Genomic DNA, 141,902 nt, shown 5'->3' on the forward strand with positions numbered 1-141,902 from the left:
TGCCAGACAATAGAAAGGAATAGAATAGAGATACTTTTGCTATAATGTGAATACACGATGGATTGCAAATCACTACTGGAATTTCTGGGCTTTTTAAAGTTACTTCTATGTTTTGGTTTGATTGATACTTTTATTTTTAACATAATTTAATCATCTGCCTTTTTAAGTTTCCAAGATACCCATAACTATCTGACAATCAAATTATTACTGTATCTAGGATCATGAGTTATGTAATATTGCACAGCATGTGAAGATAAGTTTCTTCACAAAAGTCTCTCAAGGCCTTGGAGAGAACTGATTTGGAAATGAAGGCCACAGAGTTTCAGAGCAAAGAGAGGAAACAGATAAACTCACCAGTGTAAGGGGACTTACTGTCTGGATGTTCAAACGCAGAATCCCTCAACGGCATTGGGCTTGTTAATTGACTCAGATACTGCCAGTGAACAAGCCCCTTGCCCAGCAAACACTTGTTCAGCCGCCTTTATCTTTCTCTCTCTCTCACTCATTCACCCAGTTCATTAAAGCCTGTTTCTCCCAGGTGTGTCCTGAAGAGTTTCATTGTTCTGCCTTTTGTACTTGTTGGCTCACAGACCTCTTTCACAATTTGCCTGCGTTTCTGAAGGCTCCTTGAGTACCAGTTTTGACCAGCCCATTTGCAGCTACTGCTTTAATAACGGGGTCTTGAATAAACGGGGAAGATAGGCGACTGGCGAAGGACAGGGTAATACGAAGAAGAGTTGGGGCGGGGGAGGCTAGACTCCCCCTGACGCTTGTGTTCTTTGAAAGAGCCAGCAGGTGGTAGCAACACTTCGCTGGAAGACCTCGGCTCTGGCTTGTGAGGACAGGAACAATGGACCCCCCCTCCCCCCAATCCCATCCCGGGTTTGAGAGGAGGCTACCGATGGGCACGAACATTTTTTTCCTCGCGGTGCCCTCCTCGGTTCCTCAACGTTTCCAGGCACCCGCAGCGAGGACCTCCCACCGCCTCTCACTGCGTGGGGAGGCTCTCTCTAGAGAGCGGACCAGGGAGGAGGCACCCAGAGGTGCAGCGACTTGCCCCGGTCGTGTAAGCGCCTGGCAGAGACTTCAGGACCTCCCCTTCCAGAGCCAGGCTTCCCTGCCCTTGGGGGGAGGATGAAGGGAGGGAGAGTGGAGTCAGAAGCCCCAAAGCCGAGCAAGACCCGGGGTCACCGGCGCCCAGAAGAAGGCTCAATCAGAGCCACTGTCAACCCTGCCTGCAGATCCAGCGCTCCCCAGCCCGCGCCCGCCCCCGCACCCTCCAGATTCTCAGTTTGTCTTTCCCTCCACCCACTTTCTTCTTTTTTTCTCAGCTCACGCCCACCTTAATTCAAATCTGAGTGGGAACTAAAACAGTGGGTTTAGTTCCTAGAGTTGAAGCAGAAGAGCAGGGGAGGCGAGGGGGCGAGGGGGCCCCTGCCCTGCCCTGCCCTGGGTACCAGTCGCGTTGCTCTCCGGCAGCCGGAGCCCGCACGCCCGCCCCGGGGTCTTAACACCCAGCTCCCGGCCGCCTGCCCCAGGCCCGGCCGGTTTTCATCCTCCGCGCCCACGTCCACCGGCCGGTCGCACGGGCGGGCCCCGGGCGAGCCCCGCGCCGCCACCCCGCTCTCCCCCGCGCGCCCGGGCCGCGCACTCGCTGCCGAGGCCCGGGAGGGCGGGCTGGGCGCCCCGGAAGAGGGGAGAGGGAGGGCGGCCGGAGGGGCCGGAGAGGGGCGGGCGGGGCTGGGAGGGACGCGGAGGGGGCGGGTCGGGCTGCGCTCGCTCCAGCCGCCGCTCGGGCGCAGAGCAGCGGGCGGCGAGCCCCGCGACCCAGCGCGGCTACGACGAGCGCGACGCGGGCTCCGCACCATCCCCGGCGCCCCGCCTCCGGAGCAGCCCCTGCCGCCGGCCGCCGCCCCCCGGCCGCCTCGCAGCCCTGAGACGCTCGGCGCCGTGTGGATCCTGGCCGCCGAGACGGGTGGGGGTCCCCGCGCCCGAGCGGAGACCCGGAAGGCGCCGGGAGAGCGCCCAGAGCCGCGGCTCCAGTGCGGGGCCTCGGGGAGGGCGCAGACCTGCGGAGCCTGCGGCCGGCGCGAAGGTGAGCCTGGGGGTCGCAGGCGGCGTTGGGGGGCGGGGGCCGGCGTCCCGGGGGACAGGGATGCAGAAGTCGAGGGCCCCTCCAGACAGGGCCTCTGCAGATCCCAGGGTCCTCCTGGCGGGCGCGCTGAGTATCCCCCACCCCACGCGAGAGCGAGGTTTGTGATGGGTGCGTAACTGGCCCACCTGGCTTCCACCCCACCCCACCCCTGCCTGTGCCCAGCCGTAGTGACACCTCCATAACCCTGCTGCTGCTGTCCCCCACTGTGTTTCCGGAGACACTTGGTTGGTTCTGACATCGGGGGTCCTGAGTTAGGGGTCCTGGAGGAGGCGGCTCCCAGCCTTCTGAAGAGGCTTGCCCACCCCCTCTGACTCCGATGGCATCTCTCCAATCCTAGTGGAGCTGGGAGGAGCATGGAGGTTGAACGGGCACCTGCCCCCAGCTCCCCGCAGCCTATCCTGCCTCCCACCGCCCTCACCACCCAGGAGCCCTGGAGTGGAGGGAAGCCTGGGTTCCTGCTCCCCAGCCCTGAACCCCAACTTGCAACCAAAGTCACTGCTCGCTGCTCCCGGACTCCACCTCCTCGCTTTACATCTGGGTGCGTGGCCCTGCCTGCCCAGCACCCGCACCCACCAATCTTGGCTGTCTGGCACCCTCTCTCCTCCCATCCCTGGGGGAGCTGGCAGGGGCCCAGCCTAGCTGATGTTGTAATGTCCCTGGCAGTGCCCAGGGAGAGAAGCGGCTGGGCCTGTTGCCAATCAGTTAACCCCGGGCCCTGCGCCCGCCTGGGCAACTTGACTCAGGCGCTAGAAAGGGGAGATGCTGGTTCGGTGGGAAAGGAGCTGTGGGACGTGGGCAGTGAAGGGCAACTGCCCAAGTCATGGGTGCTGGGGTGCTCAGATTTGCCAGGTACTGTTCAGAAGGGTGGCTGGGCTTATTCAGGGCAGTGCACATTTTTGGTGCAGAAAGATCAGGGTGAGGGCTCCTATGTACCCACCTAGTGGCCTAGGGAAGAGGACTCCTTCAGAGTCTATTGGTTCACAAGGGGCGCAAGAAGATGGCCAGCACTGGCGGCTCTCATCAGAGTGCAGGGGAGCAACAGGCAGTGATGGGCTGAGTGTGGGAAGGGCAGGACCACCCCTCCTTCCCCTCCCTGCTGATCACCGTCTCCAGACCTGGGCCCTGGGCCCTGGGCCCTGGGTCCCCAGCACACTCCTCACTAGGTGGAAAGGGGATGCTGAGGTCTGGGGGGGCTTTGAGCCTGAGGTTTCTCTTTCTCCTTGCTCCCCTTTTACTTTCCTCTCCTAGTCCAGGTGTTTCCACAGAAGCAGCTCCTGGGACAGAACACAGTTTAGACCCTGACTAGGGGCGGAGCAGGGACAGACCCAGGGTGAGAGGGTAGGGCTCATGGGTGTCTGCCACCAGTATGAGGACCACTTGGGATCTGCAGGGATGTGCTTGCTGTCACACACACACACACACACACACACACACACACACACACCTAGCACATACTCTCCTGCTCCACACCCGTCTCACCTCATATACACTCCATTACACACTCTCATACTTGAGCTCACAGGCACTGGTCCTGGCACTCATGGGCTTTCTTCCACCATCTTCCACTTACTCATCTCTCCTGCATATGTACCAATGGCCCCAACACCCTCCTTCATGCCCTTTTTCTGGGGCCACGCGTGTCCCCTGGCCCCCTGTCCCCCCCCGCCCCCGGCATGGTACAAGCCTGAGTGGCTCATTCTAAGTGGCTGTCTGGCTAGACCCAGACACTGCCTGCATCTTAAAATCCTCCCCCAGCTCCACAGCCAGCCAGGGAGTGGGAGGCACATTTCTCTGCATCTACGTGCTCTGGGGGACATTCTCTGGGGCTGCAGTCCTCCGGGGACCCAGCACTGTCCTTTGCTAGGTAATCCACGCATCAGCTTCTCCAGCCCCGGGCGGCAGGGGCTAGAGGCACCGGAGGAAAGCCACCTCCTCACTGTGGGCTCTAGATGTCTCTTTGAAGGCCACCGGGATCCTTTTTAAGGCGAGTGGCCGGAGCTCGGAGAGACAGCTACCGAGCCCATATCCAAGGTGGAGATTAAGGGCAAAGGCTGCAGCAGTAAGCTGAGCAAGGATTATCCTGGAATTTCCTGGGCGTTTAACAGCTGCAGAACAGGACAGAGGACAGGGCCCGTGGTCCTGAGCCCTCCCACAACGGCCCTGCGACTAACAGGTGTGCAGACCAGCTCAGCAACCGCAGAAGACACACCAGCCACTTAAAACCATTGGCCTCTTTGCCCTCGGGACCTCGTCTCACCCTGCTGGCAGGCAGGCTGCTCTGCCTCCCTGGGTTCACTGTTCATGCCCCGTGTGTGTTCTGAGCCTCTCTTTCTCTTTGAAGTTGCAGGCCTTGACATCACTGAGACATCGCTGATGTCATCAGTGCTTGGCATCACTGACAAACATGGCATTATCATGGGACAATTTCAATTTCTTGGGAGAGGAGCTTAAAGGGATAGAAGTTATTTTGCTTTTATTGTTGACATCCTTTCACTCATTCGTTCCCAGATCCTACTGCCTCTCTAGATCTGCTTTCACCAGATATCTGAAAATTTCTAGATATTTTGAAACCTAAAGGCCAAAGGCAGGGAGATAAATTGTAAAGATGTTATACTAATCGAGGTTTTATAAATATTTTCCTTTTTTGTTTAGATTCTGTGAGATTTTGCTTTAATTATCGAAATAAGATATGCTCATTGTGACAAGAAAAACAATTCAAGTATGTATAAGAGACAGTTCATAAGAGCCCCCCCACCCCCATCCTCCATTTCTGCCTCCTACAGTAACCAGTTTTAATGGCCCGATATATCATTTGCCATATCTTCCTCCAAGCTCATTGGCCTTATATTACTTAATTTTTACAAATTTGCTTTATGAATCCAGGTGCATAAATTATATTTAAGTCAGCTTGGTTTGTTCATAAATTTTCACATTTATCATTTTAATGTGAGCACAGTTAACTTTTTAAATTCTTACAGGTTTACTCATGTATTTTTAAATCTTTCATTTTTATAGAAAACAACTCTCGTAAGCTATGATTTATAAGCTAAGACTCTACACATCTTTAATCTTTGCCAGTTTGTGAAAACAAAATACAATCCCAATGTTACGAAACTGCCGTGTTTTTTGTAAACTAAAAAAAACGTAGCAAGCTTGTGGCTATAGTGTTCCTACTGTATCCAAAAGATAGAAAATGGTATAACCAGAAAAGGAGCTGAGACAAAAAAAAGGATCTGGTCATGGAATGCAGTTTTTATCACAAGAAACTTGGTCTAATCAGTTTCATTTTCTGAACTATCATTTTACATCCACATTTCTGCTGCTCCTGCTGTTTTTATTTTTAAAGCCAGTACACATCTGAAATGTGAATGTTTTCCTGATGGAGATAAGTCTTCTGCTTTTTCAGAGGTTAGAGGATTTCTAAACCCTGACCGATTCCTCTCCTGAGCTGGAGAAGACAGAGAAATCTCAAACAGGTTGAAGGGAAGAGAATGACGGGACCTGACCTTACGGAGGCCTGTCTCCCTCTGTGTGGCAGCCCGGATGTGATCGGCTGCTCCCAGGGCACCCTCCTGGACCAAATGCTGAAAGATGTCCTAGTCCTCAGCCATTGAAGGCACCTTTGAACATCAAGTTCTAAGTCTTGCCTGTTTTGTATTCCAGGCATGTGATGGAGCTGCGTGTTCTTGTCACTTACATTTCTGCCTTTGAATCTTGTTTCAAAAGAATCTGCAGTGGCAGGAATTAGTTGACAGCAGTTTCTCCATATCTTGATAATGTTACCTCTATCCTTATTTTTATCCTTGCCATAGAGATAGACTCAGTTTCTTTTTATACATTAAAAAATAAAAGACTTGGATTTATCTGGTTGGTTGGATACATAAGAGCCGACCTAACTTCCTAGTCTCACTCAGCAACAATTTTTTTCTGAAGAAACTTATTTATAACCATCCGTCTTCTGGATCCGAATCTAACCGAGGTCCTCATCAAACAGCAAAAGTACACTTCTGGGTACTTGAAAGTCCTCAACCATTTCTTTTTAATGAATACCTTTGTTCTTTGTAACATTTCAAAAAATTACTTGCAGCAATCTACATGTGATGTCTCTACTTCATTTTTTTTTTTTTTTTTTTTTTTCCTGATTCCTCTTGACATTAGCAAGTGAGTGGCTTTAGCTTGTTTTATAATTGCTTCTGTTCTTTTCTGGATCTTCTGGAGAGAGGCCAGCTTCATGTTGTCATCTAGATGCATACTAAAGCTATGTAGACACCCTATTGTAGCCACAAGCCATTTACTTGTATTGTGGGTCATCAAAGCAAATGCTTGGCCATTCATCTTCTAGTATGTTCCATGTTTCACAGCTGATGTGATTGGCAGTGTGCATCTTTTTCTCTCATGTTTCGCTGTCTCTCCAAAAATTCCCTGGGACATATCCAAAGTGTTCATTATTCCTTCTCCATGATTATTTGTCTAGCTATAAGTTTAAGAAGGCACACTGCTTATAGTTTCTTCTTTGTACAGACTCCAGATTCTATCCGTGTTCTGACTGAAAGAGGCTATTTTAAAGAATATCTGCTGGCCGAATGGTATAATAGCCTTCACTGTTTAAAGATGTCTTGCTGGCATTTTCAGTTCTTGATAACAGCTTTCCTAAAGACTCTGTGACAGAGAGTGGGACAGAATCTGGTCTGCTCTACTGTGTGAAGCATGTCTTCAAATTAAGCCATTAAGATTGGGGGTGGGGTGGTGGTATACCCACAACATGAATTAAATTACTTTAGGACATTTCTTAAGCAGGCATTGTGTTTTTTAAATTCTTTTTTTGTGTGTGTGTGCAAAATTGTCAGTTATTAGTTTTATGTTTGGATTGTGTAAGAGGACTGAAATACGGAAACTATCATTAAACAGCCATTGTTGATGGGACCATGCTTTTTACTTTACCATCTCCTGGTTCTTCTTTGAAACATTAATATAATCTGTGAATGATTTTTGTAGCATTTGGGACAGTATTGGCAAAGAACTTCTGCTTCTTAGTAATAATTTGCTGCTACTGCTGCTAAGTCACTTCAGTCGTGTCCGACTCTGTGCAACCCCATAGATGGCAGCCCACCAGGCTCCCCGTCCCTGGGATTCTCCAGGCAAGACCACTGGAGTGGGTTGCCATTTCCTTCTCCAATGCAGGAAAGTGAAAAGTGAAAGGGAAGTCGCTCAGTCGTGTCCGACTCTTCGCGACCCCATGGACTGCAGCCCACCAGGCTCCTCCATCCATGGGATTCTCCAGGCAAGAGTACTGGAGTAGGGTGCCATTGCCTTCTCCCATATGGAAATGATTCTTCCCCACCCCCACCCCAGCTTTAAGAAAGTGAAGTCACTCAGTCGTGTCTGACTCTTTGCGACCCCATGGACTGTAGCCCACCAGGCTTCTCCATCCATGGAATTTTCTAGGCAAGAGTACTGGAGTGGGTTGCCATTTCCTTCTCCAGGGGATCTTTCTGACCCAGGGATCAAACCCAGGTCTCCTGCATTGCAGGCAGACACTTTACCATCTGAGCCATACTGAGATACAATTGACATATAATATTGTGTAAGTTCAAGGTATACAAGGTGGAAATTTCCAGATGCTCCTTACTTGTTTCCATATGCCATAAACTGAACTCTTCATTTCTCATATGGTGTTCTAGAGGCCTGAAAGGTAAATTTTAGTGGCCACTTGGCAGACATCCACTCATGTCAGGCCATGCAGATGCACAAATGGTGTCTTTTCATGAAAATCACCTGGAGATAACGCTGAAGGCTTCAGCCTAGGCATACCCAGCATTAACTGAAAAAAAATGAGACTGGTAGGAATCAAATCATGATTTTCACCTTTGTCAAAGTAAAATGTCGTTTAGTAGTTTGGTCTCAGTTTCGTTGTGAAATGTGTACTTTTTTTGGTTCCAACTTCCAATTGGCTTTTATTTTTGCTTTCAATCTTTTCAGTCTTTTGAGCAACATGCCTCTTGTTTTCTTCTCAAGAGAAATCAATGGCCTCTACTTCTCTTGTCCATGCAACTCACAGGCTTTTGAGACTCAGTCATAGGGAGAGAGAGAGCTCGTCTTAGACCAACTGACCTTAGACCAACGAGCAAAGAAAGGTTTGAGCCCGTTTTCCTTCACCGTGACCCTGGAGGCAGCCACGACTCTTAGTCCTGTGTTTGTGAGCTGCAGTGTTGTGCTTCTAAAGGCTGGAGAATGTTTTATATAAAAACATAGCTTATCACATAGTCCTGACAAACCATTTTGAGGGCATGAACACTATTTTGATTCATTTTACTGAATAGTTATTATTTTTAGGTAATAATTGGAGAAGGAAATGGCAACCCACTCCAGTGTTCTTGCCTGGAGAATCCCAGGGACAGGGGAGCCTGGTTGGCTGCTGTCTATGGGGTCGCACAGAGTCAGACACGACTGAAGTGACTTAGCAGCAGCAGCAGCAGCAGGGCTTCCCTGGTGGCTCAGATGGTAAAGAATCTCTGTGCAATATGGGAGACCAGGGTTCAATCTTTGGGTCAGGGAAGATGCCTTGGAGAAGGGAATGGCAACCTACTCCAGTATTCTTGCCTGGAGAATTCCACGGGCAGAGGAGCCTGGCAGGCTATAGGCTATGGGGTCGCAAAGAGTCGGACTCGATTGAGCAACTAACACTTCCACTTTTCATTCAACAGTTATTATTTACAGATTTGAAATTTTGAAGATTTCACTGAAAAATAATATGCATGCAAGATTTTTATCATTAATAGTTTTATCTTAATTAATCAATTTATTTATGGCCATTTCCTTTGGCATGTGGGATCTTAGTTCCCCCACCAGGGATCAAACTCACACCCCCTGAATTGGGACCAAGGAGTCTTAAGCACTGGACCTCCAGGGACGTCCCAAGATTTTAAACTGTAGAAACTAAAGATTTATATAGCAACTTCCCTATCTATTTTACATATGGTAATGTGTATGCTTCAGTGCTTCCTCCCACCATCTCCTTACCCCTGTGTGTCCAAAGTCTGTTCTCTATGTCTGCATCTCTATTCCTGCCCTGCAAACAGGTTCATCAGTATCATTTTTTGTACACAGAGTACATCATGGTACTCTGTGTCAAGCTAGAAGGGTGGGATGGGGTGGTTTCTAGAGGGAGAGTACATGTGTATACTTATGGCTGATTCATTCAGGCAGAAATCAACACAATATTGTAAAGGAATTATCCTCCAATTAAAAATAAATTTCTAAAAACTGAAGGACAAGAAAAAAAAAATAAAGAGGATATGAGAGTAAATGCTTCTTGCATTATTCCTCATGCTTTCCCTCTCCCTTTCTTCCCAGCTTTTGTCTGCCTTTCTTTAAGATCCTTACATACATGTGTGTATGCTAAGTCACTTCAGTCATGTCTAACTATTTGCAACCCCATGGACCATAGCCCACTTGCCTTCCCTGTCCATTGGATTCTCTAGGCAAGACTACTGGAGTGGGTTGCCATGCCCTCCTCCAGGGGATCTTCCCAACCCAGGGACTGAACCTACATCTCCTATATTAGCAGATGGGTTCTTTACCACTTGTGCCATCTGGGAAACCCCTTTACAAACCTACGTATTATATATGTAGGGCCTTCTTAGGTTACCAATCAGGAGCATACTGTATATGACTCTGCAATGGACTATGTACTTTCACTTGGACATTATTTCCATATCAATACATAAACACTAGCCCTTATTCTTTTTGGAGGCTGTGCCATAATTTTTTTAGTCATCTTTCTATTGATGAACAGTTACTTTGCTGTATTTTCCCTTACCAACAATGATGCAATAAATATTCTTGTTTGAACATCTGTGCAAAGGAATCCAGGTATAGATACCTGAAGGACAAATTCTTAGACGTGAACCTGCTAGATAGACATCACCAATGGTCCTTCTAAGAGTATACACCAACTCAAGCCCACAAGAGTATACACCAACTCGAACCCACAGCGAATACAAGAGAGCCTGTTTCTCACACCACCTCCTACTCAGGCATTGTTAATTTCATAGAACAAATGACATGCCTCCCTTTCATTGTGAGTAAGCTAGGGAGCATCTTTATATACATATAAGGGCATGCATTTATTTTTCTGTAAGCCAGAGAAAAAACATACCGCTTGAAGAGAGAGGACCTAAATAGCTCTGTCCCTTCTTCATCCTGGTTGCTTTAACAGGCAGAATCTTTCTGCCTTTGTTCATTTTCGTGTCTGCTCTTGCACCCTCCCTCCCTTCATACCCACAGCTCTCCTTCTGCGGTCCCTCTCGCTTCACTGCCTCTCTGAAATGTCCTAGAGTGTCTAAGTCTGATGGGGGTTGGGAAGTGTTGGGGAGAGGGGACCGTGTGTCCCCCCAGGGAAGGAGTAGCTTGTAACTCCCCTGCTTTTAATGAGAAGCATCTTCTGACTTTCTATACAGGGCGGCCTTAGGAGGAAGAGAGGAGAATAAATGAAGAGAAAGAACTTGAATAGCTCCTTCCAGAAGAAAAGGGGTACAACTGGCTCAGAGCTACCCTGTGCTCTAAGTTCGTTTGTTGTCTAGCTCAGTCATGTCCAACTCTTTTGCAACCCCATGGACTGTAGCCCACCAGGCTCCTCTGTCCATGGAGATTTCCTAGGCAAGAATACTAGTGTGGGTTGCCATTTCCTGCTCCGGGGGATCTTGCTGACCCAGGAATCAAACCCGCGTCTCCTGCCTTGCAGGCAGATTCTTTATCACTGTGCCACCTGGATCAGGGAGGGCCATGAGCAACAGATGCTCAGAAATGGGTCACCTGCACAGTGTAGGAGGTAGACCGACTGGGCACGTGGTCCCCCAAAATGGTGGACTCAACACAGGTCAGGAGAGATTCGGCTTCCTGCTGGCCCCACCCATGGTTGGTGCTGGGGCACTTTGATAGCTTCAGGGGGAGACCCAGGGCCAGGTTTTGGAGGCTGTACCAACTGTGAAGCAATGTGGTTACTTCTTACTGGCCTCTTCTTTCCTTTGTATCTGGAAGCAGGCTTGGCTGCAGACTCCAGCCTTGCAAAGCAGCAGCCCCACTTGGGAGCAGGGTGGTGGCAGGGCCATGGTGGGAGCCCTGAAGATGCCTCATGGCTGCTGAGGGGGCTGCCCCATCAGGGAGCAGAGCGGCGGGCATGGTCGGCAGCCTGTGGGTTCTAGCCCTGGTGTCCTCAGTCCTGGCTCTGGAAGGTAAGCCGGGAGGGGAGACGGAAGAAGTCCACCTGCCAGTAGAGACCCAGCACATGTGGGAAGTAGGAAAGATTCAGAAGAGTGAGACATCAAGAGAGGAAAAGGGATGGGGAAAGTTTCAGAGAAGGGCTCCCAGGAGACAATCAGGCTCCTGTTGGTCAGTTAAATGAATCTGGGAGGAAAATTCTCTTCCCAGTGGGGCTGGGGTGGGCTTAGCCCTGCCAGCTGAAGGCCTGGCCGCTGAGTATCCCTTCTTGTCTCTGGGCAGAGGTGTTGCTGGACACCACTGGAGAGACATCTGAGATTGGTTGGCTCACCTACCCACCAGGTGGGGTGAGTATCACTCTTGCATTCTGAGCCTGTGCCCCTCCCCATGCTCCAATCAGAAGCTCCGTGATTCTGGGGAGGAAACCCTCAGTGGAGATGGCTGGGTTAAGAGGTCTACCCTCCAGAGGAAGAGGACTTTTAGGCATCCTCAGTGGCTTTGCATGTGCTTAATTCTAAGATGGGCTGGAAGGGATATGCCCCGCCTCCCTGCCCCCTACGGACCCACCTCTGTGGTTCTCCCCTGCAGTGGGACGAAGTGAGCGTTCTGGATGACCAGCGACGCCTGACTCGGACCTTCGAGGCATGCCACGTGGCCGGGGCCGCTCCAGGCCTGGGGCAGGACAACTGGCTGCAGACACACTTTGTGGAGCGGCGAGGGGCCCAGCGGGCGCACATCCGACTGCACTTCTCAGTGCGGGCCTGCTCCAGCCTGGGCGTGGCGGGGGGCACCTGCCGGGAGACCTTCACGCTTTACTACCGCCAGGCCGAGGAGCCCGACGGCCCCGACAGCATCTCCTCCTGGCACCTCAAACGCTGGACCAAGGTGGACACGATCGCGGCGGATGAGAGTTTTCCTGCCTCCTCGGCCTGGGCGGTGGGCCCCCCGCGGGCCGGGCAGAGAGCGGGGCTGCAGCTGAACGTCAAGGAGCGGAGCTTCGGGCCCTTAACCCAGCGCGGCTTCTACGTGGCTTTCCAGGACACGGGGGCCTGCCTGGCCCTCGTGGCGGTCAAGCTCTTCTCCTATGCCTGCCCCTCTGTGCTCCGTGCCTTCGCCTCCTTTCCTGAGACGCAGGCCAGTGGGGCCGGGGGCGCCTCCCTGGTGGCGGCCGTGGGCACCTGTGTGGCACACGCGGAGCCGGAGGAGGATGGAGCAGGGGGCCAGGCAGCGGGCAGCTCCCCCAGGCTGCACTGCAACGGGGAGGGCAAGTGGATGGTTGCCGTCGGGGGCTGCCGCTGCCAGCCAGGGCACCAGCCTGCGCGGGGAGACAAGGCCTGCCAAGGTGAGACCCCACTCCCTTGTACTTGAGATCGCTCCTGAACGGGTCCACACTTCATTTTGTACCCCCACCCCCGCACCCCACACACACAAAGGTCAACAATAAGCTGTTTTAGGAAAGGACCCTTGTTTTCTCCGGATTTATTTCCTAAAGCACCCAGGCTTGCTTTCGTCCACTCATCTGAAACTTCTGGAACATTCTGGAGAATTCCACAGCACTTGCTGGGGCTCCCAGGGCTACAGGCCTCTGAAGGGATGGCGATGAAAGGCATTGAACTCCTGGGCTGTGGTGGGATGGGGCCCTTTGTCTGTATTTGCTGTCTAGCTAGGGATGGATCATCCCATGGCCAGGATCCTCCTGGGAGGCATTGGGTACAACTGAACAGGGTGATTCTGCTGTGAGTGCAGGCTGCAGGCGGCCTCTGCAGACAGAGGTTGTGCAGGCAGGCCACGCCCTGCCTCTAGTGCCTGGCCTGCTGCAGCCCCCACCACACAAGACTTTTTCCATCAATGGAAATGTAATTCTGCCCCCAGAAAAATGGCAGAAGTCGTGTCAGGGTCTGCCCGAAGGAGGCAGAGAGGGAGGAGAGGGGTGAGGAGGAGAGGCAGATCTCGGGAGGAACCCCAGGCCTGGGGGAATGGCAGTGCCAGTGTTGGGGGGGCTCAGGATGGAGAGTGGACCTGAGGCCACTCCCTCCTCTGCCCCTTAGCCTGCCCTCGGGGGTCCTACAAAGCCTTGGCTGGGAATGCCCCCTGCTCACCATGCCCTGCCCGCAGCCACGCCCTGGCCCCTGCGGCCCCTGTGTGCCCCTGCCTGGAGGGCTTCTTCCGGGCCAGTTCAGACCCCCCAGAGGCTCCCTGCACTGGTGAGTTCCCAACCTACCCCAGGGATGGAATCGGGATGCAGTGGGGCCAGGAGAGGGTGAGCCTGAGGGCAATGGGGTGGCTGGTTGGCATTTGCAGTGACTTTTTCCTCCTCTGTCCTTGCTTTCCTTCCCCACCACTTTTCCCTGCTGCTCCCCTCCCGGCCCACCTTGGTTCCTCCCTCCACTGTCTCCTTCCTTTTTACTTTCCCCATCACCTCCACCCCACAACTCCCTACTCCCGGCCCTTGTCCGCCTCATGCGCGCTGTCTCCCCAGGCCCCCCGTCAGCCCCCCGGGAGCTGTGGTTCGAGGTGCAGGGCTCCGCCCTCATGCTGCACTGGCGCCTGCCTCGGGAGCTTGGGGGCCGCGGGGACCTGCTTTTCAACGTGGTGTGCAAGGAGTGCGGAGGGGCCGGGGGCCAGGGCCCTTGTCGCCGCTGTAGGGACGAGGTGCATTTCGACCCCCGCCAGAGGGGCTTGACCGAGAGCCGCGTGCTCATCGGGGGGCTGCGGCCACACGTACCCTACATCCTGGAGGTGCAAGCTGTCAACGGGGTGTCGGAGCTCAGCCCTGACCCTCCCCAGGCTGCAGCCATCAATGTAAGCACCAGCCACGCAGGTGAGCCTCAGCCACCCCAAGCTTCCAGTCTCCTCCTTAGAATGCCCCCGTGCCCCACTCCTGCTCTCCAGCCCGTGGAAACCCCACTAATGTCACCCCCACGCCAGTTCCCTCCGCAGTCCCTGCCGTGCACCAGGTGAGTCGCGCCTCCAACAGCATCACTGTGTCCTGGCCACAGCCTGACCAGACCAACGGAAACATCCTGGACTATCAGCTCCGCTACTATGACCAGGTAGGGAGCAGAGGGCACCCCTGGTGGGGCTGGTGGGAGGTTCCAGGGGCCCCACAGTGGGGCGAGAGGTGGGGGGACCGGAGGGGTGCCTCAGGACCCTGCAGCAGGGGAGTGAGGAATGTGGGAGGCGGGCAGGGGGGACCAGGACCCCACGGCCGGCAGGGAGTGAGTGGCTGTCGCCCCTCTCCAGGCAGAAGATGAATCCCACTCCTTCACCCTGACCAGCGAGACCAACACAGCCACCGTGACCAAGCTGAGCCCCGGCCACATCTACGGCTTCCAGGTGCGGGCGCGGACAGCCGCGGGCCACGGCCCCTATGGGGGCAAGGTCTACTTCCAGACGCTGCCTCAAGGTGAGGGGAGGCCTGGGTGGGGTGGGGGCAGCCCGAAGGGATGGTGAGGAAGGGCTTGGGGCCCATCCAGACCTTGAACCTTCACCCCGACCCTCCAGACCAGGAGAGTATCTGCCCCTTGATCTTCAGTTCCATGGTGGGGTGGGGGGCGGTGCAGGTAGGTGGTTGCATGAGGGAAGGATGCTCCGGCATGTGAGATCTTACTCACCTGTGCCCCTGGGTGGCTGGTTCTCCAGGTGAGCTGTCCGCTCAACTTCCTGAGAGGCTTTCCTTGGTGGTTGGGTCCATCCTGGGGGCGCTGGCCTTCCTTCTGCTGGCGGCCATCACCGTGCTGGCTCTCGTCTTCCAGAGGTGAGCCCCTCCCCACCATGGCCAGGTACCATTCCCTCCACACGGCCCCAAGTCCTGACAGCCCTGGAGTTCCCCAGGGAAACCCCCACCAGCATCCTCTACCCCCAGCAGCCCCCGGCCCCTGGGTCTGGCTGTCTCCCACCCCCGAGCCCTGGCAGGACCTTGGCCTCTGCGGGGTAGACTGGGGAGGGGACAGATGGGAGTGTGACTGCAGGACTGTGGTTTTTGTCCCCCAGGAAGCGGCGTGGAACCGGCTACATGGAACAACTGCAGCAGTACAGCAGCCCAGGTTGGGGTGGGGCCAGGAAGTGGGGGGCGGAGGAGTTGGAATCAGAACGGCCTGAGAAGGAAGGATGAAGACCCCAGAAGTGGGGCAGGAGGGGGCGGAGGAATGGGGCAGTGAGTCTGGGACAGCTGAGAACTGTCCAGGGGTACCCCCAGGCAGGGCCCGGCCCCCCGGTTTGCGGGCAGCTCCTTGGCGCTGTCTTTGGAAGTGAGAGAGCAAGCCTGGGGTGTGTGAACACGTCCCCTCTTCATGGACCACCCCCTATGCCTACAGGGCTCGGGGTGAAGTACTACATCGATCCCTCCACCTACGAGGACCCCTGTCAGGCCATCCGAGAATTTGCCCGGGAGGTTGACCCCACGTACATCAAGATCGAGGAGGTCATTGGGGCAGGTACCGCATGGGGGCAGAGGAGGGCATGGAAGGGGGTCCCAGGAGGGTCCCTTCTGAACAGGGTAGGACACCTCGAGTCCTTCCTGGGGATCCCCCTCAGCCTGCACCTGCTCCCACAGGGTCCTTCGGGGAGGTGCGCCGGGGCCGTCTGCAGCCCCGGGGACGGCGGGAGCAGGCCGTGGCCATCCAGGCCCTGTGGACCGGAGGTGCTGAGAGTTTGCAGATGGCCTTTCTTGGTCAGGCTGCCATGCTGGGCCAGTTTCAGCACCCCAACATCTTGCGGCTGGAAGGTGTGGTCACCAGGAGTCGGCCCTTCATGGTGCTGACGGAACTCATGGAGCTGGGCCCCCTGGACAGCTTCTTGAGGGTCAGTCAGGCTGGTGGTGAGGCGGTGCTGGCGAGGGGAGGCTTGGGCCGGGAAAGCGGGCAGTTCTTAGCTGTCCGGGACCCACAGCCCCATCCCTCAGCTCCCTCCTGCCCCTGCCTCTGGGGTCTTCAGCCTTCATTCTCAGGCCATTCTGATTCCAAATGGCCCTTGCCCTTGGGTGCCAGTGTGTCTGTGTGATGTGTCTAGGTACCCCCCTGCTTTTGCTGACCTCTGTCCCCCCCACCGTCCCCTAGCAGCGGGAGGGCCAGTTCAGCAGCCTGCAGTTGGTGGCCATGCAGCGGGGTGTGGCCGCTGCTATGCAGTACCTATCCAGCTTCGGCTTCGTGCACCGTGCACTCTCTGCCCACAGCGTGCTGGTGAACAGCCACCTGGAGTGCAAAGTGGCTCGTCTCGGCCGCAGTCCTCAGGTGAGAGCACAGCCTCGGGGGCCCGGCCTCTCAGGGGCGGGGGAGGAGGTTGCTGGAGGACAAGCTGGGACCAAGGGCGGTGGGTGCCTCAGGTGGCAGACCTTAGAGTCTGAAGGGGCGGAGCTCACCTGGGTGGTGGAGCGAACCCCGGGCGAAGGGGCACAGCGGGACGTCAGGAATGGACTAAGCACACTGAGGGAGAGAGGGGAGTCCTCCTAGGACCACCTCCTGCCCTTCCCTAATGCTGACCAGTGTCAGAATCCCTGGGTACCAATCCACACACCACCTTCAAGCTCTGTGACTTTGCACAAGTTTGTATTTCTCTACGTCTCAGCCTCTGTACCTGCAAAATGGAGACAATGCCGTCCGTGATACAGGGTCATTACAGGATTAAACGAGATGCTTGCTGTGAAACCCTTGATGCACATCTGAGCACTTAGTAGTTGATCAGTAACTAGGACCATGGCTCTGATTATTGCTATTGTTACTTTCAACCCTACCCCTCAGGGCCCAAGTTGTCTGCTTCGCTGGGCGGCCCCAGAGGTCATCACACACGGGAAACATACAACATCCAGTGATGTCTGGAGCTTCGGGATAGTGATGTGGGAAGTGATGAGCTATGGAGAGCGGCCCTACTGGGACATGAGTGACCAGGAGGTGAGCTCATGACCTGGACAGTGATGATTCCCCACCCCTGTCCGTCCAACCCACCAGCCTCACAGACTCAAACATTCGAAGCCCTCCATCCTGGAATACATTCATGTTCTAAGATCTCATGGGTCTCATAGTTTCTTTCCAACCTCATGCTTACCTAACGATACATTCCTTTCCACTAGCAATGGCCTCTAAGCACCATCTTCTTCCTCTAATCCCCAGGTGCTAAATGCAATCGAGCAGGAATTCCGGCTGCCCCCGCCTCCAGGCTGTCCACCTGGACTGCACCTGCTTATGCTGGACACTTGGCAGAAGGATCGTACCCAGCGACCTCACTTTGACCAGCTGGTGGCCGCATTTGACAAGATGATCCGCAAGCCAGACACTCTGCAGGCTGGCGGGAGCCCCGGGGACAGGTCTGGAGCTTTGGCGTTAGAGCCCGGGACAGCCAGGGAGGGTTGATGCAGACCCACAAAGGAAACTGAGGAGAGGGGACAAGGATGAAGAGGAGACTTTGACCTCCCTGCCCCGCCCTCCCAGACCTTCCCAGGCCCTGCTGAATCCTGTAGCCCTGGACTTTCCGTCTCTGGACTCCCCTCAGGCCTGGCTCTCGGCCATCGGCCTGGAGTGCTACCAGGACAACTTCTCCCAGTCTGGCCTCTGCACCTTCGGTGATGTGGCTCAGCTCAGCCTGGAGTAAGCCGGGAGAGTCTGGGAGGGGAGCCTCGGCCCAGGGCCAGGGGTGGGGCCTGGGGTCTTGGAGACACAGGCCCCGATTTTTTTTCCCTTCTGTCCCCCTCTAGAGACCTGCCCGCCCTGGGGGTCACCCTGGCTGGCCACCAGAAGAAGCTGTTACACCACATTCAGCTCCTGCAGCAGCACTTGAGGCCACCGGGCCCCGTGGAGGTCTGAGGTCTGGGGGGGAAGCTACGACGTGAGGATGCCTGTAACCAAGTCCTGGATGAGGGTCCCAGGGGGGCCAAGGGAGATGTGAGCCCGGCTCCACGCCTGCCAGCCACACACTAAACCCAACCCTTGGGGCACCGCCCTGCCGGGTCTTACACTGCCCTCCCCACATTAAAGGGAAAGAAGGGATTTTGCACATCGGAGTGGTGGTGAGGCCCTGTGGTCTGAATGGAAGGGGTGGGAGACCCCACCACAGAGAAGGCTGCAGGAGGAGAGGAGAGGAGAGGCGAACAGGAAGTGACTTTATTGGAAGGTGGAAGGTGGTATCACACCCCACACCCTCCCAGCGGTACCCATCTGCTCGGTACACCTCCCGAACCTCCGCGACTGTCTGCAGCTGTGACCCTGGATGGAGGCTGGTGCCCGAGGTGGCATCCCGGCCTTTTGTAAAGTGCTTTGCTCAGACAGGGCGGTAAGGCCAGGGTGGTTGAAGCGGGGTCCCTATTCGCGCTGGGCCCTGTGCTTGGGGCGAGGTGTGAGCCTGCTCCTCAGTTTCCCTGTATTCTGTTCTAAACCCCAACCACCCCGCCCCTGACCTGGCAGGTGAGAGATCTGGACTTTGGTGGGAGGCAGGAGGCAGGAGGAAAGCTCAGATCTGGTACTCCCAGCCCTCCCCGTCCTCCAGAGCCTTGTTGACCACCCCCCTCAGCTCTCTCTTCAGGGTCCCTTGCCGCAGCCTCTCCCAGTTGATGCTGCTGCGGGAGGTACTTCGAGACACTGAGGGGGTAAGAAGCGACAGGTGGGTGCCAAAGGGGCCGCCCAGCCACAGTCTTTCCGTGTCGTCCTCCGAGCCTGGGTGGCAGAAGGCCTGGGCATAGCGCCGGACACGCTGCTGGTTGATATCCTGTTTCTCTTCCACCCTGTTGGGGGAGGGGGAGTACAGAGGAGGTGATGGAATGGCTGACCTTGGACCAGCCCTCCTGCCGGTGGCCTTTCTCCTTGTCTGCAACCTGAGTGGGCACAGGGGATGCCAGGCTTTGGGAAGCAACACAGAGCTGGGTCCAGGGACAACGTGGATGCTTTCAGGGCCGCTCTCCACCCCTGGTGCCTGGCAATTTCCCTTCCCCCAGTGAGACTGGAAGCCCAGGGAGCGCACAGGCCTGTACCACAAGCCTGCCAGCCCATGCTGTCACTCACCGCAGGAACCAGCGGTCCCCCAGCCCAAACTTGTGCCCGCAGATCCCCGAGCGAGGCCACAGGCAACGCGGCAGCTTCTTCTCTAGCATCACAGTGGTGGCTACAACCTGTGGGGTCGGGGGTGGGCAGAAGAGGATGAAACCAGAGATGGAGTGCAGGCCACTGGAAGAGTGGGGAAGACTCTGGGCAGAGGGGCCACAGCGTAGCAGCAGCTGGGAGACTCATGGTTTCCCAGAGGGCAGCGCCCTGCTGAGCAGAGGTTGGTGGCATCAGCTTCGTCACTGCTTTTCTGCAGGAGAGAGTGATGGTCTTGAGCCCACGATGCTTCACCCAATGACCTGGCGGCCAGGCCAGGCCAGTCCTGCAGCAGGTGGGGAGACCTCGCTCTGAGGATCAGGAAGGTGGGCAGAGCAAAGAGCAAGGGTCCTCGGGGCTACGCAATATTTTGACCCTACAGATGTAAAGGCTACTTAGAAACACAAACATCCTGCGGAGAAGTTTCCTACCAATACATTTACATTGAAAAATATTTTCACGAGCAAACCTTATGTCACCAGCTTAGGGTTTTTTTTTTTAACTCTACTTTCTACACAACACAGTTAAATGCCATCTAGTTGGAGGATTTCCCATTTATGTTGCTGAAATTATTTTTGTTGAGATAAATTCTTTTGTAAGAACATTTTAAAATGATGATTTGATCCGGTTAATTCATGCTTTTGACCCCATCACAATTATCTGACTGAAGATAGTTTCTGTGACTATAGGGAGTTTGGCGTTATTTTTAACACGTCCAGTTTTTCTGGGTCAAATTTTGAAGACTTAAATATTGCCCAAAAGTTGATACTTCAGTTTTTATTCAGTAACAAAAGTTCGTGAATGCAGTTGTAGCTACTGTGCTTGTGTGCTAAGTTGGTTCAGTTGTGTTCTCCTGTTTGCAACCCCATGGACTGTATAGCCCTTCAGGCTCTTCTGTCCATGGGATTCTCCAGGCAAGAATACTGGAGTGGGTTGCATTGCCTCCTCCAGGGGATCTTCCTGACCCAGAAACCCAACCCGCATCTCGTGTGTCTCCTGCATTGGCAGTCAGGTTCTTTACCACTAGCACCACCTAGGAAGCCCACTGTCGCTACTCCTGAGGTTCATTTCTTACTGATGATTCTAGAAAAGACAGATTTGACTCTTTTGAGAAAACAGGAATTCTTTCCAGCTGTTCCAGGATTGCTTGGTTGTATTGCTGATCCAGTTCTGTACACTTTGCGTCCATTTCGCCTGTGCAGTAACCCTCCAGATATACTGGGGCGGGGTGGGGGGAGGGGGGGGAGGCGAAATATCCTGCTTCTGAGTTTGGCCTGGCCCTTGGCAGGAAGAGAATGACTTGCACTAACCCTCCCGGCCACGAGGGCGCTCACCTGCGCTCTCCAGAGCTCATCCCGCTCGTGGGCTACACGCCAGTGAGTGTCACCCATCATAGCGATGAGGAGGTTGAGCATGAGCAAAGCAGCGATGATGGCGAAGGCAGCGTAGGTGATGCTGTACATGAAGGGCAGATCCACGTCGTAGTTGGCGGGGCCGTCGATGATGGTGAGGAACAGCTCAAAGGTGCTGAACAGTGCCATGGGGTAACTGTAGAAATGGCCCAGCTCATTGGGGTCCTCTGTCTGGAAGATGATAAAGAAGGCTGCTCTCACCCAAGGGGGTGAGAGTTCCATGTGATTAAACCTTAGCCCACTCTCTGCTGCCCACTTCGGTCCTGTCTGCTTCCTCTCCAGGGTCACCATCCCAGCCCTCCATCACTCCGTCCTGTGGGTTCTTACATTCCCCTATTTTCCATATGATTCACCCTCCTGATCCCAAGAGCAGCTCTCCCCCTTAACACATCCCATCCTCAGACACCGTGGCCTCCTCCTGCCTCTGCCTTCCCTCCTGCCCCCCCTCCCCCCAGGTTTATCTAGAGGCATCCTGTGCTTTCTGGTTTCCTCCAGCCCAGGGCCCCTATCTCAGATGATTTACCCGAGGCAAAGCCCAGGATGACCACGGCCATCAGCCAGCAGAATCTCATCAGATCGCCAAAAATCATCTAGAGGGAAGGAAGAGAAGGGAAACCAGCTGCACACCAGTCTTTTGAGCAACCGCCCCTTATAGCCTCTAAGAGGTCTAACCCTGAGAAGTCCAACAGCTCTGCCCTCTAGCATAGGGGAGGGGCTGGCCAACTATGGCCTGCCGACCAAATTGCTGGATCAATTTTGGTATGGCCCTTGAGTGAGAATTTTACATTTTTTAGATGATTGAAAAAAAATTTTAAAGGGGGAAGAGAAGAAGAAGATCAAAGAGATTATATACATGTTGGCCTTGCAAGCCTGGTAGGGAAGATTCCCTGGAGAAGGAAATGGCAACCCACTCCAGTGTTCTTGCCTGGGAAATCCCATGGTCAGAGGAGCCTGGCAGGCTATAGTCCATGGGGTCGCAAAGAGTCAGACATGACTTATAGACTAAACCACCACTGCAAGCCTGAGGTCTCTCTGATCTGATGCTTTTCAGAAATGTTTGCAGCCCCTGCTCTGGGACCTTTCTATAGAAAGTTTGGGAGGAGGCACTGACCTTCTGGATCATGATGGTGAAGGGGCCCAGCATCTGGAATCCTCGTGCAAAGTACATGACGCTGCACCAGCCCAGCACCAGGGCGAAGGACATGGGTACCACCTCCCCGCTGGTGTTGGTGAGCCGCATCACCATGGTCACCAGCACCATGCAGGAATAGGTGATGCTGGGGGGAGAGTGGGGAGGGGGCCATGAGAGGGAGCCTGGGGTGATCCTGAGGATCCAAGAGCGAGGGCGTGTTGAAAGTGCTACCCACATACTCAGCTTCAAGCTCCATACACAGGGTCACACACACATCACAGCCAGGCCTCTGGAGCTGGGGTTCTCCAGAGGCCAGGGATCCAGGGAGTTAAACTGGAGTCTTAGTGAGAAAGGGGTAGGGGGTGAGAGGAAAATAGACTCACAAGAGGACGTGGAATGGTCCTCCGAGGATGGTCTGTCCGAAGACGCGACTGAGCCCCACTCGGAAAATGTCTGTAATCTGGGGAGAGGCCGGGAAGACACCAAGTGCTTGTAAACTGAAGCTCTGACTGTATCCCTGGGGCACACAGCTCACCCCCAGATCCCCGCTGCACTCACCTCTATGAACAGGATGATGACAGCTCCAAAGATGCTCACCAGCTCCCCCACCAGTCGGAGGTGGTCCTGGTGGGTCACATAGGCCTCCTGAAAGGAAAGGTATGGTCAGAGGACTCAGGGCTTCCCTCCATCTGCCCTGCCCACCCTTGGGTGCAAGTCCGCCTCCTTGTCTAGGGACACCAGTCGCTCGGATTCTTTTCAACCTGTGAGGTGTGGCTGTCTCAAACTCTGCGCTTAGAGCACCGGTATGTTTCTGTGTGCATGTCTTTGAGTTTGTGCCTGTGTAGTTGAGATCTGGGCAAGGAGAGAAATGGTGGTGAGCTAGGAACGTGACACATGTCTGAAAAATGGCAGAGGGCTGGATACCCGCCACCCCAAAGCTCTGCTAGTCCTTGGGGGTCACCTGAAGTGGCTTCTGCTCCCAGATGGTGTTGTCCCGGGGGTCAGTTTCATTGTCAGTCCTGGGCTTGAGGGGGCGGTACACACAGCACATGGTGAAGCAGACGATGTAGAGCAGGTACATGGCTGCCAGCACGCAGAAGTACGGCCGCCCATATCTCTTCCACTTGAGGGTCACCAGCTCCTTCACTGGCGTCTGGTCTAGGATCTGGCGAGCCTGCAGCAGAAAGAGAAGGCAGCAAGCGGCTCAGAGCCCCTGCTTCCCGTCCCTAGTGGCTCCCTAGCCTGAGGACCAGCCCCACCCCCACCCACCCACCCACCATACCTCCCGCTTCTTGGAGGTGACGATAAGTTCCAGCAGGGATAGCTCCTCCCCTGAGGAGTCGATTTCCGTGAGGTCATAGAGAGTAGAGGTCAGCGGTCCACATGTCCACTGGATGTACTTCTGCTTCTGCACCAGGTTCTGGAACATCTAAAGTTGGGGATGGGGGAGCAAGTGAGTGAGGAGGAGCAAGCCAAGGGGACCGTCCTGGGGTGTGGATGGGACGCTTGCCCAGAAGGACCGCTGCACCCTTGAAAGGGGGCTCACTCTTCACTCAAAGATCGCAGCCTTGTGGACAAAAGAACCCTTCTCCATATCAGCCTCCTAGTTCATCCTCTTCCCCCATAACTCCCTCTAGAGCTTGGAAAGAGGAGGTGCGAGGGGGCAGGGCAGGGGAACATGGGCGTTACAGACCACCCTGGGGACGGGATCTAGACCCTTGCAGCCCCTAACGACTCGGGGCAGAGAAAGTGGGAGAGAAAGAAGATGCGACACAGGGGCAGAGAAGGAAATTCCAATCGAAGCTGAAAATAGGGCCTCAGCATTGGGGAGGACCATTCACATCTACTTCTTCAAAGGGCCAGAAGTGTAAGAAGAAGGGTCAGGAGAAGGACCCCGTGGGCCTGGGGGAGGGCCCCTCACCACAGTGTTGCCCTCCACTCCGGCCAGCTTGAAGGGGGTGAGGCCCTGGTGATTGAGCATGAGGTCCAGGGACTGCAGGTGGTCCCCTCGCCTGTCGTAGGACAGCAGCAGGTTGTACATCTGGCAGGCAAAGGTTTTGTTGGGCTGGAGGACGAGGATGTGCAACACTGTGTTTCCTGGGAGAGGACACGGGGTGTCACGTGACCCCTGGGACCAGAGTCCCTGCCGTTCCCCAGGACCACCCCCCACCCCGGGGGGGCCTGAGGGCGGTCCCAGCCCCTCCCCTCTCCCCTGCCACCCCCAGCCTCCCCTGCCACCTCCAGCCCAGCTCTTACCCAGGGAGTCCTGGGCCCGGATGTCAGCACCGTGCTCAATGAGCAGCCTCACAATCTCCTCGCTGCCCATGCAGGCGGCAAAGGACAGAGGGTGCTCCCCTGGGGAGGCAGAGGCCTGGGCGTGAGATGCAGGCGGGGAGGGGCGGTGTCTCCAAGCAACCGCCACTCCCTCCCCTGTCTCCGCTCTGGGCCTAGGGCCCCTTGTCAGCAGGACCAGAGGCGGGGATGCTGGAGGGGACCTGGGGTGTGGGTGGAGGCTTGGCTCTGGCCTTTGGCCTTATGAGGGCCGACCTCTCCCAGTCTCCCCAGGCACAGGGCCTCCTCAGCCCACCCTCCCTTGACTGGTGCCCACCCCCATCCTCCCAGCCCCGGTCCTGCTCTCACCAAAGTAGATGAGGTTGTGAGGAGTGAGGCGGAAGGCGGAGCCTATAGCCCTCGCAGAGACGCTGGCCCCATGGGCGAGCAGGGCTTTCACAAGGTTCACATTCCGGTTCATGACTGCTATGTGCAGGGCCGTCTGACCTGGACAAGAGAGCTCTTGGCTTGGGCTCTGCCCTAGGATCCAGGTAGGGGTCCCTCCTATCTTCACAGAATCCTGCAGGGGGACCCTCCTGTCTCCACCAGGTCAGTCTTTCTGGGGGAGGATGAGACAGGGGTGGGGGCCTGGTGGGGCTCCCAGGGGCCCCCAGTGCTGCCTGCCTTATCCTACTCTAGTGGTTTAGTCGCCAAGTCGTGTCTGACTCTTGCAACCCCATGCACTGTAGCGCACCAGGCTCCTCTGTCCATGGGATTCTCCAGGCAAGAAGACTGGAGTGGGTTGCCATTTCCTCCTCTAGGGGAGCTTCCCAATCCAGGAATCAAACATGGGTCTCCTGCATTGCAGGCAGATTCTTTACCTACTGAACGACAAGGGAATCCTTCCTACCCTAGGTCTCTCCATTTCAGAGGTGCTCAACCTCTGAAATGCTCAAACAAGGGGCACCGAGAATGCCGAGGAAGAAGGGACAGAAGAGGGAGGTGAAGAGAAGGGGGCCCAGATTCCCTCTTGGTTTCCCCAGACTGCTGCTACTGCTGCTAAGTCACTTCAGTCGTGTCCGACTCTGTGCGACCCCATAGATGGCAGCCCACCAGGCTCCCCCGTCCCTGGGATTCTCTAGGCAAGACCACTGGAGTCGGTTGCCATTTCCTTCTCCAATGCATGAAAGTGAAAAGTGAAAGTGAAGTCACTCAGTAGTATCTGACTCTTAACAACCCCATGGACTGCAGCCTACCAGGCTCCTCCATCCATGGGATTTTCCAGGTCCACCACCAAGGTCATGCTTCCCTCCATCCCAGACCCTCAGCCCCTCACCTTCATACAGCTCAGATGTCATGGGCTCCTTGACCAGCTCCGGGGCAGCCTCCATCAGCACCGTGGCAGCCTCCAGGTTGTCATAGAGGGCGGCCACGTGCAGTGCCGTCTCCCCCATGGCTCCTGGCATTGACAAAAAGCAGAGTCACGTGGCCTCTCTGGAGCAGGGGAAGGGGGCCCATAGAGAATTGGGGGCCCACAGCAGAAGGCCCTGGGCTATACCAGCAGGAGGAGTGGGAGGAGGGCCATGGGCACAGGGCTGACCCAGCTGGAAATTCTCCTTACCTTTCTGGTGGACGTCACAGGCCTCATACTTGAGCAGCTTGCTCAGAGCCTGGATGTCGTTCTCTTTGGCGGCTAGCAAGAGCGGAGACTCCCAGATCCTATAAGGGAGGGGAGTGGGCCCGGTTGGGAAGAAAGGTGGGCGGCTTTGCTCAGTCTCACACCTCAGTGGCAATGAACCCCGAACCCGGAGGTCCCTCATCCAGAGAGGTGGGGCCTCTATCAGGGGAGGGGCTGCCTGAGCGCTCAGCTCTCTTTCTCTGACCGAGTGGTTAATCCAAGGCAACTTTTTCATAGTTTGCATGAGTTAAATCGAAGGCAACTTTTTCATAGTCTGTGTGAGCTAAATCCAAGACAACTTTTCCATAGTTTCCATGAGCTAAATCCAAGACGACTTTCCATAGTTTGTGTGTGTTAAGTGTCAAGACAGCTTTCCTTTCCTCTGTGTGTGTGTGTGTGTGTGTGTGTGTGTGTGTATGTGATCTGTGCACATCAGGTGGAGAGGAAGGAGTTTCAGCTAAATGCTTGTTTACCTCCTGACCTATTTGGCCGCTGGAGCAACCCCTTTGCAGCTTCCCTTGAAGTCCTGAGGTTACCCTCCAAGATAAGCCTTATTTTCATGGACTGAGGGTATGAAGAAATGCCTCCCTTATCTTTACGGAGGCGGCCGACATGCAGAGGCTGGCGGGTATTTCTCCTGTTGTGTGATGCTCCCCTTCCTCAGGAAAGCCCCTTGATTCTGGCACTTTCTTCCCTATGATGGCATCTTTGGGGCTCAGTCCAAAAGCAGCCATGGGTCCTTTCTTTCCTCTGGCCCTTGTGTCAAGTTATAGTCTCTCCCTGCTTCCTGTCTGTGTCTCTGTTTTAGGCAAATCATCTCTGACTTTACAGTTTTATGCCTACAATGAACTGCACGCTTTTTGAAAGATCAAAACTGACTCCAACTGAGACACATGGGGTCCCTTTATTTACTTTTCCCTGCTGGCCCAGAGCTAGTTGGTCCTTCTACAGGAGTGAATCAAATAACACTATTTATCCACAGAGGGTCAGTTATGTGAACAGGAGCTCATCCACCAAAAAGGCCACAGTAGCAGGAAACTGACTCCAAGAACTGGGGGTGGAGGGGTGATCGGGAGAGGAGAGAGCGTGGCTTGTCTGTCTCCCCAAATGCTGGCCCCAGGCCCCCGCATCAGCCACAGGGGCAGCCACCTGTCAATTCAACGGCTCTCCCCACTCAGTCCCTGCCTCCTCATTCCCACTGATCCCTGTTAATCCATGTCCTCATTCTCTGGGCCAGGATTAGCAAAATCTTCTTCTGACTAGTTCCCCTATACCCTGTTTACCCCCAATCCATCCTTCTGGATGCTCCCAAGACATTCTCTCTAAACAGCAAACGCAAGCATCGTTTACAGAAGTCTTGTGGGTCCTTAAATGCCCAAGGAGAAGAAACTCAGAAGTCCTCTCTGGACTTTGTGCAACTATTTTTCCATGCTTTCTTCCTCCTGCTGGCCCCTGACACCCAGCAGTTCAGCCTCGGCACCCCAGGGCACACCATTCCCCCCACCATGGCTGTGCTGTCTCTCTCCTTTTCACCTGGAATCCAGCCGCCCACCCCACCCTAGTTACTCTCTATGCTGCGCTCCCAGTGCCTGGGAATATGCCCGGTGTGATAGCAGATGCTCATTACCACTCTCTGTAGAAGGAATGAACTGTAGCAATGCCAGAAGGCGGTTTGGCTTTACTGTCCCCCCTTTATTAGCTCCATCAGCCACCCCCTAAGCCAACCTTAGGCAAACATATAATCTAAGTAAAAAATAGCATGCTTGGTGTGCTCACACAGCTGCAAAACAAGTTTGCAGCACCTCCCACCACTTTCCTCATCACCCCCTATCACCCCAGCCACCATCACCCCCACACCCTCCACCCTTACCCCATCACCCGACCATGACCATGACCCCCACCACCACCATGACCCCACCACCATCACCACCCCCAGCCCATGACCCCCACCACCACCATGACCCCCGCCACCACCATGACCCCCAGCCCATCACCCCCACCACCACCATGACCCCTGCCACCACCATCACCCCCCCCACCATCACCACCCCCAGCCCATCACCCCCACCACCACCATGACCCTCACCACCACCATCACCATGATCAGCCCATCACCCCCACCACCATCACCACCCCTCCCACCACCATTACCTTTTCCAACAATTTGTACAAATTCCTCTTTTATAGATATTCGAGAGTAAGCACTATTCCCCAACACACACACACACACACACACACACACACACACACACACACACGGCAGGAAGTTTTCCGCCCTCTTCTCTGGCCTTACTTTTACCTCGGGTGCTGTGATTAGTATCTGTCTCTTTCTCTTCTAAGGGCACTTGGAGGTCAGAGGTCAGCCACTTTCTCCAATTTTATCTTTTCTCTGCCCTCCTCCGGTTAGCTTCTAGTTTTTGTTGTTGTTGCTTTGTTTTGCTACTAGTTCTGTGCCCTGTTTGGCCAAGGGTTAATGGCGAAGCTAGAAATGGGTCCCAAAGGCCTTCTAACCCGAGTGCAGAGTCCACTCCCTGCTTCCCAGGACATAAGTGGGGAGGCCAGTCAGTGGCAGCCCCAAAGACACCACTCTTGGTTCTCTGACATATCTCTGATGACCATAAATGTCCCTTTCAAACCTCCAGTCCCCACACGTTCTGTTTCTGGCCTCCACTGCCTGCCCTAGTGGCCTGGTAAGGGCAGGAAGCCACCATTTGAACTGGGATGGCTAGATTTACAAAATAAAAACATGGGGATGCTCAGAGTTGAATTTTAGATACACAACAAATAAGTTCTTGTTTTTTTCTTGGCTGTGCCATGTGGCCAATTGTTATCTTAGTTCCCCAACCAGGGATCAAACCTGGGCCCTCGGCAGTGAAAGCACAGAGGCCTAACCCCTGGACTGCCAGGGAATTCCCCCCAAATAAGTTTTTAAGATAAGTATGTCTGTGCAATATTTAGGGCAAACTGAAACTAACAATCTATTCATTGTTTACCTGAAATTCACATTTAACTCTGTCTTGTATTTTATTTGGGAACCTCAATCAGATCACACTCTAGATGAAGAAAAGGCTTATGACCCAAACCAGTGAGGTTTGTAGAGACCTGGTCTCCTCTTGGTGGCAAACTCTAGGATCCAGCAAGAAGGGAGGGTAGAGTCTGCATGGTTCCCATTGAGTCAGGCAGAGGTGTGACTTGCAATAGCATCACATGGCCACAAGGGGGAGGCCAAGAAAGCCCTTGCTAATATCCTGGGCAGTAAGGCAGAAGAGAGAGCATTAAGTCGTGTCCAACGCTTGCGATCCCATGAACTGTAGCCCGCCAGGCTCCTCTGTCCATGGGGTTCTCCAGGCAAGAATACTGGAGTGGGTTGCCATTTTCGTAAGTGAGAACTCCTCCCAAACAGCTGCCTACACTTACACCCCATAAAAAAGACGGACCCCATAAAAAAGAGCTGCTGCTGCTACTAAGTCACTTCAGTCATGTCCGACTCTGTGGGACCCCATAGACGGCAGCCCACCCAGGGTCCCCCCGTCCCTGGAATTCTCCAGGCAAGAACACTGGAGTGGGTTGCCATTTCCTTCTCCAATGCATGAAAGTGAAAATAGCAGACCCATCCAAAGATTCTTGTGCCTGGTAAATAAATAGTTTGTTCCAAAGAAACCCAACACAGAAGTTTAGATCTGGAGTAAAATCTATACATCTTCACCAGACATCTCCCTAGGGCACGAAGAAGAGGAGATACTGCCAAAATGTCTTCTGATTTTAATGGTTAAATTATACTCACTCTGTTCCAAGGGACAGTTTCATTTTATTTAGAAGCAGGCGTAACTTTACTACCAGAATCTCTTATTTACAAACAGTGATTTAGAGCAGTGGTCTTTCCCAGGTGGCTCTGTGGTAAAGAATCCTCCTGCCAATGCATCTCCATTTGGCATCCTCTGCCAGTGCAGGAGATGCAAAAGATGTGGTTTAGGTCCTTGGGTGGGGAAGATCTCCTAGAGGAGGAAATGGTAACCCACTCCAGTATTCTCGCCTGGATAATCCCATGGACAGAGGAGCCTGGTGGGCTACAGTCCATGAGGTCGCAAAGAGCTGGACACAACTGAGCGCACACACCTTAACCAGAGATAACTCCCTGCCTCCTTCCAAGGGATTTGGCAGAGTCTGGAGACATTTGGCAGAGGGCAGGGGTGCTGCTAAGCTTCTTAAACAAGGCAGCCTCTTGTAACAGAGAATTATCTGCACAACATGTCAAAAGGGTCAAGGCAGAGAAGCCCTGAACTCAATGTATACTGCTGCTTAGTTACTTTAGTTGTGTCCGACTCTGTGTGACCCCATAGACGGCAGCCCACCGGGCTCCCCCATCCCTGGGATTCTCCAGGCAAGAACACTGGAGTGGGTTGCCATTTCCTTCTCCAATGTAGGAAAGTGAAAAGTGAAAGTGAAGTCGCTCAGTTGTGTCCGACTCTTAGTGAACCCATGGACTGCAGCCTCCTCCGCCCATGGGATTTTCCAGGCAAGAGTACTGGAGTGGGGTGCCATTGCCTTCTCCGGACCTCATTGTGTAAGTATTCATAATCTATTTTTTAAGAAGGGATTTTTCACATTAAATAGAATGAGAAATTCCATCCATGTTTTCTTACAAATCATTAAATGCTCAACTAAGAAACAAAAAATGAAGCCTTTTAAGCACCTGCAGATTAATTAATAAAAGACAATGAAAGAAATTAGAAGATCTGAAATGATAAAAATATGAAAGTTGTTTCCAGAATTTAGAATGTCTTATTTTGCTTGACTATTATAAAATTGAACAGTCTAGTTCAATACTGGACTAGTAGAAACACTGCTATAGGATTTCTGGCATAAACCCTAGCACACTTTTTACAGAGCAAACAAGTCATTGATCACCTTGAGGTTCCCTCCGGCCCCAAGGATCTGCCACTTGTCTTCTCTTCCTGTTTCCTCTGCCCCATCCTCTCGCTTCACGTTCTTGTGGACGTGTACACGTCTATGCGTGTACACTCTCGTGTGTGGACCTGCATGTGTGAAGTTTTGCATTTGGTTGCTGGGAAATGGGCAGGATCAAGCGTGTCTAGGGAAGAATTCAAATCTGAATTTTAGAGCTAGAAAGCCCTGGAAACCCAGTCTAATCTGTCCATATGGAGAAAGAGGCCTGGAGCCCTGGGGTGGTCTGTTCAAACAAGTCGGAGGCAGCACTGGGACCCCTCTGGTCATTTCCCTGTTCCTATTCTCCATGTTCATCAGGATCTGAAGAGGAGTCAGAGGAGGCATGGGAGGTGGATCCGTGTGTGTGGGTCCCACTGGTTTCTCCACCAACCCCTCTCAGAGAAGCATGTCCCACACACCCCTTGGGGCTCAGAGTCTGGTTCTTGGATGGCTCCAGCTCTGATGGCAGGGAGCTCACAGTCCCTCTAACTCCTGCTGTCAATGGAAGCTGCCTTTTGACTGTTCTTGTGTTCTTTTTAATCACAGCGGTCCCAGGTGTTAAATGTGCTTTTCAGCTTCCAAAGCAACATCTCACATATGATCACGCTTGCTCTTTACAACCCTGTGACACAGGATGAATAATTCTCTTATTTTTCTGCAAAGGAAACCAAGCTAGATCCAGAAGATCAGACAGAGTTCAAGATGGAATGCTTGGCCAAGAACCTAGCCCCAAGGCTCTCACTACTCAATTATGTGGTTCTTCTAGTTCTCTGGCTCTTCCCAATTTTTCTTGTGTTGGGGTGAGGTTGCAGGGAGCAGCTAGAGTGGTGACCACGGAGGGGAGGAGGTGTGCACTGGCTCCCTGGGGCAGCCTCCCTCCAGCTTGAGTTCTGGGCAATGGGATGAAGAAGCAAAAGCTCAGGAAAGTGGCTAATTCCGGACCTTGCCGCCCTTCTAAGTGCCCAAGCTGTATCTTTCAAGTACAAGATGCATGGACCTGCACGTGTTTACTGAAGCAGGAAGTTCCAGGGTGATCCAAGGTCCCAGCCCTCACTTCTGACAGGCATGCCATGCCAGCCCACAGATACTAATACAGGGATCTATATAAACAGAAAAGAATCCCTGGTGTTCACTGCCTCCTGCCAACTACCGGGAGGATGACCCTGCCAGCAAGGGGCTCAGGGCGAGGATCACGTTAGGCAGACCCGGGAAGCTGCCCAGCACAGTCCACACCAATCAGAATCAGGGCCTGCACTGTCCTCCTCAAGGCTCCCATGCTACTTGTTCACAGCCTTCTTAGCACAGTCGCCAAGCTCACTTTTAACCCAAGTCGATGTTGACCGGTGTGCTTGGCCCCTAAGAACGTGATCTTCTGGAGAGCAGAGAACGCGTCACGTTCATTTTTCGCAAACTTAGCTGAGCGTTTTATAGTCCACACCTAGTACATCGCATCTCAGGAATTAAGACGGGTCAGGAAGATCCCCTGGAGGACGGCATGGCAACCGACTCTGGTATTCTTGCCTACGGAATCCCATGGACGGAGGAGCCTGGCGGACTACAGTCTACGGGTCCCAAAGAGTCAGACACGGCTGAGCAGCTTAGTACGCACATACATACACAAAGCCCCGAGATGATGCAGAGGAAATGAGAGAAAGATGATGGTTCAACTTGGATCCCACCAACATGGGTTTAAGCCGAGGCAAAGGCAACGAAGACCCAAGAAAAGTCAACCTGAGAGAGAAGAATGCTGGGTTCCCCTATGTTCCTGGAGAGACTTGAGCGCCTCCCTTCTCCTGGAGTCCCCTCCACCCCACCCGGAGCCCCCACTCTGGGTCTGCCTCATTCCCAGGGGTGGGGGGTGGTAACAGCCCTGCTCACCTGGTCATGTTGTCCTCACTTACATGGTCAGCGCATGTATGTCCAGCCGCCCACAGATTTCCCCTTAAAGCTGAGTGATCACACTGCCTTGGACACTCCCCTTCCGACACTTTAAGGTCCTTCCGGGGAGTAGCCACCCAGTGGGGGAATCAAGGTTCCAGGGCCCAGGTGTCCCGGAAAAAGAGGATCCAGAAAACTGTGAAATCTGACAGGGGACATCAGGAAGAGGGGAGAGTAGCCCTCTGAGTGGTGAATCAGGCTTTCCTAGCCCAAGGCTGTGAGAGAAGGCCCATCAGATGTTGCTAAGACACAGGGACAGAGAAGATACCGGGGAGCAGCCCCGGCTCCAGCCCAGGTCCTCCCCTCTGCCTCCGCCATGACTTCCAAGCCCCAGGGGCCTCTCTGTGCTCCTGCCCAGCTCCCCCAGCCCCAGGGTCCCGAGACTGGATGGGGATGAGTGGAATCACTGATGGTCCCAGTCTCCAACAACAATAACGTTCTGTTGCCTCAAGATGTCATCAGCCAAACATGTGGTCAGCCCCCACTCTCCCAGGCCCAGGGGGAGAGAGGTGGGCGGCAGCTGTGAGAGTCGGGGAGCCAGACCTCAAAAAAAAAAAAAAAAAGAAAAAAAGGAGCACACTCCCCAGCCCTGAATCCTTGAGCAAGAGGAAGGGAAACAACAGGAATTCCAGCTAACCCTCAGCCTCCCGGTCAGGCTCAGGCAGGCCCCTGTGCTTTGAGATGGAGAGAGACCCTCAGACACACACGCTTTGGACTTTCCCCGGTGAATAGACATATTATCTGCCTCTTAAGGACCCAGGAAAGTCCCAGGAGGAGGACTTCCTGCTAGCCTGCTGGCCCCTGGGTGGGGAGACCCGCGGAGGTTCTGGAGGAGAAACCACACACAGGGATGGCCTCAAGCTTCCTTCTACCTCCTCCCAACTCCCAGCTCTGAGCACCGATGGAGGTGGGGGACGATCGCATGAGTCTGGGGCGGTTTTCAGGGGCTGGAAGCCTTAAGTGAGATGTACTTCGGGCTCAAACTCTAGAGCCTCTCAAATTCCTCAGCCTGCCTTCGGCAGCGAATTCTAAGCACCTGGTATTTTGGCCCATTGCCCATGGCCCTCTCCTGCAATGGAGGGTAATAAATTCCAGGGCTGAGTCCCAGCTTTGTCGTCTTCACAAACAGCACCCCTCTCCGACTCCCCCACTCCAAGACTCGGACTCCGTCAATGGCTGATGCGATAAATGCACAAGAATGATTATCATATTTTGCCTTTTTTTGTGGTTACTGATGTCCGCAGTTCCCTCCCTGACCCATTCATTGATTCATTTCCACAAGTGCACATATATGTACTGTGTGTTTCTGCCCAAGAGACTGTTCTAGGAGCAGGGAGTAGAGATGTAAAGAATTGTCCTAACCCAGCAGCATCTCTGGGCCTCCCCGGTGGCTCAGCTATAAACAACCCACCTGTAATGCAGGAGGCACAGGGGACTTGGGTTCTATTTCCAGGGTCGGGAAGATCCCCTAGAGGAGGGCACAGCAACCCACTCCAGTATTCTTGCCAGGAGAATCCTGTGGACAGAGGAGCCTGGCGGCTACAGTCCAGGGGGTCCCAAAGAGTCAGACACGACTGAACAACTGAATACACACACACACAGCAGCAGCACCTCTGGGGTGCAGGTCTGTGATGCCCTAATCCTTCCGCAGCCTGACAAGTTGTCTGGGCTCCAGGAAAGTACTTACGAGAAAGGCTGCCTAATTGATGGGCTCTTAAACTTAGGGAGCACCTGTGTTACCCATGCCAGCCCCTCCCCTTTCACCTGGCGCTAACCCCACAGGCCCAGACTCTTGAGACAAAATGCTCCAGAGGGGCCAGCCCTGGAAGAAAGGTCTTCCCAGCAGAGGTGCCCTCAAGGGGAGGGGGAGCTCCCGGGGTTGGGGGGGGGCCGGGAAGGGAGGGGTGAGGGGGCAGCAGCTCTGAGGCTTACCTCCTCTGCTGCAGCAGGTTCTGCTCATCCCGCCTCTGGGCCCATGGCTCCTGCCTCTGGAACCATCTGCAGAGCTTCCTCCACAGGCAGAGAATGTGCCCCTTCTCCTTGGGCAGTGGCAACCCCATGGAGCAGAGGGCCAGCTCCCTGGGGGGCTGGGGCCAAGGCCAGACCCCACCTGGACTCAGCCTGGGGGCCACATGGGCAGCCCCGAGGGCCAGCCCACCCTCTTCCCGGAGAGGTGCCGTCTCAGGGCCTTCCAGGCCCGGTGGAGTCTCCCCGAGGTGTAAGCAGCCAGACACAAGAGGCCTCCCTCGGAGGAGTTCGTTACACTTGGCAGAGCTGGGACTCCGCCACTAAGCTCCCTGGGCAGGATCTCTCCTCCTGGGAGACGCAGGAGCCCTGAAGACACTCCCTTACTCCTCCCAAATTACCTGCGATTTAAAGAGACAGGCCAGCAGCTGTGGGGGCCTGGGAAAGCTCCCTCTCTCAGCTTCCCCACAGCCAGTCCAGGGAGGGGAGGCCTTCTGAGAGAAGGGACAGGACTCCCTGGACTTTGGGACACCTGGTGATCTTTTATAGAAAGGCCTGGACCGGTCAGTTGAGTTTCAGGTACTCCAGTCAGTGTGGGAGAAGGGGGAGGAGCTGGGCAGGGCGCTGGGTCTGAAGGGCCAGGATGCCCACCTTCCTCGCAGGGTGTCTCTGGACCTGTCTGCCCCGCAGGCGTGATTTTGCTTCGTCTCTCCCCTGGCCCATGACAGGTGCATAAATATTGAAAACTCTCAGCCCCCTCAGCAACTGTGGGTCAGCAACTTCTCCTATAAAAGGCCAGATAGTAAATGCAAATATTCTGGCCTTTGCAAGCTGCACACGGGCATACAGCATCTGATATACATTCTTCTTTGCTTGCTTTTATAGCCCTTAAGAGGTGAAAAATCCATTCTGAACTCACAAACTAGAGCATAAAATGGCACCTCTGGACCGTGTGTGGCCCCCCTGAACACAGTTCTCAGACCCCTACTCCAGAATTCTAGAGACTGTCCCCAACACCACACTGGTGGCTCAGCGGTAAAGAATCTGCCTGCAACGCAGGCAACTCGGGTTCAGTCCCGGTGTTGGGAAGATCCCCTCGAGAAGGGAATGGCTACCCACTCCAGTCCTCTTGCCTGGAGAATCCCATGGACAGAGGGAGCCTGGCGGGCTACAGTCCATGGGGTGGCAAAGAGCTGGACACGACTGAAACGACTTAGCACACTCGCCAGGAGTGGATTGCCAAGTAGAAGACAGGATGCTTGATTCAATTTGGTTTCAGATAAACAGCAAACATTTTTTTAGGATAATTATGTCACAAATATTTTCCCTGGCAGCCTCCAGTGGAGACAGCACTTATTTACCCACTACTGCCTGGCAGGGGCCCTTAACCAAATCTTCCCACATCACCTCACATCAGACCTGTGAGGCAAGCATTAGCATCTGCATTTTACCAAAGGAAGGAAAAAAAAAAAAAAGCTCAAAGTGGTAAAGTAAGTTCCCCAAGGTCATAGAGCCAACTTTATAGCCAAGGCCAGATTCAAGCCCACTCCCCTGACACCAGAGCCCCCTGTCTTTCTTTCCGACCACAGCGGGCAAAGAATGTTCCAGAAGGAAGGGACCTGCACAGTCGCACTGCAGAGTGGTGACAGGAAGCCCAGCCCCCCTTGGTCCTGCCAGAACTCTGACCAGAGCAAGCTGAGTGCCCTGGGAAGATCCTCTTCCCACAGAAGAGGAACGGAGGCCCTGGCCTCAGCCCAGCCCACAGCGAGCCAGGACCCAGTGGCCTGGGGCATGGGTGGCAGGCTCGGAGACGGAGAGGTATGTGTGGATCCCTCCCAGGCTTTGGAGTCTTTCCTTACCTGTCTCTGATTCAGAGAGCTGGAGGGAGCAGCAAAGAGGGTGTGTGTGTGTGTTGTCTGTGCACTGCGTGTGCACACGCGTGCTATGTGTAGGGGAGAAGGCAAGCTCGGGTGCAGGTCTGGGGTGTCTCCATGGAGAGGAGTGGAGGAGGGCCACCCTCAAATCTCGAGAGAAAGCAGTTGCGCCAGGCAGCCATGCCTGAGCAAACAGTACAGCTGATTAGTTGAGTTCCCCACCCACCCCGGGGTCAGCAGTTTCAGGCTGGGTGGCGGGGGAAGACGCTGGAACCCAAACCTTGAACCCTGGACCTTTGTGCCCATTAAGCCAGTGTTTGCCTGCCTGCTGACCCACCCACCTTCTCTGTCCCACCAGGCTCCAGGCAGAGACCCTCATTCACGATAAGGCGTTGAGGTATTTGTCTCATAGGATGGAGCGGGGGCGGGGTTGGGGGGGTTGCAGGAAGACGTGGCTGCAGTTACCAACTTTCCTTTCATTTCTCACCTCCCGCCACCCAGTGCCAACTCTGTAGGGTCACCAGGGCCAATGGGACTCCAGCACAGACTCTAAACAGGTGTGGAAGGCTGTGGCCCAGCCCTGACCTGACCCGAGTGGGAGCATGGGCAATGTGGGTGAGGGGCTCTCTCTTGGGCACATGGGTCCTCAGACTGGCACGACTGATATTTTGGAACAACTAATCCTTTCGTGTGGGGGCTGTCCCGCCTGTCATAGGGTCCGTGCACGGGCTGATAGCAGAACGGCTCTGCTGAGCTGTGACCCTCAAGAGCGTCTCTAGGTGTTGCCTGAGGGCCCCCCGGCGGGAAGCAAAGTCATGTTCCCTTGAGAACAACTGATTTAGGGCCCCAAAATGTCTACATAGCATTTTATTTTCTGTGTTTCCGTCTGGTTTTCCCTCTCTTGCTGCTCTTGTTCTTTCTGCAATTGGGTCTGCTCCCTCCATCTCTGTGCTGGTGAGTGTGGGGTTTGTGTGCTTGTGTGTGGGGGGGGGTAGGGGGGGTTGTGGTGGATGCTACGGGGTGTGTGTGTCTGTGGCCGTGACCCTGAGTGATCTCTCTGTGGGACCCTTGGTTTCTTTCTCTTTCTCTCAACCTCTGCCCCTGTGTTTGTTTCCCCGTCCAGCTTACTGCGTCAGCGCATCCTTGCCCCCTGAGTCCTTTCAGGGGCGTCTCCTTAGCTGAGTTGTCCAGCGGGAGGCTGGCAGGGCAGACCAAGAGGCTGCGAGGATGGAGCCCGGCTGGGGCATGGAGATCAAAGCCACCGCTCGCTCAGCTTGGAGTTTGTTCCAGTCACTGGGTTCACAAGCCCCCCCTGTGTGCCAGCTCATAAAACCGGCAGCAGATGACATGTCAGCAGGTGAACACATACACACACACATACGCACGCACGTCAGAAACTCCACCCAGGCCAGGATGGTGTTCAGATCCGATGTCTTAACTGAGAACCAGGTGAGCTGGGCTCTAGTGCTGAATCTCTCTGGCCGCCTGGATGGTAGTTTGTGCTAATAACCCTCCAAGGTCCTTTTCAATTCAAACATCCTGTGATTCTGAAGAAAAGTGAATCAAGAGGGCTTCGGCATGTACACATGGCCACTTTGGCCTCCACAGGTTAAGGGGTCTGAATTGCGGCAGAGCCCTTATGCACTTTTCCCCACTTAGTGACCTTAATCCCTGGTGCTCTCTTTTCATTCAAGTTGCTGATTGTGGCTCCATCTCTTTGCGTGTCCCTTTCACAACCCCTCCCTCCTCAGAGCCACCTGCGTGCTCATACCATGGGGTCATCATGTAGGACCTGCTGACCATCTGCTCTCTTGTAGCTGGTCCCACCTTCCCGGATAGGCACGTGCACATTATTTGACACGTTTCTGCAGGACATGTTTTACATGCTTGCGTGAGTGCGTGTGTGCATGTGTACTAAGTCTCTTCAGTCATGTCTGACTCTTTGCAATCCTATGGACAGTACCCCGCCAGGCCTCTCTGTCCATGGGGATTCTCCAGGCAAGAATACTGGAGTGGGTTGCATGCCGTCTTCCAGGGATCAAACCCAGGTCTCCTGCATTGACAGGCAGATCCTTTACCACTAGCACCACCCAGGAAGCCCGTGTCATACATTAACTAAATCAGTATGTCACAGCATGTTTCACAACAGTCGTTCATGTGTGCACATGTGCACATGTCCCGGATGCTGAAGCTGAAACTCCAATACTTTGGCCACCTGCTGCGAAGAACTGACTCATTGGAAAAGACCCTGATGCTGGGAAAGATTTAGGGCAGGAGGAGAAGGGGACGGCAGAGGATGAAGTGGTTGGGTGGCATCACTGACTCAATGGACATGATTTTGAGCTAGCTCCAGGAGTTGATGATGAACAGGGAGGCCTGGCGTGCTGCAGTCCATGGGGTAGCAAAGAGTCGGACGCAACTGAGTGACTGGACTGAACTGAACTGATATGTCTGTTTCCTGGCTTCCTTGAAATTGTAGATTTAAAAATTCACAGGCATTGATCCTCCTGGACTCTCACCCCTTTGCAGAAGGTGCCCAAAAAGCATAGGTGGCGACATGGACATAAGCCTGCTCTCCTCTCCTTTCTATTTCCCTCCAGCATGGGTCAGTTATCTTCCTTCCTGCCCACCTCTGCAGGAAGATTGTTCAGTCTTGAAAGTTCTCACCTGATTTGCAACCTCCTCCTGCCCCTCAGTGATTCTGAATGTCTTGTTTCCTAAACCACCCATCCAGGAAGTGGGTGCTAGTTTGGGGAGAAGTAGGTTCTAGCTCTCATGGTTTGTAAGAGGTCTGGAGCTTTAGAGGGAGCCCTGCAGAGCTCTGACCCAAACCCAGCTCTCTCTGGAGGTCTCTGCAGGCTGGAGTCAGGACTCATAGTCCCAATGTGGCTCCTCTGGAAACTGAGAAGGATGCAGAAGTGTGTCCAGAGCCTTCCTGGGGCAATGCCTCTGGTCCTGCTGGCCTGGTTTCCTGGAGCCTTTTTTTCCTCCCTCTCTTCTTATCCAGACCCCAAGGCCTCTTCCCTCCACAGCCAGAACCCTCTGCTCTGTCATCTCCCTCTATCTGTTCTCACCCACCTTACCTGATCAGGGGTACGCTGCCTGCAGACCCGGAAGTCACCCAGGAACGAAGCCACTGAAGTGTGTGCCTCTCGCAAAGGACCTTCCAAATGTGCCCGAGAACGCCTGGCTTCTGGAAGAGAAGCTGATGTGTAATCAGAACAGCTGTGCTCCAGCTCCTGTTCGACCAGAAATCACGGTGGGACCTCGGCCAAGTCACTTAACCTTCTTAGTGTCCTGATCTGCAAAACTAAGCACTTGAGTTTTTAAGATCTCCTGTTCCTTTCAACCCTCTCTGCTACCCCAGGAAACCCCTCTCAACTTCCACATGCAGAGAGAATAGAAGTCAGAAGGGACCCCTTTTCAGAAAAGGCTCTTGTGTCTCAGGTGAGATCTGACTCTGAATCCCAGGGCCAGATGCTCCACTGAGCAGAGAGCAGAGAGGAGAGGGAGGCAGAACATGGGGACACATGGCTTCTGATCACCCTTAGCCTGATCTGTGGCAGGATTCTGTGGTCTTGAGTGGGGAGAAGGTGAAGCTCTCCCAACTCCAGGACTCCCAGGGCTGTGGACAGCCAGAGGTGGGGCTGGGGGCCAGGTGTATGGTTCTTCTGACCTCTCTGCTCTGAGCAGAGTCCCAGAGATGCTGGGCTCGGGGTGTATGGGAAAAGGAGCCACGAAACCAATAAGTTTCGAGGAAACAGCTCTTGTTTGGGGCCCAAAAGGTGGTATCTAGCCAATATCTCTGATCAGATCATTGCTATTAAAAACCCAAGCCCATGAGTGATTGAGATTGACACATACACATTGAGTGAGTGAGTGAAGTCGCTCAGTCATGTCCAACTCTTTGTCACCCCATGGACTGTAGCCTACCAGGCTCCTCCATCCATGGGATTTTCCAGGCAAGAGTACTAGAGTGGGTTGCCATTTCCTTCTCCAGGAGATCTTCACGACGCAGGGATTGAACCCAGGTCTCCCGCACTGTAGGCAGACGCTTTACCATGTGAGCCACCAGGAAAGTTGCTACTACGTATAAAATAGATAATGAATAAGAACCTACTGTATAGCACAGGGAATTCTACTCAATACTCTGTAATGACCTACGTGGAAAAGAAGCTAAAAAACAGTGGATATATGTATATCTATGGGCTTCCCAGGTGGTTCAGTGGGCAAAGAATCTGCCTTCAATGCAGGAGCCACAAGAGTCGCAAGTTGGATCCCTGGGTTGGGAAGATCCTCTGGGGAAGGGCATGGCGACACACTCCAGTATTCTTGCCTGGAAAATCCCATGGACAGAGGAGCCTGGCAGGGTGCAGTCCATGGGGTCGCCGAGTTGTACACGACAAGCGACGGAGCACACACACACACGTATAGCCGATTCACTTTGCTGTACAACAGAAACAAACACAACACTGTAAATCAACTATATTTCAATAAAAATTGTTTAAAAAGACAATAAAAACCCAAGCCTAAAGCAAAACCCTTTCCTTTACCAGAAACAGTAGCCTTTTCCCGCAGTCCTTCAGGGGCACATTTTATTGGCAAATCTTCCCCCAACTTGTCCCCACCTGCACTTTTTGGTCTCTTTCTCTCCCCACCCAAAAGCAAACCCAGGGAAACAGCAAATACGGTGATGATAAGAACTCTAGATTCTATTTGTTTAGCGTGATCACGCACCCAAACACCCTACCACCTGTATCTTTTTCACTTTCATGAAAGTGAAGTTGTTCCATCATGTCCAACTCTTTGCAACCCCATGGACTGTGGCCCACCAGGTTCCTCCATCCATGGAATTTTCTAGGCAAGAGGATTGGCGTGGGTTGCCATTTCCTTCTCCATCTGTCAGAAAAACCAAGCGAAATGCCAGACTGGTTGTAAAAGTAGGGACCGCAGTTGAAGACGGGGGAGGAACAGTGGGAGCAGGCGGGCACTCTGTTGTCTGAGTCGGGACAGGTATGGAGGGAGGGCCCTGGGGACCAGTGGCTGAAGACCCCACCCAAAAGGCAGGCCTGACCTGGGGGGAGGGAGCTCTGGGCCTCCTCTTCACCCCTTGATGGAGAGGCAGTCAGGAGACGGGGTGGGGCTCCCCTTAGGGACTGCAGGGCAGCGCCTGGCAGGGGCACTAGGAACTGGGCAGATTCTAAGGCAAATACTTGAGTGACCCAGGGAGGGGGGTAGGGGCAGGGCGCAGTGGGAGGCTAAGAGAAAGAGGGAGAGGCCAGACCAGGGGCCCGGAGGTAGCCAGCGGCTACTATGGATGGATGGAAGCCAAACCATGCCTTGTCTAGACAGACGGCTCTTGAGCAATTCTGACCCTCCATAGGCAGGTCCCCTGGTCAGGCCACAGCAATAAGAAGAACTAGAAAACAGAGAAAATGACTCTCACCACCTCACCTTCCTCCATTCCCCTGCCCAAATGCCTAGGCTTCAAGGACCCAGTGGCCTGAGTGGGTAGAGCCCCACTGGCCCCGCCCTAGAGGGTGGCCATGGGCTCTGCATCAGCGCATGTGAGAAAGGATCCAGACCGGTGGACTACAGTCCACGGCGTGGCAAAGAGTCAAAGACGACAAGTGACGAGGCACGCACACACATACGTAGAACTGATTCACTTCGCTGCTCAGCAGAAACTAACACAACATTGTAAATCAACTGTATTCCAATAACAGTTTTTAAAAAAGAGCAGTAGAAAACCCAAGCCTAAAGCCAAACCCTTTCCTTTACTGAAAATGGTAGCCTTCCCAGCAGTCCTTCAGGGGCACATTTTATTGGCAATCTCCTCCCAGTTTGGCGTCCGCTAGAGGCCCTGGCAGAGTATCCAGTGAGCTCCTGATACAATCAGTTCACAGGCCAGGGGGCATCAGTCTAGCATCAGCAGGCTGCCCTGGGGGCAGTTCTCAGGCCACTGGTTCCCTCCCTGGCTCCTCCCCACTTCTCTAGGACAGGCTGATTTCCAGCTCCAAGAGCTAAATCTGATGCGTCCCCAAGCTACAGGAAAAAGTCCAGAAACCAGCAGGCAGTCCGGGCTGTCCTGGAAATCTTTGCACAGGAGCCGGAGTGCAGGAAACCACAGAGCCCTGGGCTGCCGTTGGAGTGCGCGTAGGAGTGCACGTTGGAGGGGCTGGTGTGTGGTCTGTGGCCAAGGTTGTGCCCACCATGGCAGGTGGCGGGTGGATGAACTGTTTACTGTCAGGGATGCCGCTCTGGGCTTTTGTGACCTTCTGTAGAGGAACAGCAGCAGCTAACAGGTTAGGAGACTCAGTGGGGCAGCCGTGGGGGATGCCTGGCCAGAGGCAAATGTACAATCACAGCCTCTATTTTTATCCTCTCACTCCTCTCATCTGCTGTTGTTTCTGTGTCCTGGAGCCCTTTCGGTGACCAGCTTACCCTTCCGTGGCCACATTCCCTCCTGGGATCAGAGCCCAGCCGATCGCTGCCTGTTTCCCCCACACAGTGAGCTTTCTGTATCATTCATCTGATGAACCTCATCCCTTCTCCTCCCAAGAGACTGTGTAATCAGGCCCTCCCTGGCAGTCCTGTGGTTAAGACTCCATTCAATCCTCAGTTGGGGAGCTAAGATTCCACGTGCCTCCCAGGATAGTCAAAATAAATAAATAGAATACTTTTAAAGAGAGACTGATTGCATCAAATTCTCTTGTTCACCGATGAACTACATAGGGAGGAATTAGGGTCTGTGGCATTCCCCCACCATCTCTGTAACCATGTCAATCCTGCCCCAGTTCAGGAAGATGCTGTACGTTAGGAATTCAGTCAGTTCAGTTGCTCAGTCGTGTCTGACTCTTCGTGACCCCATGGACTGCAATGCGCCAGTCTTCCCTGTCCATTACCAACTCCCGGAGCTTGCTCAAACTCATGTCCATTGAGTCAGTGATGCCATCCAACCATCTCATCCTTTGTCATCTCCTTCTCCTCCTGCCTTCAATCTTTCCCAGCATCAGGGTCTTTTCCAATGAGTCAGTTCTTCACACCAAGTGGCCAAAGTATTGGAGTTTCAGCTGCAACATCAGTCCTTCCAATGAATATTCAGGCCTGATTTCCTTTAGGATGGACTGGTTGGATTTCCTTGCAGTCCAAGGGACTCTAAAGAGTCTTCATCACCACAGTTCAAAAGCATCCATTTATGGCACTCAGCTTTCTTTATAGTTGTACTCTCACATCACATTAGGAGTTATCTGATCTTAAACTCTATCACATTAGGAATTATCTGATTCTTAAACTCTAGCTCACAGCTTGAAGCTCAACTCCAATGTCATATTCTCCCTTTTCTTCTCTCTGTATCCATCCTCACGCTGCCAGGCAAGTCCCAGCCCATGTTCTCTTCTTCATGCCTTTCTTGCAAAGAAGTGCACTGAATTAAAACCATCTCTTGACCTGGCCATGCCCTGCTTATTGCTTGCAGATCCTTGGAGGAAGAGGTTAAATTACACCATGCTCTTCTCTCCCCCAACTCGAGTATATGTTGGACTATGTTTTATAGACAGTGACTGGTACCAAGGAAATTGCAAACTATTTCATTTCTCAGGCCCCAAAGGCTAATGTTGGGCTCAGTGTACAAGAGACAGGGCCAGAGGTGACAGGGGAACAAGGGAAGTTGGCAGGGGACTGAGTGTGCGAGTGGGGTACATCAGACCCCAGCCAAACACAGAGGAAACAGCCTCTGCTCCCCCAGAGGGGCTTCCCTGGGGGTCAGAATGTGCCAGCAATGTGGGAGACCTGAGTTTGATCCCTGGGTCAGAAAGATCCCCTGGAGAAGGAAATGGCAACCCACTCCAGTATTCTTGCTTTGAGAATTCCATGGAGAAAGGAGCCTGGAGGGCTATAGTCCAAGAGGTTGCAAAGAGTCAGACATGACTGAGCCCCCTGAGAGGGTGACGGACCCACAGAAGGTGGGCAGTGGGCAGCAGCTGGGAGGAAGGGAGGGTGTGGCATGCATGCAGCCTGCCAGTCCTGAGCCTGGGACCGGGGGTGCTGACAGCTGACCAAAGTCATGGGGCCTGGGAGCCACCCCCGTCTTGCCTACCAGATTCACCCTCGGTGGGAGAGAGAAGATGAAAGGCAGAGACTTCTGAGAAAAGGAGGACCACTTGGCAGCTGTTTCCTCCAGACCTGTGAGACCAGGGTGGAGGGAGCCTGAGAGTCCCTGGGAGGAGAAACTAGACATCCACCATAGTCACGCGCTGGGGTCAGGGGCAGGAAACAGTCTGCAGGGCCTGGGTCAGAGGTCAGCTTCATACCACTCTCTGAAGCATCTGTGTGGCTCCCTTACCTTCTTATTTCTGAATCTGGGGGCCTTGACCAGAGAGAGATGAAGAGCAAAGGCCTGAGAGAGACGTAGGCCTAGGGAGGCAAAGATAGTGCGATCATGGCTGCCTCCATTGCTGAAATGCTCGTGCCTCCACGTGTGTGCTGCTGTGCCATGGTCCCCATCATGGCAGGCAGACAAGTCAGAAGCCATCAGCGGAACTTCCCTGGTGGTCCAGTGGTTAAGAATCCTCCTGCCAATGCAGGGGACATGGGGTTCGATGCCTGGTCCGGGAAGATTCCACATGCCATTGGGCAACAAAGCCCATGCACCACAACTACAGAGCCTGTGCTCTAGAGCCCCAGGGGCCAAAACAAGGGAAGCACTGCACTGACAAGCCGACCCACTGCAACTAGAGAAAGGCCTTGTGCAACGGTGAAGACCAAGCACAGCCCAAAAAAGTCAATAAAGAAGCCATCAGCTAGCCCCATGGTGGAGTGGGCCCCTGAGACTGGGTTTTGCCTTGCACCCATCACCCTGAAGGGGCTCTGGCTCTCCAGTTAGCTCAGAACCCAAGGCAGGCTGGCCCTGGTCAATGGAGGTGGAGGTGGTGGGGGGCAGGGAGGCGGCAGAGGTGGTGTTTCTTAGAGGAAACTTGTGCTGGTCCCACTCAGTCAACTCCAGCGCTTGATCAGGAAGGGGTCAGGCAAGCAACAAGCAGGAGGAAGAAAAGCAAACACTGGCCCCTGCATGCACGTGGCAGACCCCTCCTCAGATGCCTGCCACACTGCACAGGTGAGTGGGACCCCCACCCTGGGCCCCACCCTGGACGGCAGCCTGGCCTCACACAGCCCCGCCCTGGCCCCACAGCCAGCTCCTCGATGCCACAGACAACAGAGAAGTGGTGCAGGCCACGGGAGACCGGTGTGTCCAGTCCCACCCAGGCGACTCCCTCTTGGCTGCCCTCCTGGGGGCAGAGAGAGGGGCCCCTTGACCCAAACTCCCATCGATGTGACACCACTCAGTGTGTCAAAGGAGTTCTTTCCTGGTACATTGTCCTATTTTTTTTTAGCCTTAAGAAACTGCAGATGGTGACTACAGCCATGAAATTAAAAGACACTTACTCCTTGGAAGGAAAGTTATGACCACCCTAGACAGCATATTAAAAAGCAGAGACATTACTTTGTCAACAAAGGTCTGTCTAGTCAAGGCTATTGTTTTTCCAGTAGTCATGTATAGATGTGAGAGTTGGACTGTGAAGAAAGCTGAGTGCCGAAGAACTGATGCTTCTGAACTGTGGTGTTGGAGAAGACTCTTGAGAGTCCCTTGGACTGCAAGGAAATCCAATTAGTCTATCCTAAAGGAAATCAGTCATGAATGTTCATTGCATATGTTGAAGCTGAAACTCCAAAACTTTGGCCACCTGATACAAAGAGCTGACTCATTTGAAAAGACCCTGATGCTGGGAAAGATTGAGGGCAGGAGGAGAAGGGGACGACAGAGGATGAGATGGTTGGTTGGCATCACCAACTCGATGGGCTTGAGTTTGAGTAAACTCTGGGAATTGGTGATGGACATGGAGGCCTAGCGTGCTGCAGTCCATGGGGTCGCAAAGAGTCGGATACAACTGAGTGACTGAACTGAACTGAACAGAAACAGGTGGGCCCAGCCCAGAGAGGTCAATGATGCTAGCTCTCATGCCAAAGTCAAGGCATTTTCTCCAATTTCGTGGAGTGATCTCAAGGCAGGAGGGGCCTTGTGTGCTGCCCCATGCCTCTGATCTGTGCTCACAGGGCCCACAGAGGCAGCCCAGCATCGGGGTGGGAAGCCTGGACCCTGCCCACTCTTCTCTGGCTGCAGGCAGAGTCCTTCCCCAGGGTTGTGCCACCATGTCACCAGAACTGAGAACCCTGTCAATCAAATACTTAGCAAACAGCTGAGAGGTGATACGTTTTTGAAATCCAGAGCTACGTGTCCTCCCATCAGCTGCCCCCCTCTGGCAGGTCAGGTGCATGGGAGCCGGACTGTTCCGCTTCTCTATTCAGGGCAGGGGGAGAGAAGGAGGGACATGGTAAGTGTTTATGGGGGGACCCGAAGACTTCCCAACGGAGAAGGCAATGGCACCCCACTCCAGTACTCTTGCCTGGAAAATCCCATGGACGGAGGAGCCTGGTGGGCTGCAGTCCGTGGGGTCACTAGAGTCGGACACAACTGAGTGACTTCACTTTCACTCTTCACTTTCATGCATTGGAGAAGGAAATGGCAACCCACTCCAGTGTTCTTGCCTGGAGAATCCCAGGGACGGGGGAGCCTGGTGGGCTGCTGTCTGTGTGGTTGCACAGAGTTGGACATGACTGAAGCAACTTAGTAGTAGTAGTAGGAGAAGACTTCCCAAAGCAGGGACCCCGGTATTTCCTCTCCTCTGTCCCCCACCTCATCCAGTCTCTGTGGTCTCTGTAGCCCATGAGCCTGGCAGCTTCACCCCCGTCATGTTGGGTCTAAAACACTCCTTTAACCCTCCAGCACCCAGGGGATTCTCTTACCACATCTATCTTGCTGCACAGCGATGCCTGGGTGTCTTTCTTTTCATGTCATACTAGGACTCCCACAGGCAGATGCAGAAACTCATAGAATAGAATCCCATAGATGTAGAATCTCAAGAATCTCATGCCTTGAGTACTTCTTACAGTGGGTACCACATGCCTCAGGTTTCCCAACCTTTGCCTCAGAGCGTTGCTTCTGGAATCCTTCCCTCTTTTTCTCCTTCTTCATAATATTCCACATTCTCTCCTTACCCCCACTCCCTTTCTCTCTCTGTCTGTCTCTTGAACACACGAAAGCATATATAAGCAGAGAAAATTTCCCAGTGATGACTGACGTTAGCATTTTTTTTTTTATCCTTTGCAATGTGCTTCCACCCCTATGATGTCTTTAACTATTACAATCCTACACAAAGGCCAGTATTTTTCTCTCTACTACCTTTGACAGGTGAAAGAAATATCTGAAATATGTCCATAGAAGAACTTAGAATAAAAACAGGTCACTCATTCATAGATTTGATTAATGAATATTTATTACACACTACATTGTACCATAAATTATGCCAAGCATTGGGAACACAATACTTAATAATATGGGCATCACATTCTCCTCTGTGGAGCTTACAGTCTGTTAAGGAAAACAGATGTTTAAAAAAGTGAGCACCCAAAGTTCAGGATGTATAATAAAAAGAAAATATAGGTGGCTTGGAAATTGAACAGGCAGACTCAATCTAGCCTATGGGCGAGTTCCCCACGCTCACCCCCTGCCCACCAACACACACACACACAAACACAATATACAATTGTTGAGACTCATAGGCGGAGCAGAAGTTACAAAGATGGAAGGGAGGATGGGTGCAGAGAGGTAGAAAGATCCAGAAACTGTGAATGCTGAAAAGGAGGAAAAAAGAGGAGGAACCAATAATGATTATCATGATGAAAGAGAGGCCCAGAGAAGACAAGGGTTAAGAGGCTAGGGAGGTTGCCAGGTGTCAGCTCAGGGAAGGGCTTCCAGACCACAGGTTAGGCAGGACTTGCATCTGAGAAAGATCAATGTAGCTCCAGTGTGGATGGTGGAATGGAAAAAACCAAGACTGCAGTGGGAAAAAACAAGATTACAGGAACCCACTCCTGGAAGGCAGTGGGGAGACCGTAGGGGCCTGTTTCGGAAGATTAGCAAAAGGGTAGAGACAAGTGCAACAGTCTTCAAAGAAGTGAAAAAAGCAAGAACTGTTCTTTTTAGTACATTGTACTACATTGCACGTGTTTTTAAAGGCATGTAGAGACAGCAGCCCACCAGGCTCCCCCGTCCCTGGGATTCTCCAGGCAAGAACACTGGAGTGGGTTCCCATTTCCTTCTCCAATGCATGAAAGTGAAAAGTGAAAGTGAAGTCGCTCAGTTGTGTCCGACTCTTAGCGACCTCATGGACTGCAGCCTACCAGGCTCCTGTGTCCATGGGATTTTCTAGGCAAGAGTACTGGAGTGGGGTGCCATGGGGGCACACAGAGCCAGACACGACTGAAGTGACTTAGCAGCAGCAGCATACATAAGAATACTGGAGTGGGTGGCCATTCCCTTCTCTAGGGGATCTTCCCAACCCAAGGATCAAACCCAAGTTTTGCAGGCAGATTCTTTACCTTCTGAGCCAGCAGGAAAGCCCATACATAGGTAGGCTTGGACATACATAAAGTATTTTTGGAAGGATAAAGAACTAACTTACTACTGAATGTCCCTAAGGAGGTGGATACCTGAGGGGCTGGAATAGAGGCAGGAATGCTTTTTTCTCTGTATATCTTATGTGCTCTTTGAATCTCAGGCCATGGGATGTATCATCTACTCAAAAGTTATTCTTTTTCAAATGAGATGTTTTAGGGAGTAGAATCCACCAGACCTGAGACTGACTGCAAATGAGAGTTGATATGGGTGTGTGGAGGAAGACGCCTAGGTTTGGGGCTTAGGCAATTTCACCTGCTTTTATTTGATTGGAAATGCTGGTGGAGGAGCAGGTTTGGTGAGGAAGAAGAGCTGTTCAGTTTGGGACATGTCGAGTTCCAGATATCTGTAAAATATCCAGGTAGAGCTGTCTAATAGAGAGGCATCTGAGCTGTCTCCTGGAGCTCAGGAGACAGAACCAAAGCCAAGATAAGAAGTCTTGAGTCACAAACGTGTGTGTCAATATCATCCACGGAGGCAGCAGGAACTTCCCAGGTGGTGAGGAAAACAGAGAGCTTCATGGACCAAAACTATCTAAGAGATGGGGAGAAGAGAAGCAGGCAGAGTGGGAGGCGAGCATGGCACTAGGGGCATGCTGAGAGGGGGTGAGTGATCCAGTGGTATTGAACCCTACACAGTTTGCACAAGACTCAGGTGCTTCAGCAGGGTCAGCTATGGGGAGATGACCTTGATGAGACTCCTGTCAGTAGCTGGAGGGGCAAGGTCAAACCACAATGGGGTGGGGACTCAGTGTGAGTTCAGCAGACAACAGAGTCTCCTTTTAAGAAGTTTGGCCCTGAAAAAGGAGTAAAAAGAGGGCAGGAGTCAAAAGGAGAAATTGGAAGGCGAAGGAAGGCAATTACAATCTCTTTGAGGATAGGAAAGAGCAGAGTGAGGTTATTTGCTGACTAGCATCGCTTGGGGAGAGAGAGAGGTTGAAGTTAGAATAATGAGAGGAGTTATAGGATACAGTGGTGGACAGAGCTGCCTGAGGAGACAGAAAGAAAACTGTATCTGGAATACAGATGGGAGTTTAGTTTTACACAGGAGAGGGGGAGCTTCCGTTGTGAACGGAGATAGGAGCAATCAGGTTGACTGAGCACATTTAGAAACTATACCACCTGTGAACCTCTGTGTGTGTGTGTGAGAGGGTTATCCCTCACCATTCCACACTCACCTGGGCCTTGCGTGTGTATCTGGATGAACCTAGAGCAGTTTCACAAATCCTACTTACCTTTTTGCTCTTCCAGATCACAGTCCTCTTAAAAAGTTGCTACGGCTTTGTGGTGAGGGTGTTGACAGGGCTGGGATGAGAAGGGCTGGAGACAGAAGCGAGGCTGTGATGGGTACCCCAGACACCTAGTTTCCAATCTCCTTCCTGGAAAGGGATGGCCCATGCTCTATGATTGCTGTCCACCCACACCTCAGTGCAGGGGCAACGGAGCTGGGGGCAGAGGGGAGCTGTCGCAGGAAACATAGCTGGAAGCCTGCTACCTCCAGACAAAAGGATGAACAGCTGCTAACAGGCAACCTGAGCGACAAGCCAGGGATGGTCCCATAAAATAATTGATGGGGCCATCCATGCAGAGAAAGGAATATTTTACCACCCATATTTAAAAACACACCAGGATGCAAATGAGATACACTTTAGACTCTAAGTCTCAAAAAACAAGGATAAGACAACTGAAAAATACCAACCCTCAAACCCCCAAAACAAACTGGACAAAGGACTTGAAAAAACATTTCTCCAAGAAAAAAAGATATACAAATGCCAGTGAGCACTGAAAAGATGCTCAGTGTTGTTACTCATTGAAAGTGAAAGTGAAAGTCACTCAGTCATGTCCAGCTCTTTGCGACCCCATGGACTATACAGTCCATGGAATTCTCTAGGTCAGAATCCTGGAGGGGGTAGCCTTTCCTTTCTCCAGGGGATCTTCCCAACCCAGGAATTGAACCGGGGTCTCCTGCATGGCAGGTGGATTCCTTACCAGCTGAGCCACCAGGAAAGCCCAAGAATACTGTTAATCATTGGGGAAATGCACAAAACCACAAAGAGATACCATTGCCTAATCAAAAGGATGGCTACTATAAATTAAAAAAAATAAATCAGAAAATCACATTGGTGAGGATGTGGAAAAATTGGAATTCTGTGCATTGCTTCAGGAAATGTAAACCAGTACAGCTGCTGCCGGAAACAGGATGGCAGTCCCTCAAAAAATTTAATAAATATGTGCCATTAGATCTAGCCATTCCAGTTCTAGAGAACTGCTAGAAGTTTCACAAAACTGCTTTCGCTTATCCTTTAATTGGCTGTTTTCCCTTTCCTACTCACCCACATTCCTCCCACCATCACACCCCCACACAAGCCCTGATGCTCCAAATCCGGAATGTGCAGCCCTTTGGGTCTCTATCCCAGTTTATTCTCCACCTCTCTCCACTTCCCTTCATTTGATCCTTAGATGATCAATGGAAGTTTGGAAGTTTTCAGTATCCAAAGAAACTGAAAGCAGGAACTTGGAAAGATAATTGTACACCAGTGTTCACAGCGGTATGACAAGAGCCAAAGGTGGAACAACCCAACTGTCCATCAGTGGAGGGATGGATAAACACAAAGTGATCTAAACATACAATGAGATGTTATTATATTTGTCTTTCAAAGCAATGAAATTCCGACTCACACTATAGCATGGATGAATCTTGAAAACCTTATGCTACATCAAATAAGCCAGGCACAATGGGACTAATGTTGGATAATTCCACTTATACGAGGTAACTAGAAAACTTAAAATCATAGACAGAAAGTAGGATATTGGTTTCAGGGACCATGTGGAAGGAATGATGGGGAGTTCGTGTTTAATGGGTATACGATTTTCGGTTTAAAAAATTCCCCGGATGAATAGTGGTGATGGTTGCCCAACAATGTGAATGTACTTAATACCACTGAACGGCACAGCTAAAAAATGCTTAAAATGGTACATTTTATGTTCTGCATATCATAATACATTTTTTTTAAATAAAGGGAGGATAAATAACCTTTTTTCTTGCAGTTTTCTAGTGTGGGTTTGGCTGTGAGGTGGGGAGAGGGTCCTATGAGGTACAGGAAGAGGTGAGGCTTACAACCTCAGGGCCATGCCCGGCTTGTGCTTCCTGAAGCCCTGGGAGGCGTCACAGCTCACAGTCTAGCGCCTCATGGGGCAGAAAAGGACATGATGACCCAGCCTTTGGCCTAGCATCCCTACCTGGTATCTTTAGTTGCCAAGCCTAACTCTGCTTGAACAGATACCCTCTTTTCCCAAGATGTGAGACTTCCAAGAAGCCAGAAGGTACTCATTCCTGGGAATGCTGAGGTGATGGGTGAGGTATGGATGGCCTGGGAGAATTCTTCTGTCCACCCCTCACAGGGGTAACAGGCAGGAAGGGCGATGCTTCACAAGCAGTGTCTCTGCCTTCACCCAGGCCCACCTGGAGTCAGGACGAGAGTAACAAGGGTCCTGATCATAACTGATAAACCCGATCCTCTCCATCCCCCTCCCCAAGGTCCAGTCCGAGATTCACGTGTCCCAGGGTGTTGCGTCGAATGATCTCCCAGCCTCGGTGACTGCCGCTGCTTCGAGAGGTGGTCCTGGACAGGGAAGGGGTCGGGAGGGCCAGGGAGGCTCTGGCTAGAAGCCCGCTTTCAGTCACCGAGGGCCGTTTCTCAGGGGGATGCCCTTGTCCTTCCTCCTTGTCTGAGCCCTTGAAAGCTTCCACGTAGCGACGTGCTCGCAAAGTATTCTGGTCTTGGTTGGTCTCAACTCTGAAGAGGTGAAAAAGGAGAAAGGCTCAGTTGATCATGAGGAGAAGCCAAAGTGAATGCGGCACAAGTGGGAACCGGCAATGAGAGCAGAGCGGGAGGGAGCGAGCAGCGTTGAAGCCGGAAGACCTGCTAGGATCAAATCAAGGGAAGTGGAGGATAAACTGGGAGAGAGACCGGAAGTGCTGCGCCTTCAGGATTTGGAGGGTAGCAGGGCCTGTGTGTGTGTGTGGGGGGGGGGGGGGGGCGGTGATCGTGGGGAATGTGGGTGAGTATGAAAGAGAAAGCAGCCAATTAAAAGATAAGCATGTCATAAGGATGAGGAGATGCAAGTCAGGTAATAAATGAGAGAGGCAAGCCACGTCAGGAGGTTGAAGGTAGGGTATGAAGAAGCGGCTTAGCTTGCAGGCTAGACTAGAAGCTTTAAGAATACACTAGAGGGCTTCCCCACTGGTTCAGCAGTAAAGAATCCGCCAGCCAACACAGGAGACACGGGTTTGATCCCTGGTCCGGGAAGAATCCCCCGTGCCACTGAACAAGGAAGCCCGTGTGCCACAACTACTGAGCCTGTGCTCTAGAGGCCGGGGCTGGATCTACTGAAGCCCACACACCCTAGAGCCCGTGCTGCGAAACAAGAGACGCCCCCGCAGCGAGAAGCCCTTGCACTAGCGTAGCCCTCTGCTTGCTGCAACTAGAAGAAAGCCCACCAGCAATGAAGACCCAGCACAACCAGAAAAAAATAAACAAATAAAAAAAATAATAAATAAATCTATAGTGGGGGTCAGGTGGGAACAAGACTAGACCCATTTGAGGAGCGCATGCCCACAGTGGAGCGTGAATATGTGTTCGCCGCGGTTCACATGTCACTGCCCTTCAGACTTCACGGCTGGCGCGACCTCTCCGCACCCCTCCCCTAAACAGGCTAACACAGTCTCACTTCAGAGAGTGATGACTTCCCCTCCGGGTCCAATTTGGCATCCCGAGAATGGAGAGGAGGGTCATATGTGCAGAACCGGGCACCCTGGCTCCCACGGCCTCACACAGGTGGACAGTCCACAGGTCTCCATGGTCACTCACCGCAGGAACCAGCGGTCCCCCAGCCCGTACTTGTACCCACAGATGCCAGAGCGTGGCCACAGGGTGCGAGGCATCTTCCTCTCCAGCATCACCGTGGTGGCCACAACCTAGGAGGAGAGGAGAGACAAGGCAAGAACCCAGAAAGAGCCATGATGCTGAGCGGACCCTGGGGCTACTGACAGAGGGAACCCGGAGGGGAAGGAGGGCACCAGATCAGAAGGGATGCGTGACATCCACCATCCACCCCCTTGCCCATGTGAGGCGCTATGCTACTGCCTTCCTCATCACTCACCGCAAAAGGAGGGACTATTTTATGAGAGTTTTGAATAAAACAGTGACCCCTGCATTACCATTCAGATTCATGGAAAATGAGCCATCCCATCCAAACTAATATCTTTTCCTTTTACAGAGGAAAGCCATAGACCAATTATTCGAATTTAAATAAAATGATTAAATAGAATTTCTGTGATCTTGGGGATGAAATGATAACTGCTGATGTTAAGGGAATCTGCAGTGAAAAATACACCCATATCCTAAGAAGGAAAAGAGTGGGTTAATGACTCCAAACTTGGTGAGGAAAATTCTAGTGGCATGGCATGTGGCCTGTCCTTTACCCAGCCCTCATTAATAACCTAGATGAAACATAAGACAAGATTATCAAATATGAATGTGACACAAAACTGGGAGGGGTATGTAATAGGCACGATGACAAAGCAATATAAAAATGATCTTACCAGATTGGAATGCTGGTCAAAAACCACTAATGTGGAGTTTAAGTAAACCCAATGCAAGGTCCTACATTTATAGGACTAAAGTGTCAGTGTTAAAGACAGGGAAACCTGGTAAAGGGGCTTAGTAAAATCAATCATGTAACAAAGTGAGGGTTCTATTTGATCATGAGCTAATTGCATATTTGATAAGAGCCAAATGCATATTTACAAAAAAATCTGACTCCATTTTAGGTGCTATTTATAGTTTAGTGTTCAAAGCCAGAAAAGGGATGATCTCTCTTTATGTTGCTTTCCTCCAATCACATCAAGATTGTTCTAGCTTTGAAAGGCCCAGGATCTAGGTCTGAACAGAGGGTCATTCAGGATGGATTGGGTCCAGGAAGCTTGATTGATGGAACGACCTAGGAATCCCTAAAATAACTTAGTTCTCTACTTCATCTTCTGCTCCCGTCTTTCTCAGCACTCCACGATTCTTTTGGTCTTTTCTCTGCTCCTGAGTTGTGCCAAGTTCCCCCCACCCTCAGGACTTTCAATCATTCTATTTCCTTTCCCTAGATAGTGCTTTCTCTTTGTCTTGAAAGGGACACTTATTATTTCTTCCTGCGCCATCATTCAGCTTCCCCATCTTCTTCTGGAAACAGAGCCCATCTGATGTTTAGAAAATCACTTCTTCTCTGCTGTCAGTCCATCAGTTAGAACAGACTGGACCTCACACAGTCCTGGTTGGTTCATGTATTCTCCCCCAAACTCTACCACCACCACCAGTTCTCCAATCCTTGGTCTTAACCTTAAATGGAAGGATCCACCTATGACCAAACTTGTTGCAATGAAATGGGTCCAGCGGACAGAAGGTGATGCTCTTTTCAAGGCTACAGATCCACAGCATCAGGAGTCACCCAGAATACGGTAAAAATGGGGCCCCTTGAGACTTTCCTGGTGGTCCAGTGGTTGAGAATCTGCTTTCCAGTGCAGGAGACTCAGGTTGGATCCCTGGTCAGGAAAGTAAGATCCCGCATGCTGCAGAACAGCTAAGGTCACTGCAACTACTGTGCCTTGGAGCTCTAGAACCCTTGCTCTGGCAACTAAAGAGGCCCCCATGCCAGGACAAAAATCCAGTGCAGCAAAAAAGAAAAAGAATAAATAAAAAGAGTGGGGCCACTGGAATGGGTGTATCTGCTCACTCCTTTGTCAGTTTAGAGCTTCTGTAAGCTATCTCAGCAACATGATGCAAGAGACTGACTTAGAGGAGTCCGGACAAAAGAGAACAGCAGAGAAACTTATGTAATGGGTGAGATGGAGATCTTAAACGTTCCAGTTATGAGGATCAACACGTCTTCCCACTGTCTTTTTTCCCGTCTATTTGAGTTTGGTTTTCTGTCCCCATAGCCAAGTGTCCCAATGGATAAAAATCCTAACTCCCATTCCGTCCCCTTATTCTTCTTTTTTAAAAAATATTTATTTGACTGCACTAGGTTTTAGTTTTGGTGTGTGGGATCTAGTCCCCTGACCAAGTATCTAACCCTGGCCCTCTACACTGGGATCACAGAGTCTTAGCTAGCAGACCACCCAGGAAGTACCCCCTTATTCTTCATAATTGATGAATTATTACCCATGTTTAGAGGCTCATCTTAAATGTTAGTCTATCAGGAAATCACTTTCTAACTTTCCAGTCCAACTCTTCTCTTGCCTCTTGTTCTTAGCATCTTCATTTCCCTACAACACATTTGCTCTTCTAATTACATGGCTTTCTATGAAGTTTTAATGTCTGTCTTTCCAACTGGCCTGTAAGCCCCATGAGGGCACAGACTACATCATCTTGCTTGTGCTGCCAGATCCCAGATATTTTCCAGCACAGAAGAAGCCTCCAAATAATTAGTGCTAAGGAATGGAAAGTCCAAGGGGACAAACAATGTCTCTCTTCAGATATTTTAATGGCACACAGAAGGGATAATGTGTTGTGCATTATATAAGAGGAAAAAACGGGGGCCAAAGGGTGGCCCAGTTTTTCTATCTTATAGAAAGATAGGTTTCAGCTCAATACAGTATGGACTTTTCTAATAACAAAAACTTTTGAAATATGAAAAAGCTCTCTCCTCCCAACCTCTACCCAAATCCACATGATAATAAGGGTGGTCATAACTTTCCTTCCAAGGAGTAAGCGTCTTTTAATTTCATGGCTGCAATCACCATCTGCAGTGAATTTGGAGCTCCAAAAAATAAAGTCTGACACTGTTTCCACTGTTTCCCCATCTATTTCCCATGAAGTGATGGGACCAGATGCCATGATCTTAGTTTTCTGAATGTTGAGCTTTAAGCCAACTTTTTCACTCTCCACTTTCACTTTCATCAAGAGGCTTTTGAGTTCCTCTTCACTTTCTGCCATAAGGGTGGTGTCATCTGCATATCTGAGGTTATTGATATTTCTCCCAGCAATCTTGATTCCAGCTTGTGCTTCTTCCAGCCCAGCGTTTCTCATAATGTACTTGCATAGAAGTTAAATAAGCAGGGTGACAATATACAGCCTTGACAAACTCCTTTTCCTGTTTGGAACCAGTCTGTTGTTCCATGTCCAGTTCTAACTGTTGCTTCCTGACCTGCATATAGGTTTCTCAAGAGGCAGGTCAGGTGGTCTGGTATTCCCATCTCTTTCAAAATTTTCCACAGTTGATTGTGATCCACACAGTCAAAGGCTTTGGCATGGTCAATAAAGCAGAAATGGATGTTTTTCTGGAACTCTCTTGCTTTTTCGATGATTACTTAGCATTAAAGAAGACACTGAATTACCCTCTGACCAATGAATGACTATATGAGTATATACTGGGTAGGAGCTCAACTAGAAGACCATTAAAGACACTGCCAACTCTAAGATTTTATTAGGCTATGGTGATATAAAGAAAAGATAATAGAAAAACAGTTATAAAAGCAAATACAAGATAAGGTTCAAATGAAAAGCTAGAACAGATAAGGACAAGAAAGTTAAAAGGTGAAAGATTTATATGATCTGAAGAGAAATCAGAGTATAGAATACATAAGAAGAAAGTTTCTAGTTGCCTCTGGAGTCAAGGATGACTCCTGAATCTACCCTGCTCCTGTGGTCAACACACAGTTCCTGGGTGTTGATCCTAACCCTATGCTACCATCCTATCAACTTCTTCTCCTCCATCTATTCAAAAATTCCTCTGTTGAGATGACCACCCGCATTGGGTTGTTCCATAACTCTCCTAAGAGCCATCTACCCTGACAGATCCCACTTTGATTTTTCTCTCCGTCCCCTGACCCTCAGTAAGACTAACACTAACAAACTCACCTGGGCCCTCCAGAGCTCGTCCTGTTCATGGGCCACCCGCCAGTGTGTGTCGCCCATCATGGCGACCAACAGGTTGATCATAAGCAGCGTGGCGATGATGGCGAAGGCAAAGTAGACGATGCTGTACATGAAGGGCAAGTCCACATCGTAGTTGGCGGGCCCATCAATGATGGTGAGGAAAAGCTCAAAGGTGCTGAACAACGCCATGGGATAGTCGTAGAACTCCCCCAGAGCGGACGGGTCCTCTGTCTGGAAAATGATATAGAACGCTGCTCCGCCCAGAAAGAAGGCATGGAGATCAGGAAACAGGGAGTTATCACAATAAGCCTGGGCCTGGTCAGTGTTCATTCTATCTCCAGTGTATATCTCCATACAATTACACACATGCACATGCATGCATGCGTGTGCATGCTTGCTCAGTTGCTCAGTCATGTCCAACTCTGTGACCCCATGGACTGTAGCCGGCCAGGCTCCTATGTTCATGGAATTTCCCAGGCAAGAATACTGGAGTGGGTTGCCATTTCCTACTCCAGAGGATCTTCCCCACCCAGGGATCGAACCCATGTCTCCTACATTGGCAGGTGGATTCTTTACCACCTGGGAAGCCCACATACATGCACACACACACACAGATGTAGATGTGTAAATTACACATATTATTTAAGTCACATTTTCCCTGTGTATTTGGCTAACCCTGAGATATCCTATGACCAAGCTTATCACTCTGGATAATGGCAATACTCAGAATTTAGCTAACGTCTATCATCTATCTATCTATCAATAGATATATATAGTATATGTCACCTACCTGGATTTTACATTTTTAGAACCAAATATTTAAAAGGCATATTGTTACAAGAATGCATTTTGATATATGGCAAAACCAATACAATATTGCAAAGTTAAAAAATAAAATTAAATTAAAACAAAAATAAATAAATAAAAAATAAAAATCCTTTGCCAATATAAAATAAAATAAAAAATCAAAGCAATAAGAAAAAAAAAAGAATGCATGAAATCTCCAACAGCTTTAAAGAACTGAGCACATGAAAAGTCTAAAAGAAAAGAACCTAAGAAAAAAAATCTCAGTGTTCTCTAGATAGTCATCCATTACTCTGAGATTTCCTGAGTGTTCTTGGACCATTGCAAAAAATGTGATGTGTAGACTACTGGATAGTATTAGGTATCCTGGAAACTTTACTACAGCATCAGAACCTCTGAAAGCTTCATCCCTGTATGGGGAATGGAAATCTAAATAAGGTGACCCCAAGAGCAGAGCTAGGGTCTATGACAAAGCATGGTTTTGCAAGAACCAAGAACAGATGCTTTGGGAGATCTGTAGAAAATGGCTCTGCTACATCCCCTCATTCTGCATACGTATAGATGAGGGTGGGGAGGAAGGGAACATGAGGAATCCTCCAAACAGACTAAGTTTTACCCTCTCAGAGTTCTCATCTTGGTGTAGTTTTTCCATCTACTGTTTTCTGGGAACCCCCATTAAGCGAGGAAATGCCTAAGAAGGAATGGCATCCTTTGTACTAAGAGCCCGGGGTTGGGGTCCTCACACGTCACCCTGTACATCCACCTGCCTTCCAGAGGTTCAGCCGCAGACATGGAGAACTGGATTAGAGGCACCAGTGTTTGCTTTTCCTTCCTCTCTCTGCCTTCTCTGAAGAACTTTCTTCTCCTGTTCACTTGTGCTCTCCCTCCCTCTGCTCTGTCTCACCTACCCTGCTCTGGATGTTTCCTCTCCTCCTTTCCTGGAACCCTCTCCCTACTCCTTGGGCCATGACTGGGTCCCCTCTGGCCGTTGTGCTTCAAGCCTCTCTTCACAACTGTTCTGTTTTCCTCTCTCATTCTTCAAACCCTCCAAACCCTTTTGTTGTACCTCCTTCTCCAAATTCCTTTCTTTTCTTTAAACTTTGACTACATAAATGGAAAAAAAAGGGGGGGGCACTTGATGTGTTATTGAATGCTTTTCATTTATTCTTCTGAAGTGTCAATATAGAAGAATTAAATACTGAACTGTTTGCCTATGGCACCTTTCACAACTGGCCTGTCTTTCCTGTTTCATATTTGTCTCTCTTCAAAGCCCTTTCTTTATCTCTCCTTTAAAGACGCTGCAGGGCAGTTAGTCAACATAAACATGATTGACCAGAGCTTTAGAGCACATGAGTTCATGCTCTAGGCCAACCTGAGTGACCCTGATCCTAAGCATATGAGCAGGTTTTTCAATTCACTTTCCACTAGGAGGAAAAAAAAAAAGCAAAAGGGAGTGCAAACGAGAAATAAGTGAGAGCAAGAGTGAGAGAGAACCTTCTGGAGAACTGAATCCCATGCTCTGGAGGAGAAGAGAGTGATGTTCTCACCTGAGGCGAATCCCACAATAACCACAGCCATCAGCCAGCAGAAACGCAACAGGTCTCCAAAAATCATCTACAGAGAGCAGAGAGGGGAGGGAGGGTGGGGGACCATGTCTCCACCTGCCTCTCAGCAGCTACTGCTGTTAGATCGGAAGTCACCAGAGTTCCATCAGACCTAGCAGGAGCCTCATTTTTTTGTTGTTGTTGTTGCTCCTACTCCCTCCCTTGGTCTGGGAAAAGTCCAATGTCTGAAAGTAGGAGAAACTGTGGGGAAAGCACTTTTTTTTTTTTTAAATTTTTGCTCCCCCTCCCTCCCTTGGTCTGGGAAAAGTCTGATGTCTGAAAGCAAGAGGAAGTGGAGAAAGCACTGACCTTCTGGATCATGATGGTGAAGGGGCCCAGCATCTGGAATCCTCGCGCAAAGTACATGACACTGCACCAGCCCAGCACCAGGGCGAAGGACATGGGTACCACCTCCCCGCTGGTGTTGGTGAGCCGCATCACCATGGTCACCAGCACCAGGAAGGAATAGGTGATGCTGGGGGGAGAGAGGGGAGGGGGCTATGAGAGGAGGGGCTGGGAATATTCTAGGTCCCTTCTAGCGTGGCGCTGACTTGCCCGGAACCCACCACTCAACCACCTACACATACACAGTCACACACACAAACCCAGAGGAGAAAAGTCCCTGGAAGCGAGAGTCCCAGAAAGAGATAGGGAGACCTGAAATGTTTCTGGCAAGGGAAGGCAGGGGGCCGGAAGGAAGAACACTCACGTGATGACATGGAATGGCCCTCCGAGGACAGTTTGTCCAAAATAGCGGGAAAAACCGACCCTGAAGATATCTGGGATCTGGAAAAAGACCGGACAGGGGAGGAAAACTGTAGACTTCAGTTCAATAAATCACAGCAACATCTTTTTAAATCCATTTCCCAGAATAATGGAAATAAAAGCAAAACTAAACAGGTGGGACCTACTTAAACTCAAAAACTTTTGCAGAGAAAAGGGAACAAAAAACAAAAAGACAATCCATAGATTGGGAGGAAATATTTGCAAATGATGTGATTGATAAGGGATTAGTCTTGAAAATTTACAATCAGCTTATGACACTTAGTAGCATCAAAATGGAGAAGGAAATGGTAACCCACTCCAGTATTCTTGCCTTGAGAATCCTGTGGACAGAGGTGCCTGGAGGGCTGCTGTCCATAGGGTCGCACAGAGTCGGACACGACTGAAGCGACTTAGCATGCATGCATGCATTGGAGAAGGAAATGGCAACCCACTCCATTCTTGTCTGGAGAATCCCAGGGACAGAGGAGCCTGGTGGGCTGCTGTCTATGGGGTCGCATAGAGTCAGACATGACTGAAGCGACTTAGCAGCAGCAGCAGGAGCATCAAAACAAACAACTCACTCAAAAAATGGGCATAAGACCTGAATAGACATTTCTCTAAAGAGGACAATAGGCACATGAAAAGTTGTTCAACATAGCTAGCTATTAGAGAAATGCCAATCAAAACTACAATGAGATATAATCTCACACTGATCAGAATGTCTATCATCAAAAAATCCACAAACAGTAAATGCTGGAGAGGGTATGGAAGGAAGGGAACCCTCCTGCACTGCTGGTGGGAAGGTAAACTGGTCCAGCCACTGTGGAGAAAAGTATGGAGGTTCCTTAAAAAACTAAAAACGGAACTACCATATGACCCTCACTCCCACTCCTGGGCATATATCCAGAGAACAACAGGATCTGAAGGGATACATGTACCTCATTGTTCATTGCAGCACTGTGTACAATGGCCAAGACATGGAAGCAACCTAAATGTCTGTCAACAGAGGAATGGATAAAGAAGATGCGGTGTATACATACACACACACACAATGGACTATTACTCAGCCATTAGAAAGAATGAAATGAGGCCATTTGTGGCAACATGGATGGACCTAGAGTGTCATTCTGAGTAAAGTGAGTCAGATGGAGAAGGAGAACTATCATCTGACATCCCTTATATGTGGAATCGAAAAAGAAAGGATACAAATGAACTTACTTGCAAAACAGAAAGAGATTCATAGACTCAGAAAACAAACTCATGGTCACTGGGGGTGGAGGGGTGGGGACTTCAGGAAGGTCATGAATGCACTGCTGTGTTTAGAGTGGCTAACCAATGGGAATCTACTGGACAGCACAGGGAACTCTGCTCAAGGTTATGTGCCAGCCTGGATGGGAGGGGAGTTTGGGGAAGGATGGATACATGTCTACGTATGGCTGAGTCCCTTCACTGTTCACCTGAAACTACAACACTGTTAATTGGCTATATCTCAATACAAAATGTTTTTGGTGTTAAAAAAAAAAAGATAAAAGACTTCAGTCTGAGGGCTCAGCTGCACCTCACCTCTAGGAATAGGATGATCGCTGACCCGATGACCGTCATCAGCTCCCCCACCAGCCGGATTTTATCCTGCTGAGTCACGTAGGCCTCCTGTGGTGAGACATTCAGGATCAGAAGTGCTTTCTGATGGACTGAGAGGCAAATCTTTTTGAGTAAGTGGTCTAAAGCAACTCAGCTCTATCCAAGATGAATAAGAGCGCCCCTTACCACCACCATCACCACCCACCTTCACTGTATTTGTCATTGCAGCTCAGTCTATGACCAGGGCATGGGTCTAAGTAAACCAAGATGCAATATACTGGGTTGGCCAAAAATACATCTGGGTTTTTCCATACCATCTTACGGGAAATCTGAATGAACTTTCTGGCCAACCCAATACAATATATATGTTCCATATGCTAACAACTTGAGTTACCACCTAACAACTCACTTCTTATGCTGCTGAACTATAACTTACGATGATGTGTGTACTGAGGGGCTGAGGTCGCATTTAAGCGCATCAGGTTAAGAAAGTTAAAGTAACAGGAAGAGTTATTAGTGGCTTGGGCTGGTTTCAGCTATGCTGAAAGGCCAGCTTTTCCAACCTTGCTGTGGTTCCCAGCAGGTAGAATATAAACACACCACAGAACTCGGGTTCTGGGATGGACCCAGAACCTTCTAGCTCCAGTGAGACCTTGAATCAGTCACTAAAACTCCCTGAGCTTGGGATGTCTCGTCTGTAAAATGGAGACTATAATGGTTATCTCCTAGGGTTTTTGTGAAGACCAAATCAGATGATGTATTTGGACATATTATAAGCCACAGAGCACTATAGATATATTCATGCTTTGTGTTAAGTCACTTGAGTCGTGTCTGACTCTTTGTGACCCCATGGACTGTAGCCCACCAGGCTTCTCTGTCTATGGGATTCTCCAGGCAAGAATACTGGAGTGGGTTGCCATGTCCTCCTCCAGGGGATCTTTCTGATCCAGGGATCAAACATATCTCTTATATCTCCTGGTGGGTTCTTTACCACTAGGGCCACCTGGGAAGCCCCATAGGTAAATTCATTGTGGTTTTATTATGATTTGGCAATATAGAAAAGGGCTTGCTTGCTTGCTAACTCGCTTCAGTTGTGTCTGACTCTGTGCGACCCCATAGACGGCAGCCCAGCATGCTCCCCCGTCCCTGGGATTCTCCATGCAAAAACACTGGAGTGGGTTGCCCTTTCCTTCTCCAGAGAAAAGGGCTAGAGACACTCTATGGTTTTCGATTCTAAGGAAGAACTTGATCTTATCCTGGATGGTAAGTGTCAAAGGTATAGGCCTAAGGTCAACATGAATAAAAACCATCCTCCTCTGCACACCTTACTTCACAGTTAAAAGCTTGCAGTGTTACCCAGATGCAGCAATCAAATTCTACAATAATGCTCCTTAACTTTTTTGAAGTTATGAGCCCATCTGAGAATATCATGAAGACCACAGGCCCTCTTTCTGGAAAACTGATCATGTATATATAACCTCCAGATGAAATTATACAAATAATTTCAACACACACTCCCAAAAGTTCCCCTCAGACTTTTGGGAATTCTGTTCTCCAAGATCATGTCTTTGAATTGTGCACCCAAGACAGGACTTGAGAGTCCCTAGGGATGATCTCCACTGAAGAGGATGGGATCCCTCGTTAGGCGTGAGAACCACCAGTCATCTCTGTTCTACTGATAAACGGAACCTCTATGGGCTACTTCAGTAGTGTGCTCACTGGTCCAGTGAGAGGCATAACTTTTGAAACAGGAAGAGATGCTACGTAGTAGGAGGTGCTCATGGCTTCCCTGGTGGCTCAGTCAGTAAAGAATCTGCCTGCAGTGCAGGAGATCTGGGTTCAATCCTTGGGTCAGGAAGACTCCCTGGAGAAGGAAATGGCAACCCACTCCAGTACTCTTGCTTGGAGAATTCCATGGGCAGATCAGCCTGGACAGCTAGTCAATGTGGGGGGGTCACAAGAATCAGATACAACTTAGCAACTAAATCCCCACCTCAGGAGGTGCTCTAGGGTATAAAGAAGGCACCCATCAAATATCCTGTGGCCTCTAAGAGGGTGTATGTCAGCTCAGAAGAAGCCAAGGATATAGTCTTTAGGGAAGAGTAGAACCAGAGTTACTAAGAGATGGTAGAAATGTTTCAGATAACTCATATGGGACCAGGGAAGAGCAGGAAAGGAATTGGTGACTGTGTACCTTTAGTAAACAACATTCTCTAACAATCTGTGACTAGACTTCAGTTCTTTTGCTGGTGCTGTTCCTTAAAGAACTGATGTCCTGCCAACTTTTCTGATGTTTACTTCTCTTGAGAGACTGGACAATTTTATTTTATCATATAGTGAGTGGTTTCCCTTTTGCTTTGCTCTCAAGGAAGCTCAGAGGTCTTTTATTTTTTTTTTTTAATCTCCAGCTCTAGCAACTGTCTTTGAATACCCTCTCCTCCATCCAAAGATTCAGATCACAGATCTTGTTCTTTTTCTTTATCTTAATGTTCCTGTTGCATCTGTCTTTCACTGTGAAACAGGCAAACTCCTTTTGAGAATCAGATAGTAGGATAAATAATAAGTTTGTTAATTTTAGGGACAAAATAACACTAGATATAGAAATAAAATAATGGCATCTGTGTTGTATATGTGTCTATACACAATTTTTAAGAAAACTTTGGACCTTGGTTGCATGAAAGTGAAAGTGAAGTTGCTCAGTCGTGTCTGACTGTTTGCAACCCTATGGACTATAGCCCACCAGTCTCCTTCATCCTTGGGAATTTCCAGGCAAGAATACTGGAATGGGTTGCTATTTCCTTCTCGGGGATCTTCCCAACCCAGGGGTCGAACTCGAGTCTCCCACACTGCGGGCAGACTCTTTATTATCATCTGAGCCACCAGGGAATCCAGGACCTTGGTTGCATATAGCTGGAAAATTGCCACCAACTTTTTCTTTGGCTCTACTAAGAGGAGGAGGATACCTGTTGGCCAGGAGCTTTGTGGTGATTAGAGCACCCCTAGAGGACAGCAGGAGAATGGTATCAACTCTCTTCCTTGGGATGAAAATGTAAAAAATGAATACTAGGGACAGTTTGAAGAGACATTACTTTTCCAACAAAGGTTCGTCTAGTCAAGGCTATGGTTTTTCCTGTGGTCATGTATGGATGTGAGAGTTGGACTGTGAAGAAGGCTGAGCACTGAAGAATTGATGCTTTTGAAGTGTCGTGTTGGAGAAGACTCTTGAGAGTCCCTTGGACTGCAAGGAGATCCAACCAGTCCATTCTGAAGGAGATCAGCCCTGGGATTTCTTTGGAAGGAATGATACTAAAGCTTAAACTCCAGTACTTTGGCCACCTCATGCGAAGAGTTGACTCATTGGAAAGGACTCTGATGCTGGGAGGGATTGGGGGCAAGAGGAGAAAAAGGGGACGACAGAGGATGAGATGGCTGGATGGCATCACTGACTCGATGGATGTGAGTCTGAGTGAACTCCAGGAGTTGGTGATGGACAGGGAGGCCTGGCGAGCTGCGATTCAAGGGGTCGCAGAGAGTCGGACATGACTGAGCGACTGATCTGATCTGATCTGAGGGACAGTTTTGTTTCCCATCTACGCCTCCTGGGTCTGCCCTTCATGAGCACCGCTTTGCTTGTTCAACAGATTCCTTTCTGAGCAGGAGTTCCCCTGCTCAAGTTCACTAGTAACAGAGGTGTCCAGAGATGCCAAGCTTTGGCCTCTGTTCCACTTGGTTTGGGGTTTCCCTGGTGGCTCATTGGTAAGGAATCGACCTGCAATACAGGAGACCTGGGAAATGTGAGTTTGATCCCTTGGTTGGGAAGATCCTCTGAAGGAGGAAATGGCAACGCACGCCAGTATTCTTGCCTGGAAAAATCCCATGGACAGAGGAGCCTGGTGGGCTACAGTCCATGTGGTTGCAAGAGTGGGACATGACTCAGCCACTGGACACACACACGCGCTTGGTGTGTGACTGCCCTAAAGTAGCTGTCTCCATCTCTCTGTCACTTAAAGTAGCCTGCAGAGCACCACACTCTCCTGAAAGCCCCCTTCCTTGCTGCTCTCCAAGACCACCACACAGACCCTTTCATAAGGTTGTTGTTGTTTCTTTTTTAATAAAACCCCTGTCTCTGGAAAACAAAGGGTAACATGCATGTGTGAAAGTTGCAATGAAAAGAAAAGCAGTTCATACAACTCAGTAGCAAAAAACCCAAACAATCCGATTAAAAGCTGGACAGAGCACCTGAACAGACTTTTTTCCAGAGAAGACACACAAAGGGCTGGCATTTGTATGCCAAAGGTACAGAAAAGATACTCCGCACCGCTCATCATCAGGGAAACGCAGGTCAAAGCCACAGTGAAATATCACCTCAGACCGACTAGGACGGCCAGTATTACAAAGACAAGAAATCGCAATTGTTGACAAGGATGCAGAGAAGAAGGAATCCTTGCACACTATTGTACACTACCTAAATTTGTGCAGCCACTGTAGACAACAGAAGGGTGGCCCCTCAAAAAGTTAAAATGGAATTACTACATGATCCAGCTTCTAGGTATACATCCAAAGGAACTGCATCATAAAACAATTATCCTCCGATTAAAAATAAATAAAAAAATAAAGGAAACGAAAACAGAATCTGGAAGAGATATCTGCACTTCTGTGTAAATTGCAACATTAGTCACAGTAGCAAAGCTCTAGGAACAACCTAAGTGTCCATCAATCAATAATGGATAAAGATGTGATATATATATTACACACACATACACATGGGCTTCCCAGATGGTGCAAGTGGACAAGAACCCGCCTGCCAATGCAGGAGACATGAGAGATGCAGATTTGATCCCTGGTTTGTGAAGCTTCCCTGGAGTAGGAAATGGCAACCCACTCCAGTATTCCTGTCTGGAGAATCCCATGGACAGAGGAGCCTGGTGGGCTACAGTCCATAGGGTCGCAGAGTCCAACACAACTGAAATGACTTAGCACGCATGCACACACACACATACATATGTATACATACAGGTACACATATATATGTGTGTATATATATACATACACACACCAGAATATTATTCACCTATGAGAAAAGAGGAAATCTTGTCATTTGTAACAATATGGATGACTTGACGGCGTTAAGCTAAGTGAAATAAGCCCATCAGATTAAGACAAATACTGCATGATATCACTTACATGTGGAATAAAAAAAAAAAAAAAAAAAGGCAAACTCCTAGAAAAAGAGAGTAGAAAAGTGGTTGCCAAGGGCTGGGTGCACAGATAAAATAAGGAGAGATTGGTAACAGGATACAAAATTTCAGCTATAAGGGGAATAAGGTCTGATGGTAAAACAAGGTGACTAATAGTTAATTACACTGCATTATACAACTGAAATTTGCTAGGAGAGCAGAACTTAATTATTCTCACAAAAATAAATAAATACGTGAGGTGATGAATGTGTTAATAGATGATAGGAATCCTTTTACAATGTATATGTATATCAAATCCCTGTGATGAACACTTTAAATACCTTACAATATCAATTGTCAATTATATCTCAGTAAAGCTGAAAAATAATGATAGTAGTGAACTTTTAAAACATTTCCCTTTTCTTTGATTTCAAGATAAATTCTAGTATTTCACACTCATGTGTAATATGGCTCTTGTTTGGAAGAGATACTCTTTTACAAAGTGGAGAAAGGTTTTAGTGTTTTAAACATGGACAGGGGCACTGAATTATAATGAATGACTTTCTGAGGTCTGTTAAACTGACAATCAGAATCCCCTTTTCATCAACCACCCTTGCACTTCTAGAATTAAACTGTAAACTCAACGTGGTAATAAGTTTTTCTTTGAATTTTTTAGAATTTTATTCTTTGGGGATTTCATTCAAGATTTCCTATCTATAAGGAAAGACCCATCTGTAGCTCTCTAGATTTGTGGTTCTTATGAAAAGGTTTGGGGACCAAGGGTATGTTTGGCAAAATTAACTGTAAATTCACTTTACTGAAGTCCTGTTCATTTAGCCTCCCAAATTCTCTCAAATGCTCCACTGGCTCTCAATCCATAGCACCACTGCCTTAAAGCAAACCCATGGCACCCTGTACCCACTGCCCGCTCATTCAACCCACTCCTTACCTTGTTTTTGCACTGACCTTTTCAAATGCATATATCATGACCTGGTTTCTCTGCTTAATATCTTTCCTAGTTCCAGCATGTCTTTGGGATAAAAATGAGGGGGGGAGATGGGAGTGATGAGTATTCTCTAAATCTGTATCATAGTGGAAAGTCAATAGCTTATGTCTAAATTTAGTTAATGAATAGAGATAGAAGTGTATTATTCAGTGGGACAGAGGTAACAACAGGGACCAAGAGCCTAAAGAGGGAACAACTGGTTGCCTCCAAGAAGTAAGGCATGAGTGAGGTGGGCAGGCCAGTGCACTGGTGGTCTTCATTATACCTGCCACTGGATTTTTTAAGTCATGGGCATGTATTCTTTACTTAGAAGTGCTCACTGTGAAACAGGAATGAAAAATATTCAGACTACCAAGCATGATGCCCGGAACCCTTGCTGGGGTTGCACATGTGTTCTTTTAGTTAGAACTGTGCTTTGTGAGATGAGGGACTTCGCTGCTAGTTTAGTAGTTGAGACTCCACATTTCGATTGCAGGGGGCGCAGGTTCAATCCCTGGTCTGGGAGTCAAGATCCCACATGCCATCAGGTGAGGCCAAAAAAGAGAAAAAAAAGTCTTATATTTTATTCTTCTTTTTCCTCTATTTTTAAAATATAAGACTCAGCACAATGGCTTTGCTGGTCTGGTTCCTGCCCTGGGTCCCCATATTCTGTGTCAGCTCCAGCCATGTTGATTACTAGGGTCCTCAACTGGTAAGACAGGTCTCCGTATGAACTGTGCCCTATTCTCAGAATGCTTTCCTCCAGCAGGGTTTTCTGGTTCACCATTAACCTTAAGATCCAGGTCACAGCATTCCTCCTGGGTCTCCTTCCCTGCCCCTCTGTCCAGATCAGCTGTCTCCCTGCAGGAACATGATGCCAGTGTCTGGTCACAGCCCTTCCCCAGCACACTGCAGTTATCTGGACATTTTCTGTCGCACCCAGAATCTTAGAGCTCCCTTAAAGCAGGGACCTCTAACTCCTTTTTATCCACAATGCACACACAGTAGATGCTGCGTTCACAAGGAAGGAAGGAGAGAAGGAAGCAGGTAAGCAGACAGGTGCTTGCTGAGCATGATCTAAGAGCTGGAGGGAGGCAGAGGGGAACCAGGAAGCGAGAGCAGGGAGGTAAATGGAGAAAGGATGATGACGAACTGGGCTCGCCTGGAATTTCCAGATTCCTAGCTCAAGGTCACCTAAGTAGGCTTAGTTAATGATGCACTGAGAAAATCCTCCCCCCCCCCAGCTCCTTTAAAAAATAAGCGTCTTTCAACAATGACTAGAGTTCTTAACCTCTCTGTATGGCTTAGAATTTCAGGAGTTGTCAATGGCCAAAGCCCCTTGGAGGCTGACTGGCCTTACTTTGTTAAGAATTGGCTTACAGAGAGTGTCCTGCTCACCAGCTGGTTGAGCTCATTGTCTTGAAGGAAATGCCCAGAGAAGGGTGGGCCTAGCAGGGCCCAGGTACCACCATGGGGAAGGGTGGGGAGCAAGTGCAACCACTAGGAGGGGGAAGGCACTGGAGACAGTTGTCAGACCACATCTGAGACCCTCTCCTTCTCCCCAAGATTCTTGCAGAGCAATGAAGCTCCCAGAAAGAGACCTGCTTGGTCATCATTCATACAATCCTTCCTCTCATCCTCTAGACTGTGCAGGGATTCCTAACCAGGTTGCCCATCAGAATCAGCGGGTTGGTTGGGGGTGCGGTGGTACTTGTGATCTAATGGATGAGACTCCATGCTCCCAAGGCAGGGAGTCCAGGTTCGATCCCTGGTTGGGGAACTAAGCAACTGCGACCAAGCACACGCGCTACAACTACTAAGCCCACATCTGCTCACTGCAAAACTAGAAAAGCCCCAGCACCACGACGAATACTCGGTGCAGCCAAAATATATACATACACACATACACATACACATATATATACACACACATATACAGACATACACATACACATACATTCACACACACACACATACATACACATACATATACATACATATTCAGACACACACACACATACACATACATTCACACACACATACATATACATATACACACATACACATATACACACATACATACAAGAATCAGCTGGGAAGCTTTGTCGCAACACATATGCCTGGGCCAACCCTGGAGACTCTAATTTGGTGCAAGAATCAAGCATCTTTTTTTTTTTAAGATGTAAATATTTCTACTACAGATCCCCACTTGAGAACCACTAGGCCAAAAAGGGAGGAAGATCTCATGGTTACCTTATAAGTCTACCTTCCAGGGGCTTATTTTGTGTCCTAGTCTCTGTGTTTTCTCAGGAAGATTAACCCAGCAGATGTCTTTTCTCTATAGAGACATCCTTATCCATTCCCACAGAAGCAGGACTTACCCCTAGCCACCAAAAGGTTAATCACATAAAAAACTGGGGCCCACGTTGACCAACAACAAGCTGAAGAATTGATGCTTTTGAACTGTGGTTCTGGAGAAGACTCTTTAGAATCCCCTGGACTGTAAGGTGATCAAACCAGTCAATCCTAAAGGAGATCAGTCCTGAATATTCATTGGAAGGACTGATGCTGAAGCTGAAAGTCCAATACTTTGGCCACCTGATGTGAAGAACTGACTCATTGGAAAAGACTCTGATGCTGGGAAAAATTGAAGGCGGGAAGAGAAGGGGATGACAGAGGATGAGATGGTTGGATGGCATCACCGACTTGATGGACATGAGTTTGAGCAAGCTCTGGGAATTGGTGATGGACAGGGAAGCTTGGTGTGCTGCAGTGCATGGGGTCACAAAGAGTCGGACACGACTGAGCTCCTGAACTGAACTGAACTGAACCAATGATCAACACTGGAGCATAGGCAGTAGCTCAGTGGCTAGAGGTCAGAGGCAACTCCACGTCTGACTGACTCCCCACTCCTGCACTCCAGCACAGCACCTCTTATCTTGCGGGGGGAATATCAGGTGTGCCCAGGTAAAGGTGAGTGTGGCAGGCACTGGCTACCTATCGAAGCCTGGAAACAGGAGTTCCTCAAGCAGTGGGTCCCTCTGAGGAAGAAACCTGGAATCCAGCATATTTCTCTGGAGGGAGAATTGATCCGGCTTTGTATTAAAGTTGAAGCTTCTGAAGTGAAACAGACCGGAAGCCCAACCAGTACTGCCCTTACTAGCTGAGCATCTTTACCAAAGTACTTAACCTCTCATGACTTCAGATTCACCATCTTTGAAATGGTTATAAGAATTTCATTTACTTATGAGGGCATCTATGAGGATCACCCAGTATAATTCTTTAGCAACCAAAATGCGGTCCACAGAATCACAACACCAGCCTCACCCAGCAGCGAGTCAGAAACGCAGAAACTCAGGGCCCACATCAGCTTTCCTCTCTGAATCTGCTTTTTCACAAGATCTCAGAAGCACCAGAAAATGCATGGCAAGTGCTCAAAGCCAGCGCCCAATAGATGTTATTTTTACCTCCCGGGCTCTCTGTTTCTCCCACCTCTGCCTTCTCTTTAATTTGCTGTGCTTGTTCCAAAGGGAGTTGGGTAGGACCCTCAAGTAAAACAGTGTTGAGCTGGCGTACAGCTAGGTTTCAAATAACTATGGCACTTTGAATAGCGGAGTTTGTGAGGAATTGCGACATGTAGGAATTATCAAGTGTTTCCCCTGTTTAAAATCCTGAGCCTCTCATTAATTTTAGGGTAAAAAGTAAAATCCTTGGGATGGCCAGCAACATCCTACATGATTTGGGAAAGATCTGCCCAGACAACCTAATCTGGAGGCTCCTGCCCCAGCTCCCTCTATTCTAACCAGTCTTCTTTCAGTTCCTAGACATTCACAAGACTCTTCTGCCCCAGGGCCTTTGTATATGCATTGTCTCTGCCTAGAATTCACTTTCCACCTTGAATTCATCGGTGCACGCATGCTCAGTTATGTCTGACTCTTTGTGACTCCATGGACTATAGCCTGCCAGGCTCCTCTGTCCACGGAAATTTCCAGGCAAGAATACTGTAGTGGGTTGCCATTTCCTCCTTCAAGGAGTCTCTCAGCATCCTGTCTTCTGATCATAAGCAAAACTCATGTGAATTGTAACAATCACAGTTTGCATTGAAATATCTATTCATTTAATTAATGTCAGTCAGTCTGCAAATGGCAAAAGGCAGAGGTGAAGTGTGTTTTGCTCAGACCAGGTTGAGTTTCCAATACCTACAATAAATGCTTGGGGCACGCTTAGGCTCTCAGTAGAGGTTTGTCTAATGAATGAATTAGCAAAGTAATTTGAAGCAAAGGGCATTGGAGAGATCAAGGACAATCATCAAAACACAGAAAGGAAATCTGATGATGGGAGATCAATACCCGCTTGCTGAACAGCAAATCAGGGGTCTAAACAATCAGAGTGATCGGTTTCACCTCAGAAAGCTTAGCAGATCTCAAGCCAAGCTGAGTATGAGGATCAATCAAGGAATTTCTTTAAAATACCATTGCCAGGGGCCACGATTTCAGACATTCTGATGCCTCAGGTATGGGGCAGCTTAGGGATCCATAATTTTTTTTTTTTACCAGATTTCTATGTTTCTAATTTGTCGATGTTGTTGTTTAGTCACTAAGCTGTGTCCAACTCTTTGTGACCCCGGGGACTGTAGCCCATCAGACTCCTCTGTCCATGGGATTTCCTAGGGAAAAATACTGGAGTGGGTTGCCATTTCCTTCTCCAGGGAATCATCCCAACCCAGGGATCAAACCTGCATCTCCTACACTGACAGGCAGTTTCTTTAGCACAGAGCCACCAAAGAAGCCCTAATAAGTAGTCTTGGTTAAAAAACTACTGATCTAGCAAGACATAGGATCTGCTCAAGTCAAACAGCTATTTGGTTTTAGAGTTAGGGCTTAAATCTAAGCCACCTAATCCCAGACTTCGAACTTTCTGCTCACTTGGCAGTCTAGGAGAACTAGGATTATAATGCACTTTGTTCTGCCTAAACCAAGTAAACATTGAATGAAGACAAGAAATTAACTCATTAATTAAGAGAGTTCTTGGGAAGTCTGGGAATAGCATAACATTTATGGCTGAGCAATGAAGCATCCTAGAGTGAAGAAATTTCTTAAAATATCTCCCAAACTCCACCCTTTCCTATGACTGCTTTTGCCTAGTTTATGCCACCTTGTATAAATAAAGGAGTATTTTCTTTCCTTTCCAGTGTTTTGTGATGGTGCTCTGGGCTACTGTCATGGAGTCCAGTGACTTTTCTAGATCCCATGAGACCCACAGAGAAAATCCTACAGTGACTGAGAGCTCTGTGTGTCCAGATTTATTAATAGAATTTAATATAAAAGTACTCATTTATCTAAGAGAAAGCTCTGTAGGCTGATTAATATGGCAACAGCTGCATTAATCAAGACCCTATGTTGGTACGTTTTCGTATTTCTAAGACTCTCAAGCAATAGAAATGTAGAAAAAAGAATTCCATATTATTCAATAAATGTGGCGCATCATGAAAGCAGAATCTTTCAAGTCATGGTGATAAATTTTGGAGCTCCTGATCTAATCCCAATTGACTTCCTACTAAGAGGAACATATGGGCCCCATCAACTCAGGACCAAGGCCCAAGGGCTCATGCCGAAAATACACAGACCTTCCCTGATGCTCTTCCCTATTCAAACTGCTCACAGCTGCTTTCTTAAGCCCCACCTACCCAACCAAGAAAAGAATATTTGAAAGTCATGAGTCTTCTATTTGGGCTAATGTAGATTTTATCAAAGTGAGCAAAAGGGTAAAAATGCTGAAGGGGGAAAAGAAAGGAAAAAGAAGATGGAAAGAAAGTTAGAGCACTTAGCTATAATTATGCTTCATCTAGTCCTGAGGCAAGGGGAAGTAGCTGCTAATAATTTAGACTATCTAGACTATCTGGGTCAAAGGAACATTATATTCACAGGGACATAACTAGTCCTCCCCCAGAGAGAAAGAGACACGGTGGTAAGAAGAAGGTAAGAAAGAAGAAGGAGCCTTGGTGGTAGTCAGTTGCTCAGCATCACCCAACTCTTTGGCTAGAAGGCTATCTACATTCTGGATCTGCATTCTAGATCCAGAAAATCCCCCCCAGTCAGCCTGAAACAAAGGAAGGCTGGCAAAGAATGCATCTGAGGAATCAGAGTCAGGAGCACTGGAAATGTCCAGCCACCCCCATGCTTATCCATTTCCTTCATCATTATCACTGGCCCATCTCAGCGGGCCATCCCTTCCACGTCCTTATTTCCTGGTGTATGGTCTCCACACCAGGGACAACCTTCGTGTCCCATTTGAGCCGCAGGGAACCCAGCTTCCCCCAAATGCACCTATGCCCACCTCGAACAAGGCTGCCCCACCACACTCAGCCTTGTGTTCTGCAGGCAGCAAACCCCGCTTTGTGACAGTCAGAGGCTCTGGACACATGGCCACACTGTATATACACCAAGAGGCAATTCTAAAAGCTTAGAGTGACTTGACCTACTTCAGCATTTAATAAGGCTCTTTGCCCTGTCCTTTCTTTGAGTATCCACTGCCTTTGAGCTAACTCGACTTAGGTTATTTGTTCTTTAACTCCCCCAAACTGCCCCTTTTCCAAGTCCAGGTTGAGCTATACCTCTAGCTGACCCATTCTGCATTGAGCGTAAATCTCTAGCCATTGAGCTCTTCCCTGGCAAAATTGTTCCTCCTGTGTCTTTTGCTTTCTGCCCACATGCCTGCACTCCCTTTTAGGTATTTTCAGGTCACTAGGACAAGAATTTTGGTTACCTATTAAATGAACATGTACATTCAACATGCCCAGAAGCACTCATGAGAGCCTGCTCATTCTGTCACACCAAGGAGTCTCCTCCTTTCAACAGCAGACCTGGACATCTACTCCACATCTCTAGTCAGCCATCCTCACCCCAGGTCTCTGAAGGTGACTCACAGAATGGCAAGCTAACCAGAGTAAAAGGGACCCCAGAGACTATTTCCTTCTAACTGCTACGCAATCTAGGCATCCTCTGCAGCACATTTGACAGGTGGTCAGACAGCTGATACCTCACTTTCAATGCACTCATTCTGTGTTCAGAAGCGAATGAAGGTCCGAAGAATGTCTGTGTTACTCACAGGCAGACTCAGAAAATGGACCTGGAGCACACTCTTCCTCCCTTTAGAACAACAAGGCTTTTGTTGAAGGTCACAGTTACAAAGGTCTGGTCTACAGACCTTTGTGAGTAACAAGGGATTTTACAAAGGTACAGGTAAACTAAGCATTCTTTCAAAGTTCACAAGAAAGCCATCACTCCCTGGACAAGTCCACTTGTATTCATTAAGTCCCAGCTTTGGTCCCCTTAACTCCCGCCTAATTTCTGTCCAGGTAATCAGGAGCCTGCCCCTGCCAGAGTCAAAGGAGTGGCATATTTCCTGGGCAGCATGGCTCTGGTTTCCAGTGCCATCACCCCATGCTAACAGCCCCTCTTATCCCCTCTAAGAGTCACCTGGAGCAGCTTCTGCTGGAATACGGTGATGTCTCGGGCATCTGTGTGGTTGCCACTACGGGCCTTGAGAGGGCGGTGGATGCAGCACATGGTGAAGCAGATCATATAGAGCACGTACAAGGCTCCCAGGATGCAGAAGTAAGGCCGCCCATACTTTCTCCATTTGAAGTTCACCAGCTGCTTCACTGGGGTCTGCTCCAGGATCTGACGAGCCTGCCATAGAAGAAGAGGGCAGCAGGGGATGACCAACATAGTGAGTTGCAGCACCAGGTTCCCCACAGGGTCCCAGGCAGGCAGCGTCATGATCAGCACAAGTGTCATTCATTCAGTTCATCTTTTCATTCATTTCTTTTACAGATGACTAGTCAGTTTCTACTATTTGTGGTGCCTCAGGCTAGTGCTGCAGATAAACCATGGCAGAAGTAAATACCAGGATCTCTGAGCTCCTCAGAGACTCTGAAGGACGAGACATAGATGGCTGAGATAGTTGAGTGAATGGAGAGTTAGGCAAGGTCTTTTATATAGTAGCAGCAGTTGCCAAGGCAGGAAGAGGTGAGAAGACATTGGCATATGAGGGGGATGTGGCAGAATCTTTTGGAGGGTGCAGGGATTATCCTGTATGAAGTAGCTGAGGGCCAGATCATGGTACCTCATGAATGCCAAGCTAAGGAGTTGGACTTTGTTATCTGAATGCAATGGAAAACAGTTGGAAGGTTCAAGCAAGCATGTAGTCAGATTTGCTCTACAAGTATTATGGACATGAGAGAAACAACAGAGGACTTGGAGAGTTGGGTGTGGCCATAATCTAAGCTGGGTAGGTTAATGCTCAGATCTAAGTGGCCAATGAGACTTTAAAGATGCTCCTGAAAGAGGATGATAGATGGCATGATGCATCTAAGAAAGTAGGGAAAGGCAAAGTCAGAGTTTAGCTGGAGGGATTACCCACAAGCAGAAAAAGTACCTTTTCCCATTGAGCCTACAGAGTAGAAGAGAGACGGGGTTGGGATGGGGGAGGCTTTCTAGACCTGCTGGGCAGAACAAGGCAGGAGATTGAAGAAGCTCCAGTGAGAGAGCCTCTATTTTCATCATAATGAACAAATCTTGGTTGCCTGATAGAACTGAAGGTGAAGGCTGGGCTTCCAATCCCTAAGAAATCCTGCTCTGAAGAAGTTCATAGCAACCAGCCACTTTGTTCATCAGATCCTCTGATAAACCAGATCCTCTGTTTGTTAGTACCAGCGATCATCTGAGTTTTGTGGCTCTTGAGGGTTTCTAGGAAATTGTTGGGTGGCAGATAAACAATAAGAACTGTATTTTGCCACCATCTTGGAGGTTCCAGAAAGCATCAGTATTTTCTTCTTTTTATAAATCTTCAACAAACTTTCCTTTCCCTCATGTCACCCAATCCAATACTGTCTGAATGACCCATGCGTTTTTCCCTCTCTGGAAATCTCTCTTTTCCTCATCTGCCTGGTGATTCCGAATTCCTTCTAGAAGCCCCAGCTCAAGCACATCTCCTGTGACATCTTTTCTGGTCCATCCAAGCCAATGTAAACGGACCTCCATTCTGTTGCACCATTATGTACCATTGCGTCATTAGGTACCATTCATAGTATAGACCCCAATGTTTATCTTGAAGGCTATTACAGTTACTGAGAACAGGGATGGGAAATTGACAAAGCTGTCTGAAAGGAACTGTTTTTGAGTTTGTTTCTGTATTCTCAGTTCTTGGTGCAGTGTCTGGGACCCAGCAAGAAGCTCAATATGCTGAATGAATAAGTGATAGGAAGCAACATCTATCTGGAGAACTCATATGCAGTGTTAGTATGAGAAAGGTAAGCAGAAGGGACCAGAGCTAAGCAGAGAGAGCAGAGTTAGGGAAGGGGTATTGATCAGCATTTTCTCCCAAAGTCTCAGGAGTCTATCCTCACCCCCATCTATTACAGGGAAGCCTCTAGAGCCGAGGATCTTGGTAAACAGATGGGCTCTGCACAGACGCCTGACAGCCCCTAATCCTCCGTGGTGTCCATACCTCCCGTTTCTTGGAGGAGACCACAAGCTCTAGAAAGGACACGTCTTCTCCCCAGGAGTCAATCTCTGTGAGGTCGTAGAGAGTGGAGGTCAGCGGCCCGCAAGTCCACTGGATGTACTTCCGCTTCTGCATCAGGTGCTGGAACATCTGGGTGGACACAGGGGTGAGACGGGGGTCAGCATGTAAAGAGCAGGTCAAGGGCAACAGCACGGTTGCTTACTCCTTGGATCTGGTGGACAGCTGGGAACTGACAAGCCTCTGTTGACTTGAACCTTTAATTTGGGGCTGTCTTTCCTTCCCACAAATCCTATAAAGACCTGAAAGGAGAGAATAGGCAAGGGGAGTGGAACTTTGGGTTACCATAGCAGATATTCTCAGGTAAGATTCTGTAATCCCCCTGAGTCAGAAATTCCTGAGGCTGAGGATTTTAGTGATGGAGATGGAGGTACTCCCTTTTGGGGAGTTTGGGAAGAAGGGTCAGGAGAAGGACCCCGTGGGCCTGGGGGAGGGCCCCTCACCACAGTGTTGCCCTCCACTCCGGCCAGCTTGAAGGGGGTGAGGCCCTGGTGATTGAGCATGAGGTCCAGGGACTGCAGGTGGTCCCCTCGCCTGTCGTAGGACAGCAGCAGGTTGTACATCTGGCAGGCAAAGGTTTTGTTGGGCTGGAGGACGAGGATGTGCAACACTGTGTTTCCTGGGAGAGGACACGGGGTGTCACGTGACCCCTGGGACCAGAGTCCCTGCCGTTCCCCAGGACCACCCCCCACCCCGGGGGGGCCTGAGGGCGGTCCCAGCCCCTCCCCTCTCCCCTGCCACCCCCAGCCTCCCAGCGCCCCCTCCAGCCCAGCTCTTACCCAGGGAGTCCTGGGCCCGGATGTCAGCACCGTGCTCAATGAGCAGCCTCACAATCTCCTCGCTGCCCATGCAGGCGGCAAAGGACAGAGGGTGCTCCCCTGGGGAGGCAGAGGCCTGGGCGTGAGATGCAGGCGGGGAGGGGCGGTGTCTCCAAGTGACCGCCTCTCCCTCCCCCTTCTCCGCTCTGGGCCTAGGGCCCCTTGTCAGCAGGACCAGAGGCGGGGATGCTGGAGGGGGCCTGGGGTGTGGGTGGAGGCTTGGCTCTGGCCTTTGGCCTTATGAGGGCCGACCTCTCCTAGTCTCCCCAGGCACGGGGCCTCCTCAGCCCACCCTCCCTTGACTGGTGCCCACCCGCATCCTCCCAGCCCCGGTCCTGCTCTCACCAAAGTAGATGAGGTTGTGAGGAGTGAGACGGAAGGCGGAGCCTATAGCCCTCGCAGAGACACTGGCCCCATGGGCGAGCAGGGCTTTCACGAGGTTCACGTTCCGGTTCATGACTGCTATGTGCAGGGCCGTCTGACCTGGACAAGAGAGCCGTCCGTCAGGGTGTCTGTTCCCAACTCTCTCCGAGACACGGCATCCCCCCTGGCTTCCAGGAGATCCCTGAAATCCTTGCATGGATTTCCTCCCTTGACTCAGCAGAATGGTGTGAGACTGAGCCCCAGACGTCCCTCAGGCAGGTCCACTTAGCTGTCTCCGCCTCTTGACTACCGCGGGTGGCATATAAGGGTAATCACTCTAGTGCAGCTATGAAAGAGAGAGAGTTCCGTTCTTCATGGAACGTGAAAGGAGTTGAAGGGAAATAACAAATGGCTAAAGCAGGTCCCAGACACTCACAGCCAAGACCAGGACCTCTGCCTTCCTCCCACACTCCTGAGCACCCATCACTCCTTCCCCGACCTACCCTCAGAGGCTCATTGTAAGAGGTGACTTCAGAGTCTCCCCTACCTGGGTCCACCTTGAAAAACCATGGAGACACCTCACCTACAAATGGCTCACAGATGGCAGGCTCCTTGACCAGCTCAGGGGCAGCCTCCATCAGCACCATGGCAGCCTCCAGGTTGTCATAGAGGGCGGCCACGTGCAGTGCCGTCTCCCCGACAGCCCCTGGAGCAGAGGAGACAGGGACATCAACATTTTCCAGAGACACGCTCCACCGCCCCTTGGCAGAAACCCTCAGAGTGCCTTGCGGGGCATGGCCGGGGCCTCTGCCCCATCTCCACCACTTCTAATTCGGATCTCACCTCGTTGCCGGAAGTCACAGTTTCGGTCCAGCAGAAGTTTCTTCAGGACACACAGGTCATTGTCCTTGGCTGCCCGCAGCAGAGGAGACTCTCGAATCCTGGCAGAGGATGAACGGGAGTCAGGCAGAGACAGAATGGCAGAGAGGCCAAGAGCAGAGAGGAAGAGAGTCCTTGTCCTACTGGACGGACAGCGGCCACACGGAATGCGTGGTGACACGTTGCAGTGTTGTCTCCTGGACCCTAGCTCAGGGTCCCCATGGGGCGGCATTACTACCTCTTCCCACCAGTGGTGGGGGGACTCCTGGCTCAGCTGACTAAGCAGCAGAGTACCTGAGGGAGGGGGGCCCGGGGGAGGGAATGGCTGGTCCTGGTGGGCCTGGCCAAGTCATTCTAGCTGAGTCCATGTTTCAGGAACTTGGGAATCAGTAGCGGGTGGAGGAGAGGGAATTTCTGCCCAGTTTCATCCCTGCTCCCAGGCCTGCTGAACCGGCTCTCTTTAGTTGAGAGGAGCCGGAGAGACTGGGAGGGGGCTGAGAGAGAGGCCAGCTATTGTTCTGACTCCCTGGGGGCTATCCAGATGCACATTCCTGCTGTGGGGAGGGAGAGTTCTGAGATGGACTATGAAGGATCCATCCCTCCTTAAGTGTCATCCTTCGACTCAAGAGTCTGAACGCACTGTCTGCAAGAGCGCGTGGCTGTGAGCTTCTCTGAGTGTGTGCATCTCAGAGTGGGTGGGAGGAGCCCCACGGAGATACTTCTCCTGTGGTACCTCTGCGGGTTAATCTTTGTCTCTCCCCTGCCTGTGTGAGCCAGACAAGAGATAATGCCGAAGCCGGTTCCTGCTGGGCAAGTATGTGTTGGCTCTGAAGGTGGACACATGGATGGCAGGTTGAGGGTCAGGAGGGGAGAGGTGAAGGGCCGGTAAACAGACTGATGGTGGGCGGTTCCTGTGATGACCCCTAGCCCCCCGTTCCTCTCTTCCAATGGTCCCCCGAGCCAGGGGAAAGAAGCTTTTTATCTGAAGAAGCTTTTGATCTCAAGGTATGGCTCAGGTCCGCCCCTCACTGAAGTTCTCTCCAGAGAGCTCGGGTGGAGTGGGGACCAGCCTGCTGCCCATCTCACCCATACCCTCCGTGTGAGCGTGCCCACCTCAGGGCAACCAGGGCCAGGACTGCAGAGTCCAGAGGCTCTGCACGCAGCCTCCGTACTCCGGCCTCTAGCCTGTAGAAGCCAATGCCCGTGAGTCTAGCCCTGGCTGCCCGCTCAGATCTGCTAATGGCAACTCTCTGATGGGAGCCAAGTCCCCCGAACACCCAGCGGGAGAAGCCTGCCTTCAGGATGGGTCCCTGCCCCCATTAGTCTTCCAGGGGTCCAGACCTCAGGGCTGACCATAAAATGCTCTGCTCCTCGGAGTCACCAGTCCCATCGGAGGTGTGCCAGGGACAGGCTCAAGCCTCATTGTCTGCTCCAGATCTAACACAGCCTGCACACAGGAGACTCGGGAAGCGCAGATGGGCTCTAGGAGTCCCCACTGGGACTCCTCAGGGTCATCTGGTTTCCACAGTCAGCTGGTCAGTTCCAGGTATTGCACAAACCAGAGCTGTCCCGTTGCCAGGCCATCAATTTCATTTTCATTAACAGTAACTCCTCACTCTTTCTTCACCCGAGTGTCCTAAAACCCACAGAATCTTAACCTTTCCCCAGCACCCCGTTCCCCACTAGCCTGCACCCACCCTGCCCCACTCACCCCTGCCATACATGCTGGCTTCTCCTGTCTGGTATCTTTGGGTCCCTAGCACCCACCACCCCACCTTCAGTAAGTGAGAGCCCAAGCATCACCCTGCCCCAGCCTTCCCGGGACCCAATGCCACACCCCTCTTCCACTGCTGACATAGGAGCTCGGCTTCCATAACAGATGCATGGGCCCATCCCAGCACCGGGCACTGAACTCTGGGCTGCTCTGGTGGGCAGGGCAGACTGACCCAAGTGGGCTGAGGGCTTGAGGCTCAGGGAGAGGGGGAAAGCCTACTTCTGCTGCTGCAGCATGTACATCTCGTCCAGACGCTGATCCCAGTCTTGCTGTCCCACCAGCCAGGAGGTCAGCAGTTTCTGAAGCTGGATCCAGAGACCCCTGGCCTTGGATGGAGGTGCTCCCATGTCTTCTCCTTCCGGGCAGTGGCCAGTCGTGGGGAGGAGGTGGTTCAAGGGAGCAGGGCTAGGATGCAGCCGGCAGCTGAAGCGGAGACGAGGAGGAGGGATGGGTCACAAGTGGATCTGGCGTGGCGCTGTGCAGGGTGTGCACGTGCATGGAGGGGACTGGGGGCCCTGCCAGGAGAGAGAGACTTTACCTGGAGGGGAGGAGCTCTTTCTAGAGAAAGCCCCTGGGGCACACAGCCTGCCTCAGAGCCAGGGGGGAGGGAGCTCGTTCCTATCAGTGAGCTAGGGCGGCTGAGACCGGGCCAGGGGAGGGGTGGGGCCCAGGAATCTGACCTGGGAGCCAGGAGAGAGCCCAAAGGTGGGTCCTACAAGCCAGCTGAGCAATTACCTCGGATGCAGGAGAGTTGAGAAGCAAAGCCCTCCAGCTCTGCAGTCAGGCAGGTCTGGGTTTGAATCCTGGGTTTCTGTCCTTACAGGTCAGTTAGGTGAGCTTTCTGTGCCTCAGTCTTCTCATCTGTAAAACTGGAGTGATACTTACATGCTCTCACAGCAGAGTGTGTAAAACATAGTCATAACAGCTCAAGGACAGTTGATTCTTCTTCCACAGAGGGGCTCAAAAGCCCCCAGAACTTCTTGCTCTGCCTAGTACCCCACAGCCCCTGCAGCCAGCAGGTCTCCTGGCTGCCCCTCCTCCTGGAGAAGCCCAGGGCCTCTTCTTCCGTTCCAGTTCCTCCCTTCCAGGCAGAGGAGACCCCAGCGAGCCCTGAACGTCCACAGAGGCTGGGCAGCAGGGACTGAGCGGCGGTGGAGGAAATCACAGGACTCCCTCCAGGAGTGAGTCAACAGGAGGAGCAGGAGTAAAGATAAGACAGTGTTAAATTATTTTATGATATAACAGTTTCCATTTTTCTTCCTGATTGTTTTCAAAGAGATATATTCAGATATATCTCCTGAACTGTAGTCATTGAAGAGATCCCCAAGTTCCCTGGGTGCAGGCTGAAGTGTCTCTCTCTCCTAAGTGAGAAGATGGAGCAGAGAGAGATGCGTGTGACTCCCCACGGCCGGTGGGAGGCAAAACTGGAGCTGACTTGCCAAGTGGAACCTCAGGTCCAAGTCACCCATCAGACCTCACTGCTCCTTGGGAACCTTCTGCTTATAAAGATGAGAGGCGTGGGTGGAGATAGGCTGGGGACCCTCCACCTTGGGGGTCTTCCGGGGCAAGGACCCCTCACTTCCTTTGCTGTAGGAAAGAGAGAGCACTTCTCTAGAGACTGAAGGATGGACAAAACCACCTTTCGAGAAGGATGAGAACTGAAAGGAAAGTAAGTAAGGAAAGAAAGAGGAAGTGCCTGAGGCAGCAGGAAGCATGGGCTCCCCCAGGGAGGGGGCAGATGCCGGTTGGGAATGGGGAGGGGTCACCTTGCGGGACATTTTTCTGCTTTGCTGGGGGTGGGGCAGTGTGGGGCTGTAATGATCTCCGAAGCCTTGAGACTTCCAGTCTAAGGAGATGGAGGGAGCGATAGGGATGAGGTGGGGGTGTAGATATGCTGATAAGCAGGGCTGCAGAGGAAAGGAGCGCCTGCCCAGTAATACTCAGCCTATAATGCTAGTGCTGGAGGGAGTGGGGGCGGGAGGGCCCGGTCCGAGCCGCACAGAGCAGGTGCGCAGGCTGGCACCAAGGGCACGGTCCTTGGGTGCCGGAGGAGGGAAGGGGCCCTCCACCTCTGGGTCTTCCCTTCCCACTTGCACACGCCTTTGTCTGTACTGTTCTTTTTCAGTGGAGGGGTGGAGAACAGGAACAAGCTTCCTGAAGGAGACCAAACTGTCCCCTCATCCCACCTGGCAGGCTGGAGATTTAGAAATGACTTCCTGATCTTTGGGCTTCTTTGGGCTTCCCTGGTGGTTCAGTTGGAGAAGGCGATGGCACCCCACTCCAGTACTCTTGCCTGGAAAATCCCATGGACGGAGGAGCCTGGTGGGCTGCAGTCCATGGGGTCGCAAAGAGTCGGACACGACTGCGCGACCTCACTTTCACTTTTCACTTTTATGCATTGGAGAAGGAAATGGCAACCCACTCCAGTGTTCTTGCCTGGAGAATCCCAGGGACGGGGGAGCCTGGTGGGCTGCCGACTATGGGGTCGCACAGATTCGGACACGACTGAAGCGACGCAGCAGCAGCAGCGGCGGCAGGTGGTTCAGCTGGTAAAGAATCTGCCTGCAATGCAGGAGACCTAGGTTCGATCCCTGGGTTGGGAAGATGCCCTGGAGAAGGCAAAGGCTACCAACTCCAGTATTCTGGCCTGGAGAATTCCATGGACTGTATAGTCCTGCTGCTGCTACTGCTGCTAAGTCGCTTCAGTCGTGTCAGACTCTGTGTGACCCCATAGATGGCAGCCCACCAGGCTCCCCCGTCCCTCGGATTCTCCAGGCAAGAACACTGGAGTGGGTTGCCATTTACTTCTCCAATGCATGAAAGCGAAAAGTGAAAGTGAAGTCACTCAATCGTGTCCGACTCCTAGCGACCCCATGGACTGCAGCCCACCAGGCTCCTCCGTCCATGGGATTTTCCAGGCAAGAGTACTGGAGTGGGGTGCCATTGCCTTCTCCTCTGTATAGTCCATGGGGTCGCAAAGAGTCCGACACGACTGAGTGACTTTCACTTCACTTCCTTATCTTTGGGGAGCCCTCTCCTCTTCTGTCCTCTGGCTTCTCTCCCCAGTCCTCCGTCCCCTTTGTCAGGTCCTGCATGGCCACCCTCTCCTCCCTTCTCTCATCAGTCTTCATCTTCTGGGAGCTTTCTGCAAACCAGGAGTGCTACAACCTCCCTCCTGCAGGCAGATGCTTCCCTGCATGATGGTGATGCCCCAGGGTCTCGTGAGAGTAGATGAGAGCTGGTCCAGGGCCCCCGATAAAACCTCACTGTTTTATCTCAGAGCCCATTGTCATCAAAGGCCCCAGACCTCTTATTCTGATATGATAAGGAGCAAAGTGTGAGTCACTCAGTTGTATCCGACTCTTTGCATCCCTATGGACTGTAGCCCACCAACCTCCTCTGTCTATGGAATTCTCCAGGCTATACATACTGGAGTGGGTAGCGCTTCCCTTCTCCAGGGGATCTTCCCAACCCAGGAATCAGACCCAGGTGTCCCACATTGCAGGCAGATTCTTTACCGTCTGAGTCACCAGGGGAGCCCAGAAAGGAGGACAGCATGTAAGCCTGGATTTCAATATTTGGTCATACAGTCCCACCCTACCTGCCCACAGCCCTGTAGGGAAAGAATTCAAATACTATCTTTAAAAATATGAAGAAGAATTGTCATTGGATGGTGGAATTATTTGCCTTTTTTCCATAATTTTAAAATATGCTTTTGTAATAAAAAAAAAAAAAAACATGAAGGGATTCTTGGTTTCCCATGAAGATTTATCTCCTAGGCACAGGGCATCAGGCAGGTGTCTGGTGAGGAAATTAGAGTTGTGGTGGTCGGTGCCAGCCAGTTGGTCCTTTCGGCTCTAGCTGCTCCCCTAAGGCAGGCCCAACCCCAACCACCCGCCCCCTCCAAACTCAGAGAGTTGGAGATGGCTTCTCAGTTAGCCAGAAACACAGAAACTCCTCCCCCAAATAGCCAGGAGGAGGTTAGTGATTTCTTTCCAGGCAAGCAGCATTTCCTGGACCTGCAGGTCAAGGAGTGCAAGGGAAGGGTAAACAGGGTCACCCGCTTACTGAAACTTGCCTCTCCCATCGTCAGGTGACCTCCTGTACCGCTCCCCAGTCACCCTGTCACCGGGCTTGGATCACGGAAGTATATAGGAGGCTGTGTCGGCCGTCCAGGGGAGAGTCTCCCAGTGAGCCTGTCGGCTGGCAAGGGCGGCATCCCTGGGAAGGAGGCTCTGCTGGCCCTGCTGTTCGGCCACCTGCTCCCTTTGAGGAAGAGCGCACGTTTCTGGACGTGTCTCACCCCTGCATCTGATGGCTCATTCAGGCACGCGTGTGTGGATGCAGGGAGTGATGTGAGCTCACGGTCCTGGCACCTGGCTGTCCCTCATGGCTTGTATCTGACTCTGGTTTTCCAGAGCTGGCCTTCATCCCGTGTCCCTAGCCCTCTGCTCCAGGAAGCAGATGTCAGCTAGCCCCAACCTATTACTGCCAACAGGTCTGTGCTCACCAGGGTTATGGGCAGGGTGGGGACTGGGATGTGAAGGCAGGTTTCTTGAGATTCATTCCTTGGGATCCTTGCCTCTGCCATGCTGGTTTTTCTGTGAAGACTCTCTTCCTCTCACCCTTTAGAGACTGAGTTTAGACACTTAAGAGCTTTGAGTACAGAAGGATGTGAAATGAGGCAAGACGCATTCATCTGTCAGTACAAGAGGGCAAAGCTAGAACTAGTCCAGGGGAGGACAAGGAATGAGAGGGCGGTTCCACTTGGGTCCAGAGTACTCTGCTCTCACACCCAAAGCAGGTACCTACCTCCTCCTCCAATTAAGTCCTCCCCTGCCCTCATTTTGGATGGACTGAGTTTCACGCACAGCCCAGGACTTGAAGAGACTCGTTTGGACATGGGTCTGGGCCTCAGTTTATGCAAGTTGCTTTCCTTTGAGAAAGGCTGCACAGAAGAGTGGGGTGGGAAGGTGTGATCTTTAAAATCTAAAGAATCTGCAAGAGCCCTGCTCTGCACCTTATTATCTGTGTGACCTTCGATGGGCAAGTCATTTCTCTTGTGAACCTCGGTTTCCTCATCTATATAATGGGTACAGCGATGCCACGACTTTGAGTCCTGGTTGCCACATGGATCTCACGACATAATGGCCATGAAAGGACTGTACAGACTCTTCGGTCACTGCCGTGGTCCTCCACTGCTGAGGTCCACGGCGGTCCTCCCCAGAGCCTCTATTGTCCCCTGCGGACTACTCTCCATGCTCCTGCCTGCCAGTGGAACTCTCTAGGGAGCTGGGATGAGGGTTGAGCCCATGGCTGTGATGTCACAGAGCTCATGACATCACAGGTCCTCTGGAAGGGAAGGGAGAAAACGGTGCTGGGAAGGGGGAAGGGCGGGACAACGGACAGGGGAGGGAGGAGGCGGGGGAGCCAGCAGGGCACTGGGACGAGTGAAGACCAAGGGCAGCGGCTGGGCAGGCCCATGAGCTCCTTGGGCTCCCAGCTCTGCAGGGCAGCATTCCTGGGCGCCCTCCTGCTGCTGCTGCGAGTCAAGGGGGTGAAGACCCAGAGAGGGAGCCCAGGCCTAGATGAGAGGAGTCAGAAAGAGAAGACACCCTCTACAGGTAGGGGAAGAAGGAGGAGGACCCCTGGAGCCGGGGATCAGACCTCTGTGGAGCCAGATCACTTGTCAGGCTGGAGGGGAAGCTGAGCTAGGTTTGGATTACGGGCGATCGCCCCGGGCCCTGTTGTACTGCTGCAGTGGAGTGTCCTATAAAGGGTCTAGAGCCATGGTTCCTGGCCAGAGCCATGTTCAGGGCACTCTGGGGCCAGCTGATGTGCATGGGGCCCTGTGGAGATGGAAAGAAGGTCTTTGAAGTTCATCCTTCTCTAAGATGGCCCCTCACTCCCCAAATGAGGTAACACTTTGGAGGAGGCAGTTTGCATTGGCAGTGGGATATGCATGTCTTTGAGTGGGAACTACGATCGCATACAGACAGAGGGACTGCACCCCACCCCCCGCCAGGAGCATCACCTCTGTGGTCAAGGACAAGGCTGTGAGCCAAGGGGCACCCACGTTCCCCAACTCCTCCTCGTCTCCAGGGCAGGGCAGGGGCAGGGCAGGGCAGGCAGAACCCCTCCTTTCATGCCGTCCCCTTGCCCCATTCCAGACCAAGATCGAGAACAGTTTGAAGAGCACTTCATGGCCTCCTCAGTGGGCGAGATGTGGCAGGTGGTGGACATGGCCCAGCAGGAGGATGACAAGACCTCAGAGGTGGCGGCGATCCGTGACCACCTGTTTGACCTCGCCTTCTGCTTTAACCTGGCCAGCATTATGGTTTTTTTATGAGGGACGTTGAGGCGGAAGTGGTGGCCTGGTTCCTGGATGAGGACCTAGACATCTACCTCCGCTTTATGATAGCTTACTGACCCTCTCCCCCAAGGGCTCCAGGGCGCTTCTCCCAAGGGAGACGAACACGTGGCTTTCTGGCTCCCGCCAGCGGCCCTCTCCCAGAGGTCGCAGCATCAGACAGAGCCCTTGCTGTCCGAGCATCATCCACGGCCACTGCCCACTTGCCTCCCCACACTTTGAGTGCCATCTCCAAGAGCTGAGACACCAGACCCCTGCCCTTCTCTCCCCTAGCCTCTCCTGGCTCTATTCAACAGACCAGGGAGAGGAGGCAGCAACAATGAAAGTAATAATCAACTCCTGTAAGCAGCTGGGGGCAGCTTCATTCTGTTTCTAAGCAGTCTGCTTAGTCACGAGACCTTTGGCCCACCAACCTTCAGCTCAGTGATTGCTGCTTTAGCTCACGTCCATGGAATTCTGCTTGGCCTGCTCTCATTTTTTCTGACTTCTAGGCACAAGGCACAGCAGGAAATTGTTCTTAGGAGACAGGCAGAAGCCAAGGGCCAGCTTTTATTTTTGGAATGGACGGGCAGAGGAGGTGTTGCCCTGATTCCAGGGATGGGGCGCAGAGATGCCGATACACCTGTACTGAGACCTCATTGGGAACCGGCCAGGTTACCAGAGTTGGCAGCGGCTGGGGGGGTTCAGGAGGGCCCCCTGGGGACAGCGGAAGTGTCTGGTGAAGGCTGGACTGTCGCTTAGGGGCCCGTGGACTCGAAGGGTAGGAGGGCTGCGAATGTCCTGAGGATCCTGGGTGCTGGGGTCCCTACACATCACCTGGGGAGAAAAAGAGGTCCACACGGGGTGAGGAGAACAGCAGAGCCTCAGATCAGCAGGACGCAGCAGACCTGGTGACCAGGCAATGACAAGGGAGCAGACAAAGAGAAAAGCGGGGACAGCAGTGCTCCAAGGGCCTCGGGGAGAAAGAAGATATTTACCATTTGTAGGTCGTTTAATCTGGCAGCGGGTATCTGGTGAGGGTGGAACTGTGTCATCATAACATCTTAAAGTGCCCTAGAGGCAGGTCTGTTGTGAGAACTCTGTGGGGGTCTTCAAGTGTCCCGGGGGACTGGGGACAGTGTCTTTTGAGGGAATACATGGCACCGGGCGGGGCGGGTATGTCAGGTGGGGACCCCACCTAGGGGCGGGGTCTCCAAGGAGGAATATGATCAGTGGATAGTCTGTTAAGGCTCTTTTGGAAGGGGTCGGTATTTCTAGAAGAAATGAGAGAAGACAAAAGTTGGTCTCATCTCAAGGAGGAATTTAGGATTTTTTTTTTCCTCTTTTTTTTTGAAGGGAGTGCTGGACTCGGTAGAAGAATTTATAGTAGGATGAAGGACGGTCCCCAGGGCACATGTGTGAAAGGGTGACGGTGTGGATTTGTGCAGCAGAGGGTTGGGGACACTGCGGGGAGATGTTTCAGGCAGGAGAGATTCTCTGAGCAATAACAGGAGGGTATTTATCCCACGTGGATTAAGCCCTGGTGGGAGATGGCGGCGGCTTACCTGGGCATAGCTTCGGAAGAAGAGTTGCCGGGGGCTGAGGTCTAGGTTGGGCAGGATGGTTTCCCCACGGAACAGAACTAGCCTCTTTTTGTATGCCTGGATATGGGGGTGGCATGGAGAGTTGGCCATAGGCTCCAGACCCGTAGCCAACTGGAAGTCTGATGCCCTATATACAATATCCAAAGCCAGCTCCTGGTCCTTCCCAAGTTCAGCCCTGACACACTAATCTGAACCAGGAGAAGACATCCTTGCTGTAAGATCTATGGATAGCCTAGAAAAGAGGGCTTGTGGAGTGGGGGTGGGGAGCCCTCAAGTTGCCAGCTGTTCAGTAGGGATGTGAAGGGCAGAAAGCTTTGCCATGTTTGCATGAGGGATGGTGGAAGGAAACACTAGCGACAGGCTGTCTATTCTACTGGTAAAACTAGATCCCAGCCCTTGGGATATGTTACCTTCAGTGCGATGGCCAGTGCCCCGGCGTCTGCAGCATCCTCCAGAAGCGTGCGGGAGACATTGAAGGAGGTTCCCTTGGGTGACGGTAAGGCAGCATAGAGGCGTTCCAGGCACAGCAGTGCCTTCTGCAGGGCACGGGTGTCACAGGCTGGGCAGCCCCCAGGGAGTACTGTTGGAAATGGGGCACGCGGGGGAAACTGTGAGGAGTGATGCCGGGGTGAAGCTGTGGGGCTTCTACAAACTGCACTGGCTCCTGAGAGAGCTGCAAAAGCTCCAGGACACACCCACCTGGAGCCCTGGCACAGCCTCCCTGCCTCCTCCTCTGGGCAAACTTTGGGGACCTCACCTGCCTTCCCGTTGGCCCCACCTACCAGTCCTCCCAGTGGCCCGCTGCTACTCACAGAGCTGGTCAAAGATGTGCAACAGCTCACGGGCCATAATGCTGCCAGCAGCGCCAAAGTTCACAGCTCTAGGGAGACAAGGGCTCATCTGACTCTCAGAGTCCTTCCAAGGTTTGGCCCCAGTTCTCCAACCACAAGTCCTGTCCATCATTCATCATAACACTGGTCCATGACTCTCAGGAGACTTCCTGCCCACCTCAGAGAATGGCCCATACCTGGGGTAGCCAGGGTGGAAAAATGGGGGTTGGAGGAGTCCGGCTGGGAAGACCATCACATGGTCAGGTATTGAATAGGAAGCCTTGAGGCCCCAGGGGAGCACCTGCAACCTGCGGGAAGAGCACACCCAAACTCCAGCTCCATCATTTACCCGACGTCCTTCCTGAAGGACTGCTGCTGCTCTCCCGAACCTCTGTGTCTTTCCTGGGAATTGTGGATAGCTGTCTCTGGGATGTGGTGTCTGTGTCTCCCTGGCTCTCATACCTGTGACTGGAGAAAGGCTGCAAGAACCCCTGGATGACTCTGGCTTGGCGGGAGCGGACGCAGCTCAGGAAGGTCTGGAGGAAGCTGGGTCCAAGTTGCACCTGGGAGGAGCCAGGATGTGACTCAAATACATGGAGACAAATGCAGGCGCACACTGATGCACCCTGATGTGGCTGTCTGAACCAGAGACATCCCCACAACAGTGGAAAGCTGGCGCCAGGACACCACTGTGTGTTACTGTGAACCAGCTTCACGTACATCAGCACACACACACACTCAAGCAAGTCACACAAATGCATGGGTGTGAGAGTGCACACACACTCACCATTACCTGAAAAAGTTCTGTTCTTCTGCTGGCAAAACCTACAGTGTGCCTGTGTATGCTAAGTCACTTCAGTCGTGTCTGACTCTTTGCGACCCCACAGACTATATAACCCACCAGGCTCCTCTGTCCATGGGATTCTCCAGGCAAGAATACCGGAGTGGGTTGCCACGCCCTCCTCCAGGGGATCTTCCGCACCCAGGGATCAAACCCGTGTCTCTTATGTTTCCTGCATTGGTAGGAAGGTTCTTTACCACTGAGCCACCAGGGAAGCCCCATTGTGTGGCTGCTCGCCCATCGAGCCCAGTCAGCACCAGGGCAGGGAAGGGGTGGGTTAGGGTCAACCAGGGAAAATGACTGTCTGCTACTTAGATAGCACAGAGGATGAGGGAGCTGAGGATTAGAAAGGGCCTGGCAAGGGTGGGGACTCACGTCGTCGTATTCCTGTCTGGCCGGGTCTGGCTTCAGGGCCCACTCAGAGGGCCCCATCTTCACCTGCAGTTGGGTAAGCTGGGAAGAGACATGAAGGTAGAGGACTCTAGCGAACTCGGGTCTATCATAAGGACTTTCTCCTGCTCACTGCCCTGTCCCCTCCTCTGGTAGTGTCACCAGGATGTCCGTGTGGCACTTTGGTGGTTACACTTGCCTCGTGCCCTGAGCACCCTTCCCCAGTCACTGTGCTGTCCTGATCCCACCTCTGCTGACTCCCATTACACATCCCCATGCTGTCTCCTTCTGGCCTTACCCTGTCCTGGGCCTCTGCCCGGGTCTCTCTATCCATCCAGGGAACTGTATGAAGGTGAGAGATGAAGGTATCCTTGATGGTAGTGAATAATTCCATGGCCTGCAGGCAGGAGGGCGCAGGGAGAAGAAAACACGATCAGGATCAGTCTTAGTCCTGGGTCCTGCCCACCAGCCCTCCAGGAAGGGGCCTTGGCCCTGAGGAGCTGCCTGGGGGAGGAAGACCTCAGAAAGAGGAAGTGGTATCTGCTAGGTGAGCAAAAACTCAGGGCACAGAGAGCTGTGGTGATGGAAAGGCAGTATCAAGCACAGAACAGGAAGGTGGGGACGGCTGACTCCTAACAGCTGATGGGGGAAATAGTTCCTGTCTGAGGGGAGACCTCAGCCTGCAGGGGAGACACCATCCTCTTGGTCAGGCAATCCATTCAGAAAGCTGGGGGAGGAAGAGGACCACCATCCCCTTCTCTGCTCTCTGCCCTCCTCAGCCATCTTCCTGAAGGCCTGCATTTCCTTTCCCCATCTTCCCGGCTTCGTCTGCTTCCCAACAAGCTAAAGCCGTCCCAGCCATGCGCCCTGACTGTGGAGTTATCACTTCCTCTGCCGTCTACCATCCTGTGCATTTCCTTTCTAGATGGAGGAAAATAGATGACAGCATTGGCAACCTGAGTTCAAACCTTGACTCCGCTATTTGGGGTAGCTGTGTGGTCTTGGGCAAATCACTTAACCCCTCTGCAATACCAGGAATTAAAGCAGTGCCTGCGAATCGCTTGCAAGAGTACCACGCACATGGTAGCCTCTGCAAGGCATTCAGGAGTTACCATGGGTGTTTCTTACAGTGATAGCATGCCATTCTTACATCGTTTCACAAGTTGTTCAAAAATCATAGACAGACAAGGAGTAGGCTTAGAGGTCACGGAGTTCAGTTTTCTCATTTTATGGTTGAAGAAACACATGAGCAGTAAAGCCGGATGGCTTGTTCAGATTGGTATGTGCCGCGTGGACTCTGTGTCTCAGAGCTAAACCATGCAGACTCTAGGGGTTCTGCATGTCCCTCTCTGGATTCTCTAACTGCCTGGTTCTCTGACCACGGAAACCATCAAGAAGGGCAAAGTCGAGAAGATGGGTTGGGTGGGAAGGGGTGGGAGGACGTCGGCTGAAGAGGAGCTCTCACGCACAGCACTATGGGTGCTGGGTTTGAAAGTCTCCTTGATGAACAAGGTGGCCAGTGTGGGCTCGAAGAAAGCTTCTGTCTTCTCCACGCACGTCATCCAGCGAGGGTGGACTGGCTGCAGAGACAAAGCTGGAATGAGCGGCTCCTGTCAAGGGTTCTTCCTCATCCACTTTTCCAGGCCAGTCTTGCCTAGACCCTCTCCCCCAGGGGACGTTCTCTTTTCTGGACTTTCTGGGTCTGTCTCCCTTTGGTCTATAAACCCTTTTGGTGACACACATGGGGAGTTTGCTGCTTAGCACAAAGGGGCTCAGGACTTCTCCAGCATTAGTCATGAGCCTGGGCTGGGCAAGCTATCCTTGTTTACTGCCTACTGAGTTTGAAAGCAAGGCCTCTGGGAAGCATCCTTCTGGATAACTAAAGGGCTCCTGGGAAGGACAGGACTAGATTCAACCCTAGTAGCTCAGACGGTAAAGCATCGGCCTGCAATGAAGAAGACCCCTGGCTTGATCCTTGGGTCAGGAAGATCCCCTGGAGAAGGAAATGGCAACTCACTCCAGTATTTTTACCTGGAGAATTTCATGGACAAAGGAGCCTGGTAGGTTAGTCCATGGGGTCGCAATGAGTCAGATGCGACTGAGCGACTAATACACTCACACAGAGCCAGCCCTCTCACTTTGGCAGGTCTGCTTGCCACCTCGTCCTGCCTACCGCACACCCCTCCCAACACGTGCATGGCTCAGGGATCCCAGTGAAGACACCCCTCCTCCCAAGCTTCTTTACCTAAACTAGGAACTGAAGAAGGAAATTTCTCCCTGCCTCCTGCCTTCCTTCCCCATTCTGCAAATGGTAGGACCTTCTCTTATAAAGAAGAAAGTTATCAGAGCAAAATCGAGTTTTAGATACCATATTGCTTGGTAGGAGAAGAGGAAAAAAGAAAAGATGAAATATATGCAATTCAGAGAGCTAAGGAGCTTTCTGCCAAATCAGGGAAAAGAATATAGGATGAGGGGCTTCCCTGGTGGTCCAGTGATTAAGAATCTCTGCCTTGCAATGCAGGGGATGGGCACGTGGGTTCGATTCCTGGTTGAGGAACTAAAAGCCCACATGTCACAGAGCAATGAAGTCCATACCACAAATACCGAGCCCAATTGCTCTGGAGCCCACAGCGTAACTAGAGAGTCCAAATGCCACAACTAGAGATCCCACATCATGCAATGAAGATCCCGTGTGCTGCAACTAAGATCCGACACAGTCAAATAAATAAAACAAAATAAATATATTTTTTAAAAAGAATATAGGATGAGATGATGGACACCTTCAAAGGAGGAGAAACAGATAGATAAGAACTCAAAGAGGACTTTGGCAATCAGGGTGGTTTTAAACAGCAGGGTGGAAAGAATAATGAACAAGAGAGAGATGCTGGTGTGGATGGCATTGCAGAAATGACGCAGGGCAGGTGAGAGACAAATTCAAGGAGGCGCGAGTAGGGAAAGCTGAGTGGGAACTTAGGAAAAACCTATTAATATGTTAATTAGGGTTGAGTGGCACGAAGTCACTAGACTTCATTCCTGTTACTTCTTTACCCCCCGGGGCCTCCTGTCAGGAAAGTGACATGGGCTGCCACCATACCTTCTGGTCCTAAGGTTGGAGATCGCTTATGGGGCTTCCAATGGAAGAGGAAAGAGAAAGGAAAGCACTACTGTTGTTGTTGAAGACACTCCTGGGCCTGCCTATTAGAATGTTTATCTTTTTGGAGGTTGCTCCAGACCCAGTTGCCCATGTCTCTGTGTTCCTGTCTGCCCCCTCGCCGTGAGGTCTATTAAGTACCTTCTCCTGGTGAGTAGGGACTCAGACACTTTTAATACTGTATTAGTTGATGCTCTGAAGCTCACAAACATGGAAAACAAATAGAAAGGCCCCTGGGTCTGACAGCAATGCCGGGGACAGGGGCAGACTCTGCTGGCCACCTTTGGCTTCATCTCCTGCAGCCTCCTGAGGACAAGCTCAGTTCTGAGACTGCTTCTCAGCAGACAGCGGAAGGTGGTGGAGGGCTGCACCCAAGACAGCAGCGAGCACGTGAGCCTTGAGCTTGATGATGTGGGTCTGCCTGCCCTGTCTGGCCCTCCTGATTCTTGAGTTGCTTCCTGATCCCCTTTGCCGATTCTTGCCCTTAGCAGCCTTTGCCAGCTCCATGCCAGAGCCCATAGCCTGGGCCATGGTAGACACTGACTTGGTTCCTGAAGCACACAGAGACCACCTTAGACCACTCACTGCTGTCCCTGTGCCACTCTGCGACTCTTCTGGTCACAACTGTGCTGAGTCGTATGTTCTATATGCAGAAAAGTCACTTCCAGGATCTATAAATGAATGTTAAGTCTCAGGGGTGGAGGTTGACAGGTTATGTATTCATCTGCTGGGGGTTATCAGGATCTGAGTTGTCTCTTGAGACATGAGATGATACAGTATACCATATTAGTCGTAGAGAAAGAAAAAAAAATCACTGTTAAAGTATAAAGGATGAAAGAAATAATTAAAATCCAAGATAATGAGGCTCAATAGATCAAGAAACAGAAAAAAAAATTGTAGAGATGTGAGTAGGGAAATGGATTGGGAGTTCGAGATTAGCAGATGCAAACTATTACATAGAGAGTGTATAAACAATGTCCTACTGTACAGCATAGGGAACTATATTCAACTTCTTGTGATAAGCCATAATGGAAAAGGATATGAAAAACAATGTGTGTGTATGTATATATGTATGCACACAGAGCTGCTCGGGAGAACAGGGGAAATACTACCCAGAACGTGCTCTATAAATTTTATATATATATATAAAACAAAATCACTTCGCTGTATAGCAGAAATTAACAAACACTCTAAATCAACTCTACTTGAATAAAACACATTTTAAAAAAAGAAAGAAAAATATTTGCAGATAGAACCTTTGAACCATGAGTGACAAACATGACAGAAATCAAGAAAAACTCCAAGAGTTTGGAGGGAAGTGGATTTCTGCGCAATTTTCAGTAAGGGGAAAGTAGATTTTAGAGATTACAGGTGAGCCAGGAATCCTTAATGCGCATTTTGAAACACAATTCTAGAATGAATCATTAAACCGACTATTTTTGAACACCTGGAAAATAATGTGTAACTTCTGGGGCCCTGGTGGCTTCACTGGTATGACTCAGACAGTGAAGAATCTAGTGGCAATGCAGGAGACCCAGGTTCAATCCCTGGATCTGGAAGATTACCTGGAAAAGGAAATGGCAACCCGCTTCAGTATTCAGGACACGACTTCGTGACTAACACTCTGAGGGCCAGTGTAGGATAACTGGGGATGAATAATGTCAAAATTATTTTCAAATTTCATCATTTTTAGGGGTAACCAACAAGGACTGGAGGGCTTCCCAGGTGGCTTAGTAGTAAAGAATATGCCTGGCAATGCAGGAGTCACAGGAGACGTGGATTCAACCCATGGGTTTGATCCCTGGGTTTGGAAGATCCCCTGGAAGAGGAAATGGCAACTCACTCTAGTGTCTTTGCCTGGAGAATCCCATGGACAGAGGAGCCTGGAGGGGCCACAGTCCACAGGGTTGCAAAGAATCAGACACGACTGAGCAGCTGAGCAACAAGAACCTACTGTATAGAACGGGAAAGTGTGAACAGTGCTATGTGGCAGCCTGGATGGGAGGAGGGGTTTGGGGAGAATGGATACATGTGTATGTACGGCTGAGTCCCTTCACTGTTCACCCGAACTATCACAGCATTGTTAATCAGCTATAGTTTAAAATAAAATAGTTTTTAAAAGTAATGTGACGATATGAATATATTTTTAGCACTAAAAATAAATGTCATCATTTTTAAAGGGTCACTAAATTAGAATGAACAGTAGATCAAGAGTCACAAACTCAAACAGGAGCCGTGAGGTACCATAAATAACAGAAGCAGCCCAACTTCAGAACCCCAGGACTAGAAGGGGTGATGGCAACCCCATATCCAGGCCTACTGGCTGCATCCCTCAGTTCCAGTCATTTGTTGCCCTGGGAGGAGGCTAACTCAGCACTCACGTTGAAAACAACAACCAAAAGGGCTGGAACTCTTTTTGTGTGTCATCGCCTAATTTTTGAAAGCCAGCCATTCATGAAAAGTTTGTAAAAATCTTTAGAGTCCAACGAAACACACCCATGAGCCAAATTCATCCTCCAGGATCACGGTGGTTCTCCCTCTGCATAGAGAATTCAGCATTTACTAAATGTGAATTACTATAATAACTTACACCCTCGCACTTCAATTACACAAGCTGTACATAGGAGCCTAATGCCTGTTCTGCCTAGCTCACAGAGCTGCTTGGGATAACAGGGGAAATACCACACAGAACGCGCTCTGTAAACTCTCAAGTTCTACTCCATTCTGTTGGTGCTATCTTGATTTCAAGATACCATCTGGTACAACCGTAAGTTATGTCCTTGTGAAATCGATGGAAAAATCCATGTTAAATAACAGTGTTGTTTGAGTGGATTCTGAACTGGCTGACCCAGAAGGGAATGCCAGTGATTAATGTCTCCAATTTAGTACGAGCTTCCCTGACTGCCCCACTGAACATTGTAACATGTCCACACTGGGTATCTTCTCTCCCTCTTTCCTTTTTTATTTTTTCATAACACTTAATACCATCCCCTGGTGGCTAAAATGGTAAAGAATCTGTGTGCAATCCAGGAGACCTGAGTTTGAACCTTGAGTCGGGATACCTTGGAGAAGGGAATGGCTATCCTCTCCAATATTCTTGCCTGGAGAATTCCATGTATGGAGGAGCCCGGCGGGCAAGTCTAAAGGGTCACAAAGAATGGAACGTGACTGAGCAACTAACACTTTCACTTTTTTTCCAATACCATCCAGTGTATTTTATTTAGTTTATAGTCTTTCTGTCTCCGTTAGAATAGAAGCATTTGAGGACAGAGATTTATATCTATTTTGTTCATGAAGAATCCAAAGAGTCTAGAGAAGTGTCTGGCATATAATAGGGACTCAATTAATATTTGTTGCATAAATGGATTGCTGACTACACTGGTCTTCAATAACCTGAATCAATACTCTTTCCTCTGCAGAATCTTACCAGTAATCTAGATGAAGACTCAGTAAACAAAACCACAAATGACTCAAGGCAGAAATCATAGATCACTGAAACAAAGGCTAAAATCCCCTGAGTAAACACACATGTTGGCGTGAATGTAAATAGTTTACCCTTAACAGACACAAATATGAAGTTCTGCTTTTAATTTCCCAAACTCAGCTTCTCGAGTTTAATAAGAGAAAAACTTGGCTTAACAGCCATTTTCACTGACTACATATACCCAAAATTAATAAACAAAATATGGTCAAATGAGACCTGACAGTCCTTTTGAATCAGAGCATTACAAATTGGAATTCATTCAGAAGAACATGGTGAGACATCTGTAATTCATGACCATCGGATAGAAATACACATTTTGGTCCAGTTAAGGCCAAAAGCTCCGTGGTGTCTTTGACTCCACTCCCTCTCTCACACCAAACATCCATCAGGAGACTGCTGCTTACCTACAGAATATGTTCTTTTAAAACATAAAACAGATAAATCCTTCTACAGGCCCCTGTTACATGAAGAGAAAAACTCAAGACCTTACAGTGACTGACCAGGGCCTGGTATAATCCCCTCCTGGGTTGCACAGAGTCGGACATGACTGAAGCGACTTAGCAGCAGCAGCAGCAGGAAATGGCAACCCACTCCAGTGTTCTTGCCTGGAGAATCCCAGGGACGCGGGAGCCTGGGGGGCTGCTGTCTATGGGGTCGCACAGAGTCGGACATGACTGAAGCGACTTAGCAGCAGCAGCAGTAGCCCTCTTTGATTTCCTCCTCCCTCCATTACCTCCAGCCCCCCTCCCCCACAATGCTTAGTCTCTTCAGTCGTGTCTGACTCTGCGATCCCATGAGCTGTAACCTCCCAGGTTCCTCTGTCCATGGGATTCTCCATGCAAGAATACTGGAGTGGGTTGCCATGCCCTCCTCCAGGGGATCTTTCTGACCTAAGGATTGAACCCATGTCTTCTGTATTGCAGGCAGATTCTTTACCCAACTGAGCCATCTGGGAAGCACTGATTTCCTCCCTATTCTTACTCTCTTTGCTTTCTCTGCTTCAGTTGCACTGGTTTCCAGGCTGATTTTCAACCCCCCAGGCAAGCAGGACAGCCTTCCAGCAAGCCCTGTCACCTCTTCTCAGCCAGAGCCACCAAGAGGGTCCCTCACACTGCACCAAGCCTCGACTAGGCTTCTCGTCGCAATGAGACGACATTCTTTCCTTTCCCGGAAAACCCTTTCCTCTCTCTAGACACTGCTTCCTTATGGCCTACCTCCTGCTCAGCTATCTCACTGACCGTTTAAACCCTGATCTCTCCATCTTGGAAATTCAGAGAGCATCTAAACAAGACCTTTCTTAGAACACAGCTACACCCATTCATTTACTGAGCATATGATTGGTCTTATGTTACAAGGACAGAGATGAATGGTTGCAACACAGCTGACATAGACCACTAAGCCAAAAAAATATACTATCTTGATCTTTACAGAAAGAATTTGCCAAAGCATTTTTTGTTACCACCCACTATTTCTCAACCCTGCAGTTTGTTGTTAAAAATGTGACCTCACAGGTCAGGCAGACCTGTTTTGGAGTCTGTTTCTTCACTTATGAGGTGTTTGGTCTTGGGAAAGTTACTTGTCCTTTTGAGGACCTCAGAGTATTTCTGAGAGTAGTAAATAAAATAAACACCGCCTGATATAGAGTAACTACTCAACATATTTCAGCTATTATTATTATGTGTCATATTTGGTACCATTCCAGACCAGGGAAGGGGCTTCATCAAGTCACAGAACTATCTGTTGGTAGAGTCTGACTCAGCTTTTAAGTCCAAGGACAATTACACATCCTAAAAGCTTCCCTGGTGGCTCAGTGGTAAAGAGTTCACCTGTTGAATGCAGATGATATGGCTTCCATCCCTGGGTCAGAAAGATCCCTTGGAGAAGGGAATGGCAACCCACTCCAGCATTCTTACATTGGAAATCCCATAGACAGAGGAGCCTGGCGGGCTACAGTCCGTGCTCTCACAAAACAGTCGGACGTGACTTAGTAACTAACCAACAACAAATGCAGAGAGATAAGGATTATAAAATATATATATAAAGGATATATGTGTGTATAAAGGGTGATGACTTTAGAAATTTGTAAGCCTTCTAAATTTTTTAAATGTGAATGTCAACGTCAGCATTCTTACATCCCTCCAAAAGTACTACCAGGCCCCTGGAATTTACACGAACTTGTTTGTTGCCAGGGATTTTCTAGCAACCCCAACTACGAGGGCCTGGGGCTCTGTCTCATCTGAGTCAAGAGAAAGACTGGGCAGAAGGCTCTTGGGGACTACCCACCTGAGAGAATATCCTAGGGAATTTTTTTTGTTTTGTGTTTTGTGGGGTCTTTTGTTTGTTTGTTGCAAAGATTAAGCACACAGATGCTGAAGCCAGAGTTCAAATCCTAGCTCTAACAACCTAGCAGGTATACCACCTTGAATGAGATCCTTAACTTTTGGGTCTCCGTTTACCTACCAATAAAACAGGGACGGCATGGTCTGCCCTCCTCGTGGAACTGCTGTGAGGATCCAATCAACTCCTACATTTAAAGGGCTTAGAAAAATGCTTAGCACAGTTTAAAGTCTCCATCGGCAATAACTACATTCCAGTCCCTGTGTTTACAATTCCCTTCTTCAAATTCTGTAGATAGTTCAGATTTGCCAAAGCCACAAATTCCTCCAAGGCAGAGAAATGATCCACAAATTACTAAAAAAAGAAACCCAGTGATGAACAAGACTGCCCTGAAGCGTCACAGAGGCTGGAGGGCATCTAATGTTCTAGATGCTTCCGCTTACATTGGGATGTGTCCACCTAGGATTTCAAAGTTCACAGTCCTGAGTACGGTCAGAGTGGACTTTGGTTAGTGGAGCGCGTTTGGTACACAGCTCTGTGCTCTGATATATCAGAATTGGCACCACGAAGCCCACAGTGTGGCCGACAGACCCCAGGGATATGAAGGATGAGCTCTTGATGAAGCACATCTGGACACGGAACACTGGAACCACCTGGACAGAGCGAAGGCTCCTGCCCGCCACACCACGTCTCACTCTAGGGAACCTCCTGCCTGCCACACTGCATCTCACTCTAGGGAACCTCCTGCCTGCCACACCGCGTCTCACTCTAAGGAACCCTGTACATCCAGCTCCTCAAGTCACAGTGCTCAGGATAACCCAGCAAATAGTTTAGGGGTCATGACAAAGGAAAAGCAGTTCTTGAGCAGCTTACAGTTTTCTATCTAGATTTTAATACTCAGCAAAAAGGCCCTGGAGGTAGCCAGACATGTGCCCAAGGGTCCATTCCCTGGCGTCCCAGCTCTCAGTGTAAGCGCTGAGGGCTTCTGCGGGAGGCCCAGATGTTGGGGGACATCTAGTTCCCATGCCCCTTCCTGAGGGAGCTATGTCCACATGTGTCCCCCCAGATGGCAGATGCTCCGTTAGCACCCCACCTGGAAGAATTCCTCCCCTGCTCTCCTCACCATGGGTGGGCGTCCTGTCAGTTCCCCCACTTTCTGGCTCAGCGATCTGTGTGCCTCTTGGAACTGACTGTCCAGGGCTGGAGAAAGTGTCTTCACCAGCCCGAAGATTATGTGGCTTTGCAGAAAGTCCCTGTGGAGAGAAAAGAGACCGATGATATACCCCAGGCTCTGGGAAAGCCACCAGAAACCCTCCCTTTGTATGTGTGTCACCCAGTTAATATGTGTTAGTTTGTATGTGTTAGTTGCCCAGTTGTGCCCGACTCTTTGCGACCCCCATGGACTGCAGCCCACCAGGCTCCTCTGTCCATGGGATTTTCCAGGCAAGGATACGGGAGTGGGTTGCCATTTCCTTCTCCAGGGGATCTTCCCTACCCAGGGATTGAACTTGGGTCTCCTGCACTGCAAGCAGATTCTTTACCATTTGAGCTATGAGGGAAACCTTATTTATAGAGAATAACTGCTTGACATGTGAACACGTCAAGAAGAGCTTTTCTTTTTTTCTTGTTTGCCCTAATTTAAAAACACTTCATTGCAAAAAAAATTCCAAAATGATTGGGATAGTAACATCAAAGCTCACAGCTCACAGATCACTTTAACCATTAAAATAATACTGAAAAAGGGTGAGATATCATGAGAATCACCAAATGTAACTCAGAGACATGAAGCGAGAAAATGCTATTGGAAAAATGGTGCCCCCAGACTCGCTTGACACAGGGTTGCCACAAACCTTTAATTTGTTTAAAAAAAAAAAAAAAAAAAAAGCAGTATCTACAAAGTGAAATACAGCAAAGCAAAATTATATGAGCTCGGCCTGTAATACGTTATCAACCATAGTCACCATATTACATTGGATTGGCCAGAAGGTTTGTTCAGGTTTTTCCATGGGTTGTCGTTCAGTTGCTCAGCCATGTCCAACTCTTTGTGACACCATGGACTGCAGCACACCAGGCTTCCCTGTCCATCACTATCTCCCAGAGTTTGCTCAAAGTCATGTCCACTGAGTGAATGATGCCATCCAACCATCTCATTCTCTGTCGCCCCCTTCTCCTCCTGCCCTCAATCCTTCCCATAATATCTTACAGGAAAACCAGAACAAACTTTTTGACCTACCCAATACACTTGAACTGTGGTGCTGGAGAAGACTCTTGAGAGTCCCTTGGACTGCAAGGAGATCCAACCAGTCCATTCTAAAGGAGATCAGTCCTGGGATTTCTTTGGAAGGAATGATGCTAAAGCTGAAACTCCAGTACTTTGGCCACCTCATGAGAAGAGTTGACTCATTGGAAAAGACTCTGATGCTGGGAGGGACTGGGGAGTAAACTCCGGGAGTTGGTGATGGACAGGGAGGCCTGGTGTGCTGCAATTCATGGGGTCGCAGAGAGTCAGACACGACTGAGTGACTGAAGTGAACTGAATACACTGGATCTTGAGAGTGTTCATCTTATAACTGAAAGTTGGCACCCTTTCACCAACCTTTCTCTATTTCTCCACCTTTCAGCCCCTGGCAACCACTGTTCAAAACTTTTGTCTATTTTAAAAAGAGTTTTTCTATCCTGGTGGTTCAGATGATTAAGAATTCACCTGTAATGCAGCAGACCTGGGTTTGATCCCTGGGTCAGGAAGATCCTCTGGAGCAGGAAATGGCTACCCACCCCAGTATTCTTGCCTGGAGAATCCCATGGACAGAGGAGCTGGTGGGCTATGGTCCATGGGGTCACAAAGAGTTAGACACGACTGAATGACTAACACTAACACTTGCTTGCTGTGGTTTGGTTTGGCGGTGGAGAATGACGGAAGAAAGAACCAAATGAAGAGGGAGACCTCTCAATTCACAGTGGGGAGAAGGCTGGAGTTCAATTTAACAAAACAGATTCAAATACTTCCACAACCAAGACACCTCAGCTCCTCTTAAGAGGCATCTTCTAAGAATACCAGAGCTGGGACCCAGGACTTTTCTCTGCCCTGCTGGCAACTCTCTCACTGGGTTTGACTTATTCTCACAGACCTGTTCGCACCCGTGTGAATGGTTGTTTGCTTCCCTCCGAAGGAGCTTCTAGATGTTGCTGCCACTGAGTTACTATGAAGAAAGGCTTTGAGTCCAAGGTCCCGGGAGGAAGCCACTGTATCCAAGGGGTGGCCACACAGTCTCAGGGCCAGCAGTGAGCCCAACATGGAGCCTCACCCTGCCTCTCCTGACCTTCAGGGTCCATCAAGACCTTCCTGATCTTTCCCACAAGGGGCCCAGAATCCTCAAATACAGCTGGGGAGCAGCCTTTCCCCAGCTTTCCCAGCCTTCATCTCCTCCACCAACTCCTCCATGTGCCTCCTTCTCCCGCCCACACCCCTCAGCTGCTGACAAGACACAAATGCCGCAACTGTCCTCTGCTCCATTCAGTACACCCTGTGTCTTGTTGGTTACCTGGATCCCTTGTTCTGTGTGCGTTTTCCCTACCCATGCCCTCCAAGACCCTCTTCCTGTTTCCTCTATGCCCTCCTAGGCTGTCCATCCCACCCGCTCCCTGCCTTCACATGGCCCTGGATCACTCCCATCTTCCTGCAAGGCCCTTACTGGCCTGCCTTCTCCAGTGTCCTTTGTCTCTGAGACCTCCAGGTCCTCAGACCTTCTTTCCATCACCACCCCCGAAGTGGGGCAAACCTGTGCTTCATCAGGTCCTTCTCAATCAGTTGTGACATGTTTTTCAAATACTCCAGGTCATGGACTGCGACGTGATAAGAGGGGCTCAGGGACATCGGTGCGAACGTTGCTTGCAAGCAGGACAACCAGTCGATGGCAGGGGCCACTCTCTTAAAGGAGAGAGACAGAGGTTGAGGGGGGACCAGAAAAGAGATGGGGGTTCCCCTCCCTTGGGATATAGAGGGATTGGAAAGGGGGTGGTTGGGGAAAGGATGGAGTCAGGAAAGTTAGGCGGTGGACTAAGAATTAAGGAAGTGAGGAGAAAGAAGACATGAAGATCAAAAAAGTTTGGGAGCAAGACCTTTATGCCCATCTTCCCCCAGCCCTTGGCTCGAGGCACCTGCAACTGGTCAATTGTGACCATCTCGAAGACCTTGCCCTGGGCCTGCTGCTGCTCCCCAGGCCTCAGGAACTGGTTCAGCTGTGAGTTAATGAAGAGGGAATAGGAGGCATCGTTTCCCACTTTGGTTGGGTCTCCTCCCAGCAAGGTTACCAGGCGATTCAGGTAACTCAGGTATTCCCGCAGGATCTGGGGGAAAGGCAACCTCAGTCACAGCCACCATCGACCCCTGCCTTTCTCCAGAGTCAGAGGTCAGGACCTTGGTCTGCGGCACCATCTTACCTGGGCATAGTTCGGTTCCTGTTTTTGCTTGAGGAGAACGTCAAGCTCTGGCTGGTCTATCTGGACACAAGAGAGGCTGAGAGAAGTGGGAAATGTGCAGGAAGGAGAGGCCAGGTGTGGGGCTATGGGATGGACCAGGAAGGGAGACTCAGGAAATGGATGTGGGGGGCCAAGAGGAGGAGCGGGAAAGGCAAAAAAGAGAGAGACTGGGGCTAAGGGACAAGGGGAAAAGTACCAACATGCAAATGTGCAAAGAAGGCATTTCAGCTAGTTTGTGGGTGCTCAGCAAGAGAGAAGCATAATGACCCTTGTCCTGTAGGGAACTGTTGCCTATGCCAGAGCCAGGTCTAGGATAAATGGTATGAGATGCCCATATCAGGTGCAAATAGCCAGGACATGGAAGGAAGCTAAATGTCCATGGACAGAGGAATGGATAAAGAAGAAGTGGTACATATATGCAATGGAATATTACTCAGCCACGAAAAAGGAATGGAATGGGGTCATCTGTAGCGATGTAGATGGACCTAGAGTCTGTCATACAGAGTGAAGTAAATCAGAAAGAAAAAAATATATATCATCTATGGACACATATATATGGAATCTAGAAAACTGTTACAGATGAATCTGTTTTCAGGGCAGGAACAGAGACGCAGACGTAGAGAATGGACAAACGGATACTGACGGGGTGGGGGAAGGGGAGGATGGGACAAACGGAGGGACTGGTATTGGCATAAATACACTACCGTGCGGAACACAGATAGCTATTGGGCACCAGCTGCACACCACAGAGAGCTCACCTCGAGGGATGGGGGCCGTGGGAGGGAGGCTCAAGGGGGAGGAGATATATGTATACATTCAGCTGATTCACCTTGTTGTAAAGAAATTAATGCAACATTGTGAAGCAATTATGCTCCATAAAAAAAGAGAGGTACTGCAAACTCAGTAATCAAGATCAATCATATTTTCATTGAAATTTTAAAAATCTAAATTAATGCTTTAAAAAAAAAACCAAAATGTAATAGTAAAATGTTGCTCATCATGCATTTCCCCCTAAAATCCACAATGTATTTTTTATCATTTTTTAAAATCATAGATATCTCCCCAAAAGTCTGCAATTGAGTTTTGATCCATTTTGGGAAGGAAAAAAAAATTTTTTTTAATTTACAGTGAACAAAAAAGGGATATTTTGTTCATCATGGGTTTTTGCATTGATTTTGACATTTAAAAAAATATTTATTGAAATACTATTTGATTAGTGAGTTTTTGGTACCCTCTTAAGTTCTGCACCCCAGGAAAATAGCCCACTCCCCTCGTGTGCCTCACCCTAGTTCTGGCACTGGTATGTCCTTATCTCTGTCCTGAAGGGTTTTTCTCCCATGTTTTTGGCTTGTCTTATCTGACTTCAATCCCCTACTTCTACCTGGAGCTATAAACTTTTCTGCTATCTTGAAAAAAGCTTTCACTTGACTCTTTTGTCACATTTCATGTCCAAACTTTAAAAAACTAAAAGTCATCTATGCGTCTACTTCAACTTCCCTCCTTTCTAACTCCATACAAGCTGAATCCATTTTCATGATTGTTTTGACGTTATGTCTAGAAAATCAAACCAGCCAATCCTAAAGGAAATCAACCCTGCATATTTCACTGGAAGGACTAGGGCTGAAGCTGAAGCTCTAATACTCTGGCCACCTGATGGGAAGAGCCGACTCATTGGAAAAGTCCCTGATGCTGGGAAAGATTGAGGGCAGGAGAAGAAGGGAGCAACAGAAGATGAGACGGTTGGATGGTGTCATCGACTCGATGGACATGAATTTAAGCAAACTCTGGAAGATGGGGAAGGACAGGGAAGCCTGGTGTACTGCAGTTCATGGAGTCGCAGAGAGTCAGATGAGACTTAGGGACTGAACGACAACCAGTAGAAGGTTTCCTATGGTGTCTCCTCATTCCTTACTTTTCTGAGCTCAGAAGTCTCTGGAATCAAAGATTCCTCCCTCCTGAACTGGCCTCTCCCCTGTTCTTTGTGACTCAGTGGAACTGGTTTGACTCCCACTTTCTGGCCCTTCTTCCTCCTCTCTGGCCCCAACTCATTGGGATGTCCCTCTTCAAGTCATTTTCTCCACCTGCATTTCCCCTCAGAGACTATCTAGTCTCAAGGCAATGGGAGCCACCCTCCTTCCATGCACACCAAACCAACTCTGTGGGGTCCTTTTCTAATTTCTCCACTTCTTTTATTGATATTCAGTCTGTCACCAGGTCCTCTTGAATCACCATGGACCATGAATCACCACTAGGATGAAGTTGTCTACATCCTCCTGGCCCCAATTTCCATTTCTGTCATAATCATCTCCATTTGGAATCAAGGTTGCTCAACTAGGTTCCTCAGCACCTCCAGGCTGACCTCAAAAACCACTGACTCTACCTGGGCATTATGTAAAACCATCACATTTGAAAAGCCTCCATAGCTCTCTCTTTCTGCCGCCAGCCCCCGCCCCCCCCCCCCACCCCTTATTATGTCAGAAGTTATCACCTCAGTCTGATGTTGTAGGCTGGGAATAGTCAGGTTCAACTTCATGTCTTCAGTTTTACTTTTGCCTTCCACCGCACCCCACCCCAACCCCAAATCCTCTATTCAAGAGACCAGTCTCCTCACTGACCTGCAGAGGGGTCACACTGTTCCTGGCTCCTCCCTAATCTCAGGACTTCCCTACAGCCCTTTTAAGACCCTTTAGCTTCACTGTCACCTAGGTGAATCAACCAGGCTTCAGAGCTCAGTCCAGTTCTCCCCTCTGAGCTTCTCCTTAACCATTTCAGATCTTAACTAATTTCCCAAGGCTGCACCAGTTACACTCCTCAGCACACCCTGAGAACTGAACTTGAGAATACCTCACAAGGATTATCAGTTCTTGTATATTCATGCTCGTGTAGTTTTGCGGAATTTTGGAAAGTAGGGGCCAAATATATAGCATCACGCTGCCTCCCACAATACCGATGCCTCCAAGGTTTTATTAACCCACTCAACAAGCACCTGGCATGGGCCTCTAGCTGCCTGGCCCTGTGCCAGGTTCTGAGGACCAGCAATGAATAAAGTGTGAGCCTGTCCTTAAGAGACTTAGTCTTCAAGACAGGGTTCAAGGCTGAGAGCACGTGAAATGAGAGAACAGAGAGGCCCACCTCCATTGCAGCCAGGGGGAGGGTGAGGACATCCTGGAAGGGATAGTCATCAAAACCAAAATGCAAAAAATAGGAATTTTCCAGGCTGAGTGTGCAAATTGAGGAGTGGTGTTGCAGGCAAAGGGAGTCATGAACACAAAGAACTGAGAACTATCCTTGGAGCTATAAGTGCACAAGCTTGCCTTGGGGCATAAGGAGGAGATAAGGCTGGAGGAGTTTGTAAGAGGGAGGCTTGCAAGGCTTCCTTAAGGATTAAGAACTGGATCCTGAAGACCCAATGAGCCATTTAAGGCATTTAAACAGAGACAATAGCATAATTAGCTCTTGGTTTAAAAAGCTCCCTCTGGGGAAACTGAAAAGAAAATAAGAGAAGAGCAGTACAGGCCACAGGGGGAAAGAGTCCAGTGTTCCAGGGATGATTCAGATAAGCAACAAGGAAGACCAGAAAGACGGTCTTCCCAGAACTCCCCTAATCTCACCTCAAGTCCCTGGTTCCAACATTAATGTCCCTAAAGATAACGGTGCAGTCACTCACCTAGAGCCAGACATCCTGAAATGTGAAGTCAGGTAGACCTTAGAAAGCATTACTACCAACAAAGCTAGTGGAGGTGATGGAAATCCAGCTGAGCTATTTAAAATCCTAAAATATGAGGCCATTAAAGTGCTGCCCTCAATGTGTCAGCAAATTTGGAAAACTCAGAAGCGGCCACAGGACTGGAAAAGGTCAGCTTTCATTTCAATTCCAAAGAAGGGCAATGTCAAAGAATGTTCAAACTACTGTACAATTGCTCTTATTTCACATGATAGCTAGGTAATTCTCAAAATCCTTCAAGCTAGGCTTGAACAGTATGAGAACTGAGAACTTCCAGGGGTACAAGCTGGATTTAGAAAAGGCAGAGAAATCAGACATCAAATTGCCAACATTAGTTGGATCAATGAGAAAGCAAGAGAATTCCAGAAAAACATCTGCTTCATTGACTATGGTAAACTCTTTGACTGTGTGTATCACAATAAACTGTGGAAAATTCTCAGAGATGGGAATACCAGACCATCTAACCTATCTCCTGAGAAACCTGTATGCAAGTCAAGAAGCAACAGTTAGAACCTTACATGGAACAACTGACTGGTTCAAAATTTGGAAAGGAATATGTCAAGGCTATATATTGTCACCCTGCTCATTTAACTTATGTGCAAAATACATCATGCGAAATGCTGGACTGGATGAATCACAGGCTGAAATCAAGATTGCCAGGAGAAATATCAATAACCTCAGATATGCAGATGATACCACTCTAATAGCAGAAAGTGAAGAGGGACTAAAAAGCATCTTGGTGAGGGTAAAGGAGGAGAGTAAAAAAGCTGGCTTAAAAATCAATATTCAAGAAACTAAGATCATGGCATCTGGCCTCATCACTTCATTGGATATAGAAAGGGGAAAAGTGGAAATAGTGACCAGTTTTATTTTCTTGGGCTCTGAAATCACTGTGGACAGTGACTACAGCCACAAAATTAAAAGACACTTGCTCCTTGGAAGAAAAGCTCTGCCAAACCTAGATAGTGTATTAAAAAGGAGAGACATCACTTTGCCAACAAAGGTCCATATAGTCAAAGCTATGGTTTTTCCAGTAGTCACGTATGGATGTGAGAGCTGGACCATAAAGAAGGCCGAATGCCGAAGAATTGACGCTTTTGAATTGCAGTGCTGACGATTCTTGAGAGTCCCTTGGACACCAAGGAGATCAAACCTGTCAATCCTAAAGGAAATCAACCCTGAATATTCATTGGAAGGATGGTGTTGAAACTGAAGCTCTGATATTTTGACCACCTGATGGGAAGAGCTGACTCACTGGAAAAGACCCTGATGCTGGGAAAGATTGAAGGCAGCAGAAGTAGATGACAGAGGATGAGATGGTTGGATGGCATCACTGACTCAATGGACATGAGTTTGAGCAAACTCCAGGAGATAGTGAAGGACAGGGAAGCTTGGCGTGCTGCAGTCCATGGGGTCTCCAAGAGTCAGACAGGACATAGTGACTGAACCATAACAACAACAAAGTTAGGTTGCTTTCCTGAATCGCACATTTTTTTGGTCTAAGAACAAATTTGAGACAGGCCTGCATTTTTGCCAGCACATCCCTCACCTGGATGACTGGCAGGTATGGAGGAGTGGGAAGAGGTTTCAAATATGCTCTGAAGAATGGGAAGTGACCATATTGACTCATCAGAAGGCTCAGAGTTTGGTTAAAATCTAACGGAGTCCAGTTACCGAAGATCGACCAGCCGCCAAGCTGGGAAGAAAAGAAACAGCGCTCAACACAGGGATATAGTCTCTCAGAGCACATCCCTCACCACCATTGCTACATCCTGACTTCTACCCTGAGTCCCCTGCCGCTTCTAGGGCTCCAGCTCTGTCCCCCTTTTCCTACCCTCAGCCAAGGTCTTGATATGTCCACAGATCATTGCCATGTCCACCTCCCTCCCAAACTCCTAGGAAAGAGATCCATCCTCTATGGGGAAGAAAATATGGCAGCCCTGAGCACACACTTGTCTTGTGTGCTTTGCACATCCAGAACAGTAGATGTGCCAGTCTCACCTCCTCAATAACCTGTCTGAAGGGACTGGCCCCTGCTGCCTCAATGGCACTCATGTTCATGCAGGAGTTGTAGAATTCAAAGGCTTTCTCCTCCCCAGGGGCCAGGCGCCAGGAACCTGGGGTTTCTAGAAAGGAAGCAGGGGAGAATTAAAGGAGTGAGGCAGCTTGGAAATAAGCAGGGAAGGTGGGAGATGGAAAGGTTATAAGAAAGGAAGGGAGGATTCCCAGGGAAAAGGAGGGAAGGGGAGGAACCCAGGCATGAGGATGAGGGGAACAACTTCTTTTTTTTTCTGTTTTGCTCTGCTGGGTTCATGAGGCATGTGGAATCTTAGTTCCCCAACAAGGGATTGAACCTACATTCCCTGCCTTGGGAGGCAGATTCTTTACCACTGTACCACCAGGCAAGTCATGAGCTGGATCAATTTGCTGGAAGAATAAGAACATGGAGAAGACAAAGAGGAAGATAAAGGAAAGGTGAGGAAATTCCCTGGTAAGGACTCTGCATTCTCACTGCCAAGGGCCCAGGTTCAATCCTTGGTTTGGGGGGTGGGTGTGAGTAAGATAGATCTCATACTCCACAAGACGAGTGGAATGGCTACCATAAAAAAAAGAAAAAAAGGAAAGTAAATGTAAGAAGGGCAATAAAGAGGAAGAGACAAGGGTGTAGGGGGAAGAGTATGGAAAAAGCAGAAGAGTAGAAACGAGGGGTAAGAGGGAGATGAACGAAGGAATTAGAAAAATCGGGGAAATCAGAGAACTTTCAAGGGATAGGAGCAGAAGAACATGAGGAAGGGTTTGGCAAAGCCAAGAAACCAGTGCTGGCTCCCCTAGCCCAGACTCTCCCCTCTCTCTGATCCCAGGAAACAAACACACACATGACAATTACCCAAACGCACACCACTGGAACCCTCCACTCTCTCCTATCTAACCCCACTCACTCAGGCCCCCTGATATCTTTTTGTTCTATTGTGGGCCACAGAATCTGTCTGAAGGGTACATTTTCTTTTTATCTCTGTACTGTACCTGAAAGCCCGGCCCTCTGCTATGCAGGGAATACCCACCTCCACTCTTTCCCATCAAAAGAAGGAGGGCAAAGGGATACATTTATTTCTTCCAAATTCTGACTGATACTGTCAACAGGTTCTCTGGGCTCCCCGATAGAGAAAATGCATCTCTTTGGTTGTATTCTCATTCCTCAGTCCTCATCACTGTCCACCGACATCCTGGGATCACCTTCCTACTTCCTGGGTGGCCTGGGTTCCTGCCTCATGGTTCGCCTCTTGGTTCTTTTCAACAGAACCACCATCTACAGAAACTCTCCTACCTCCAGGGTTTTTAACTTGGTCCTCCCCTTCCTCCAGCATGTCTTTTGTGTCCTTCTATATTTCTTCCCTTACACACAACCAGATAAAGCCCGTCCACCACTTCTCACCCACTCTGTCACTTCTTTCCTCCCACCATCATCTCCAATCACCCATCTCTGGCACCCCAGTTTCAGCTTCCTTCCAGTTCAACTGGCATGCCATTGTCTAAGGTTTCAGGGAGGACCGGAGATAATAGTGAGAGCGGGGATCTGGGGAATGATGAGAGTGAGAGGGTAATACCCACAAGAGAGCATTAGGGGACAAGAAGGATTTGAAGGCTGGAGAATGAGGGCAATGGAGAAAAGGATTAAAGTGCAATAGGTGTTGAGGAGACGCCAGTGTGGGAAGACATCGGGCACAGGGTAGAGACTGAAAATTTAAGGGAGATAACACAGATATCTGTGGATGGATGGGAAAGGTGAGGGGATAGGGACCAGCTAAAGAAATGAGGATGAGAGGGACCAGAAGAGATGGAAGAGAGGCAGGATCTGCTGTGAAATGTATGGCGATGGAGAAGCAAACCTAGCAGTTCCCTAGGAGCCAGTGGAGCATGGTACAAGCTGGCTGTTCCCCAGCCACACAGGCTTGGGAGGGACAGTCATGATCATTCCAGGCTCCATGGCACCTACAGCAAGAGAATCTTCCATCCTGATTCCCTTACCCAGGATTCTTCGAACTCGTCGCTTGTTCTCCTCTGCAAGAGCCTGAAAAGGACTGCCAGTCCTGTTGATGTTTCCACAGGCAAAGCTAAAGAAATCAGTGCAGGGGGCCACACTGGTGTTCCCAGAGGCCAAGTAGAGATCCAGGAGGTCCTGACACACAGATGTCTTGCAAGGGGCTGTGGGGAAAAGCTCAGAGCTGCAAAAGAGGAAGCGATGAGGACTCCCCCCAAGGGGCAAAGCAAAGAAGTGTCTGGTTAGGGAAAGGGACAGGGACCCTGATGAGGAGGAAATGGTCTGACTGATGGGCAGGAGAGGGATTCACGGGGCACGAGGCTGGGAACCCGGGTCCCCCAGGGGTCAGGATGTGTGGTGGGTCTTGGGAGGATGGATGGGTGGATGGAGAGTGGGCTGTGGGGGGATCTAGGATCTCGCTTACAAGGACCACAGCCCTGGAACACATAGCCCCAAAGCAGCAGAGAAAGACCAAGGATTATACTGAAGAGCAGAAGAGTCCTTAGCGCCCGCAAGGTCATTTGCCACCATCCATCCTGTGCGGTGTGCAGCTCCTCTTCTGGAGATCTCTGTGCCGAGAACCGGGAAACAAAAAACACACAATGGAGAGAATTGGGATGGGGGAGGGAGGGGGAAGGAGGAAGAAGGAACAGTTAGTTGGTGTTGGGGCCCCGTGGTACAGAGATAATGCCTCTTATTCTCCCGAACCCAGGCCTCTTTGGACCCCTGGGAGCTGGAAGGATTGTCGGAGCTCTGCCCCGCTAGTTGGTGCTGGGACCCCCTGGTACAGAGATAACGCCCCTTATTCTCCCAAACCCAGCCTTCTTTGGACCCCTGGGAGCTGGAAGGGCTGTCAGAATGCTGCCCTGCGCACTTACCTCCCATCTCCTGCGTGTCCCCGATCCACTCGCTTGCTCAGTCCACATGGCTCTCCCCACCGACTCTTTGTGTCCACCTTCCTGAACTGGATGTGGAGGAGGCAGGACAGTGAAGCTGGTTCAGGAAGGGGGTACATCACAGAGAGTTATATCAGGTCATTTTGAGACCTCCTCTTGCCCACCTACCCCCTTACCTGTGTGCCCCCCCCACCACCACCACCACCACACACACATACATGTATGTTCATCCCAGGGCAGTGCTCCTAGGCGGGCTTCAGAATGAACCTCTCTTCCTGAGATTTCCCGCCTCCTCGGTCTCCCATCACCTGCCTCTCCTCCCCGGTTCCTACTCTCCAAGTCCCACATCCCTCCTTTCTGGAGGGGGACAGAGAATGCACACACACACACACACACACACACACACACACCAGCTGGCCCCACCTCCCACCCTAGGCATCTGACTCCCAAAGGGAATGGCCTTCTCCAGGGGACTTGCCGTCTGTCTGGCCGTCTCTCTTGCTCTCAGAATGCGTCCTGCTTCTGCTCTAGGTGCTGAGTCTGAGGACGGGGATTCAGGAAATAACCTCGCTTTGACCCCCACCCCAGTTCCTTTTTCCTAAAGAAAGGGCACATGTGCCACCCGCAGTCCCTGTCCCCACACACATGCTACTGGCCTCTGGGTGGAGCCTGTTTATCGGTCTGGAGACACCCCAGCCTCTCCTGGCTCCTTTATCTCAGCCTCTCAGGGGAGGCAAAGGGAGGCAGTCTCCATTCCCCAAGCAATCCTGCCCTGGGTGGCTCCTCTTGCCTTGCTCTATGCCTCTGCTCACAGACTTTATTTCTGGAATATTCTTTCTTCTCTCTTTCCTAATATGATGGAAACATCTTGAGCCTTTTAATTCTCAGGTCAAACGTCCCCTCCCCTGGGAGGTCTTCCAGCTCCATGCCCATTCCCTCTGCTCCCAAGCATGCTTAATGGCTTCCCTGGGAGCATCACAGCCCTGCAGGTTGCAGGCAGAACAGTCCAGGAAAGAGAACAACAAGCTAGGAGACCCTAATCTGCTCATTACTAGCTCTGTGACTGTGAATGACCACTTAAACTCTCAGGCAGGTAAGTTTCATCATTTGGAAAATGAGGAATGATATTTCCCTTTGAATACCTCACCTGGTCTCACACCTTCCACAAAGAATGAAGTGTGGACAAAGAATGTTGCCTGTCATATTGGTAAGGAAAGGATGCTTCAGCCATCAAGCCATCAGCCACTACAGCTGCCCCAATGGTGCATGCTGAGAGGATTCAGGACAGAGGAAAAACAGGATACCAGCCCTAGATAGTACAGTACATATCAAAGGAATAATGTCAATAAGTCCTGACGACTGCATCTTCCCATACATAGACAAGCATTAAAGTCATAAACTTGAGATGTATGGTTTTTTCTTTAATTAGCAGTAATCTTTTGATGGGCTTCCCAGGTAGCTCAGTGGTAAAGAATCCACCTGCAATGCAGGAGACCCAGGTTCGATCCCTGGGTTAGGAAGATCCACTGGAGAAAGAATGGCTACCCACTCCAGTATTCTTGTCTGGAGAATTCCATGGACAGAGGAGCCTGGCGAGCTACAGTCCATAGGGTCACAATGAGTCAGGCACAACTGGGTGACTAAGATACTTTTGATATTCTACTACCTTTTATGTTGTTGCTATTTTTGCAACATCTCTTATATAACCTGGCTCCTCCATTACGTCTTTGGAACAGTCCCTCAGAGCTATCTAAGAGGCTGTACCCTGGACTTAAATCCTCATTAAGTCCACCAGATAAAACATAATTCTCAACTTTCAAGGTGTGCATTTTTTTTTTCCAGTTGAGAGAGGCATGACTGACCCTCTTATGCTATTACCCAGTTGCCTTGTATGGCAACCCACTCCAGTATTCTTGCCTGGAGAATCCCACACACAGAGGAGCCTCGTGGGCTACAATCCATAGGGTTGCAAATAGTCTGATACAACTGAAGTGACTTTGCAAACTTGTATATCATCTCTCTATTGATTACAAGCTCTTTGGTAACAGAAACAAGGCTCCTTTCTCTTTCACAGCCTCATAAGATATTTTGTAAACACTTGTAGGAATGAACTGCATTCTAAGCCAGAAATTCTCTTTCCCACATCATACTGAGTCCTCACCTGGGGTCTTAGCACATTTCTGAAAGAACGTATTTCACCATCATTCTTTGTTTCTCCATCTCAGGCAAAATGGGATTCACTAGGACAGTCACAGTAATGATACCTCTGCAGTATTTCCTGACCAGTACTGTGTTATGGGGTATTTGTTGGAATGTGGGTAAGGATGGTCGGCTCCATGGCTGGAGATGAGGAATAAAGCTCCTATGTTGACGGACACCAGATTGTAAAGCATCATGAAAGTTTTGAAGAAAAGTCACAACTTCAAAGTCAGAAAAAAAGGGACCAAAGGCTTTTGAGGAAGAGTATGACATGATGAAAATAATCCCTACAAATGGCTGGTGCTGGGGTTCTGGATTGATAAAAGACAAGAGAAACAGTGCTGGTTCTATGGAACAGGAGTGATATAGAGAGGCCCAGCCCTGGGTGAGGGCAGAGGGGAGAACACGTGGACAGAAAACATTTACAGAGGAAAACAAAGTCATGGAAACCAATTGAATGGGGGTGGTGTGGGGTGGGGTGGGAGTCAGCAGATATCAGCCACATATGAGCTTCCCCATTTTTTTTCTGAATGTCTAAGAGAACAGTGATCCACTGAGTTGATTCTTAAAATAACATGTGTCTACATTAGGGGGCTTCCCAGCTGGCTTGGTGGTGAAGAATTAGCCTGCCAATGCAAGGAGATGCAAGAGATGCAGGTTCAATCCCTGGGTTGGGAAGATCCCCTGGAGGAGGAAATTGCAACCCACTGCTGTACGCTTGCCTGGAAAATCCCCACAGACAGAGGAGCCTGGCTGGCTATTATAGTCCATGGGTTCACAGTCAGACAACTGAATGCCTGAGCTCAGCTGCAGAACAGTCAAGCCAGCAGGTTAAGGATTGAGAACCAAACGATGACTCAGGACTTTGAGAGGTTTTGGTCTGTTTAGATACAAATCCACCATGCTTTCTCAGTTCCCTTCCCTTCCCCCAAAGTCCAGTTCTCTACAGATGGACTTCTAGCTTCTTTCACACCTACCCCCCCCTCCCTGATCCTTTTCCACCAACCAAGTCCTCCGGGCTGCAGTTTCTCGAGGAAATGATAAGAAGGACAATTCAGATTAGATAAGAGCAAGCTGAGGCACAAGCATGCCCTATAACCAGCCCTGTAAACAGCCACTTAGGCTCCGGGCCAAGTCAGAGATAAGGCTGACAGGCCAGCCCTCTCCATCCCTCGGCCTTAGTGAAGGCGGAGAAGCCTCTGTTCTGGCTGCCGCCTCTGGAGCCTAAAGCACCTTATCTTCCACCTTGCATCATGATCAGCATCCACGCCTCCCCAGCCACGCCCAGTCACTCCACACCCCCGGCTGAACTCCAAGGCAAGGCGGCTCCAGCTCACAACCAGCGCAAGGCCCAGGAGCAGACGCTCACAGACCTTCACTGACACTGCCTCCCGATTGCGTTCATGGTTCTGTGCATTTCAATCCCAGGATCTTTTGTTTGATACCATAATGATGTCAAAAATCAGAGCAGCCACATTCAGAACACAGTTTTTACTGAGTACTTCCTACCGTTTCAGTTCAGTTCAGTTTCTCAGTCATGTCTGACTCTTTGCGACCCCATGAATCGCAGCACGCCAGGCCTCCCTGTCCATCACCAACTCCCGGAGTTCACTCAGACTCACGTCCATCGAGTCAGTGATGCCATCCAGCCATCTCATCCTCTGTTGTCCCCTTCTCCTCCTGCCCCCAATCCCTCCCAGCATCAGAGTCTTTACCAATGAGTCAACTCTTTGCATGAGGTGGCCAAAGTACTGGAGTTTCAGCTTCAGCATCATTCCTTCCAAAGAAATCCTGGGGCTGATCTTCAGAATGGACTGGTTGGATCTCCTTGCAATCCAAGGGACTCTCAAGAGTCTTCTCCAACACCACAGTTCAAAAGCATCAATTCTTCGGCACTCAGCCTTCTTCACAGTCCAACTCTCACATCCATACATGACCACAGGAAAAACCATAGCCTTGACTAACGAACCTTTGTTGGCAAAGTAATGTCTCTGCTTTTCAATATGCTATCTAGGTTGGTCATAACTTTTCTTTCAAGGAGTAAGCGTCTTTTAATTTCCTGCTGTTTAGGGGCTACAATAACTGCTTTGTTTCCATATATGTTCCCATTCAGTCTTTGAAGTAATTCCATGAGGGAGATAAGATCTTTTTTCCCCTCCCATCTTATAGATGAGAAAACTGAGCTACATGGAAGTACAGTAAACTTTGGTCAGTTCAGTTCAGTCGCTCAGTTGTGTCCAACTCTTTGTGACCTCATGGACTGCAGCATATCAGGCCTCCCTGCCCATCACCACTCCCAGAGTTTACTCAAACTCATGTCCATTGAATCGGTGATGCCATCCAACCATCTCATCCTCTGTCGTCTCCTTCTCCTCCTGCCTTCAATCTTTCCAAACATCAGGGTCTTTTCAAATGAGTCAGTTCTTCATATCAGGTGGCCAAAATATTGGAGATTCAGCTTCAGCAACTTAGCATGCATGCACGCACTGGAGAAGGAAATGGCAACCCACTCCAGTATTCTTGCCTGGAGAATCCCAGGGACAGAGGAGCCTGGTGGGCTGCCGTCTATGGGGTTACACAGAGTCGGACATGACTGAAGCAACTTAGCAGCAGCAGCAGCTTCAGCATCAGTCCTACCAATGAATATTCAGGACTGATTTCCCTTAGGATGGACTGGTTGGATCTCCTTGCAGTCCAAGGGACTCTCAAGACTTCTCCAACACCACAGTTCAAAAGCATCAATTCTTCAGTGCTCAACTTTCTTTATAGTCCAACTCTCACATCCATATATAACAAATGGAAAAACCAGGGCCTTGACTAGATGGACCTTTGCTGACAAAGTAATGTCTACTGTCTAGGTTGTTCATAACTTTTCTTCCAAGGAGTGTCTTTTAATTCCATGGCTTCAGTCACCATCTGCAGTGATTTTGGAGCCCAGAAAAATAAAGTCTGCCACTGTTTCCATTGTTTCCCCATCCATTTCCCATGAAGTGATGGGACCAGATGCCATGATCTTCATTTTCTGAATGTTGAGTTTTAAGCCAACGTTTTCACTCTCCTCTTTCACTTTCATCAGGAGACTCTTTAGTTCTCCACTTTCTGCCATAAGGGTGCTATCATCTGCATATCTGAGGTTATTGATATTTCTCCTGGAAATCTTAATTCCAGCTTGTGCTTCATCCAGCCCAGTGTTTCTCATGGTGTACTCTGCATATAAGTTAAATAATCAGGGTGACAATATACAGCCTTGATGTACTCCTTTTCCTATTTGGAACCAGTATGTTGTTCCATGTCCAGTTCTAACTATTGCTTCCTGACATGCATACAGATTTCTCAAGAGGCAGGTCAGGTGGTCTGGTATTCCCATCTCTTTCAGAATTTTCCACAGTCTGTTGTGATCCATAGAGTCAAAGGCTTTGGCATAGTCAATAAAGCAGAAATAGATGTTTTTCTGGAACTCTCTTGCTTTTTCAATAATCCAGCAGATGCTGGCAATTTGATCTCTGGTTCCTCTGCTGCCGGGGTCCTGCCCCGGCTGATCCAGGGTATTCGAAGGAGAGACGGCATAGGCGAGGATCAGGATACAATAGCTTCAACTAGATATTAATTAAAGATATAAAGAGTAATAGAATAAGGATAGCTCAGTAGGAAAATTCAGTGGAGAAAAGAGGCTGAGTAGCTTGGTTTACGCGGGAGACCAATAAAACTTCAAGACAAGAAGTTTGCACCACTTACGTAGGCCGCAGGCGTCCTTCCGTTCTCCCGAAGGAGAGGAGACACTGAGGCCTCCCTGGTCGGATCTTAGAAGCCCAGGCATAATTAGTAAGCATGGTGGGTTCCGAGCTCCAGATGGAGACTCAGCCAGAGTGAGAGAGAGAGCGACATGGGGAGACCAGTATTTCGAGAAACTGATCCCAATTCTTTATTTTCCAGAGTCTGTTTTTATACACTGAGATGTTATACAAAAGTCACGTGGGGACAGCAGTCCTGACTTTTATTAAAGTCAGGTGCTTCACACAAATGTATACAGAGGTCTTAGGGGTGTTACATCATCTTCTGGCCAGGGCGGCCTGCTGACAATTTACGACCCTCTCCTTGTGACAGCGGTCAGTCAATCAGGACACTTATTTCTCCAGGGCTGATTATTCTCAAAACAGACGCCACCCAAATAAAGTTACATTCCTACAGGGTGAGGGTGTAGTGGGTTTTAGTTAAGGAAAGAATTTACTTAGCCTAAGGTCTAACGTGATTAATATCAAAGGTTAATACTTATTTCTTCTATATATTCATTAATATGTGTAAGGGCAGGGGATGTGGAGACTTAGCAACAAACATTGGCTCAACAAATGAAAAACCCTTCACCAATACAATTTCTAATCAGCCCATTATACTTATACTAATAGTTTTCTAACTTTTCTAAGGAACCTGTTTTTAGAAGGTTTAAAGCATCTCGTGCCTCTCACGGTTGGGAGGCTGTGAGCAATCACATGTGGCCGGAGAAGCCTGTCAGGCAGGCTAGAGAACCTTCAGAGGAGTTTGTAGGTTAAAACAGTCTTATCACGCCCAGGAATTATTATTAACTGGATCTCTAGGTTAACTCCTTCTCCGAAAGAGGTCGTGGGGGACAGCCCCCAGTAAAGTCAGAGGTGTAGGTAAGAGCACAAAGTAGTAAAGTAGGCAGGCTCTGGTTATGGGGGTAGACGCTCGAGGATTTCCAGGGGGACTCCTGAGGCTCGATCCCGCCTTTGCGTATGTCGAGCCTCCTTCCTCATGACCTTTGCCATGGGCGGAGTACCTCACTCTGGCCCCCAACACTCTGCCTTTTCTAAAACCAGCTTGAACATCTGGAAGTTCACAGTTCATATATTGTTGAAGCCTGGCTTGGAGAATTTTGAGCATTACTAGCATGTGAGATGAGTGCAATTGTGTAGTAGTTTGAGCATTCTTTGGCATTGCCTTTCTTTGGGATTGGAATGAAAATTGACCTTTTCCAGTCCTGTGGCCACTGCTGAGTTTTCCAAATTTGCTGACATATTGAGTGCAGCACTTTCACAGCACCATCTTTTAGGATTTGAAATAGCTCAACTGGAATTTCATCACCTTCACTAGCTTTGCTTATAGTGATGCTTCTTAAGGCCCACTTGACTTCACATTCCAGGATATCTGGCTCTAGGTGAGTGATCACACCATCGTGATTATATGGGTCATGAAGATCTTTTTTGTATAGTTCTTCTGTGTATTCTTGCCACCTCTTCTTAATACCTTCTGCTTCTGTTAGGTCCATACTACTTCTGTCCTTTATTGAGCCCATCTTTGCATGAAATGTTCCCTTGATATGTCTAATTTTCTTGAAGAGATCTCTAGTCTTTCCCATTCTGTTGTTTTCCTCTATTTCTTTGCATTGATCACTGAGGAGCATTTTTTATCTCTCCTTGCTATTCTTCGGAACTCTGCATTCAAATGGATATATCTTTCCTTTTCTCCTTTGCTTTTGGCTTCTCTTCTTTTCACAGCTATTTGTAAGGCCTCCTCAGATAGCCATTTTGCTTTTTTGTATTTCTTTTTCTTGGGGGTGATCTTGATCCCTGTCTCCTGTGCAATGTCACAAACCTCCATCCATAGTTCATCTGGCACTCTGTCTATCAGATCTGGTCCCTTAAATCTATTTCTCACTTCCACTGTATAATCGTAAGGGACCTACTGACCGGGGGAGTTCATCTTTCAGTGTCCTATTCTTTTTGCCTTTTCATACTGTTCATGGGGTCTCAAGGCAAGAATACTGAAGTGGTTTGCCATTCCCTTCCCCAGTAAAATAAACTTACCCAGAGATATAAAGTCAATAATTATCAGAGCTGGGAATGGAACCAAAGCCTTAACAATTAAATCTCTTCATCACTAAGATTTAGTGTTTGGAAATCTCTTCCTAGTCGGTCTTTTGTCAAAACTCTTTGAACTATCTATCCTTGCTGACCACTTTATTCTGCGGCTGCCTTGAGGGGTGTTATTCTCCAAACACTCAAACATCTAATATCCCGTTTGGAAATAAGTGGTCTTTGTTGTGTGTCCGCAATCAGCCACCATCCACAGTGGTTAAGGGATCCAAATCAAGAATGTGCCATTTGTCTACACATGATGGAACTCTCAGGTGTATCCATCAGTGGCAATTATCTTCTAAGACTGCTTGATTTTGGTACTAACAACTAAAAGCTACCTCCTAAGGGGCAATAAGCCTGTTTCTGAATGAGCCAGAGAAAGCCTTGATGTTATAGGCAATGCCGAAGACTTTGATAAGACAAGGAAGAAACACATTCCTGGGTCAGTTTGGAGCATTTTGAACTGCTCTTTCAAAAAAAAGCCATTATTGAGGGTTGAGGATCACATTTGGTAAAGAAGAATTTATGGCTTTTAAAACAATTTAAGTGGCAAGTAGATGGAATGCTCTATTTTAATTTATTTGCATATATTTTCTTTTATAGGTATGATTAGAATACATATGGAGAAGGCAATGGCAACCCACTCCAGTACTCTTGCCTGGAAAATCCCATGGACAGAGGAGCCTGGTAGGCCACAGTCCATGGGGTTGCGAAGAGTCGGACATGACTGAGCGACTTCACTTGCACTTTTCACTTTCATGCATTGGAGAAGGAAATGGCAACCCACTCCATTGTTCTTGCCTGGAGAATCCCAGGGACAGCGGAGCCTGGTGGGCTGCCGTCTATGGGATCGCAGAGTTGGACAAGACTGAAGCGACTTAGCAGCAGTAGCAGCAGAATACATAGCTTCCCTGATAGCTCAGTTGGTAAAGAATCCACCTGCAATGCAGGAGACCCCGGTTCAGTTCCTGGGTCAGGAAGATCTGCTGGAGAAGGGATAGGCTACCCACTCCAATATTCTTCCGCTTCCCTCGTGGCTCAGCTGGTAAAGACTCTGCCTCCAATGCAGGAGACCTGGGTTTGATTCCTGGGTTGGGAAGATTCCCCAGAGAAGGGAACAGCTACTTACTCCAGTATTCTGGCCTCAAGAATTCCATGGACTGTATAGTCCATAGTGTCGAAAAGAGTCGGACATGACTGAGCAACTTTCACTTTCACTTTTCACTTTAGAATACATAATCCCTATTCAAATAAAATAGTGAATCAACCAAAACATATTTAACAGTAATAGTTTGGTTGGTATTGAGTATGGCAAAAACTTGAAGGTAACACCCCAAAGCCTGAAGTTTACGTGTAAGTTGACACATCTCAAAAGCGGGATCCTTATCCTCACTTTTCTTGGTATCTACTCCAAACTGCCACTCTCTTCAGGCTTCCCAGTGGCACTAGTGGTAAAGAACCCGCTTCCCAGTGCAGGAGACAAAAGAGATGCAGGTTCAATCCCTGGGTCAGGAAGATCCCTTCGAGAAGGAAATGGCAACCCACACCAGTATCCTTGCCTGGAGAATCCATGGACAGAGGAGCCTGGTGGGCTACAGTCCATCGGGTCACAAAGAGTTGGACGTGACTGAAGTGACTTAGCATGTGTGCACCACTCTCTTCTTTGCAATTCAACAGATGTCCAGGGCAATACTCTGGATGTAGGAGACTCTAATCAACACAGGTTTCAATTCAATATATATGTCCTCAAAAAGAATTTGCATAAGATCTTGCTAAGTCTACTGTCTTAGTCAACTAATGCCATAATAATGCCTGATAACAAATCATGCAAAATTCAGTGGTTGCAAAAACAAGCATTAGTTCTCATGATCAAAGATCTAGTGTGTCTCCACTGATGTAAACCATGTTCATCTGTGCTTTGGGCTGCATTTGGGATGGGCCTGGATCTAGGCTATATGTTTATGTAAGTCTGCTGCATATGTGTTTCTTCCAGGGCCCAGGCTGAAGGGGCAGAAGCTAAGCAAGCCATGTTTTCCCATAAAGAATCACCAGAGTGCAAGATTCAAGCCAAACCACACAAGCAATTAAGACTCAGGCATCCCAGGTGGGTGGCTCAGTGGTAAAGAATCTGCCTGCAATGCAGGAGATGCGGTTCAATCCCTAGGTTGGGAAGATTGCAGGGATCTTGGAGAAGAAAATGGCAACCCACTCCAGTATTCTTGCCTGAGAAATCCCAAGGACAGTGGAGCCTGGAGGGCTACAGTCCATGCGGGTTGCAACGCACAACTTAATGACTAAAGAACAACAACAACAATTAAGACTCAGTTTTTATCATGTTTATCAGGGTTCCTTTGGTCAAAGTTAATCATATGGCCAAAGTCAACATCAACAGACCAGGAGGGAGAACACTTTGCACATAGGAGGGGAAGAATAATTAATATCAGCTAAATAATAGTCCAAACCATTGCACCTACTTTATTGAAAACCTCACATACTTTCTAGCTGGTGTGAGAGGGTTTGGTTCACCTGTGTGATAGCAGAAATATTAACATCTAAGTGAAGCCAGCAAAAACTATCCAGGAAAGAAATGGCAGGAATCTAAATTGGCTAGCCTTCTACGTGAGAAAGCCTACAGACATAAATGGTGGCTCTTGTTCTGCCCTCAGGCACTGCAGGGCATCTCAGGACACATGGTGATGTAGCATTCCTTCATCCATGAAACTTTACGCCAGCATGTCCACTCATGCAAACACCACCCTACTTCCACAGAAAAAAACTTCTTCAAAACTCCCCAATTTAATTTAGACCTGGATCACTTAATTTCTTTCTGGTTCTCCGCTGACTCTCGGCTCTGTCCCCTCTTTTAGATCTAGCACACATCCTTCAATGCTGATCCCTGAACTTGATTTGCTGTTGTTGTTGTTCAGTCACTAAGTTATATCTAACTGTGTGACCCCATGGATGTAGCAAGCCAGGCTTCCCTGTCCTTCTCTATCTCCAAGAGTTTGCTCAAATTCACGTCCATTGAGTCAGTGATGCTATCTAACCACCTCATTCTCTCTCTGTCACCCTCTTCTCCTCCTGCCCTCAATCTTTCCCAGCATCAGGGTCTTTTCCAATGAGTTGGCTTTTCACATCAGGTGGGTCAAATGTTGGAGTCCCAGCTTCACCATCGGTCCTTCCAATGAGTATTCAGGGTTGACTGAGCTTGATTATGCAGATTTAAACTTGTACAAACTGTGAGAATTTGGGCTTACATTCATGCCTTGGATCTTCAATTGCCGGCAGAATCAGGAAAGGTCCTATAGTCTACTCCACACCCAGACAGCTTTATTCTCAGTCTGCAGCCCTGGTTGGATAATACCCCAGGTGGACCATAGATGAGGATTACAGATGGTGGAGATCCTTTGGAAAACATGAGTAGAAAAACTCCAAAATTGAGGCCAAGTCATCAGTAAGCTGTGTTGAGTTCAAGAACTAGAGATGGAATGAAGCTGCCAGGGGTTGGCAAGGAAACTAGGCTCCAGAAGAAGGTATCCTGACAGGTGGTTCTTGGTTTTTGTAACTCCTTTTTTGTGATGCAAGTGCCTTTCAAGTGGTGTCCACTTCAAAGCCAACTATCACCAACCATAGATGAAGGGCCAGGCCACCTCCCCTACTGAGGATGCTTTGTATTAGAGATCCTGGTTGATTTCAGTAACTGACCATTTGGGCTACTTGTTTTATTCCTCCTCCCATGCTTTAAATTCTCCCTGTTATGTTTTAAATTCACCGAATAAAGAGCAAACCAGAACAAGGAACAAGCCCCTGCCCTTGACCCAAATAAAAGCAGAACCCCAAGTTCCTGCATTCTCTCTCTTCCTAATCTCAACCTCACTGTGTGGCCCCATGTGTGCTATGTAACTTCCAGGTTTTGTAAGTAATAAACCTTTATTTTGTTCAGAGCTTCCTGGTAGTTATTGCTAAAAGGTATCTTGCCATCACAGTAAGCACCACAAGAGCTGGTTTAACCACATTAGTTATTGATAGGCTGGGACAACATAAAACAGTGTCTAACTTTAGAGCCTGGGAAAATTTGCATAGATAGCAGTCAGCTGTGTATGGTGTCTTTGGTGTCCAAACAATCCCCTTTGTCTGGCCGGATGCCCTGACTTGGTTCCCACTGCAACCCCACTTACAGTTTGTTTTTTTTTTTAATTGATACATAACTGACATATAGTACTCTCTTAAGTTTAGGATGTATAATATAATGGTTTGACTGACATATGTCGTGAAATGATTATCACAATAAGTTTAGTAAATATGCATCATCTCATGTAGATATGTCAACCGGAAAAAGATACACATAACCTAAAAGTTGAGAGTTTGGTTTTATTCGGTGGAAATGTTAGGACTTGGGCCTGGGAGACAGTATCTTAGGTGACCCTGAGAGAGCGGACTCTGAGGAAGCAAGGGAGGAGCCAGGCTATATACAAGTTTGCAGCAAGGGACAGGTAATCTGAATATTGAAAGGTTAAGTAAGAAAACCTAAATCTCTCACACAAAGAGATTCAACGATCTTCTATGTATGGGAAGATGCAAGTGTCCAGGCTTGGTGAAATCATTCTTTCATATGCATCTAGCTATCTGGGGCCAATCCTGCTTTCTTTATTGTTCACTTCCTAATTCCTTGTTTACTGTAAAAGATGGCTGATGTGGCAGATTGGCTGAGACTCGCATGCCCCCAACTCTCAGCACTTATTGGAGAGGAAGTAGCTGATGGCTTCCAAAGTAGCTGGCTTCTTTTAACCTGGGTTCAGAAATTTACAATTTGAAAAGACTTTTTTACTGGCAGAGCATAGAGCAGAAAATGTTTCATGTCACAGATACAGAATTAAAACAACAGGAAACTACTGTATGCCGCATGGAACTTTGCTCAATGTTATGTGGCAGCCTGGACAGGAGGGGAGTTTGGGGGAGAATGGATACGTTTATACCTATGGCTGAGTCCCTTCTCTGTTCACTCAAAACCATCACATTATTAATCAGCTATACCCCAATACAAAATAGAAAGTTTTTAAAAAATAATTAAAAGGAAAAGAAAAAATACAGAAATTGGAAACAAAGTTTTGCCTTGCGAGGTGAACTCTTAGGATTTTTTATTCTCCTTGCATTTCAAAATGATCACCATGATAAGTCTAGTTACCACCTGTCACCACACAAAGACATTACCTAGGTGTTAACTGTATTCCCTACACTGCACATTTCATACCTTGACTCATGCTAGAAGCTTGTGCGTTTTAATCTCCCTCACCCACTTTTTTTCTTCCTCCCAACCCCTCTCCTCTGGTAAGCACCTGTTTGTTCTCTGTATCTGTAACTCTGTTTCTGTTTTGTTAAGTTTGTTCAATTAGTTTTGTTTTTTAGAGTCTGCATGTAGATGACATCATACAGTATTTGCCTTTCTCTCTTTGACTTATTTCACTCAGCATAATACCCTCCATCCATGTTGTCACAAGTGGCAATATATCACTCTTTTTTATGGCTGTTTTGTTGCTGTTTAGTCTCTAAGTTGTATCCAACTTTTTTGCAACCCCATGGACTGTAGCCCAGCAGGCTCCCCTGTCCATGGCATTTCCCAGGTAAGAATACAGGAGTAGGTTGCTTCTCCAGTGGATCTTCCTGACCCAGGGATCGAAACCATGTCTCCTGTATTTCAGGCGATTCTCTACCACTGACCCACCAGGGAAGCCCTTTTAATGGCTGAGTAATACCCAATTGTGTGTGTGTGTATTGAGATATATGTGTGTATATATATATATGTCTATATACGGCTACAGCTACATATGTGCATGTGTATGCTGCATCTTTTTTTTTACTGACACCTTATTCTTAAGTTAAAGCATCTGCTACCAATATCATTTACTAGCTGTTGATTAACTGTATTGTCACCCAAAAGGGGAAGTTTACTCTGAATTGAAATTGAGAATCACAGTCATATCTCCAACCTGGGAAGCTGTTCCCTTTACTCTTTCTCTTCCTTTGTTTCTCCCAAAATTCAGTTAATCCCTTTACCTCTATTGAAACACATACAGGCACACACACAGAACATCATTTAAAAAATATCGTTTCCTGGATTGTAGTTCTGTTTCCTTTATTTTTAAAGATCTGCCTTTAGCTGGAACTGTTGACAGACTGTTTAGATCTTCTCTCCCTTTTTCCTTCCCAGCAGCAGGGCAGAGAGGTTGACATCTCAATATGTCACATCTTTCCTGTGGTCTAACCTCCCCCATCTCCCTGTTTATCTTGCTTCTATCATTCTGCACCTGACAGCCTTAGTAAATACATTCAGTGTATTTTGCAATAGAAATGATGTGGTCTAGTGTAAAGCAGGAATTTTAGCTCTAGACATGCAGGAGTTGATTTGAATCTGGGTTCTACTGGTTACAGTCATGCAATCTTGGGAAAATCTCCTAATGAATCTGTACCTCTAGTTCCTGTAAATCATCTTACCTTCCATGACTGGGGCTGGATCTGTCATGGGAAGGAAGGAGAAGGCGGAAGCTGAAGCTCCAATACTTGGCCACCTGATGTGAAGAACTGACTCATTTGAAAAGACCCTGTTGCTGGGACAGATTGAGGGCAGAAAGAGATGGGGGTGACAGAGGATGAGATGGTTGGATGGCATCACTGAATAAAATGGACGTGAGTTTGAGCAAACTCCAGGAGATAGTGCAGGACAAGGAAACCTAGTATGCTGTGGTCCATGAGGTCATGAAGAGTTGGAGAGGACTTAGCAGTTGAACAACAACAACACCTTTCATGACAGATTACCATAGGACTAAATAAAGAAAGGTGTGTTTTCTACACTGTCTTGCAAATTGTAGACCAACAACAAATGACTGGTATCACCACTTGCATGTGTTTGTGTACATCATTTCAGAGTTTCCAAGAGCAATGCAATAGTATCAGATCATCTGTGCAGTAAAGGATAAAAGATTCTGAACCTGCTTGTTCCACTTCTGGTTTGTCTCAGATCCTGATGGAATATCAGACAAGGCTAAGAATTTGCTGAGAGCTTGAAGGCATTAGAGAACGTCTTCTCTAAAAAAGGTTTGGGGATACTGTGGGTTTTTCCTTGCCTCACCGTGAATCATGTTTACCACTTACTTTGAGCCAAATATGGAGATAAAAGAGAATGATTTGAAGAATTTGAAATGTCAGGAAGTGGCAAATGACTTGTGTCTGAACATTATAAAGACAAAAGAATTTGTCTGGATACCTGTACAGCAAAGAACACTGCCGTGGACACAGGCACACTGTTATAGACTCAGGGCACCATCTGTGCTCTGTGGTTCCCATGGAAAGGAACTGGCCAGGAGCTGATATGAAATGTGCATAATGCAGGGCTTCCTGCCAGAAGAGGGACCACCCAGAAGGAAGAGGATGGACAGGCACCTTTGGAATTAAAAATAAAGGCAAAATTATGAAGGGCAGGAAGCTCAGTTGGTAAAGAATCCGCTTGCAATGCAGGAGACCCCAGTACAATTCCTGGGTTGGGAAGATCCACTGGGGAAGGGATAGGCTACCCACTCCATTATTCTGGGGCTTCTCTGGTGGCTCAGCTGGTAAAGAGACCACATGAAATGTGGGAGACCTGGGTTCAATCCCTGGGTTGGGAAGACCTCCTGGAGAAAGGAAAGGCTGCCCACTCCAGTATTCTGGCCTGGAGAATTTCATAGACTGTATAGTCCATGGGGTTGCAAAGAGTTGGACACGACTGAGCTACTTTCACTTAGACTTACTTTCTTAAGCCAGGGGAAGTGTAATTCAGTTTGGATGATTTGAGGCAGATGTTTTTAGTGAAAATAACTCTGAAGAGCCCACAGAGGAATCCATAAGAGAGACAACTTGGGATATCGGCCTTATCCAGAGGGCTCTAGCACCAGATTAAAAGTGAAGCCTTTTCCATCCCTTACTTCTTCCTTCCCAAGCATCAGCCTGCAAGTAACCAAAGCTGCAGTTGCAAGTTAGAAAGAAGACAGGCAGAGAGAGAGACCATAACCTGACCATAACCTGCATTTGCCACTGTAGCCATGAAGCTCGAGGCAAGTGCAAACTTGGGAAGGGGAAAAATTTTGAAGGCAACAACAGTCCAAAGTTTTGGGGGTAGACAAGAATGCACTAGTTATTAGCTAAAAATAACTGGAGAGCTTCTTATTACCTAAAGTAACTGAAAAGCTACTGGACTTCCCCAAGATTTTACCCAGAAGTGAAAATTTTCACTCAGTTGTTATGAAAAGGCTAAACAGAGCAGGTTTTATGGGAACAGTTTTAAGAGAGAATAAAGGCAATTGGTCTTGGGCCTTGAGGACTCTAGTTCCTTTATTAAACCAACTGCATTAGCTGCATGATCAAGGACAAGGAGCTTGACTTTTCTTATCATGTGAAGAATGAGAGAACTATACAGGAGAAGGCAATGGCACCCCACTCCAGTACTCTTGCTTGGAAAATCCCATGGACGGAGGAGCCTGTTAGGCTGCAATCCATGGGGTCGCTAAGAGTTGGACACGACTGAGCGACTTCACTTTCACTTTTCACTTTCCTGCATTGGAGAAGGAAATGGCAACCCACTCCAGTGTTCTTGCCTGGAGAATCCCAGGGACGGGAGAGCCTGGTGGGCTGCCGTCTATGGGGTCGCACAGAGTCGGACACGACTGAAGTGACTTAGCATAGCATAGCATAGCATATACTTATACATGAAAACTGAAAGTGAAAGTCACTCAGTCGTGTCCAACTCTTTGCGACCCCATGGACTATACAGTTCATGGAATTCTCCAGGTCAGAATACTGGAGTGGGTAGCCTTTCCCTTCTCCAGGGGATCTTCCCAACCCAGGGATGGAACCCAGGTCTCCTGCATTGCAGGCGGATTCTTTACCATCTGAGCCACCAGGGAAGCCCACACTTACGCATCGACCTATCTTGATAATATAAATGCTATAAAGCATTTAGTGTGGACTGGTTCTGTTTAATGCTCAGTGAGTATTCTGTTTTGCTTAAAGGATTGGTTAACAGTGATTTTCCCACTTGGAACAACAGAAAATAGGAGAATGGAACACATCATGTGGTCTTCTTTTGTGAAGCTTAAAAAAAAATCCACAAGAAATATGATCTATTGGCTCGTTAAGAAATATACCAGTTATTAGTTGTTCCATAGTAAACAATGTCCAAATTTGGTGCCTTAAAAAAATGTATTGTCTCTCCGTTCTTTGGCTTGGTAAATTAGGTACAGTTAGAGTGTCAGCTATGCTTATTTATGTGTTTGGTTTCAAATGGCAGCTCAAGGCTGCCTTGTTCAGGATGGTCTCACTCACCTATTTGGTGGTTGGCTGGGGTTGTTGACCAAGGCATCTTTAATCTTCTCCATGGGACCCCTCTAGAGGCCCCATGGCAACTGGATTCCAAGAAAACTAGAGGGGAAGCTGCAAATCTCTGGAGACCTAGGCTTAAAATTCATATATCACTTCTGCCATATTCTCTTGGCCAATGCAAGTTCAATGCCTTCCCAGACTCAAGGAATAGGAAAGTAAACCCCACAAGCTGAGGAGAGGACCTGCAGCTGGATTGGAGGCTATGGGCTTCCCAGGTGGTTGAGTGATAAAGAATCCACCTGCCCAAGGCAGGAGACACAGGTGCTATCTCTGGGTTGGGCGATCCCCTGGAGGAGGAAAGGACAACCCACTGAAGTATTCTTGCCTAGAAAATTCCATGGACAGAGGAGCCTGCCAGGCTACAGTCCATGGGGTCCCAAAGAGTCAGACACAACTGAGCGGCGGAACGACATGCCATAGGGAAAACAAAGAACAGCCTTCCCCGTGAGGCAATACATCATGAAGAGATCACTGAACTAGGGGTCAGAAACCTGGTTTTCAATCTTACATTTCTTATAAACTGGCTGTGTGATTTTTACCTAAATTTCCACAACTGCAACATCTAATACTCAAAGTTTGTGAGTCTAGGTTTCTATTTTAGTCTTTCTTTCTTCCTTCTCTGGAGGTCTTAGAAGTCTCTATAGATACAAGGTCAGAGCAGCAGCATCAGCTTATGCGAACTGTTTCTCTTTTCCCCTTAAAAATAAGCAGAAACCAGAGAAGGAATAAGCTAGGCTCTCCCACCCCGACTCTTGGAAGTTCTGGCCAAAGGTTACTCAAGCAGAAGTGTCATGTGGTAGCTATTTGAAATCTTCCTTAGGAGATATTTGGCATTTTCCCATTGCTTATCTCCTCCTCCTGCTTTTTTTGGTCTTTCCTTCCAGTCTGCTGTCTGGAAGTGACATGCTTCATGGATAGTAGGAATAAGTTTCACACTTGAGACACAGCAAATGGGTGAACTAGAAGGAATCCAGTGTCTGGGTGGCTGTGGACTTTGTGGAGATGACAATCCATACCAGCCCTGAACTGCGTCCCTACAGACTTATTTTTTAATACTGAATATTGGTTTATTTGGGGCTTCCCAGGTGGCGCTAGTGGTAAAGAACCCGCCTGCCAATGCAGGAGACATAGGAGACGTTGGTTTGATCCCTGGGCTTGGAAGATCCCCTGGAGGAGGGCATGGCAACCCACTCAAGTATTCTTGCCTGGAGAATCCCAAGGACAGAGGAGCCTGGCAGGCTACGGGTCTGTAGGGTTGAGAAGAATCGGACACGACTAAAGCAACTTAGCATATCCACATTGGTTTATTTATATCTTTTTTTTTCTTTTTACTTTACTTTAAAAATTGTTTAGGGGCTTCTCTGGTGACTCAGTGGAGAAGAATCTACCTGCCAATGCAGGAGATACCGGTTCAGTCCCTGATCCAGGAAGATCCCACGTGCTGTGGAGCAACTAAGCCCAAGCACCACAACTACTGAGCCTGTGCTCTAGAACCCGGGGCTGCAAATACCGAAGCCTGCCTGCCCTAGAGCCTGTGCTCCGCAACGAGAAGCCCGCACACGGCAACTAGAGTGTAGCCCCTGCTCGCCGCAGTGGGAGAAAAACCCATGCAGCAACAAAGACCCAGCACAGCTGTAGATAAATGTAATACAAATTTAAAAGCCCGTCAAATTTTAAAAGAAATATGTTGAAATCACCAAAGTAGTTGATAATTTTGAAAAATGCTCCATTATCGTTGCTGTTGTTTTTTAACTTCAGTTAACAAAATAATCCATTTCCATTTCACAGCTACTGAAAAACACAACTTGTTTGTTCGTCTTCAACAGCTCTTTGTTCCCATGGGTCCTCACAATCTGTCTTCATACTGCCCACTGGAAACATTCATAATATGACATCCACTTTCTATTTGCATCCTTCACCCTACACACTTTTGTATGTGAGAAAATTACTGTTTTATTTAGATTACTGTTTTTTTTTTTTTTTTCCTATCTATCTCTCAGAGTTGACTTTAGTCCTACTAATAACCAAATGTCACTAACCAAGCAAAATGGTGTTTGGGCAGTATCTACCTACCCAAGTTTGTTAGCTACAGGTGACCATGTTGTGAACTGCACAACGCTAAGGAATGCCAGGTATATGGAACAGAATGGTTTTTCATATCATTGTGTCACAAGGCAACCCTATACTTAACAACTAACATAATGTGAAAGAGGAAGTAGACCTCATATCGCCGTGTTATTCCCATACGGCTTCATGGTTCACCAAGAGACCTTGGTGTCCTTGTTCAAACTTGGCATTATTTTTATAAGAGCCTTTAATACTTGGAGTCCTCCCAGGAAAACAGAAACCACTCTAGATATTCCAAACAGGAAATGTGACACATGTAAATGGATGCACAGATGATGCAAGGGTTGAGAAGTCAAATGGAGGGAGGGAGGGGAGAGACAACCCAAAAATTAACACCAAGAAGTTGCTACGATCCTTTAGGCTTGGAGAACAAAGGGATGAAAGCTACCAGAGATTTGGAGTTGGGGCTGCCCAGCAAAGATGGAGTCATGTTGGATCTGCTCAGCAAGCTTGGACAGTAGAAGAAAGAGCAGTCCGGTGGGAGCTATAACCACAGAGGAGGTACAACTGGCACCGGAGGTGCTACCTGAAGCACAGTGAGAAGGGTAAATACCCTGGCTCTAACTCCACCTCCACCCTCTTCCTCTTGGCTGAATTTCCCTAAAATTCACAGAGGAGGGAGCCTTAGGAAACTTAGATCCTTATGATACAGAGAAGGACAGACGACATCAGGTAACTGATCTGCAAACAGAATCAAGTGATTTGAAGGGTATTTGGCTTTGCAAGGCACTGGGCACATGCGTTGTTGCTTCAAGGCCCAGATAATCAACGTTGACTCAAAGCTGGGAAGAAAATTCTATCTTCTCTTATGCAGATCTCATGAGTATCTTGAGATTTACATGTTTTTCATCATCTAGAAATAGCGTCCTTCGGATGAACATGGTTATTCCTCTGCTACTCTGCAATGTACAGGTTAGATACAATCTCTATCAAAATTCCAATGACATTTTCTTTTACAGAAATAGAAAAAGCAATCCTAAATTTCATATGGAACTACAAAAGACCCAGAGTATCAAAGTGATCTTGAGAAATAAAAACTAGTCTAGAGGCATCATGCTTCCTGACTTCAAAATATATTCAAAACATCATGGCACTCCCTCAATGGACAAGCAGAATTTGGAATCAAAAATGCAATAACATTTACATCAGTACCCACCCCCATAAATACATAGGTGTAAATAGAACAAAATATGTACAAGATCTATATAAGGGAAACTACAAAATCAGAGAAGAACTAAATAAATGAAAAAGTATTCCATTTTCATGGAGAGGAAAACTCAACATTGCCAAGATGTAAGTTCTTTCCAAGTGATCTATAAATTCAGTGCAATCTCAATCAAAGTCCCAGCAAGTTATTTGTGGATTGACCAACTGATTTTAAATTTATATGGAGAAGCAAAATACTCACCATCATAATATTGAAGGAAAAGAACAAAGTTAGAGGATTGACACAATTCAAGACTTAGTATATAGCTACAATAATTAAGACAGTGTGGTATTGGTGAAAGAACAGACAAATAAATCAATGGAACAGAATAGATAGCCCAGAAAAAGGCCTACATAAATACAGCCAATTGATGTTTGATGAAGGAGCAAAGGTAAGAGAATGTAGCAGGAGACTCTTTTTCTTTAATTTGTATTTTATATTGAAATATAGTTAACAATTTTATGTTACTTTCAGGTATACAGCAAAGTGATTCAGCTATACATACACAAGTATCTATTCTTTTCAAATTCTTTTCCCATTTAGGTTATTACAGAATATTGAGCAGAGTTCCCTGTGCTATATAGTAGAGTCTTTTCAGCAAATCATGATAAAACTAGTAGATATCCAAATGCAAAAGAACAAAAAAAGAATAAAAAAAGAATCTAGACACAGACCTTATACTCTTCACAAATGTTAACACCAAATTGATCACAGACCTAAATATCGAGTTTAAAGCTATGAAACTCCTAGAAGATAACATAGGAGAAAACCTAGATGACCTAGACTGTGGCCTTGCAAAAGCTTTTTAGCTAAAACACCAAAGGCATGCATGATCCATGAAAGAAATAGTTGAGTAAGCCAGAGTTCATTAAAATTTAAAACTTCTGTTCTGTGCAAGACAATGTCAATGGGATGGAAAGATAGGCCACAGACTAGGAGTAAATACTTGCCAAAGACACATCCAACAAAGAACTGTTATCCAAAATGTACAAATAATGCTTAAGAAAACAAGCAACCTGATTAAAATATGGTTCCAAAATCTTAAAAGACACTTCACCAAAGAATATATACAAATGGCAAACAAGCATTTGAAAAGATACTTCACATTACATATCATTCAGTTCAGTTCAGTTCAGTCACTCAGTCGTGTCCGACTCTTTGCGACCCCATGAATCGCAGCACACCAGGCCTTCCTGTCCATCACCAGCTCCCAGAGTTCACCCAAACTCATGTGTGTCGAGTTGGTGATGCCATCCAGCCATCTCGTCCTCTGTCATCCCCTTCTCCTCCTGCCCCCAATCCCTCCCATAATCAGGGTCTTTTCCAATGAGTCAACTCTTCGCATGAGGTGGCCGAAGTATTGGAGTTCCAGCTTCAGCATCAGTCTTTCCAATGAACATCCAGGACTGGTCTCCTTTAGGATGGACTTTATTGACTACATGTCATTAGGGCAATGCAAATTGAAACCAACAGTGAGATACCACCACACACCGGAAGAATGTGGTGGTAGAATGGCCCAAATCCAGAACACTGACCACCCTGAATGCTCGTGAGGACGCCAAGCAGCAGGAACTCTCATTCACTGCTGGTGTGAAGGGCACAGCCCCTGTGGAAGACAGCTTGGCAGTTTCTTACAAAACTAAACATCCTCTTACTATATCATCCAGCAGTCATGCCCTTGGTATTTACTCACAGGAGTTGAAAAATTTTGTGGTTGTTCAGTTGCTAAGTCGTGTCCAACTCTTTGTGACTCCATGGACTGCAGCACACCAGACTCCTCTGTCCTTCACTACCTCCCGGCATTTGCTCAAATTTATGTCCATTGAGTCAGTGAAAATTATGTCTACACAAAAGCCTGCACAACATAGGTTTATAACAGTTCTATTCATAATTGACAAAGCATGGAAGCAGCCAAGATGTTCTTCAGTTGGAGAACGAATTAAAAAGCTGTAGTGTATCCAGTCAATGGAATATTATTCAGCGCCAAAAAGAAATGAGCTAGCAAGTCATGAAAAACCATAGAGAAACCTTCCATGTATACTAAGTGAAAGAAGTCAATCTGAAAAGGCTTCACTCTGTATTTTTTCAACTATGTGATATTCTGGACAAGGCAAAACTATGGAGATGGTAAAAGGATCAGTGGTTGCCAGGGATTTCAGAAGAGGAAGGTAGGATTAATAAGTGGAACAAAGAGAAATTTGGGGACAGTGAAACAACCCTGATGAATATATGTCATTACAATTTCATCCAAACACATATAATATACAATGAATGAACTCTTGTAAACTGCAGATTTGGGGTGATTGTGATGTGTCAATGTAGATTAATCAATGGTAACATATCACTCTGGTAGTGGATGTCGAAAATGGAGAAGCTTTGCTTGGATGGGGTAGGGAACTATGGGAAATCTCTGTACTTTAGTTTCAGTTTTGCTGCGAACTTAAAACTAAAACTGCTCTAACAAAATACAATCTAAAAAAAAAAGCAAAAACAGTGTGATACTGGCATAAAGACAGGCATGCAGACTAATGGGCTAGAATAGGCAAGCCAGAAATTGACCCACACGTATATAGTCAACTGATCATAGACAATGGAGTCTAATATTCACAATGGGAAAAGGATAGTATCTTCAATAAATGGGATATCCACAAGCAAAAAAAAAAAAAGAAATTAGATCTTTATCTTAAACCACACACAAAAATCAATGTAAAATAAGTTAAAAATTTAATTTCAGATCTTACACCCGAAACTGTGAAACTTTCGGAAGAAAATATAGGTTAGAAGCTTCTTGACATTAGTCTCAGCAAAGATTTCATGGATATTTCACCAAAAACACAGGTAATAAAAGCAAAAATAAGTAAATGGGACTACATCAGCCTTAACTGCTTTTGCACAGCAATAGAAACAATCGACAAGATGAAAAGACAACCTATAGAATGGGTGAAAATATTTCCAAAGTGAAAGTGTTAGCTGCCCAGTTGTGTTCAACTTTTTGCAACCCCATGGACTGTAGCCCAGCAGGATCCTCTGTCCATAGGATTTTCCAGGCAAGTATACTGGAGTGGGTTTCCATTCCCTTCTCCAGGGGATCTTCCCAACCCTGGGATCGAACCTGGGTCTCCTGCATTTCACGTGGATTCTTTATGGTCTGAGCCACCAGGGTATATCAGATAAAGGGTTAATATGCAAAATATGTAAGGAACTTGTGTGACTCATTACCAAGGAAATAAATAATTTCATTAAAAATGGGCAGAGGAATAGAATAGACATTTTTCCAAAGAAGGAACACAAAAGGACATCAGATATGTGAGAAGTCGTTCTACAACAGCAATCATCAGAGAAAAGCAAGTCAAAATCAGTGAGATATCATCTCACACCTGTTAGAATGGCTACTACCAAAAAGACAGACCAAATCCATGGCTCCTGCATTGGCAGCCAGATTCTTTACCACTGAGCCATCTGGGAAGCCCATAAATATATACATAGTATATATCAATGTGGTAAAATATGTGGAATACTATTCTGCTGTAAGAAATAAGATAATTATGCCATTTGTGAGAACATGCATAGACACTGAGGGTATTACGCCAAGTGCAGTAAGTCAGAGAAATACAAATATTATATGACACCACTTGCATGTGGATACTAAAAACAGTTGAACACATAGAGACAGAGATTAGAATGGTGGTTGCCAGTGACAAAGGGTGGGAAAAATGGGTTGATGTTAGTCAAATGGTAAAAACTTCCAGTTATAATGTGAATAAATGTGGGGATCTATTATGGTGACTATAGTTAACAATACTGTATTAAATATTTGAAAGTTGTTGAGAGTAGATTTAAATATCCTTTGTTTGTTGTTGTTTTAGTCGCTAAGTCATGGAGTGGATTGCCATTTCCTTCTCCAGGGGATCTTCTGGACCCAAGGACTGAACCCACGGCTCCTGCATTGCAGGCAGATTCTTTACCATCTGAACCACCAGGGAAATCGTCTATACATGACACACAAACACATTTTAAAACTTCTCAAAGCTCAACCTTAAAAAAAATAAACAACCCAGTTAGCAGATGGGCAATATATATAGTGGAACTGGGCTGCTCAGCTAGTGCTGCTGCTGCTGCTAAGTCTCTTCAGTCGTGTCCGACTCTGTGCGACCCCATAGACGGCAGCCCACCAGGCTCCCCCATCCCTGCAATTCTCCAGGCAAGAACACTGGAATGGGTTGCCATTTCCTTCTCCAATGCATGAAGGTGAAAAGTGAAGGTGAAGTCGCTCAGTCCTATCTGACTCTGAGCAACCCCAAGGACTGCAGCCTACCGGGCTCCTCCGTCCATTGGATTTTCCAGGCAAGAGTACTGGAGTGGGGTGCCATCGCTAGGTAGTGCTAGTTGTAAAGAACTCCCTGCCAATGTAGGAGATGTAAGAGGTGGGGGTTCGATCCCTGGATCAGGAAGATCCCCTGAAGGATGCTGTAGCAACCCACTCCAGTATTCTTGCCTAGAGAATCCCATGGATGGAGGAGCCTGAAAGGCTACAGTCCATAGGATCGCAGAGTCAGACATGACTAAAGCAACTTAGCAGACACATAGTGGAACTATATGTAACTTTGTTCTGTATTTTCCTGTAAGTCTCCTGTAAATGTGTTATCATACTTCCATAATTTGAAACAAAAGAAAGAAAAAATTAATTAATTTAAAAAAAGAAAATGGGCAGTAGACATGGAAAGGTATTTCTTCAAAGAGGATATAAGGATGACAAACAGATCAAAAGATGTTCAATATCATTAGTCATTTGAGAAATGCAAATTAAAACTTAAATGAGATATCAGTACTACATATCAGAGTGGCTAAAACATATAGCAACAAGCAAACTCTAGTGAGCATGAAGAGAAATTATATCACTCATACGTTACCCATGAATGTAAGATGGTATAGCAATTCTAGAAAGCAGTTGGTAGTTTGTAAAAAAACTAAATATGCAACTCTTAAATGACACACCAATTGTACTCCTGGGCATGGATCTCAGAGAAATAAAAGTTTATATTCACATAAAACCTGTATACAAATACTTGTGGCTCATTATTCATAATAGATAAACTGGAAACAACTCAGATGTCCTTCAATGGGTGGATGATGAAACAAACTATAGTAACCCACACCATGGAAATTTTATCAACAATGAAAAGCAACAAACTATCGATACATACAACATGCTGGATAAATCTCCAAAGAATTATGCTTAGTGGAAAAAGTCAATCCCAAGATATTACATACTATATCATTCCATTTACATAACACACTTTACATGCCAAAACTATAGAAAAGAAGAGCAAATTAGCAGTTGCCAGGAGTTAAGGAGGGTAGGCATAGTATGGAAGTGGGCATAGCTGTGAAAGTGGAGTGTGAAGACAAGAGATCTCTTCAAGAAAATTAGAGATACCAAGGGAACATTTCATGCAAATATTGACACAATAAAGAACAGAAATGGTATGGACCTAACAGAATCAGAAGATATTAGGAAGAGGTGGCAAGAATACACAGAACTATACAAAAAAGATCTCCATGACCCAGACAACCACGATGGTGTGATCACTCACCTAGAGCCAGATATTTTGGAATTCAAAATCAAGTGGGCCTTAGGAAGCATCACTATGAACAAAGCTAGTGGAGGTGATGGAATTCCAGTTGAGCTATTTCAAATCCTAAAAGATGATGCTGTGAAAGTGCTGTAATCAGCATGCCAGCAAATTTGGAAAACTCAGCAGTGGCCACAGGACTGGAAAAGGTCAGTTTTAATTTCAATCCCAAAGAAAGGTAATGCCAAAGAATGCCTAAACTACCACACAATTGCACTCATCTCACATGCTAGCAAAGTAATGCTAAAATTCTCCAAACCAGGCTTCAGCAATACATGAACTGTGAACTTTCAGATCGTCAAACTGGATTTAGAAAAGACAGAGGAACCAGAGATCAAATTGCCAACATCCACTGGATCATCGAAAAAGCAAGGGAGTTCCAGAAAAACATCTACTTCTGCTTTAGTGACTATGCCAAAGCCTTTGACTGTGTGGCTCACAGAAAACTGTGGAAAACCCTTAAAGAGATAAGTATACCAGACCACCTGACCTGCCTCTTGAGAAATCTGTACGCAGGTCAAGAAGCAGTAGTTAGAACTGGACATGGAACAACAGACTGGTTTCAAGTTGGGAAAGGAGTACATCAAGGCTGTATATTGTCACCCTGTTTATTTAACTTACATGCAGAGTACATCATGAGAAATGCTGGACTGGATGAAGCACAAGCTGGAATCAAGATTTCTAGGAGAAATATCAATAACCTCAGATATGCAGATGACACCACCCTTATGGCAGAAAGTGAAGAAGAACTAAAGAGCCTCTTGATGAAAGTGAAAGAGGAGAGTGAAAAAGTTGGCTTAAAACTCAACATTCAGAAAACTAAGATCATGGCATCTGGT

The 141,902-nt window shown here is 49.0% G+C and overlaps 5 protein-coding genes across 5 annotated transcripts; 2 read left to right on the plus strand and 3 right to left on the minus strand.

Moving 5' to 3' along the window:
• Positions 1-1,797: 1,797 nt before the first annotated feature.
• EPHB6 (EPH receptor B6) lies at positions 1,798-18,371 on the plus strand. Its single transcript, XM_070369054.1, has 17 exons — positions 1,798-2,095; positions 11,198-11,388; positions 11,657-11,721; positions 11,963-12,716; positions 13,423-13,578; positions 13,854-14,195; positions 14,303-14,427; positions 14,618-14,780; positions 15,017-15,131; positions 15,368-15,420; positions 15,691-15,810; positions 15,930-16,177; positions 16,432-16,605; positions 17,113-17,262; positions 17,482-17,675; positions 17,800-17,955; positions 18,063-18,371. Exons 2-17 carry the CDS (start codon positions 11,289-11,291, stop codon positions 18,169-18,171), a joined length of 3,024 nt encoding a protein of 1,007 aa, XP_070225155.1. The 5' UTR covers positions 1,798-2,095; positions 11,198-11,288; the 3' UTR covers positions 18,172-18,371.
• A 181-nt stretch (positions 18,372-18,552) lies between these two features.
• TRPV6 (transient receptor potential cation channel subfamily V member 6) lies at positions 18,553-35,002 on the minus strand. Its single transcript, XM_005900913.3, has 15 exons — positions 34,748-35,002; positions 25,874-25,971; positions 25,589-25,711; positions 24,622-24,759; positions 24,238-24,336; positions 23,903-24,078; positions 23,264-23,410; positions 22,943-23,155; positions 22,540-22,626; positions 22,365-22,441; positions 21,961-22,126; positions 21,373-21,439; positions 20,772-21,040; positions 19,363-19,469; positions 18,553-19,085 (listed from the first exon to the last, which is right to left on the minus strand). The coding sequence occupies exons 1-15, from the start codon at positions 34,873-34,875 to the stop codon at positions 18,815-18,817; spliced, it is 2,166 nt and encodes a 721-aa protein (XP_005900975.1). The 5' UTR covers positions 34,876-35,002; the 3' UTR covers positions 18,553-18,814.
• A 17,721-nt stretch (positions 35,003-52,723) lies between these two features.
• TRPV5 (transient receptor potential cation channel subfamily V member 5) lies at positions 52,724-82,836 on the minus strand. Its single transcript, XM_005900916.3, has 15 exons — positions 82,709-82,836; positions 80,680-80,777; positions 80,420-80,542; positions 79,819-79,956; positions 79,435-79,533; positions 79,099-79,274; positions 78,581-78,727; positions 76,549-76,761; positions 62,891-62,977; positions 61,272-61,348; positions 60,872-61,037; positions 60,506-60,572; positions 58,137-58,405; positions 54,099-54,205; positions 52,724-53,024 (listed from the first exon to the last, which is right to left on the minus strand). Exons 1-15 carry the CDS (start codon positions 82,834-82,836, stop codon positions 52,724-52,726), a joined length of 2,196 nt encoding a protein of 731 aa, XP_005900978.1.
• A 5,135-nt stretch (positions 82,837-87,971) lies between these two features.
• LLCFC1 (LLLL and CFNLAS motif containing 1) lies at positions 87,972-88,886 on the plus strand. Its single transcript, XM_005911904.1, is given in 2 exon segments — positions 87,972-88,113; positions 88,660-88,886. Coding segments are annotated over 2 exon segments (369 nt in total).
• Positions 88,887-89,513: 627 nt separating this feature from the next.
• On the minus strand, positions 89,514-114,643 carry KEL (Kell metallo-endopeptidase (Kell blood group)). The gene is made up of 18 exons (XM_005900917.3): positions 114,596-114,643; positions 114,142-114,286; positions 113,705-113,881; positions 111,680-111,804; positions 111,228-111,374; positions 105,916-105,975; positions 105,634-105,822; positions 105,255-105,403; positions 102,599-102,728; positions 93,973-94,083; positions 92,802-92,900; positions 92,489-92,566; positions 91,735-91,835; positions 91,470-91,580; positions 91,255-91,322; positions 90,853-91,022; positions 90,404-90,499; positions 89,514-89,675 (listed from the first exon to the last, which is right to left on the minus strand). The coding sequence occupies exons 1-18, from the start codon at positions 114,641-114,643 to the stop codon at positions 89,514-89,516; spliced, it is 2,166 nt and encodes a 721-aa protein (XP_005900979.1).
• Positions 114,644-141,902: the final 27,259 nt, after the last annotated feature.

This window comes from Bos mutus, chromosome 4 (assembly GCF_027580195.1).
Source record: "Bos mutus isolate GX-2022 chromosome 4, NWIPB_WYAK_1.1, whole genome shotgun sequence".
Lineage (NCBI taxonomy): Eukaryota > Metazoa > Chordata > Mammalia > Artiodactyla > Bovidae > Bos > Bos mutus.

What these genes read in the sequence shown, in the direction of transcription:
- EPHB6 (XM_070369054.1), top strand. Translation starts at nt 11,289, where the DNA reads ATGGCTGCTGAGGGGGCTGCCCCATCAGGGAGCAGAGCGGCGGGCATG. An exon ending in GGGAGACAAGGCCTGCCAAG is followed by an intron (nt 12,717 to 13,422) that starts GTGAGACCCCAC and finishes TCTGCCCCTTAG; the next exon opens with CCTGCCCTCGGGGGTCCTAC. An exon ending in CCCTGGACAGCTTCTTGAGG is followed by an intron (nt 16,178 to 16,431) that starts GTCAGTCAGGCT and finishes ACCGTCCCCTAG; the next exon opens with CAGCGGGAGGGCCAGTTCAG.
- TRPV6 (XM_005900913.3), bottom strand. Translation starts at nt 34,875, where the DNA reads ATGGGGTTGCCACTGCCCAAGGAGAAGGGGCACATTCTCTGCCTGTGG. An exon ending in CCGGGCCCAGGACTCCCTGG is followed by an intron (nt 24,079 to 24,237) that starts GTAAGAGCTGGG and finishes GTCCTCTCCCAG; the next exon opens with GAAACACAGTGTTGCACATC. An exon ending in ATGAGCTCTGGAGAGCGCAG is followed by an intron (nt 19,470 to 20,771) that starts GTGAGCGCCCTC and finishes CCGACCCCACAG; the next exon opens with GTTGTAGCCACCACTGTGAT.
- TRPV5 (XM_005900916.3), bottom strand. Translation starts at nt 82,836, where the DNA reads ATGGGAGCACCTCCATCCAAGGCCAGGGGTCTCTGGATCCAGCTTCAG. An exon ending in GAGTGGAGGGCAACACTGTG is followed by an intron (nt 78,728 to 79,098) that starts GTGAGGGGCCCT and finishes GTGTCCACCCAG; the next exon opens with ATGTTCCAGCACCTGATGCA. An exon ending in ACGAGCTCTGGAGGGCCCAG is followed by an intron (nt 54,206 to 58,136) that starts GTGAGTTTGTTA and finishes CTCTCCTCCTAG; the next exon opens with GTTGTGGCCACCACGGTGAT.
- KEL (XM_005900917.3), bottom strand. Translation starts at nt 114,643, where the DNA reads ATGTGGACTGAGCAAGCGAGTGGATCGGGGACACGCAGGAGATGGGAG. An exon ending in ACGAGTTCGAAGAATCCTGG is followed by an intron (nt 111,805 to 113,704) that starts GTAAGGGAATCA and finishes CTTCCTTTCTAG; the next exon opens with AAACCCCAGGTTCCTGGCGC. An exon ending in AGGAACCGAACTATGCCCAG is followed by an intron (nt 105,823 to 105,915) that starts GTAAGATGGTGC and finishes CCTTTCCCCCAG; the next exon opens with ATCCTGCGGGAATACCTGAG.